Genomic DNA, 144,179 nt, shown 5'->3' on the forward strand with positions numbered 1-144,179 from the left:
GCTCCCTGCGGTGGATCTGGTGGACGAGCTGCAGGGCAAGTAATTAAACTACTTCTCTAGCTGAGGGGAGGCTGCTGGCATGTTGCTGTCAAGGGAGAGAGCAACAATGACCCTCTCGGTCTCCGCTGCTGAGACTGCTTCGATTCCGAGTTGGGAAATATCATTTCTGCAACAAACAAACAGAAATGCATTGATGTCCCTGCAGATGGGCTGCTCTGTGAATGGCTCCCACTGATTCTCTTGGCTCCTCGGGAGCTCTACAGCTCTCTTTTAACGCTTTCTCTTTTTGAGGTACACTCAGTGGCTCTCCCTATCGCACTTTGTTACTGGCAACGTACACACTGCTGGAGTACACGCTGGATTAAAGACAGTGCGTGGGCCCAGCATTATCCTTCCAAGCGATCCACCGATCCCAGACCACAGATCCTCAGACAAGTTATGAAAGTGATCCAAAACCAGAGTGAGGAGCCAGTAAAACTCCCTCGGGAGTAGAGAAACATACGTATGATGTCAGTTTTAATTAAAACATCACAGCAGCCATTTGCAGAAGTCGTCATCTTGAAGTTATCCCAGGATACCAGTGCTCTTGGAGATGCCTATGTGCTTAAGGTTAAAACAAAGGCACTACCAACTCTGTGAGTATTTAAATAAGAGATCCTATAAGGACCTACGCCCTGTTACAGAGACTTTGCCAGTGGTATTTAGCTGTCTCTTGCAATGGGTATTGACTAAACGTGAGGTCTTCCTGTTCTTGTCAGTCACTTCCAGCTCTGGCCCACAGAAAGCACTGGCTAAGCGTGAAGCCACGGGGAATATCAGAGAGCATGCCCTGTTCACAGCTGCCAAGAGTTCACAGAACTTTCTGCCTGCCATCCTGCCAACCACAGTAGCAAGAAGCAACAGGTTCAGAAGGTACAGGTATCCCTTGTGATTGATTGGAAGAGAAACCTGTTCCCAGAAGGAACGCCTTCCTTATCCCCATTGAGTTGTGAAGAGCTTACACACACACAAAAAACCACAACAAACCACTACTGACCACAGAACTGGGCAGTATGGAGATACTGCAGACAGTCACAGTGACTTCACTGGACCTATGTTAAATATCCATTGCTAAAAATCTACTTTCTGCCTGAAAACCTGTTTTCAGTTACAGACTGTAACACAAGGGGCTTGAGGTCAGCAGTATAAAAGAGTACATCGTTTCTTCCTATAAGCAATATGTTGCTTTTCAATTTCCTCAAGAGTCCCCTTATTTGGCAGCAACAGCCCATGCTCTTCTCTTCTTTCCTGCAGTTTCACTAACTTCCAAAGGCAAATGAGGATGGGACGAATGCAGCAGCTCACAAGAATAACTAGCAACAGGTTTTCCTAGTCTCCACCATAACAGGCATATCAAAAAGACAAATCTCTCCGAGTGCTTCTCCGTATGCTCTCCATCTCCTTGTGTCCTGCAAGTCCATGTGCGCCACGATCCATGTGACGTATACCTGCAGCAGGAGAAGAGGTCCTACCTTCTCCATAGCAATGGATGGCACCCTTGTATAGACAGAGCCTCGCGCCTCTGCTGCCAGGACACTGGTAAGCCCCAGGGAAACGCAGGAATTCCTTACCCTGGCTTTCTGCGGGCCAAAAATCCCACAACTTTCAACAAAGGAAGACCAAGGGCGTTAACCCCGATGCCCCAGCTAACTTAACCCAAACCTCGCTCCCGGTACCCGCATTTGGAGAAAGAGGCCTCTCCTCCTTGTCTCTAAATGGCCACCCAGCACAAGTATCTCCCCATAATAATTCATGAACAGGCTGCAAATGGTGCGGGCTTGTAAGCGGAGGGTGGCTCAGACATGATTATCCTTTTCACCAGCCTAAGTTAGAAGTGCAGACAATAGACACACAGAGCAATAGATGCACTCTGACCTTGATGTTTCAGACCACCAGGCTGTTAAACAAGAGGCAGGACCCCTGTGGTCATGGGAATCTCCAGCATGTGTTTAAAACTGTAACGCTATATTTATTGGTGAACTTCGCCTAAGCTATGGTTAACATTTTTCAGGTGCATATGTACTGCAAAATGTTACGCACTCTGTATACACACAGACATACGCAAAAGCAAAAGGTGAGGAAGAGAAAGGCATAACTGCTCATAACAGCTTTTAAAAGACCAGTAGTCAGCAGCTATTGCCTGCAATTTTTCTCACATCACCCCCGCTCCTTTAGTTTGGTTGATAAATAAAAAGTTTCTACTGAGCCTTCTCGCACTATAAACAGGTAAACCTACACCCTATTCAAGACAACAGTTTTGGCCCAGAGGTCCGTTTCCGAAGTACAATGCTTAAAAATAGCAAAGTGGTTTCCGACGGTTGGGAGCGCCTGAATTGTTGATTCACCTGCTGGAGAGAATTCATCTTAAGTAGCCAGCTCTGCCAGGCTCACAGTGAGCTTTGCCAGGCTCACACTCTCCGTGCAGTTCCTCCTCTACACATCAGAACAGGACTCAAAGTGCACGTGGAACAAATGGGTTTTGAAGGGCCAGTCTTCCAGGAGGGTCCAAGTCCTGATGTCTGCCTCCTATATGAGCTAGCAGCTTTGTGCAAAGAAGCGAGAACACCCATTAAAATCACCTAATTGAGCAATTTGCCAAGTTATTTGTCTTTAAAATGAGAGATTTTGCATGTCCTGCTATATGCCGACGAATTTTAGTAGCGGAGAATAAACACAGTCCTAAAAAATAAAATCCATATCCAGATAATGCAGCTGGTAGGTAATGATTACAATATGTGACACTTCAAATATACCGAGTCGATGACATTTAGCTGATTTGTCTTCCCGATTTTTTGCTAAGCAGGTTGGCAAAAGAAGAAAAATGGTTGCTCTATTAACAAGTTTAACACAACCTTGAAATACATTATATTCAAAAGCTAGAAGCCTGATTCCGTTTAATAGTTAAATCATTTATTCCTGGGCTAAAAAAAAAAAAAATAAATCCTGCCCTGAAGTCATTATCAGCATGATCCTCTATTTGAAGTCTTGCAAAATGTTCAAGGACGGCCCTTGTGATTTGGCCAAAAGAAAACAACGTGCTCAGCGGCTCTATGCAGGCCAGAGAAAATGGAGACTCCCAGTATGAGAATATTAAATTATTATGGCTTTTGCAACAGGGGGCACAATCGTTAGTGGCCCCCTCCCCCCGACGGCCAAGCTATGTTCCTCCCTGCCGTGAACATTCATTGTCATACCTAATATTTGCATGCTTTGATAATAAGAAGATTGTCAAGATAATAGCAGGGAAGTTTCAGTAGAAACTCAATTTTCAAAAGCCAGCTGTGCACGGCCCCAGTCGCTTTTTCTAAGAAGATGCCTTCAAAAAGCAAAATTAAGCCTTGCTCATGAGAGGAAAAAAAAAAAAAGAAATTATTCCCCTCCCCAAAAGAAGAAGAAGAAAGGAAAGAAGGGTCATTGGACAAGAGATGGATGAAAACCACTTCCTGGAGAAATTATTTTTACATGAGTTTAAACTCCTTTTTGTTCCCAAAAGCATTTTGGTCAGCGCAAGCAAATACTACTGCAAACAGAAGAGCAGGTCTTAAATCAGAGAATAATTAGCTTTGTGAGCTTTATTGATTGCACTGATCTAGCTGAAAGAGTTTGGGGGCTTTTCTCTCTCATCCACCTTTTTGCATGACATAAGCTTTCAGCAGCTCAAATGAGGTGGGACATAATGTGATTTTTGGAAAGAATGGTACTATTGTTGCAGTCCACAAAATCTGTATTTCTTAGGGGTTTGGCAAACTTGCTCCTTTGTCCGCACAAAATAACGGCTTAAAAAAAGAAAGAAAAAAGAAAAACGTCCGCTCCCTCTTCCCTTTTGCCCTTTATCCCTATTTCAGACTACGTTATCCTGAGTCATCAAGGCTCAGGGACTTTTAAGCACTCGTGAAGAAGCTCTGCAGGGGTGAATGTCGTGGGCCGAGGACTCGTCGGAGAAGAAGCCAAACCTCTTTCCTGTATGTCAGGGGGCTACCAGCAACCTACGGCAGCTGAAGGACCATTCTGTGGCTAGCGGTAGGCAGTCTTCGTGAGTCTCTTCAGTGCTTTTTGCTCACTTTGGCCTCGTTTTACACTTTAAACAGCTTTCTTTTTCAAGTGATTAGAATTAAAATTTTTTTCCCAGTGCTATGCACTCCTCTCCAACTCAGCTGAGACAGAAATTTCATATTTGCTTCTGGGTTCTGGAATTTACTTTCTGTGAATGGACTGGACTGAGATGCACTGGTCTGTAATAACCTCAGCCCCAAAGACCTTTTCACCCAACAGAGGGAGAGAGAGGATCAGAGTCAAAAACAGCCTTCTATTAGGACACCGAGCAATGAAAAACCATCTCAAGCCACGGCAACCATCACTCTCTCCTGTTGACAGTGCCCCCACTTCTGCAATCCAAACAGGTCTGTATAGTTCTTTAGCATAACCACACTCACAGAGCGCACTTCAAACACAGGTGACTGAATGCCACGTCACTTGTATAGAGCAGGGAGTGCTCGTGATGAGATGTGGATTCTGACCCTTGGTGGGGAAGAGGAAGAGACCACCTTGAACTCCTGCGCCTGCCAGCAGAGATCCCTTCGCTGAGCCCCCTCAGGTTTTCTTCCCACTGCATAGCAGAAAGCAGACTGTGCAGGACAAGTGTCCATTGTCTGCTCCATTCTTGGCACGTGTTTCAACCTTCAAGCAGCTGATGGGGCGACTTACCCGGGAGGTTTTGGATACCACATGGCTTTATGAGTTTCTGGCCCCTGTAGGCTGCCAGCGAGTCAGAAGCAGCTAGAAAGCAGGCACCGAAACCTGTCCGTTTTTCACATGAAAATGGGGATGTGTCTTTTCACGGGTTTCTACCCTGTACAATTACATAAACAGCGAGAATGAAATGAGCATAAACTACCAACAGGTGAAATGCCTTCACTGACTCACGTTTGCAGTGCATTGCTGTCTGAGCAGGCATAATCACAGAAGATGCAGCACAGAACAAGAGCAAAAGCATAAAGGATTGCCGAGACGGAGCTGGAGCCTCAGGCAAGACCCACTGGAAAGACATTCCCTTGAAGGTAACAGCCAGGAAGCTGCTGCGGGAGTGGAAATCTGTAGAAGAAATCAACAGCAATGAGCAGAGATGTTAGCTAACTTGATACTCCTACGATAAGTAAGGACTAAAATAAGAACGGCAACTCGTACCCTCACTTCTGCCAGCACTGCCTTCTTCAGAGAGGCTTGAAGAGCAGATCACAGTGCTAATAATTCATCATTTCCTCCCACTGACCAATCCGGACAACGGTATCCCACCACTGTCTCCCCTGTTAGAAGACAACAAGAAGCAAAAGAAAACCTTTTTTGAAATACTTTCAAGTACACCCTGCTAGAGTTCTGGAGTGGAGACAGACATATATTCACGCAAATGTTGTCTCAGCAACACAGCCTCGCTACTCCAAGAAGCACTAATCCCAGGCAAGCCCTTAGCTGCACGCTCATCTATTTCTGCCTTTGTCACTTCCGTGCTTCAGCCAGCAAATGAATTTTGCTGTGCCACACATAAGGCTATTTCTTTGTTTCATTTTGTGCTAAATTACCCATTTGCAGCAAAAGAAATCAGAAGCATGTCCAAAGAATATGCATTTGCAATAGCAACTGCCCCACTGCTGCAACAGCCTCTTTCACTATGCCAAACTGAGGTACAGCTCCAAAGTGCTTGGATTAAGGAGCTTAATAGCAAATGTATTGCATATATTTACAAACACGCATACATACACATACATACAAACATGTATACATGCTGTCAAAGAAAATAAATGTTCTAGAGTAGTAAGCTTCCTTGCAATAGGCAATTAGGCATCCCACAGCGTACACCGAGTAAAGGAAGATGTCTGTGGCCTGAAGTAGTTGTTATTTCTGTATTACACCTTCGCCCGTTGTTTGTATTCTCCGGAGTTGCATCAGTGTAAAAGATAGCAGAAAAGCAGGTCTCTAATTCACTGCCTTCAAGTCCTTATTTAAAACAGTGAAACTTGTCAAAACATAACTTCTTATATTTTGCATAAACAGGGCTACTTGATTTGCTGTTTTCCTTGCAGGTGAGAAAGCACTCACCACACTCATTATCGTGGTACCAGCTCCTGGGAAAAATAAAAATAAAAAAAAGGAATCAGGAGCATCTTCAGTGTGAGCTGGGATCCCCGGCCTCCCGTAGGAAGCGAAGGGAAAAGCTGCATCAACAACCAGGACCGGAGGCAGCACTTTCAGCTGAAGTGGAGAGAGTGGAAACAGCTTGAACTCCCCGACAACTTTATTTCTCTCCCTCTCTCCCTGGGCCTGCGCTCCTCCTGCGCTTTCGCTCTGAATTCCTGATGTGCCACTCGCTTGCCCTTCGGGAGCTTATGACTTGACATCATCGTGCCTTTCAGAAGGAAATCTGTCACTAGAGCACGAAGAGGAAATCAAAGGGGTAGAAAGCAAGGAACAAAACCCAATTTCTAGTCCAAAACACAGGACTTAGACACCGCATAAGATCTGAAGGTTTTCCTGGCTTTTCTTCCCCCTTGGCCAAGCAAGGGAGCACGCATTTTGCTGGGAGCTGCTCCGTCCGAAAGGCCAATGTTACGACTCCTGCCCGCGACACAAGTCTATCCTCAAGCCAGCTGATCCGTTCCTTTGAGAGGGGCAGTATGGGACAGAGAAGGAGAGGGGGAAGTGGGGGGAAGCTTTTCTTTACACTCGTGCTGTTCTGAATGTGGACCATCTGTGCCCCCAGCTGGAGTGCTGGAGATGGTCTGGCACTTGAACCACACCATATTTACAGATCTAAACACAAATGGCTACTGCCTGATTGTTTCATGATTCATTAGTCAGACAAGCTCTCCTCTCCCGCCAGCACAGCTGTTACAGAGTAAACCTTTGTCACTTAATAGGCCTGATTATTACTTTCCATCAAAGGTATTGATCTGTGTCATCTCTACTTAAGGGAAAAGGGGAGAAGTGAAAAGGGGACCAAAATGTGTCGGGAAAACAAGAAAAGAGGGGGGGGGAATTAAAAAACAATGACATTTGTATGGTGACTAGACGCACCGGTCAATACGTTTAATCTCTCCTGGATGTACTGTATTCATGTATTCATTTACCAGAGTGACTAGGTTACTCATGGAGATGAAACGTCTCACATGATGTGGCATTCCTTGCACTGCACCAGACTGCTGCAGTCACACAATATGGCCATGCATATAATTGGTCAGCCAAATACACAATGTGAATTAACAAATAGTATTTAAAAAAAATAGAAATCAATTAAGTCATGCAGCAGAAGGTAAAAATACAGGTTCATCACTAAATGGCAGGGGATTAGATGAAGAGATTGATAGTGAGACTTCAGAGAGTCATCCCAGGGTTAAGCCCTCGTCCACCCAAGGCAGTGGTGCTACCCTGATTTACACCAGCAGAGGAGCTGGCCCTTTTTGTTTAGCAAATAAGCTCACGATAGGACGGGGTCTGTGACAAAATAGCGATGCAGAGTGTATTTACCACAGCTTGAGAGCTTCTCGTTGCTCCAGTAGCCGCCTGACAAGCTGCCACTGCAGCAATTGCAGCGTTATTGCAAATTCACTCACTCCATTGGCGGGATAAGGTTTGCAACATCCAGATTGAGAGTTTCATTGCCTCTCCAACTCACAACACTGTTATTAGCAGCGCTATTGCTTCCCTGCTGTGTCTGAGGTGGTACCTGGTACCCACCGCTCCAGCGAGCAGGTGGACAGTTGCGACGGCAGGCTCGGCGGCAGCAGTGGGCAGCAGGCTCCCGAGGAAAGATGGTGTCCCTCTCCATTTTCCTTGCCTTGAAGGGATTATCTCTCCCAAAGCCCTTGTCCAGTCCTCTTTCAGATTAAACAGCAGTGAAGGTCTGGGAACTATGGGACAGAAAAGCAGCCACCGCAGAAACCATGTGGTTTGCACCAAGCAAGCAGCACAAGTGTCACTACTCAGGCTGCTGGAAAGGACGAGGAATAAAAGCCCTAAGGGTGACTTCAGACCCGAACAGGACATATAAACCGAGCGTGAATGTTTTGAGCGCTGCGTTCAGCTCACTCTCCCAATTTGGAAACAGTTTTGGGAACAACCCCAAAATTACTGTTGCTCAGCTACTGCGGAACATGTTCTTTCTGGGTGAAATCCACTCCCCTTGTTCCAAGTCTCAGTAGGACAGGGCAAGCAATAATCTTTTTAGTCCTTCAGGACCAGCAAAGTCCAGAACCCAACCTCATTCCCACACGGTACAGTAAGTCCTTTGTTATATAGTCATGCACACCTGCAACGTATTCCAAGTAGAAAGCGAGGTCTAACACCAAACAAGCTCTTACAAGACGGGACGTATTTTCCATATGAGAACAGAACAATTAACAAATGCATAGGCCACTGGTAAGCACTCAGAGGGGATCTTCTGGGTTTCCCATGCAGCTTGTTTGCTGTGCAGTCCCGCAAGGACCGCCACAATTTTCCTCACCTTCCAACAGACTCCTTTTCCCCCCCCGTACCCTCAAGAGCAGTTTATAAATGCCAGGAGCTCTTCCTCAAACCAAGACTTGTGTTTTCAAAGCGAAGAGGTGAGTAAGATGTTACACAGAGAATATCAGTCATTTAAAGTAAAGCACTGTTGAGAGAATGAAGGAGAAAAAGCAGAAACCTCCATGGGTGGTGTGGAAGACCTGCTCAACGCACTTCGTTTCCCCTGAGGTTCGCTTGCCGCCGGGGCCATCCCTGCCGTGTCCAGCCGAGGTTCGTAGAGTGCAGTGAGAGATGGTGGCCGTCAGTGGACAGCGAAGCAACCGACGCTCACGTGAGAGAAGGGTACAGGCGCTTGTTCAGCTATGACATGGAATATTCCTTTACAGTCCAGCTTCCACCCAACGCTCTGAAACAGATGAAAATAACCATGCTTTTCTGATGAAACCTGTGCCCCTAAGGAAACCTGGCCCTTCCACCCTAGTATTTCCCCCGGCCCACTAAGATCCCATTTCTACCCACTCGCTCCCGCATCCCGAGGCATATGCATTTTCGCCGGATGGCAAGAAAAATGAGAAGACGGCAGCGCATGACACCAAGCAAGAGTTGTGGCACACACAATCCATGGGAAAGTGTTGCTTGGCAATACTGTGTGCGCTCAGCTTCCCGCCAAGGGACCGGCGTTTGTCGCTGTGCCAGGAAATCAGCCATTCAGCTAACAGGCAAAGCAGCGGCCACAGAAGATGGAGAAGCAGAAGGGAGCCGTCAAACCCAAGAGACATGCTTGCTCTCTTCTCCTCACGCGCTACAACAAATAGCAGGGGGGTAGGGGTGGGCGTGGGGAGTGCGGAACCGGAGAGATGCTGGAAATTTTAGCTTAGCCCATTTATCTTTCTAATGCATCGAGGAAGAAAAATGCTTAGTCAGTGGTTAAAGAGGGACCAAAACCAACATACTGAGACGGTATCTCAGAGCTTCGGTTATGAGCAAAAACCTTCCCATTGACGAGCTGTCTTGGAATGGAAAACAGCGACATTTTGTCACTGAATCATTTAGAAGCGGGCTGAGCAAAACAGTCAGGAATGGGCTCTTAGCAACAATCCTGCTGTAGGCACGTCTTTGCCATTGCCGATGCTTCATTTTCTTCCCTTGGAGACAATGTTTGATTCCAGTAGTTGGTGACAAGACTGGAGCAAAAAGCCAGCAAGGGAGAGGAAAGACACACAAAGGAAACGAAGAAAAAAACCCACTCAAGTAGCTCACGAATAAAACCTTACCTTTCCAAAATCTGCCCTTTGTGGGAACTTGCTGAGAGTAAGGGTTTATTATTAGTTCATAGAAATGGGTTATCCTTGGGATGGAAACACTGCTCATCAGCTTCACTAGCCTTTTAACAAGGAGACACACCAGACTTATTTTTCTTCCAAGTCTCACTGTTGCAAATCGGGAGCAATTGCCCATAAGCCAAACATCGTGCTTGCTACCTGCTTAGACCAGCAAGAGCCTGGACAGACAACATTACCGGCAACATCTCTTCAACTTCACAGCCAAATTCAGATAGAAAACTTTCTCCTGTAATACATAACAGGACCTGACCTAACACCCAGAGTTGAGTATCTTTCTTCCTAAGTCAACAGACACTAAAGGCCGGGGTAGACTTCTCACCTGTTTCCAACACTGAGTCCCTCCCTTCCCCTGTTGTTTAAAATAAACCCTTCTGACAGCCTTGACAGGCAGAGGAGGCCTAAGGCCCTGATGGCACGCCAAAAGCACGGCTCTGACTTCTGAGAGTAAGACACGCATTATTTTTCTCTCACTTGTACCTCTGTCACCCTGCTCAAAACAAAGCTGAATTAATTCACACCTACGTAAAGCAAAGGTTTAAGAGGTCAGATCCAACAGTGTCAATTGACAGAGCTCCACTGAATCCGAAGGACCTACTTCGGCCGAGTATTTCCTGGTGGGCAGACATTCCCTCTGAGAAACAGTACAATGCCTGCAGCATCGCAGGCCCGGCGCAGCAAAAGTGTTTCTTGACTCTGGGTTGGACGAGTGGCTGCACCCTGACGAAAGGGACCAACCACTCTCTACTTGCCTCGGGCCCCAGATGCTTTCATGCTGGATGTGAACGGGACCGACTGCACCATAAAACTCCTTGTGGCTAGTGATGAGAGGGTAAAGCAGGAGCAAAGACTTCTCTCTTCACTGTCCGATGCTGGCTGTGGCAGAAGGATGGCGAGGCTGCAGCAACATCTGACCCAGTCCATCCACAGATTACCCATATAAATATATACGTTGCAGCTGGTATAAATTGGAGCAGACCCGTGTCAGGTTCCTTCTGCGAGCCTCGTGCAGTACTGTGCCTTGCAACTGAACTGTGTCGTCAGGCGAAGACATCTTCCCTCCCCTTCCCTGGCAAGGGAGGCGGGGAAAGGAAAAAAGAGAAGAGAAAAAAAAAAAAAAAAAAAAAAAGGAAAGCTTCAGGTCAAACGATTGATTACGGTTTTGAATTACAGGGGGCTATTGATTTTTCATTAAACACCATGTACTGCTGTAAAGCGGAAAAAAAGTAATTCATTGATCAGAGCTGTGGGCCATGTTCACTTATTGGCTTCCTGCCACATCCCATTATTCCCAGTTCTAAATGTATATTGAAGTCAGTTCATTCTAATCATTGCCTCCTGTCACCAGAAATGTCTCTCAGTAACTATTAGTTTAATCACCCCTTCCTTACAATGGTAATGAGTGATAATACTCAGCATTATGGCAGACTCATGAATATTATTCATTGTATTACGGAGTTGCATTTCACAACGCTACAGTTAAGGGTCTGTCGGCATTTCCATTACAAAGCCCCCAGGCCTGGGACTTTATAAATCACTCCTTAAAATTTGCTGCTGGCAGAAATAAGGGGCGGAGGGTGTCTCGGTTCTGGAGAGAATGTTGTTGGAACCGCTCTCTGCAAAATCTTTCTGGCCACAGTTTAGCTGCATTGAATGAGTGCTGGAAAGGGGAGAAAAAAAGGGGGAGAAAGAAGAGAAACTTTGCCAGCTCAAGCTGCTTTTTCCAATTGATTAAAATGCCATCATTTCAAAAACAGGATGATCTTGCTGTTACATTGGACGGGGATTCAGGAGACAGGCATTCTCTTCCGAAAGCTGACGCGCACAGACAGCACTACCATACTATCTGGCCGATAGCGGCACTTGAAATTTAAGAATGTCTGATCTGAAACCATTTGACTTCCGCAGTATGTTTTTCTCGGTCCTGACTGCTGGCTTCTATGTTTGATAACCTGCATTTTGAGAAAGCTGCTTGCTGTAGGGCCAAGCGCCGAAATCCTCAGGTTTTACACAGCACCTGCTTAGGTAAAACCTCAGCCTGGGGACAATGGCAGGTACAGCTTCAGTCAAAGCTTTCTATCCGATTCCAGAATCCAGCCTGGAGGTTTAGAGGAAAACTAGTCAAATTTGGGGTTTACACCCACACCTATTGGAAACCTTCCTGTTTGCAGTGACGAGCCATAAAGTTCTCACTGGAACTATATGCCCTAGAACTGACAGCAGGCTCTGACACATTATTTTCAAAACTTTGAGCTGATTAGCATTTGCTGAGGTAAACAGTTGCTTTTACAATTTCATCGAGCAAGAGGAGGAAAAGAAGATATTGCCTGTGCTATGATGACAGGAAATAAACACACGAAGCAAACGGAAATCGACTCCCAACTGCTTCCACCAGCACAGAACCAGGGCTGAAATATATAGTGGTGACCATAAACGCTATTTTTATAAAAAAGCCCAGGCGATCATCTTTTTTAAATGCTACCTTCTGCACTTAAAAAAAAAAAAAAAAAAAAAAAAAACACACCACCACCAAAAACAAACAATGAAAAAAAGCTGACACTTGAAAGGAGTCAAAGAGAACAAGAAGGAACAAGCAATATCAAGTGGCCACACATTCTTAGGCTACTTGACTTCTTACATTTGTTGACTTGGTCCTAGTTTTCCAGATGCCAAAAGCGTCTGTGATACTCAAGAGCACGTACTGTAACGTTGCACTGCCTATTTGAAGGGAGAATAAACTTACCACGTTCCGTAGGGAGCCCAAAACAGGTAACAGAACAAACAATGCATGTGCGCACAGGGTAATAAATATACAACAAATTTATTTACTCAAGTAGTGAAAGCATTCAGAAAAAAAAAGATCCATTATACGATCTGCCACTGCATAGGTATGCTCCAAGCCAGAGTCCAGTCTCCAACTCGCACAGCGCTGGAAGAGTTTACAGACAACTCCCTGCACAAGAGTCTGCTGTTACACACAGGCCAAGTTTTGCTTTTATGGCTAAAACTGTAGCTGCTTGCTTTTATCATTTAGTCCAGAGGCACACAAGCTATCCTTTCCATCAGCATTTCATCCCCACCATGTCCACCACCAACGCGCACTGTTGGCGTGAAAAAGAGTCCCGACAAGCGGTATCCACTGTTCCACCTGCCCCAGGTAAGGGGCTCTCAGGGACAGACTCAAAAGGGGCAGGCAGGGCAGAGGGAACGGACTGAAAGGCACCACCTCGCCCACGCAAGGAGAAAGGGACCCCTGTGAATGAGAACATTTGCGTGAGACACCCGAGTCTCAGGGACTCGGGGAGTTCTCTTCTTCAGCAGGGGTCTTTGGGCCCTCCAACCTGGCTGGAAAGCAAGTTCCAGCTACAGGCAGAAAAACAATAATTCATTTACTTTGCCATGTTTTCTTGCATGAAGTGTCTTTTGCCATGTGTTCCGATACATTGCCTCTCCCTGAAGCCAACCTCCTGCTGAAGCTCTTCACAGTTTGTTGCGAAGGAGAAGATGAAGCCTGCTAATTCCTGCTTTGCAGTCCAGAGCCTGTACTTGAGAGGTCAAGTGGGGCTCAGAGCGACCATCTGGTCAGCAAAGAAACAGCAAATTCCAGCCATAAACTTGCTTTTGTATCACGGGGCTCAGCAGAGATAGAAAGAAGGGTCCTACGCACGACGCAGCAGAGGAGGTGGTGGCCACTGTAAATGAAGTCTAGTGAGGAAAAGAGCTAATGGGTGGGCTATAGTGTGTGGGAATAAGGTAGAGGATGACTGCAGGGCAGGCAGCGATCCGCCTAAAGGTGGCAGGTGAAGCCCAGAGGGAGCCCTCGATTCACAAATGATGCTGCAAGGATAAATAACACTTCTCCTTACCAGATACACACACAAAAGAGCAGCTTATCCATGCCAGGCAGTTATATGGCTCCTATTATCAAGCAGGCGCTTTGCAATCTTTGCTGTGTTTATCGTCACGACTCCCTGATGAGGGAGGAAAACGCCGTTCTCCCAGACAGGAGGAGGTTCACCCGGGTAGATTTCAAGCATGGCGGGGACAATAGCATTGGTGAAGCCAAAGAGAGCAGCGCCCAGACTGCCAAAGACACTTCAGCCTCTATATCCCACGGAAAGTTACCTGGAAGTCAACGTGCAAATAGATCTAAGGATTCTGACCTCAGTGACTAGCCCAGGCTCGCACAGGAAACTGCAGCACAGCAGGAGGCTTACCTCCAATGTTCTCAGGGAATTCTTACTTTCATTCCTGCTAAGACATTCCTGCTAACCCACCACGGACAGGAGCATCCTGCACTTCCATGGCATTCACCTAGCCTTACAAGAAGTTAGAGACAGAGATCAAAGCTGTTATTTTGGCTGCCTGAGCATTCCTCGTCTTCCAGAAAACCCCGTGCCTGCAGCAGCCAGGTCATTTAAAATGGATTGGTTGATGCTATTAAATCTACACCCTAGGAACGAAGCCTTTACTGGCAAGACCTGTTTTTAGCTCTAATGTCCTTAACCCTGCGCCAAATAAATAGTGTTGATGCCACATCATTTGCAAAGGACAGAAATTCTCTGCAGAGCTGCAACAAGCAGCCCTCCTACCATGCCAGTACGTAGCACACATCTTGGGGTAATAAAGCCTTCATTTCATGCTTCAGCACACCTGATCTAAGGCTTGCATTCAGCAACGTATCCCACAACAGCTCGCATTCAACAACAGCTCCCACCTAGCTTCGCTATAAATGCCCCCCTATTTTACTCACATTTTGAACTTTTTTCCCATGGGAAACTGGGTTAAAGAAAACAAAAAGCATTCAGACTCAGTACCTTCCGCTTCTCCAGTAACTTTTGCACACACTAGTCTACCGTAACCAAATCTGAAAGAGCACTGACACCCTTCGAGACAGTTAAACTCCTGCAAGCGTCATGAAAATAGGTGGCTGGTTGGAGAGAATAAACATTTCACTTCAACAACATCTTCTACCACGTATTCAGAGTTGACCCCTTCCCTGACTTTCTCAAGGCAGCTGTTTCTTGCCGAGCGTCTTGTCATCGGTCCGTGCGATCAGTCTATCAGAGACCAAAAGGATGCAGAGCACCATGAAATACGTGTGTGCTTGGCAAAAGCATAGCCTAAATAGTTACAGTGCTGTAAATATAAACAGCTGCTGTACCTTACAACTCCAGGTAGGACAGAATAGCTGACGTAAATTGTACCAGCGTGCTATTAACATAGACCACCAGGGCAGAATATATCACTGCGAGCCCCAAGCACTTCACATCTGTCTTGACACCAGCGTAAGTTTCACACCCATCAGTTCAAAAGATAAAAAACAGCTTGCAAAGGGAACCATTTTGGCCCTGCATCAGAGAGCTCGGCCCTACAACAGGGCAAGAAGACAGTACTCTCTGTTCAGGCAGCATTAAAGGATTCAAGCAATGAAGCACGAGGCAGAAGTGCTGATCTATTCCACAGCGACATACCTGGCAAGATAAGTCTCGGTCCAGCTGGGTGCTTATGCTGGCATATAACCTCAAGCACCGATTCGAAGAGAGCTGCTGGCAGTCTTAAAGTTATGCACATACTTAGGCTGTATCCCTATACTAGGGCACGCTACAACAGGACCTACCAGACGCTACCTTGCCGCAGCGTTTCGAACAGACTCAATGGTACGCCTTGCCTGAGCCAGCTGGCATCCAGTCTCCACCACAAATTTTACCATGCCCATTACCAACTCCGCTGGTTTAAAAACATCGCCTCCCTGCTCCTGATGGGAAGGCTGCTTACTTCTGAACAACAGAAGGCTCGATTAGATTATGTATTTCTTTAAAGGCAGCAAATATGTGCACCCATCAAATAGGGTGCAATATTGAAGACTCTGGTGACAACTGGACACTGAAAATGAGCGATACAAGCCACAGTCAATACCCGCTCTCCTGATCCAAGGCTTTTCTGATCTTAGCATTGCTTGAAAGGGAAGATAAAACTAAGTCACTCCTTATAGTAACTCCTGATGTTTTTCTGAGACTTTCACCTGACAGAAACGCTTGGCTGTCAGCTATTCCTCACTTTAAAAACCTCAAAACTTTTCCCCCGTCCTGCTGTGACAAAATCCTTCTGCTCAGGCTTAACTCAAGGTACCTGCCTGATTCTGTTGAGGTCGTTGGTGGCATTTGCACGCTGAGCGAGAGATCTTAATGGAAAAACAGGGCAGAAGACACGCATACGTTCAGCTCCCCTTCCAACAAGTACCCGGGCAGGGCGCTTACCTGTGTCTGGGAGCCAGGAAGAACTTTGGGATCCTTGGCTTCAGAGCGACCCAACAAGACTGCATGCCTTCCAAGTTAAAGCTTCAGGGCTTTGTGTGGCATCGGTCTAAATTCCTTCACTGAGGTTGCACGTTGGCAGAGCACACCATCGCATGCCCAGCCTCAAGCACGTTAGCCATCCCGCTAAAGCCTGGCACGCATCTAAGCGGCTGGTGGAATCACGACCTGAGATCACAAGAGCTGGAGAACAAGTTGTGACTACGGTCAGAACTTCTCCCTGTTCATTCTGCATTGGCTCTATATATTCTGGACACCATTAGGAGGGTTATTGATTTTCACAGATAATCCCAGTTGCGTTACTCGGATCCAAACCTTCAGACAGAGACCTAGCCCTAGGGAGCGAATGGAGCAGAAGCAGAGCAGAGCCAGGCACAGCAGGCATTTGTGACTGTTAGTGAGCACTGAATACTGCCAACCATTATAAAACACAGGAAAACAGCAAGCGAGGCTTCAGCCAGTTTAGATAATCCTGCGGGGAATACTACCAATAGAAACTAATACATATGCAAGCCGTAGCGAGCTGCCTGGGAAACTGAGCATTTTGCCTTCGGTGTCAGATAAAATGCAACACTTATATTGCCTTTGGTCCAGCCTTAAGTGTATTATTTAACATACTTATATCCCCAAAAGATTGCTCCTGAATAACCACACAGATCTTATCCTCTCTCGTTCCAAGTTTTAGCACAGGCAGGCAACGTTATGCTTGTGGTCCGAATTAAGAGCGACTGGTTTTGCTGATCTGGAAACAGTCCAGACTTCTCCCTAAGTACCTGGGAGCAGAATTTGCCCATGTGGAGACATCTCCCAGCCCGGATGGTGACAGCAGTCGCTTGTGATTTCTTAGGAATACTCAGAGCTTCTCTGTTTAACCATCCCGTGTTGTACTTGCGTTGTCCTAGACCTGCTCGCTCACCCGCTCTTGCTGTTGGCGTAAACCCAATTCGTCTCTCTTTCCGCGATCCTTTCCTCCTCTTCTAGGAGGGCTGTATCGCTCTCCGTTGTGCCATCCTGCTGCATATGTTTGTAACACACTAATGTCCCAGAGAAAGGGAAAGGGTGAGGGCCCAACACGCGACATAATAGCACTGCTCTGCCAAGAACAAAGCATCCCCAAATGGGGGTGGTCAGCAGTACAAGTGGCTATCGGAAAGTCAGTGCAAAATTCAAGAGGCTGAGCACTTTCAATTACGATTCAAATCTGCCATTTAGTTCATCATGTTTATTTAGGCATTAAAAGCAATTTCCCAAGCACATGTCTGTCACATTTAGACACAATGGGCTAGCCTGTAATTAGGAAGTATATGACCTCACTGGCTTTAATTGGGAGAAGCCTGCATCCAATCCGTTTACCAGATGACAGAAGGCAACTGGCATTAGAAGGGAAGTTCCGTGTCAGCTGGTAGAACGCACACAATACCTGCTATAATGGCCCCCAATTCATCATCACCCCCTCTACCATCAGGACTTTGTCAATGGTTTGCTCATCAATTTGCTTGTGTACCAACACAAGAGATGAGGAGACAGATACTGCATCACAGAGAATGATTGGGGGGGGGGGGGGGAACAGGAATGGCTATTTCTGCTTTGGCAAGGGAGAAGGGCAGGCACAGGGCCAAAGTCAGGTTTAGCCTAAATGGCTATAGCCCTGCTATCTTTACACCTGCTTATGTTAGACCAGAATTTAGCCCGTACTACCCACCGGGGTATGCTGTAGCTTAACATACAAGAAAAAACAAATATTGAAGGCTGAAACCCCCCAGCAAAAGGCAATAATACAGGAAGGCCCATTTGTTGTAGGAAAATGCAGCAAAGAACTCCAAATTCTGCTATATGCATCCTACCGCACAGAAAGTCCAATTTTGGCTTGGTTAAGAACTGACAGACACATCACACATCAATCATACATTGAGTGCTGAAACCCTGTGAGATGTAAATGACATGATAGAAGTCCTGCAGCATTCCCAGTCCCGCTCCTATTTCTGTCGAGCATCCTCCAAGGGGCTGGGACATGTTAAACCACACACCAGCCAAAACGCTCTCACTTGTAAAAGTAGCTGAAGGTCAAATACATCCTCCTTCCTTTTACACAGCTTCCCGGTACTATCCTGGAGGAGGGGAACCAGCCGCCCGCCTCCCTGCAAATTGCAAGCGAACCTTCAGGTGCCAAGAAAAGCCTAACCTGTGATGCTGGAAGTCAAGGGGAGAGGTGAGCTCAGGAGGGGAACACAGTGCAAAGCGGGAGATAGTGTCAGCTCCGTCTGAACACTGCTCTCACGGGAAAGCTGAGTAAGCAGCCGGTCCCAAAGGGACTCCGCAGCCCCACGGATGTGGCTATGCTTGCTGAAGCTCCTGGGCCTTGGGGATGTAATCCAAAGACAGTTCAGACCCCAGGTGGCTGGAAATACGGTGCTTCGCTTTGCACTCTCTTCTTGGGTTCAGATCCTCTGCCCGGGCCAGACCTTCGTTTTGAAGAAACTGTCATAATTCCACCGGCCATACCTGCAGCACAGGATTTACTTCAGAGAAGGAATACTTCTGAGGTGCTGACCAGACATCATCAAGCCAGGGGAAACATGAAATGCCTAATGCAGTTATTCTGGCACTTCAGTCTCTTGCTCTGCGTAGTTTGGGTAGCCCTTCAGCACAAGGGCAAGACCCAGACTTCAACAGAGATTTTGCAAGAGATGGCAGAAAATTTATAAAGATATTTTTGCTTCTGCTCAGTTGGGCATTAAAAAAAAGGCTGACGTAGATGAACCGTTAGCACTGTTTCTTATAAAAAAAAATAATTACCATAGGTGATACGCATCTGCTGCTGATCGTTAAGTGACCCACTAGAAGCTGCTTGTGGTGAACTCAAGCACAATGACAGGATAGGTTCACAGAGATACGGGATAATCGCGCTTTATCATTACTTAGGAGCACAGTGTGCAAATGGGTCAGCTGGTAGAAAGAAATCACTAGCTTCTAATTGGAAAATCCCGAAAAAGAACAACTGCATTCCCAGCAGATTTCCACTTTTTAAAAATCCCTGTCAAACCTGCTAACTGCTTGATCTTTCACGGCTGACATATGTAAAATATGGGGGAACCGAAAACATAAGCCAAGCGAGACAAATAGTCGGGCACAAGGAAATGCACCAGGTACATAGAAATAAAGGATAAATCTACCCAGCTCTCCCAGGTAACCAGCCCAAATTCTATTTTTAGCTCAATTAATGAGCTCTAACACCAAGAAACCAGCCTCCTAAGAGACAGCCAAAGCACGCGCTAGCTGTAGCACGGCCTCTTCCTTCCTCCCATTCGCAGTTCCCTCCTTCATGCCTACGCTAAAACAACGTGGTTTCTGCTGACTTCTGTCTCTGCTCTCGGCCTGCTTCATTTTTCCTCTGGCATCCCAGCTCACCGAGGTCATCTCCCCATGCTCCTGCCCCACTCACCCATGGGGTCTGTCTGACAGACCCAGCAAAGATGGAGAGCCGAACTGGTTACTGCAGTGTGCCTGATTTGTATTCCGAGCACAACTGGGGGACAGCCCCCAGCCCCCAGCCCCAGCTTTAGGGTATAAAGCCAGGCCAATGAGGGAGAGAGAAGCTGCCTGCTTACCGTTTCCAACAGACATAAAACATGATTCGCAATGTGTGCTCCCAATAAAGAGGGGCTAGCGGGGTGGAATTAATAGCCATCGAGCATATCGTGTACTAGATTGATAGGTTAAATAAGTAACCAAAAAAAAAAGGAAAAAGCAGGCAGAGCAAACATAGAGGGGGAGGCTTACTGCATGACTTGCGTAAGAGAAAGGGAGCAGGCGACGGGCCTTGAGGGCCTCCAGAGCAATTAAGCCCCCTCGCAGTTTTTGGCTAGGCAGGGCTGGCCGTGGCTGTGACTTGTGTGCAAGCCCGCGGACATGGCAAGCTCCTCTCCGGAAGCCGCTTGCTGCTGCCGCCGCCGCTCTGACTGCGAGGCATCGCACGCGAAAGCTGTCAGCGCCAGAGCCAGTTGCTGGAAAGCAGAGGCCGGCGCCGGTGGAGGGGGTGCGGATGGCGGTGGAGGGGGCCGCGCGGTGCACAAATGCGTGCCCACGGGCTGGGGGAGCCCCCGAGACTGTGGGAAGGGGGTCCCGGTGCAGGGAACGCAGTGCCCGGCAGTGCACATGGCTAAAGAGTGGAAGAGAACATCCATTTCTTTAAACTCATCTTGCATTCAGCCAGCTGCATATAAATTTCCCTCTATCTCATCAAGCTCTCACTGTTTGGCCTCCTCTGACTGATATTGGCTCATCATACTTAATCTAGGGTGAAATTTCCTCGTCTGAGCTAAATTACTCGCAGCCATCAAGGGAAACGATATTTATTTTTCGTGGGGCTAATGACCTGTCCCCCGGACCCACCCACTGATGGTTATTTACTAGGGCCCAGATGCTTGGGCTCAAAATGAGTGCTAATGTCAGCGGGGGCCATTTCTCATTCAGGTCTCTGATTGAATTGGAGCGATCCCATTGACATTGACTCTGTGACTTTTAAGGCCATTACCCTCAGCAAGAGATGAACCTCTCATCATTGCTCCAACACTGACAGCTGATTAGCGACAAATTACAAGCGGGAAGAACCTAAGACTTTGTTGGGTGCGGGAGGGTGGGGGGAGGCAGAGGAGGAGGGATTCGGAGGAGGAAGGGGGAAAGTGCAGAGTCGGGAAAGGTGGAGTGAGTAGCAAAGAAGAAGGAAAAGAGCGGGAGGGGACAGCACCACCCAGAAGCTGATGCAGCCTGTTGGCATCGGTACTGCTCTACAGGCTTTTGCCAAACGTGGAAAAGGGCCCAAAGCCAAAGGTTAGAGGGAGCGGTGGAGACGCATACTGACTGCGGGGAGCTTGAATCAGAGCAAGGCTGGGAGGAAGAACCTCCGCTTTGAGTCAGTGGGTGAAGAACAGACAGCAGATCGAACCACAGCTGGGTGGGCAAAGCGCCATCGGGGGGCACCAAGCTGTGCGCCAGCCCTCTCGGGAACTGCAGGTCCGGCGAAGACAGAAAAAACTCCAGGAAAGCAAAAAGCTGCTGCCGTGAACTGGCAGCCTCAGGGGTCGAGTACGGCTCTGCCCGCAGCTCTCACTGTGCACCCTCCGTCAGTCCCCTCGCCTCGCCACCTCCGTTCCCTGATGGCTGGCGATCAGGAGTGACACCCACCCAGAGAGCACCTCCCCACAGCCATCAGCCATGGATGTCTGACACATAAAACGCTCGCTAAGCTGAGGGGAAAGCTGCCTTACAACCCCGATACACGTTTTGGCCACGGCCCTTGCCTTTTCAGTGTTCTTAGTTACCCGGCAATAAGTAACATACACATAACCAAATGCACCGTCATCGTGACATATTTCACCAAGCACAGTGGTACCCGCGTTTCTCTTTTCACCGCTGTGATATTACTTAAGGATGAAGCTTTGAAAGACTCTGGGCCACACTCACAGTTTTGTCTCCAACCACAGCAACGCAGCCGCTTCTGCTGTCAAACACAGGAGCCAGCCAGTAACAAGCACCAGCTTTCTGTACCAGCTCCTGCAAGAGAGTGAAGAGTGCCTGTTATTTTAAAACCGCCAGAGAAACATTCCATACCTAAAAAAAAAAAAAAAATGCTACCCGCTGTGGATACAGTTCTTATCCAGGTGATTTGTGAGGCAGACAATGCTCGCCTAAGTAAAAGGGAATATTTTTAGTGCCACAATTAATATAAATGGGGCCATCCTGAAAGGCATTACAAGGAGCCTTGTTGCTCTGCAGTCCTGCATAAGCGGGCTTGGAGATTCTTTACAGCTCACAAAACACGGGGCCCATTTAAAAGAAGTGGCATGAAATACAAACGGAGGAAATGCTTGCAAGGCTGAACTGCCACGGTCACAACCGGCCTCTCTGAAATAAAAACCAGCTTTGGGTACTTGGGCAAACAAATGCAGTATGCCTAAGTACAGCCTCGGCATGCTGTGTAAGCACCTGAGCTGTGATTTCTGCTAGCCGAGGTCTAAAAACCCCAAAGGACCTTCAACAGCAGCCGCGGGTGTTTGAATCTCAACCTCCATCCCAAGAAAAGTTGTTGTGAGGGAACCCGAGCCGGTGGCCAAACCTCCCCTTGCTGCTGCTTTACAGCTGCACTTGGCAAGTGCCTGCCCACCTTTCCTAGGAAACCCAGCAAAAGCAGTTGCACTGCTCTCCAATTTCCCACCCTTCCGCTCTCCTCTCCACACCGTTTCTTTTATGGATCTGAGGAGTTCACTAGGAAAGATACCATACTCAGACACCCTAAAAACCTCCTGGGGACTTGGCAAGGAACAATGTGTTGGACTACCTGTACAACTCATTGCGTTTTATGGCCTGCTTAGCAAACCCGCGATCTCATTTGTGCTAATGTAAGTCTCCAGCTAATCCATTCAAGTAGATTTAGGTACCCCGCTGCAGAGCTGATGGGTCTGTGGTCAGGTTTGGCTACAGCTGACAAACTGACACATACTTTGGTACAGCGACTAACAACCCTGGTGAGTGCTCTTCACACCTTACGAGCCTTGTCCCGACTTCTGTCCTGCGCGTTTAACACCCAATGGCTTCCACAGAATATCGTACAAGTGAATGCAGGTTGTCTTTTTTCACCTGAGCGTAAGCCATCGCCAGCGTATCAGCATGAAAGACGTGCTAAGGCGTGAAGGCCCATCCGCTTGCCAGCCCTGGTCCGATCCTCATGGGAAGTTCCCTGGACTACCACCCAGGTTTTAACAGATGCTGGTAGCAGAATTCCCACCCGAGAGACCACTCCATGAGCTCATCACTCTCACTGAGGTTCTCTTCATACATGGAACTCGCACTCCAGCAGTTACCTCTTCCTCTCACTGCATTTCTATCTACCCATAGTAGCCCATGAGCGGGCAGCAAAGCGCCCTGCCCCTTCAGCGCCGCTCAAGCCTGTTTTGAGAGAAGGCACTGCCAAACCACCGCCTCCCTGAAGCAAGACAACATCTACCTGGAACACTCCATAGAAATAAAAACTTTCTACAAAAACCAGGCTGGGTTTGATGAGCTCTTTTTGAAGTGAAAGCAAAAAAAGGTTAACTGGCATCAATAAGATCAGAATATTCAACTGATGTGATGTACAGGAATGCTTACATCTTCCAACTTAGACAGTCTTTCCCCAAGAATAGGGCAGAAACAGAGTATCGTTTCCCCTCATAATTAATTTGTCCACAAACGCAGGGCTGTGGGGGTTTCATAATCTTTTAGAACAGAAAAATAATCTAAGCAATTGAAGTAAATCTAGCTGTCACTTGGCCAAACAACACACAACCCATTCACTAACTGCATCATCACAACACTACATCCCTGAGCATACATATACTGTAAAAGATCTTACATCATCCCTTAAAAAAACCAAGGAAACGCCGAGATTGCTTGCAAGGCGTTCTGCAAGAACAAACGAAGCTCGCCACTCTTAGGAGGGTTGAGCGAAGCCGAGAAGTGAAAGCAGCTCCGATGTCTGGCTGCTGAGCAGCCGCGGGAAAGAGAAGCGATGGAGAGCCGGAGTGCCTGCGCGCGCTGCACAGTTGCTGGGGTGGGCTGGTAAGACCACGCATCCAAACTGGCTAATGTTCCCCGTACCAGCCTGATTGGTCAATTTGGATGACATATTTTGGGCATCTCTGCTTACTCAGTGACTGCAACTTGTACACCGTCCACAAATCCCCATCTGCATCTACAGATGGTCCACTTTTTTTTTTTTTTCTTCCTTTCTCCATTGTACGTAACAGCTCTTCGAGGTTGCAGAAAAGAGAGACAGAGACGCGGGTATTCTGCTACAGAAGCCAGGCAGACATTAAATTCAACAGAAGTACGGAAAACCCAAATTCTGAATCTGCAAAACTGTTCACTCTGTGCTGTCAAAAACCTGTTCCTCTGGTTCAAGCACGCACAGGAAGCACGACCTAACAGCAGCATTTCAACACTGATGTACATTTTTCGTAGGATAAAACAGAAAAAAAAATCCTGCGGTGTTTTTAACGATATGATTTTTATTTTTACTTAAGTGTTTAACACGCTTTACTCCAGACTTCGTAAAATATTAGCTTTTTGTGCACCTTTTGAGGAATGATTAAGATTTACCCAAACCTAGGAATACATTACAAAGCCTGGAAGACCTGGTGAAACGCCATAAGGAAATCGAGCTCTGGTTTTATTCGTGTTGCAAAATATCTACCTGTCTTTTCACATTTCCCCATTCCTAACTCTCTATTGTCTCCTTCACTATTAAATAGTCGCACACAGAAGACAGAAGAGACCTTTTTCACCACTCATCCATTTTCGTTTTGCTTAAGCTCTAGTGGAACTGGATGAAAAGCAGGGGAAACAAGTGAAACAGAGAAGATGAAAGAAACCTGTTCTGCATACTCATACACTGCCGCTTTCAAACCGCTTGTTCTGAAGGAGGAGTTAATTTACCTGTGTGTTTGTACTTCATGCTGGGCTGTTAGTGCTGTCAGCCAAACGATTCTCAACACCCAGGGCTTTTGCCTAGGAATTTATTTGTTGCTATTTTTCATTGTTGTCGTTGTTGTTAACTTCAAAGAAAACAAACAGGGATTGCGAGTCTATCCCTGCTCCAGTTGGGCAATGAACTAGACACGCATTTACATTTTAACACAGGCCAAAGGAAGTCTTGTCCTCCCTCCTCTTACTGCGGGGTGCCACCCTCGTTACTGAGCTACAGTTTTCCAGCGCCTATTGCATTCCTTTACACTACAAACATACCTTCCCCTTCCACCCCTTTTTTTTTTGAGCATGTATACTGGGAAGTACTGCACGTGTAGAGCCCCACCTTGAGCACCCTCAGTGAGATTTAATTTACATTAGTCCAACTCTGAAAACACATTTCATATGATATTTTGCCAGCTGGGTCCAAAATTATTAATCCATTTTTAAGATGTAGTCCATTTTGTTTTTAATCACACACTTCTATTTTGAGTTGGGTGCACTGTAATCCACGGAGTTCTGTAATTTTCCACTTCATTTATTTTGGATTTAATGAGCTGGTAATAATGTATATTTCCAGCTGAAAAGACTGCCTGGAATGCGGAGCAGAAAGTCACAAAAGTAAAGAACTTGGGGAGGGGACGTTGCTGCCTGAAGTTTTATGGAAATAAAATTAAGCAACATTAAGACATGGGAGATTCAAGGGAAGTCTGCCGTGTATGAGAGTGAAAGCCATGGTTAAGGGCCGGTTTTCCTTTTTTGATGCTTTTGACTTGATCATTTTTAGTACTGATTGCTATGCTCGGCTGAACTGCTGAAGAAGTCCTGGTGCGCCTTAGCACAGCATTAATTGCAGCTATGACTTGTAATAGCCGAGGGGAAATGCCCTCTTCATTAAAGCCTTTGGCCAAAGTCCCACCGCGATCAGCCCGGGCAGACTCGGATGGTGAGTCTTCAAAGTTAGGCTCCCACCTCCCACTCGGGCAGCTAGGCAAAGGGCTTGATTTTTGAAGGCCCTGAGCGACCAGCAGCTCTGAAACACGCTTAAAAATTAGGCCACTTAATTAGATGTAAAAATATGGGGCACTATTTTATACTTTGAAGTGTACTCTGAAGTACATGTCATTTCTTTCATGGCTTGAAGATCCAAACTGCTTTTCCTCTGCTCCAGGAAAGCTGCAATTTGAGCCTAAGCAATAGCAACCACAAGTTTCACGTGTTAACTGTATGTTTATGTCTAGAGTGTGCTTTTCTGCTCCCTCCGGGCATGTACAATTGATGCTATCATGCCCTTATACCGTCTAAATCCTTTTGGTTCGCCAAAGATGGATTAGGTATCTAAAAAGTAGCTTTGTTTCGTGAGAAAATACACAGGGTTTTCCTCTTGTTTAATTTCCAAATAATGAACTTTTTTTTCCGCGATAGTAGGTACGAAATCAACTCGGCTCTCTATTCTATGTCAGTCCCACTGAGTGCCAGAAAGAGAGAGTATGTGCAGGAGCTATGGGAGACAACCGTGTTCACTGCTAGCGTGCACGAGCCAAATGTTGTGTTTGGGCACGGCCACTCCAGCAAGGGTCTAGCCTGGTCGGTTCCGCGTCGCCCAGATCTCGAGAGGAAACTTGGCAAAAAACCTAGCCTGCCTCTTTAACAGTGAAACTGTTTTTAAAGATGATGTTTAAAATATTAGTTTAAATGCTACATTCACAGTCCTGCTCTGCAAAGTGTAAACAAAAGCTGATTAGCCAAAGACATTTTCCCCTGTAATTAGATTCACTCCTCAGTTTAAAAAAAAAAAAAAAAAACCAAAACCAAAAAAAAAACCCACAAAACTCATAAGGAAAAAAAAAGTCATGTGGTATATTTTCACTGCTCTACACAGAGCGCTATGAATAATGTGGCTCTGCTAATTGGTACCCATTAGGGCACTGAATTAGAATCCCACTGCCCCAAACAGGCTGCCTTTTCCTGATAATTATAACGCTAGTAAGTGACACCCCAACAATTTCGGGGCTAATCACAGAGAATCCTGTATCTAGTGTAACGCTGCATTATTCAAAAAGGTAATGAAATTCCAGGAAACATCAGATGCAGGAGGTACATGAAGATAATTTTGTTTTTATAACCAATTTCAGTCAGATAAATACTAGAATCCTTTCCAATTTTCCCCCCATGAAACTAAAGTGTCACCGAGATTTACAGCCCCCTCAAGTTCTCTTTTCAGAGGAACATTCATTTACATAAACAGATAATCCTAGATAAAATTTTCCATTAGACAAAGGTGAAATGGATCAATTTTCTCTGCCAAGACAAATCTTAAATCTTGAACAGATAGGGTCATTATTACACCAGGCCCATTTCAGAAATAATGTATTAAAAAAAAAAATCAGCCGATAGCAGCCATTTCCAGCTTTCCAATTATCTTTAAGAAAAGCTTATTCTGTGGACAATAAAGCACATTACTGCACAATATGATACAGTCCATAAAGATCACAATGTTTTATGAAAGGTTAAAGAAAGCTCAGCACATTTAGGGGAATGTCATAACCCACAAAGTCTTTCAAGACTTAACTGAATCCACGCGCAGGCTGTGCAAATATTGTGCTACGGTTTGCGCTGCTCCCCCCCGGTATCAAAACAGAGCACGAGGAAGCATATGCCACCCCGGTTCCAGCCTGGCAATCGGGTAGCGGCGAGCCGCAAAACGGCAGGGAAAGGAGGTGCTCGCACAGCTCTTCTTCCTGCGGGGAGGAAGCGAACTGACCCAGCCCTACGTTATGCGCTAGAGAGGAAGAGACGGTGGCTTCCGAATACTTACCGAAGCACGGCGTCCCTCTGCCCTTGTCTTCAAGATCAAATGGCTCTCCTCAACCCACGGGGATGTTTGACCATACAGACAAACATGAGGGAAGGCCACCGTCCGTCGCACTCGCTGCGTTGCCCCTTCCCTCCACCTGCACCCCCGAGCTGGTTTTGGCAGGGGTGCAGCAGAAGCAAAAGCACAGCCTCTGCCCCCCATCACTGCCCCCACCGCTGGGACCCCACCACCTGCTGCAGCCCTCCGTGCAATGCCAGGGCAGAGCAAGCGGATCTCTCCGACCCTGGCCCAAAGCTCCAGAGGGGGAACGTAGCGAGGCCGGGCAGCTGGGCAGGAATACCCTCCTGCGGCACAGGGCCACACAAGTTTGTCAGGCCCCTGGGAATGGAGTTTATGAGGGGTGAATAGCAGCAAGGAGAAAGTGCTAGAAATCACTGCCTAATAGACGCAGCCATCAAAGCAAAAAGCAGCAGCAACTTACCCGATTCGTTTTTTCATCTAAAAGGAATGGGATTTATTTGCCACTTAACTAACTGCTCCTTACAAACATCACGTGAGGAACGCGGAGAGCAGTGATACAGGACCGGGTGAAACCTGGCTAGCGGCAAGAAATAAGATCCCATCGTAACAGATAACCTGCAGGGAGGCTTTATACTGGTCACTGTCAAACCAGGTCCTACAGAGCGCTAAGCCTTCTCATGATTTAAGGTGATAAGGGCTGCAGGAATCCCTGGGAGAGCTTTGCAGACCACAGTGCTTTAGGTTTGTGGATGTGCTGTCACTAGCTCTGAAATATGAGAAACGGGAATTACTTGAAAAAGAAATGGAAACCGACGGGCGCATCTGGAAATGCTTTTCCAAACTCTTCCTCTGTACCACAGTGTAAGGCAAAGTTTTTTTCTTTCATCGATTAAAAGCAGCACAAGACCACCGGGTGCACTGAACAGTCCTCCTCTGAGCAGGGACTCGATTCAGTGACTTTGTCTCTCGTGTCTTTTAATGGGTTCTTTTAACACTTTTGCTGCGACGGGTCTTTTGGACTGCAAGCCCAGTGGAACAGAGCCTGCCGGTTGCCATCGGCCCTTAGAGCAGCCAGCACTCGGGATCCCTCCTTTCTCTTCTCTCTGGTCATCACCACAATAGAAAATGCCAAAACGATGGAGGAACAGCAATCATTCACCTCTGGAAGGAAGGCCACCACCCATCTAAATGCAAGAAAGGTGTGAATCTGCACAAGAAATTTTCCAACTCCTCTTCAAGGTTCTTCTGGCTTTGCTTCTTTCAGCTTATTTTTGACACATAGACCTAAAAGTCAGTTTCTTCACGTGAACACGACCATATCAAGCAACCGCTAAAACAGAGAGCTGACACGGTGTTCCCTCCAGGACCCCATTCCCCAAAGCTATTATTCAGTGTTTGTATATGTGAACCCCTCAGACAGAAAGCGACACGTTGTCAGAAGTTGCCCCATTCATAAGGAGAGAGATGGAGCACTAGGAATCTCCGTGACAGCTAACTTGTTCTGTAAGAACTGGTACTGCCACAGCAAACATTTGTACCTGTGAAAATAAGATCTCTTCATTCAGTCTAGACACCAAAATTAGAGACAGAGCAAATCCGAAAAGACAAATCTAACTGTCTGGAATACCTAATCGCTGGTAAAACAAATCACCACGTGACCAGTAATGAAAAGTTTCTTCCTGCAATGCTAGGAATGCAAGTACCTTTTACTGACACCAGAAGAAAAACCAGACATTATGTGACTAAACAATTGTACCGTTCAATATAGCTCTATATCCAGTTCGTTAGTTAGCTGACAGCACTGACGTTGATTGAAACTCTGCTCGCCGTGTAAGATTAACACTGCTCTGAAATTAAATCCGGTCAGATTTTTCAACCTACGTTTGTGCTTCTCTGTCTGTCCTATAGAAACAGGACAGAAAGCCTATTGCCGACTTCTGTAACTTGAAACTAATTGTAAACTATTAAAAGAATCACCGAATCACTGAATTATTACTGGAATTCTATGAGAATGCCTTCTCTTGGAAAGAAGGTGATTTTCTGTAAAGTAAATAAATGCCGCAGAGGTGAACTTCAACAATTACTTAAAACCAATCACAAAAAATACGTCTGTTCTATCCCACCAGAAATAGGAAAAAGCTGAGAAACAGCAACACTTGAAACTTTTTAAACTTTCTTAGCCCATGCATAAAGGATCATTACAGTTCAAAGAGGATGCAAGAAAGTACAAGATAAAGCAGAACTTCACCTCTACCAACTCTGTCTTTTAGACATATAGACACTACGATTTCACTCTCTGGGGTTTAGCAACATGTAAGACACGGTAAGAGGTATGGCATTTTTGAGAGGGACAGCGTGTTTGACTTGGTAGTAGGTTCAGGCTGCTGCACGGACGTCATTGTAGAGAAGGGACTTGGGCTGCCCAAAGAGGGGTCACTGGATCATCTTTCGACTGTAGATTTGATCTCACATGCTTCTAAATAAAACAAGATAACTGTTGTAACCCAGAAACAAACAAAACAAAAAAAAAAAAAAAGAAAAAACAACAAGCAGGCTTTTCTTACGAACCAGGACAACTACAGTAGATCAAGCTGGAGTCCAATCTGCATCACCGTGCAACATTTCAGCTGCATTTCGACTGGCCAAAGACGTAGAAATCGCATGAAAAGAAAAATAATTTTGATTTTCAGAAGTATCAGGAAATGTGATTAAAGCTGTGAGGCGCGAGAACCAGGATGGCTTCAATAAACAGGTAGTTGCAGTTCACTAGAAGACAGTACATGCCTGTCTTCATAATTTTAGAAAATTGCTTTAATTTTGAGCTGAGAAAGTCTTCCAAGTAAAGCCATACTTCCTTTAACTGTTATCAGAAACTTTTTTCATGTGTGGAAATACTTACTATTGCAACCATTGGCGTATCACTCATAACATCTAATGATGTGGAGATTGTTGCCTTATAAAATTCACAGCTGGGTAGCTACATGGCTCAAGGCTAAAACCTATTTTAAAAATCCAGTGTTTTAGGAGGGAGAATGTTTATTAAAACATTTCGCCCATTAAAAATATATGACATATCATCGGTCATTCCATGTGATGCAGTGCCAGCCCTTTTTTAGGCAGTTCACTTGGGATGACTGCTGAAAACCTGGCAAGCCTCTTTGACAAGTTCACATCCTAATAATTTACTAGGCCAGCCAAAAAAAAAAAAAAAACACAAAACCCACAAAACAACAAAACAAAACGAAAAAGAAAAAAAGCATTCCAGCAGCCTCAAAGAAATAAGATAAGCACCAGTACCCCTCACGTGGTGTGCCCAAAAACTTGCTCTCACATATAGCTACAGTTGGTCTCTTCACGCTGACAATCAGAGATTGAAATTCAGAAAGGAGATAATTGGTTGATCTCCTCATGTCAGATGTTACACTGAAATAATAATGAGGCTGTAGGTCTCTTTTTTTTTTTTTTTTTTTGAAATGTGGTGGAGAGAGAAATGCTAATAAATATGCTTTCAGCAATTCCACAGGTATATGGCATCTGTTTCCAGGAGCTGATGCATGCCTTAACTTGGAGAACACGAAGATGAATACTAAACCAAAAAAAGGTTTAGTATAGGCTAAACCAAAGGCTAAACCAAAAAAAAAAATTATAAAAAAAAAAAAAAATCAAAACTGCTGTATCTTCTACCATTCACCCCCCTGCATTGCGTAAGGACAGCCTTTGCTATCCCACAGGAGGGATCCCAGTTTACGTGGAACAGACAGAACAAACTCAGCCGTTAAAATGGCTTTCCTGCTGCAGCAGAGGCTTCCTCGGTGAAGCTGAAGGTGGGATGCATACAAATATGTCTGGGGGACCCAAGAAAGCACAGCTCATCCCATAGGTCTTAGGTAGTAAAAGACCCCAGCTGAGCCTCTGCTTTGGACCAACTCTTCAGCAAAAGCACCACTTTTTTTTTATACTTGAAACAAAAGTGTCACCATAGCTACCGGCCAGGAAAATAACCCTGACCTCATTGCGCATCCCCTTCGATGACAAAGCATGGATACTGTTACTTATACTGTACAAATGTTCCCAAAATGTCAGCCTTTCCTAATGATACTAAAGCGGTTGAAAATTAAAGTGCAGTTCTGGGCAGGGAAGCGACTCTATTAAAAAGAGAGAGACAGAGAGACCGTGGCCATTGCCCATAGCTGTTCCGAGCGGTCTTCCAAGTTCTATATATTAACTAAGCTTATGTACAAAAGCCATTTTTTTAACTACTGTCAGCACTGCAGAGTCAATACAGCAGCAATAGAGCAAGCTGTTCTGCCTCATGCCTCATCAACATTTCTCACACTCTGTATCAAAGCACGAACATTAGCAAATTCAGCTGCCCTTCAAACTTCCAGCTCCAGTCAGGAGAAAGCATCTGCGGCTGTTCAACTCCTTGCAAGGCTGCCGGAAAACATCCTAGCTTGCCAGAAATACCCACAATAGCCAAGCCCGACTGTTTTGCATGACACATGGCCGTAGGACACGCAAGAGAGCTCTGGAGCTCTGCTCCCTTCCTATAGCACCGCAACATCCACGCTGCCCCCCAATGACCACTCAAACCCCCTCCCCGGCACGCAGCCCAGAGGGGTACCCGTAAGCTCTCCTAACTCACTCACATCATCCAGCACGTCTATGAGAATCAAAAGATGTTAGAAGGGGAAGAGACACACCTCAAGTGTTCGTAAGATCACTTCCTAGTGACACAGCAGAAGCTGACAGAAGAGAGCTCTAGCAACGTGTCTGCTGCAAGAGTAAAAAGCTTTCAATCCATCAGTCACTCAGAAGGCAGGAATACCGTCAGAAATACCGTCAGAGAGCATCCGTCTGTCTCGCTGACTGTAGGAAAACATGAACCAGAATAAAGATGGGCTTTGGGCAAGAGTAACAGAACTCTGACTCCTTATGGCTGGATGTGTACAGCACCAATAGGGAGTTAAGTCACTGCCTCGTTTTACCCAAGTACGGCATCGCAAGAAGAGACTGTATTATCTTCATTCCGAGGTTCCAGAAAAGGGAGTAGACGCATAACAGAATTCTTGAGGTTGGTCAAATTCAAGTGCTCTGCAGCCATCTTTGGGATGTGCTGATGAGTCCTGTGTGACCGACAAGATACGGTACAAAGCATGGTTTCTGAACCAAAGGAAAAGGCAAGGAAGAAGGGCAACTGGAGAAGAGAGAAAGATTCTAACAAACACTGCTACGATTGTGAAACAACTGTCAAGGACCTTGCTTAATGTCTGATAACTGAAAAAAACAAAAAAAAACCCACAATCAACACATTAGCTTAAATACGTGGAATGAACTGATGAAAAGGTCAAATACTTTGATGAAAAAAGGAGAAAATTATGCAGGACAGCAGGCCACCAACTCCTTTCCTCTCTGCTCCGCATAGAACTTTTAGTCCAAGTAATTGCTGAAAAGAAGCATTCCAGCGCTCCCAGCCTGACATCGAGATGGGACTAGGGCACCTGCTAGCATAAAAAGTAGACAAACAAAAGACATTGCAAAATAACATATTAAAATCAATTGCAGGATTTTGCTTCATTCTGCACTGACTTCCCAGAGCTTCCTAACACATTGTCTCCTCCATACATCTTTGCACTTAAAGGTCTCGATGACTTCAAGAAGCTAGACAGACAATGAGGATGAGAGAGGGAAGATTAGGGGATTCCAATTTTAGTACTCAAGATAACTCAGGAAAACCCCAAATCTCGTAAGATTAACTAGCAAGTGGAAAAACCCAATCCTGGCAGATAGGCAACAATATCCACAGTACAGTCAGGAAAACCAGACCATCGTTTTCTCCCCGTTTCCCAGCTCTTTCCATCCCAAAGCGATTTTGGAAGCAAGGCAAACCTTTCCTTTGACATCTCCAATTCTCAAACTATACCACTGCTACTTAGCAGAGATTTTGGCATTTAGCAACACAGTCAGGAAAAAGATCATTTGCATGCGCTCGTCTTGGCAGATGAAGAAAAAACAACACAAAAGTAAGCGCAGTGAGATGATCCCAAATGCCAAGTACCCAGGCCTTGTTTGGGATTAAAGTGGCACTTCACAGATCAAATTTAAGAGCGCAGTAAAAGTTTGGAAAGGATTTTGATAAAGGTCAAAATGATTTAGGAGTACAAATCCTCATCAGAACCAAATGAGAACGTGTGTCTCCTGTCACATTTACGACGACATTCAAATACCTACAGAGGTCAGTCAGGAGGAGTATGAATTTACAACAGAAGCGCTGGACAGGGCACCTAATCCCCCGACACCCAGAAATCATTCTGAGTGTCCGCTGAGCTCAAAACATGCTTAAACATCACTGGAAATCCAGCCTCTCTTCTCTCTCATGCTCTACTGAGAAGCTACTCAAGAAATCACACTCGTGTAAACCGCAACTGTGGGACAACTTTATAGAAAGGATATTTTGACTGTTCACAGTGCCTTTTAAACATGATCCCCTTTTGGGAAATCTGCTGTCAGACTTGGACCGGGCGAGGGGAGACTCAGACTTTCACAGGAGCGCTCTGGTTCATACTCTAGCAAAGTCAGAAACCCACACGGTTGTCCAAGAGTGAAATTACCGTATCGACCAAAGCGGTCCGCAATTCCTGGAGTTTCACCCTCATTATAAATAAATCAACTAAACGCACCACAAGTAGAGAAACAAAACCTCTGTGGTCAAAATAGATAGTCTTGAAATGCCTTCTGTCCTTTCTGTCCTTACATGAATTGCAGCTGTGATAAAATTTTGTAGGCAAGCTGGAGTTAGAGAAACCTTTGAACATGAAAAAAAAAAACCCAAACAACCCAGACCCTATGCTCCTAAAATTCAGGACTCGACAGAAAGGAGTTTATTTTTTCCCCACCAATTTCACTGGGAGCAGGCTGTTGTGCTAGGAAACATCATCCCACATGGTTAAGCAGCTTTCAAAACAGCTTCTTTCTTTCCCTGAAAATCCCCTAATTTCTCAAAAAAATTCCTTTATTGTCCGCTCACCACTTTCGCCTTCAGAACCTATCCAGAAAAAAGCCATTTGTCAATTAATTCCAGTTCTTCAGGTTCAGGACTCTATTACACTGCACAATTGTTCATGTGCGTCTGCTTAATACGGAGCGAAAAGATGCTGCTAAATTGGAAAAAAAAAAAATAGTAGGCTGGGCAGAAGAGGTGTCTTCTTCCATTGTGTGCACAGTGCATTTTTGCTGACTGTAAGCTCTCGCACTGCAGGAAAAAGCCCAAATGCCATCCTTGCTCTTGCTATTGGCAGCTGTTCTCTTATCACCAAAGAGAATTTATCGCACCACTGACAGATGCTGAGATTCAGAAGCCGTAGCTGAAAGCCAAAGGGATTGAATCAGAAAACAAAAACGAAAAAAAAAAAAAAAAAAAAAAAAAAAAAAAGAAGAGCCCTACCAAAACAAGTCACTTCACTGCACACATCGCACATGCATCTCTCCACGGGGAAGAGGCAAGAGAGCCCGAACCCCCCATGGCAGATGTCAGGCGTTCTGTTTCGGGCACTCCTGGAGGTCGCTCAGGCTCAATACCGAGGAGCGCTACAGGAAACCACGGAGAACTTCACTGCAAAAATCTTAGCGGGGACGCTGTGAGGAAGAATGACGTATCTTCAGGGAAGAGGGCCTTGAAATCAAGCTTGCTTAGTATTAAGGTCACTGTAATTATCAAACACAAGGTACCTGCGTTCCTAATGCTCTCTCATGAATAGTCTACGGATCGGAGGTGTCCCAGGATTTCTATTCTTGCACACACGCACTCCTTCAGAGACTCACACTTCCACAAAGCCGTGAACCTTGTTTTCTTCTATTCAACTCCACCACATATCAAGACCCAGTAGTTAATTGCACAGATGCTTTGCTTACTTCCAAGAAAGGATGAGACCAGATCTATCTGTTTTACACCACAAGGGACTTTACACATCTCTTATCTCCTGATGTATTTGTCAGTAAAAATGTATTCTATACACGGCCCTTTGAAAGTGTTCTTTGCACACTGATACAGAGCTAAAAGCGTTTTATGCACATAAATAAATACATGGTCTCTACGGTCATAAACCAGTGTCTATATTTTATTCACGGGCTTTGCATTGAAACATACTCCTGAACACAGTATTCTGAAATTTACCTTCTTCTTCCAGTCCCCAGGGAAAACACAGTTGCTTTTAACAAAAGGCAAAGAAAAACTGAGCTACACACCGACGCAGCTGTAAGCACGATGCAAAGGAAGACACCAATACCTTCAACAAACAGGCCCAAATACATTTGCTCAACTAAGGTCTGACTTAACGACAGATTGTATCCCTGGGCACTAAATTGCCCTTTCCGGAAAGCTCGGACCAAGCCAAATTCTCCCACGCCAGCAGATTCCAACAGCGGGAAAAGGAGTCCCAAGGCGTCTCACATTTCTTTGGTCACAACAAACTTATGAAAAGCCAGAACCCCCCGAAAAACAATCAGGAGGAGGTGTTTTGTCGGGCACTTTAGAAGAAGAGGATCAAACACGGGGCGACAGCCATTTCAGGAATACTGGCACTGACCTGATGTGCACAAGACGCGGCACTGCCGGGATGAGAACCCAAGTCACGGTGTCGGTTCTTTGTCAATTCCCTAGTGTAGGAAGAGGGACCTCGTGGAGCTGGCGAGGACAGCCGGCTCCTCGGCAGCGGGACACTGGGCGATAGCGCAGTGCCAGACTGACACCTGGAGGGAGAGCCAAGCATGAGCTCGGGGACAGGGTGCTCGCAGGGGAGAGGCATGCCCCTGCTTTTGGGGAGTCACCCCCCCACAGCTGCCTGGGATCCTCTTATCACCCACCCACCCACCCACCCTACCGAGCCTCCTCTCCTCCAGCTGCAGCAGTGCTGGGACGGGCCTGCTAGAAATAGGGAAACGGGGGGGGGGGGGGGGGGCAGAAATTGTTTCAACGCCTCCTCAAAAATCAGCACGAAAAATATTTTCACCCTGTCAGTTTCAAAATTGAACAGCTTTTTTTCTTTTTTTCTCCCATTTTGCAATGAACGTTTGAGAGATTTTGTTTGGATAATTGTTCTTACAAGTCATTTGTCCCCTGTTGCTTCTTGAAAAAACACAGCAGAATGGAGCAGGGCATAAAAAGATCCTGTCCGTACTACAGAGCCGATACCACGCAGTACAAATAAAATTGCTGTTCTTTCCTAGGTTTTCCCCAAATAGCAGGCTAAACAATGGTTACAGTTCGTGCACCTAAATTGGGCACTGTACAGGTACAGTGTTGGCAACAGGAGAATGGATCTCAGCAGGGCGCAGTTAGGGTCAACAAGAAACAGTTTGGCTCATTTGTGATCCCCTCAGCCATCTCTTTGAAAGTACCTTTATCTGCACAGGTGATTTTAGTTCTAACAAAAAAGTAGGGAACCTCGAAGGCACATTCATCTTTACTCCCAATTAAGCTTATCTGCCAGTAAAATTAGGGATACAGTACAGGAATTAGGGCAAGCTACTTACTTACCCAAGAAGGTCAATTTAGGTCAAAGCTATCTTGCACAGATGGCTAATTTCAATCACTTACGCATACAACACAATTGTTCAATAAGCTCAAAATAAATAGTGTAAGTAATTAATTTAAAGCTGCCCTAATTGTTTCTCAATTTTCCCTATTAACTTAACCTGTAACACTTCTCCTATCAAAGCTTCAAAGCTTTAACTTAACAGCCAATTAAAGCTTCTTTTATTAAAAAAAAAGTGCTGTCAGCTCCGATTCCTTCTGACTGAACTCTTTGAAGCATTTGGGATTCCATTTAAATTGCACAGGGCTTAGAAACAAAGTGTTTTTTTCCAGGTATAATGTTCTCAGTGAGCTAATGATTCAATGGACAATTAAGACTAATTACAGTTTTAACTTGGTGGCAACTTTCTAAGCAGTATTTGGCTTGACAAAAGTGAATCGCCACTCCAGTGAACAAGAAATCTCCTCATTAGTCACGGGAGCTGGCAGGAACGCGACTTCCTCAGCTCATTTTCACCGTGGCAGCAAGAGGCTCCTCGGGACAGTCAGAAAACACTCACCTGAATTAACGTGGCAGCTACATTCTTATGCCTTTAAATGCATGTGTCTGCATAAACATACATGTTCTCCCTCATCCTCCGAGCAGGCACTGCAAAGAGAAAAGCCAGGAGTACACCTGTTAAGAAAAAAAGATTGCCACCATGTAGATAACATTCTTGTTAGCTTGGTCCCGCTAGTCCAGTTCAGAGGTTTTAGCTCCCAAGTGCACTAAGTTGACCAAAAAAGGACAGTATCCTATTTTTAGCACAGCTGATACAGGTCAGCTGAAAATGGAACTATTCTTATACCACAGAACAGAAACGTCGTCAGCCTATGAATTATTTCCCTTTTGAACAAGCTACCAGAATAACACCTTTGCGGCCTCCAAAGATTTTGTTTCCAGGAAAGTCTGGTATGTGAATTCTCAGTCCTCCCGTGACTCTGTTACGTGTGAGACTCGCCGAGCCATCTCCCGAGCATCGGCCAATGTAGCTCTTCTCAGCACCGCACCGCTCCTCAGCAAGGTATTTTATTACACCGTGCTTCCCTGTGTACCTAATGCAACTCTGCTGTCTGCAGAAGGGATATCCTGTGTTCCATCCTAAAAATAGCCAGCAGTACAATCCAGGTCTCTCCCCACCTGTCAAACGGACCGTGTCTACAGATCTTCTTTCAGAATGCATTTTCTCTGTGTGTCTTTCCTAATCATTCCGATTAATTTCATTAATAGCAAGGTCATGTGAAGTGAAAAGGCAGAAACAGAGAAGCCATGTGGAAAGGAAGACAGAAACTAAGTAAAATAGGAATGAACCACTCAGAGACACGCTTCAGATACACCCCGGAAAGGTGAGAGCACAACAACGTTTCTTAAAACTACGCCAGCTGAATTATTACTATGAACATGATTCCTCTGGGTAACTCTCCAAAGTCGTGCGGTATGTACTGGGAAAAAAAAAAGATCTCCAGCACACAGAACAGCTGAGAAGGAGAGAGAAGTCACGAGGAGCTGTCAGCAGGTCTGCAGAGGCAGGAGGAATACAGTCTTCAGAGCACTGACATTAAGAAATCCCAGAGAATGATTGATTAGGAGAAATACTCAAGAGCTGCTGTTGACCAAAACCAACTTAATTTGGGTAACCAAATGATGTGGCATGGAAATTTGGGGGTGATGTAGCACAGCTGGTTATATTGCAGGATCTAGGAGTCGACCACCTGGTTTTTACTGTCATTCTGGATTTCAAACACCCATCACTCTGCATCTTACACTTCACAACACAAAGCTCTCTGCCCTGGGAAAAATCTTTCATACTCATCACACCATCTTGGAGAAACGCTCTCATATTTTGTTTAACGAGACAAAAGACCTCTGAAGAAATCTGCATGGCGCGTTACTGAAGGGGAGGGGCAGGTGAGTGAGGATTACCATTCAGCACACTTGCTTGAAAACAACAGCCAGATGATACCTAGCAAATTACTTCTTTCTCCTCCCCGCCCCCAGCTTTTTTTTAATTAGGAAAAAAAATATGAAAAGTAACTGGCAAAGAACTCACAACTTTTCTTACTTAGGCAAAGAAAATCCTTTGGAAGAGTCTTCTTCATTGCTAAGACTTCTATTTTTTTTTTATTATTATTCATAGGGTACATCGGAAAAAAAAAAAAAGGGAAATGCTAATAATAATTACCTCAGCTAACCAGAGACCGCTCTTGCGAGGCGCAAGCGCAATTCCCACAAGCCATGACAACCCTCAGCAATTTTTAACTTCACACGTCTGTTTTGGACCTCAGTTCTAGGCCTCAGTTCCAGTTTGCATCGTTTGGGTCTACCTGAGAGAAACAACGGACTTCCCGAAAGAAGCATCTTCCTCCAAAAGCTTCTCAGAGACGCACCCCCCTTCCTTTTAGGCAGAATTCTCTCCCTTGACAGCGACGTAACACCCCACTGCGCACCTGGCGCCGGAAGAGCGGTAACCGCAGAGCGGCGCTGCGTTTTGCCCCGGTCCCACCCGCTCTGGGACACGCGGGGACACGGCGCGCGCAGGCCTCGCACCGCCCCGTCACCCCACACTCGACTCCCGCTCTTCCTGAGGCGCATCTCCCGCGCGAGCCTTCGAGGACGAGCCCGCCCACACCTCACCCACCTCTGACGGGGCAGCCCCGCCGCCGACCCAACCCCCCGGCCAGCAGCGGAGGCGGCGGGCGGGCGGCCGCGGCGGTGGCCGGTGCTCGCCGCCCGCCGGGACGGGGCTGAGGGGAGACGGCGCCAAATGGCGGCGGGGAAGAGCGCCCCCCAGCGGCGGCGGCGGCCAGCGCCACGTGCCGCCGGCAGCGCGCACGCGCCGTCGCGCTCTGACGTCATCTCCCGGCGCCGCCGCTCCCCGTCCCGCGGCGCCCCCAGGGCCGGGCCGGGCCGGGCCGGCAGGAGGAGGCGGCGGCGGCCCGTGAGGGGGGCGGCCCGATGCGGCGTCGCGGCGGGCAGGATGCACCAGAAGCTGCTGCGGAGCGCGCACTACATCGAGTTGGGCAGTTACCAGTACTGGCCGGTGCTGGTGCCCCGCGGCATCCGCCTCTACACCTACGAGCAGATCCCCGTCTTCCTGAAGGACAACCCCTACATCACCGACGGCTACCGGGCCTACCTGCCCTCCCGCCTCTGCCTCAAGAGGTGAGGGACGCCCCGCCGCGCCGCCCCGGGCCCACGGGCCCGGCCCCGGCTCACCCCCCACACCCACTGCCCCGTTGTGTCTCCCCACAGCCTCTTCATCCTCTCCAACGAGACCGTCAACATCTGGAGCCACCTGCTCGGCTTCCTCCTCTTCTTCGCCCTGGGCATCTACGACCTGACGGCCGTCCTGCCGGCCGCCGGCGCCTCCCGGGAGGACTTCGTCATCTGCTCCGTCTGCCTCTTCTGCTTCCAGGTAGGGGCCGGCTGCCCGCCGCGGCCTGGGCTGGGGAGCGCGCTCGGGGCGGCCCCTGCGCTTGGGAAGGAGAGAGAGAAAGGCCACTCTCGGAGCTTCCGCACACATCCTGCGAGTGAGACCGCAGAACTCGGGTCAGAGCTGGGAAAGTACGTTCCAAATGGCATTGCTGGAGCTGACGAGCTCGGTGGTTGAGTTGATTAGGACCCGTTTACTACATGGAGTAAACCAGGGAGGGCTGCCGTAGGAGGGAGTCTATGAAAAACAAGGAAAGTGTCCAAGACCGTGTTTCACAGCTTCAGCTTGGTGCTGGGGTTCAGTAGTGTCGGATGTGGCTCCCAGACAGCACCAGTTACTGCTGGAAAGGGTCACCCACCAGCACATGAGAATCGGCCATGGCCTGACATGGGTCTGGAAGGGCAGTAGGGCTTGTATTCTGCCTTTGTACCTTCTGTGTCGGATTAAATCTGTTCTCAATGGTAGGCTTAAGGTGTGTCATCATTTCACCCCTGAAGCTCATGTACAGTGCGCTATCCCTAAAAAAGTGTGCACGGCCAACAGCAGCAGTCTTGACAGGATGACTCTGCAGAGCGCTGTTCGTGCTCCCTGAAGAGTACAGGATGCCTTTGGGTAGCTCAAAGTGGGGAAAACTCCCTTGCTGGCCTGGAGAACGCTGCTGTTGTGCTTATCCCTGTTGCGGTTGAGGGTTGCAGAGAAAGATGAAAAACATTTCTCAGGGAAAAAATTTGATGCCGTTCTAGAAGCAAATAAGTGGCCTGTGCGAACGAGTTTAACTTCTTGTGTGCTCCCTCTGTAATGTGGGTGCTAGGCAGTCGGGGCAGATTTGGGCTTTGGTTTCTGCTTGCGGTAGTTTGGCTGAGCAGAATTCATTGTCCCACTGTACTCGTGCCCACCTGGCCCTGCTCCCTTGCGTGCTGGCTCCTCTCTTGGCCTCTTGGTCTGGTTGTAGTTGTGCAGCTATGGTTTGTCAAGTCTTGCGAACTTTTCTGGTCCTCCTTCCACGTGCCAGAGAAGCTTATGTTAGTTTCTGTTGATTACTGGCAGGAATCATAGTTGCCTACACCAAGTTGCACTGCAAAACATGTAATGGGTCAGTCACGTGCTCTAAGCTTCAGAATTTAAGCTTGCAGTACTCCCTGTTGATTTTTATGAAATTAATGCATCCTTGTTTGAACATTTGTATAGGTCTGTATGCTTTGCTCAGTGGGATATCATCTTTTCTGTTGCCACCGCTCAGAGAAGACCAGCCGACGATGGATGGCGTTAGATTATGCGGGAATTTCCATTGGTATCCTGGGCTGCTATGTGTCAGGCGTGTTTTATGCATTTTATTGTAACAACGTAAGTTTGAAGCACTTGTTCATGTAACACTTAGTTCCTGTGGTCTCACTGTCGTAGTTTCTGTGCTGTCCGAAGGGGGTTCGTTGCAGGCTGTCCAAGTAGAATCTTAGTCAGCAGACAGAGACAGAAACTGAAGCAAGTTCCTTCTGACAGGAGTAGAAATTTACTTGCTGAAGTGATGGGCAAATTGAGATTATCCTTTCAAGCTGTCAAGCACGCGAGCCTCAAGACGATATTTCAATTTATATGAAGGCAGGTTAAACTTTACAGGTCCTGTCTTTGTCAAATGTGCGAGGCTGATTAGGGGATGCGTCCCCATCACAAGTAATTTAAGCATCGTTTCCCAGTAGGTAGCCTACACGAGGCAGAAACAAGTCTATTTTCTCTTTATCTAATAGAGAGCAACTAAAATTGGTTAGCTTCAGCAGCCTACATTACATCCATGCCCGCAGGGGATGCAGCGAACAAGTTTGCTTGGGCAGAGGCATATTTAAAATGTTTTGGTGAAGGCACTACTTGGAATAAGTAAGTTCTACCAGGTGTACCCGAGCAAGAGAGTCCCTTCCCCTCACTTTCAGTTGATAAGTTTGTTAATTCAAAACCCTATCATCTGTCCTCACAGCAGTGACAGGAGAATTGCTACATCATACATTTATTAATGTAAACTTTCTACCCAGAGTTTACTTTTACACATGATGAGAACGAACACCCACAAACTTGCTTTTGTTTCTTTTTTCCCCAGTACTGGCGTCAGGTATATTTAATCACTGTGCTGGCAATGATCTTGGCAGTATTTTTTGCTCAGATTCATCCCAGTTACCTCACGCAACAGTGGCACAGACTGCGCTCCATCATCTTTTGCTCAGTGTCTGGATACGGAATTATTCCCACCATCCACTGGGTTTGGCTCAACGGCGGCATTGGCGCATCTATTGTACAGGTAAAAAAAAAAATAAAGAAATAAGATTCCTTGTTGCTTTTCATTTGCCATCTTCCTTCAGTGCTCTTAGACGTCAGGAAACGAGGGGGAAGCAGCGCTAATTAAAATTCTTTAAGCAGAGAGTTCTTTTGGACTATACGATCCAAATGCAAACACTGCGATATTTATTGAGAAGCAGTAAACAGGTTGAGTAGATTAAATCTGCTTCACGGATTTAAAACTGCACAGTGAGAAAGAAAACTGGATACAAATGTGACCTAGCACAGCTGCCCGAGGGACAGAGCAGCCAGTGTAGGTGGACCGCACCCTCGCTCGCCCCAGGGCCAGGGCCAGGGGGGAGGAGCTGAGTCTGAGTTGGCTGCGGGTTGGGAAGCAGTCTGTCAGGCTGCTGTCCAGAGTGCTCCGGGCTGTCCGCCTCCACAGCTCCAGATGAGAGGGGAACCAGGAGACGCTGATGGGATGATTATTTGCTTCCTCTTCTGTTCCCCAGGTTGGCAGGGGGAAAAAAAAAAAAAAAAAAAAACAAAATCTGTATTTGCCTACTCAGCCCTCTGTCTCTTACGCAACTCTCATTTAAAATAGCTGTGAATTTACTGAACTATCTTCCTGTTCTTGTTTTACCGCTTAAATTATGCTCTGAGAAACAAACAGTGCCGTACAGCTAAAGGCAGTAAAGGATGCCCCAATAAGAAAATCCCAGAAATCATTGCAATTACTCAGGGACGTAATTGTGCTGAAGAAAACATTTACTTTTCACAGTAAGCAGTGACTGCACGTTCTCAGACTGGCTCTGCTGGAGAATCATCACATGGGGTGATGGTTTAGCCCAGTCCAGAGCTGCTGTAGAATGTGGAAGAGTAACTCTTAGAAGTATATGTACTTTAGACGTAGCACTTAACACTGGCCTTCTAAAAATCAGATAAACCATAGTTTCCCCACCATGTCTTCCCCTGTTTAGTTTCTCCTGGTATAGCAGCTACGGTGTCTGCTTTGTTTCCGTACTTCAGAAAAATGCTCCACTTCCGGGCACAAAACTTTCTGTTAAGTCAAACAAAAAGCAACTCATGGATGGTTTGCTTATTTACCATCCAGTATGTAGTACTCCCCTGGCCTTGGGTCCTAGAGACCGCAATCCCAACCCGTACATGACATTTGCACTGAAGTCATCCTTCTCGCTTATGCTGGCCATTCCACCCAAGATGAGCGTAGGGAAAGATATCCTTTTACTGACAGATTTCATGTCTACTGCACAGAAGCACTAAGTAGCTTGTGTGTTGAAGCAGAGAGGTTGTGACAAAACAAGTTTCTTCCCATTCAGATTTTCCCAGACTTTGGCGTTTGTTTCCCTGTTGGATTTTGTCCATAGATAACATAAGCAGTGAAGTAAGATTCAGTTTTGTCATGCCTTTTTAATCTTCAGGGCCTTTTTTTTTTTTTCCTAGTTTTACCTTCTAACAGAATAGGAGAGCTTCCTTTTCTTTTGCAGGAGTTTGCTCCGCGTGTAGTTGTCATGTACTTCATCGCTGCTGTAGCTTTTCTCTTCTATATTTCCAAAGTTCCAGAAAGATACTTCCCAGGTAGGAAATTCTCTTCTGGGTGTTTTTTTCTGCAGTTAAGCTTCCTGCAGCGTCGCAGTCCTTGCTGCGAGTCCCCAGCTTCCTGTGAGAGAACAGGATGGCCGTGTTGTACGTGAAGTATTCTCATATGGAGTAAAACGTTGTGTGTATTTGCATCGAGAGAATGCAGACAACTTCTGATCAAGTTCGTTAAAGAACTTTCACCACCTCCCAGCAAGCGGAGTATGTGGTTGAGCTTTGGAGGAGGCTGATTACTAACTGTATTGCTTAAGTTATTGCTGAATTTAACAACTTACGCACTTGCCTTTGTTCTTCCCCAGGGCAGCTGAACTACCTCGGCTCGAGTCACCAAGTGTGGCATATCCTCGCAGTGGTGATGCTGTATTGGTGGCATCAATCCACGGTGTACATCATGCAATATCGACACAGCAAGCCCTGTCCCGAGTATAGCGTGAACTTGTGAGTCAAGGTATAGCAGTTTTCGTACTCATGGGAATATGATATCTTAACAAGTATAGGGTTAAATAGTCCTGGTTTTAACTTGTCACAAGTTTCAGTCAACCTCCCTAATTAACTCCCCCGGAGAAAACGCTGACTGGTGTAATACTTGCTCGTAAATAAACTAGTAATTATCTTGATGCCAGGCGCTCTGCTCACCTGTACTGCTTTGTTGCGTGAGGCTCCATGAGACTGCCATGCCCTTGAGCAGAGTTTCAGAACAGGCTGGACAGGGCTCTGCCAGATCCCTTTCAGCTCTGTTTCACAATTTTAATAGCCTCAAGCTGTCCTTAGTATTTGTTCCCAAGTAGCCTTTTCCTCAGGCTTCTGTCAGGTTTTCAGCCTACTAAGCATTGATCTGGATTTTTTTTTAAATTGTGTGAGAGATGATAATGTCGTATGCATAGTAAGTGACTCAACTTCTTTCTCCACTGTATTTCAGAGGCGCTGTGATGAAATGTCTCACTTTGAGGGTCTAGACCCTGCCTAACCAGCTGAGCTATGAAGTTAAGCACTGAGGCAGTTCCTCTTCTTGCTGCTGGACTGTTACCCGCTTCCTAGGACAGTATATTATTTGGAATTTTGAAGAAACCAACAGTGTTGCCTAGGATCTGATGTTCATTTTCTGTTCCGCAATCGGGTACAAAACTGGTCTTCCTGAAGCAGGACAATGGAAAGGTGGGCCTTAAAACTCAGCATTCACATCACAGCAGAATTTTATTTGCTTAGTAAACACCAACAACAGAACTCATTACTCTTACTGAGTTAACAGGCCCAAATACCAGAGTTTCAGGTTTTGTTCAAGCGCATAATTAAGGAACAGCTTGTGGCAGCGTGCTTGTAAAACCACGGTAACTGTGGGACCTGGTCTTGGAGGTAAATCACAGCAGTACGCTGTGTTACATCCTTCAGAGTCTTTGCCTCAATGATGTGCTTACGCTTCAGCATCAGTACGGTAATGTATAAAATTGAATTCAGTGGACTCTTGTACTTTTCTGGACAAGCTCTTTTCGTTTTCCTGGAAGATAAGATCACTTGTCATCCACCAGAGCTATATCTTCATTTCAGGTCTTAAAAATTGCCTCCTCCAATATGGGGAGTGCCATTACTGCAAGAAATTTCTCTAGATCCCATTGGTAATTTGGAATTTGTATTCTAAAATATTTCAGGAGTAGCACTAAGGCTGTGTGTTCACGATTATTACTGTCTTGCAATCAGTAGAGTTGCTAATAATTTTTCTAAGTTACTCTTGAATAACAGGATGAAATAACACACCTGGAGTAATGAACCTGCCGGGGATTCAAATCACTGAACTTTGGCCTTTTAACCTCTGATGTATTAGACTGTACTTGCAGATTTTCTTACTGAAAGTGACTTATTGCCATAAGCTTGCCGCAGTCAAGAGGTTTGCCTTGGGTTTTAGAATCCGTCATGAAACCATTTCTTAGAAACACAGCACTAGGGAGACATGAAATACGCAGGTTATTAGCTAGCAGTAGCTCAGCATCATTACGCTCAATGGATTTTTCAAACAGGATTGGAATTATTTGCAATTTAGGGTTAGAATCAACATTTTAAAGTGGCTTCTGTATATCAGCTGTGCTTGTGTTTACAGTTCAGTTGAGCAGTGGTAGCAAATGCTGCTGCTCCGCACGATCAAGTGTTACTCAGCATTAGCCATTTGGCAATGGACATTTGGACAGATAAACCATTTAGATACTGCTTGCCCCAAGATGCTGTTTTGACTTAATCCCAAGCGGTTAATCTTGGGACTCAGAGCTGCTGAAGGACACTATTGCAGAGATAGATTAGAAAGCAGAGATACCCAAACTCTTCCTGTGTTGACCACAGGCAGAAATGTTCTGTTCTGAGCTTATAAAGTCGTTACAGCTCCCCGCATTACCTGCGGCGTAGTCTTTGATAGGGTCCCAGCGTCTTCTCTCACATGTTGTGATCATCTGACTGCAGCCCATTTACCGCGCTCTGACATGGGCCTTGGAACATTTCAAACCAGTTGCACTGCACCTGGGGCCCCGGACGCGAGGACACTGCCACGCAGTGGGTAGGGAAGGCGCAGGCAACCATGCGACAAGCCGCATAACACCCGAAAAGCCTTTAATGAACTGTCAACCTTGTCCATGCTGGTGCCTCTTTCCTCTCAGAGAGGGTTTTCCCTTGATGGGATTTCGTTCACTCGGAGGGGGAGAGGCTGGCTTGTTGCAGTGCCCTCCTTGGGGCAGAGAGGCTGCCCTCAGGTGTCCCCCAAAGCTGCCTCCTCCCTGGGCTAAAGGGGCCCAACTCCCACAGCCTCTCTCATCAAGGCTGTGCCAAGGAGATGCAGAAGAGCGATGGAAACGTACTGTCAGGCACCTGAGTGCTCATCGGGGATGGAGAAGGCAGGATACCGACTTCTGTGCTGGTACACTGGAGAGTAGTGTTGACTGTCCCTTAAGTGCAGCCGGTGGTTTTGGGTTTGTTTGTTGTTTTTTTTTTTTCAACTCAGAAACAAGCAGTGGCAAGAACAGACTTTGCATTTAAGATTCAACTCCCAGACCTTTGAGCCTTTCAGTGTAAACACTGATTTTGTATTATTTTTTTTTTTTTTTTTAAAAACTTGAGAGACAAGCAAGTTTCAAGTGCACTAATTACTACTACTGAAGCCTGACAAGGCACCTGCCAGTATAAAAGCTTGTTTCCAGTGTTATGTGAACTATAATATTTGAAGAATGTGTTTGTGTATTGAAAGCATACTGATTTATAGTTTGCTAATGTATTTTTTTTTTTATGTCAACTCTAACTACTATAGCAGTTTTCACTGGTTAAGGAAACTGACTGCAAAGCTGTACATTTTTATTATCCTGACAAAATTGACCAAGCTGCATGATGGTCTTCTATGTATATACTGAACCTGTAAATAAATTTCACTTCATTGGACTGTTACTTGGAGTACCACCGTTTGTGCATCTCACATAGTGAAATGACAGATGTGCATTGCTCAACCACACAACTTCTTTCACCTCCCTGGGGTTTTAAATATACAGGGAGGTTCTCTTGAATTACCAGGGCACAGCAGGCACGGGCGGGACAGGCGGTTGTATTGCACTATTCCAGTATTGTGTGTGGTACATGCTACTAGCAATAGTGAGCGTTCTAGATGCGTTTTTGGAGGAGCATCTCTAAATGAATCCGCTGACCAACTCAGCTTTGCACCCTGCCACCTTTCGATCTAGATTCCGAGCAGCACCTTGTTCGTATCTTAAGAGCTCCGGCCATCTCTGTTGCTGTGTCCTAATCCAAAGGAGGAAAGGTTCATCCTGAGTCTGCTTCAACTTAAAAAGCAGTACTCTTTCCCACCTCAACTTCGCAAATGTGTTTTTGCACTAACAAATAGTTCAACTGCAGGCAAAAACCCATAACAAGCTATCAAGTGCTAGCAGTTATGCTGAAAAATGCAACAACAACAAAAATAACATAGCTAGAGCTTTTTATAACTGCTTTGGTAACTGCAGGGGCTGAAAACAAACCAGTCCTCTATCAGAGATAGCACAGGCAGAAAAGCTCTGTCCATACGGAGCACACAACCCACAGCAGCCCGCTGCATCTGGCAGCGGGGACGGCTTGGTGCCCTCCGATAGCGGTGCCCGTTATCCCATCCTGCAGCACGTGGCTGGCACTCGCACAGCATTTATTACCAGTAACCCTCAGGACTGCCCAAAGCCTTTGGCCAAGCCTTGAAACCACGGACAGACAGCATGCACATTGAAGGGACCCCGTCATTCATGAAAAACTGTTTAAAGCAAGAATTCAACAGCCACAGTTGTTTGTTTACATGTAAAAGCTGAAGCCCGCAGTTAAACTGTATTTCCTTTTAACAAAATTAGACTGAAATGGGCAATAAGCAGAAGACTAATATTTTTTAACTCCATTCTGCTGCTGCTCCATCTTTTCTGGAACATTTTCATTCTTACTTCAGCTTACCTCAGAGTCAAATGAGTACAAGAGCTAGCTGCTCTGGTCAACAATTGCTAGAAGGGGGTGAAATCTCATGAAAACTATGTGTAGAAGATTAGGTGCAGAACTAAGTCCACAGAGGGAGCATGGGGAACTGTACTTCACATTTTGGCTATATAGAAGGGACCAAGCTTCAGTTACTGCCTAAGAATCAGAACATGTCCTTTCAAAGCTGTTCTGCAGGAAGCCTGTAAAGAGTAATACCGAACCTAAGGAATTAAAATTGTACATGATGAACAGGTTTTTAACAAGTTGAACAAAGAAAGAGGATTTGGCAGAAAATACAAATATTTTAAAACAGTTTTAAAAGAGTTACAGGAGCCCACAGCCACAAAAAGCTATCAGCAGAATCAGCGTTGCTTAAAGCGAGTGAACCAAAGCCTAAATGTGAACACTTAATAATGCAATGTTTAAGGAGATCTGCAAAGGCACTGTTATCACATTTGTTTATTTACCAACTGCAAGTATTTTATGATGTACATCAGTTGCACAAAAAAGGTTGAAGTTCTCTGTTTAGTGGTACACAAAAAAGCTTTAGAAACTTGAAGTCTAACAAGAAATGGAAGTCTAGTTCAGAAAAGTGCACTTAAAAGCTGAATGCCAGCAATTTTAAAGTAGTTTTTATGCTCTTTAATATGATGCCTTAGTCACAAATTTAGCTATACACACAGCTTCTTGATTTTCCTTTCCCAATAAGCACTATAGAGAAGTAAGGCAGCAGCCACCCTTTGCACCTCTCTTTTGCAGCTTTCACTCATATTCACTCCCTTAAGTCACACAGAAGTGATTGTGACTGCTCTGTTACTAAAACACAGCAACTCCAGGAGATACATGATGTGTGCGAGCATGTGTATGTTTTATATATACTTTTCATATATAAAAATACACGCTATAGTATAAAAAAGTTCCAGATAAACTTTTATTCTCACAGTAGCAAATATATCAACTTATTTTCACAGTACTTGGTTTTACTAACTGGGACACCCAGAATGATTAAAAGTTACTTCCTCCAAAGCTGGGATTCACAGGTCCCGCATTCCACAGGTCAGGCAAAGCAAGCGCGCCCGTCTCGAGGCCGTTTGAGAGTCTGCAGCGAAACACCACTACCTATTTCTCTTTCCATCACCCCAACCATTAAGGGCTCCTTAGTACCTTTTGACAGAATCTCTCTCTCGGGCATCGGATTCTGAAAGGCCTGTGGTTCAGTCATTCCACGTGCTGAACGGAAAGCTGTAAAAATGAGTGGCTGTTTTCGGTTGGAAGGGAAGTGTCAGCTCCTTACCTTGCCGTTACTGACTTCACAGACAGCAGGGGACATGCCTGGCGCAGCCAGGGCTATCCCATAGTTCAGGTAAGGTCACCATACACTCCATGGCAAGCACACACACCAAATAAAGGCCAAAGGATGTCACGTTCCCCAACAATACCACTTTTCGTCTCCGTTGAATCGCTGATCTTAGCTGAAATTAAACCCAAACGTGGGTTTAATTGTGTATAAACAATATATGCCACGCAAAGTCAGCTTAGCAAGTCATACTAATCTCTTCTCAGTTACGAGAAAGGATCAAATAGTTTTAACTCTAGGAACCGAGAAGTTAGATTTATGCGAAAACCTGTTTCACAACTAGAATACAAAGACCAAGGTTTATTAAGGCCATCAGAAAGCAAATATAATCGGCCATAAGTCATATGCAGCCAGAGGATTATGCCAACTGAAGAGTGACCTGGGTTTACAGTTCGCTTTTCTCTCGTCTCTCAGGTTATGCTTACAACCCCGCTTCAGCTCTCCTGTACTGCGATACAACCACTTGCGGCCCCTCTCCCAAAAACCAAACCAACCCTCCACACAATGCAAACCTGTGGCTCTCCGCAGCCTCAAGCCTCGGGGTAAATAGACAAAAACCAAACATGATTCCTTCTAGTCTTAATTTATCTGAATATTGAGACGCAGACTAAGTCTGCCGAGCGCAGCCTTTTCCCTCCTGGCCCCATGTGCGCTGTTAACCCTTTGCTCCGGCACCAAATGGCCGAGCAAGCCCTGGCATTGGTTTTCCACCAGGGAAAGCAGCAGCTGCATGGCTCCAGACAAGACAAGCCACATATAGGACCACAGGTCAATTGCTGGTTGTTTTATTCTCATTTTGCTTCCACCCACCCTCCCCATTTGTCATAGCATTCTGTTCCAACAGCTCGTTAGGCAGGTAAGCAACAGCTCAGAAGGAAGTGGCAGGAAAGGAGCTCATAAGCACGCGCAGAGAAAGGGGGAAAGAAGACAACAGTTAACCTGAGTATCAGAAAAAGCTACAAAACTTGGCGTGCGCTTCTTACAGCCTTTGGCACAAAAAAACCAGGTGCGAACAGCAGTAATCAAACCTAAGAAACTCCTGTGCAAATACAGTTGAAACATTACTACTCATAACCTCCTAAAAACTTAACTTCTAAGCCTGAAAAAGGCATACTTAACCAAGCACAGCTGTAGTATTCCAATTTCAACTTGGGAGAAAGATGAAGGTAAATGTAACGAAGATATACAGAAAGATATGAGCTACTTTCAAATGGCAGGTGTAGGGGAGGCAATCTCACATGGATTCAAGGGAGCATTTTAGCAGACCAACCCCCAAGGTAGCCAAGTGACTTGTTTTTAATGTGTTGTTTTCAACAATTTTAAGGAATCCACCCCCACCCTCATTCATCTCCGCACAACTATGTAACCAGGAGGACACTTGGGGGGGAGGGGGGGGGAGGGGGAGGAGGGGAGCAAAGTGCACAACCCCAAATATTTCACTTTACCTCCAATGAAAAGGGGGGGACATGGGGGGACACAACCAGGAACCCTTATGTCCTCCATATATAAACATGCAATCATCTAATCAGCATTCAGCAGAGCGCATATAAAGTTGAGACAAGCAGAGCAACTACCTCCTTCCACCTCCTCTTTGGGATCACTATGGGAAAGGCAAACGGGAGCATCCCTAGTCATACCGGCTCTGCAGACAGTGGTGAGGCTTGGCACAAGTTGCAGGCAGCACAGAAGCTGTCCCGCCTGCACACAGAATGACTGCCACAACACGCTAACGAGACCTTGTCCTTGCAACGAGTCTGTTCCCATCACCTTCCCGTCACCCACCGGCACTGCTCTCTCCCACGCTGTGAGCCGCGTCCTGTACGCCGAATGTCTCGGAGGTACTTTGCGGCAGGACCACAGTCCCGCTTGTAAGGCTTCGTGGTGTGAAAGGCAGCTTATGCGTACAGTAGCCACAGGCTGCTGCCAGCTGCCTGCTCCTCACTGCTGCTGTTCCCAAACAAATCTGGGTTCAGAGCAGTTTCTTCAAAGCTCAGTGCATTTAGCAAAACTTTCTTATAAAATATGCTTAAGGATGATAACAGAATCATCAGAACTTAAAAGGATATTAGGTTACAGTCACTGCGCAAAATTATTATTGTTTTAAAAAAGAACAGGTTTGAAAGAAAAAACGTTTTCTTTGCAATAAAAATGCAAGAGGAAAAAAAAAAGGTATTTTCAGACACAGATCCCAACTTGTAATCGAATAAACCTGATGGTTGCATCTCACAGTAAACTGTACAAGCCATCTGAAAGACTCCATATGTGCCAAATGATTTCCTCCTGTAAACCAGGCTCTCTCCCCAGCGTACTGAGTAGTCTTCAAAGTGCTGCAAACACTGGCTGCATCCCTGCTGGTTTACTCCCCTACATTCATTCAAGCTTTTCCTCTCACAAACCACTATATTCTCTCTATCTTTAGTTTTAACTCTAAACTTCCAGTTTGCTATTTTACATTAATGGCACTTATTGGAAAAAAAAAAAAAAACAGGAACATTTAGGCACACAAAAAAAATAATCTGCCTTTCACCTCTGCAGCTGCATAGATGTCTACCAGGTCCCAAGCCACGGCCGTGCTCTGGAATTCCGGGCCACAGCCCCTTGACGACTTGGCTTCTTTATTTTTATGATTAATAAAGCTAGTTTTCCAAGACTCTACTATTTCCGATAGATCAATCTGGATATTAGTACATTTTGGTTCGTGGGTCTACTGTGACTGAGACGTGAAGAACCACCACGGTTCCATTAGCCTACCTCTATGTACGGAAAATTTTTTCATGGGCTCTCTGCTTGTCCCCTCCCTCCATCTCAGCACATCACAGAGGACTGAAAAGGCAACGCAAAAGTGCAGAATGACAGTATGTTCCGGGGCCCCAAGTCAGTGAGAGACAACGATTCATATCCAATTTCTCTTTTCATTCTGGGAGCCATATGGCCTAACAAAATGACGCTCCTGGTTTGTTTTTTCTATTTTTCTCAAAAAAAAAAAAAACAAACACCAATAGAAATTTGCCATCATTCTAAATTTCATCATGCAAGTCAGCCGTGCCTTCTTCAACAAACCGTACAACCCATGCCCCTGGCAATTCAACCACATAAGTTACTCCACTAACCAAAATCTCTATTAAGTAACTCAGAGAGGCGGAGGGGGGGAACCCATTGGAAGCATTTACTGCTTGGAAGGAAACGGAGCAGCTCCAAAGGGATCGAACTCTAGCGCCTGTTGCTGCTGGCTCTGCGCGCTCTGCACAACCAGTTCGGTGAAGGGTACTGCACCAAAGTCATCAGTTTTCAGCCCGTCACTGCTGTGAATGGCTCCATGCAAGGAGCTCTGCCTAGGTCTACCAGCCATTACTACTGTGCCGTGATCCCCGCAGTTGTCACCAAACCCTTGATGCTGGGGATGACGCATCAAGTCTGGTGGGTGGAAGGGTTTCGCTCCAAAAGGATCCAGCAGACTCTCGTCTGTCTGCAGAGGGTTGGTTCGATCTTTGCTGTCAGTCAACGCAACGCTGATGTTCTCTTTAGAGTCCGAGATAGTCAGGAACTCGTTGCTGCTCTGCGAGTCCCTGCGGCCCGCTTTCTTGTGCCTGCGGGCTCTCTCCGGGGTGCGGTAACTTGGTTTCAACGCTTTCTTCGTAGTGGTCGGGGTGCCGTGGTGGCGCTTTCCATTGTTCTTTGAGACCTCCTGCTTCATGCGCCTTTGGCGGGAAGAAAGTTTCTGCAGGTTACGCTGCTGCTTCACCTTCTGCTGCTGCTGCTGACTCCCTGTGATCTCTTCAAAAGGAACCAGCCCAAACAGGTCCTCTTTACTGCCACCAGTCTTGGGGAGAAGGGAAGGTTGAAATGGGGTGCAGCCAAAAATATCGACGCTCCGTGGAGAGGTGGGGGAGAGCAGAGGCTCAGTTCCCACCACCTGGCCATCTTGCTGAGACGCCTTTTTGCTAAAGGGGGCTTTTGTGAACACATCGAAGTCATCCTGCTCTTGGTTCAGGCTGGGAAAAGCCATCTGAGAAGAGACATCTTTGTCTGTCCTCTCTTTTGCCTGAGGCTGCAGAGTAAAAAAGGGCACTGCCCCAAACACATCAAATTCTTGGCCAGGGTTCACCTTCACGACAGTACTTGAAACCTCAGATGAGGACATATGCAGTGAACTGGTTTCTTTCGTTTCACCACTGTCCACACCATCTCTGAACCTACTGCCCAGGAGTCCGTCCACCGATTTTTGCTTGGTACGATCAGAATCAGAGTCAGAACTTTGCTTCTCTTCCTCCTCTTCCTCCACCTCTTCCTCAGAGTCCATGAGGAGAGGCCGGTGGCCTAAATTCTCTGGTTCTGTATCGTTGTCATCATTAAAGTCTCCATTCTCTCCTTGCAAGACTTCTTCATCCTCCTGTTCTTCTTCTTCTTCCTCACTGCTCTTGGGAGAAGGAGGATCAGATTCAAAATCACTCTCTGACTCATCGCCACCTTTAGTCACTTGTCCCTCTGCAGTTTTCCTCCCTGGCCGGGAATCTCTAAAAGCATGGCTCAGTTTTCCAGCCTTGGTTGGGGTCCCTAAGTTATCTCCCGGATTGCTGGCTGAGTTATCCACTTGTTTTCCAGGAGAACCTGCAGGTCCGAAGAAAAATGCAAAACAAAACATGAAATACACTCTTAAAGTCAACACTTTGCTACACACGCGCCATAGCCAGACATACCAAGACCTGATGCAAACTTATATTCTGTATTTACTGAGGAAAACGAGGTGCAATCAGATCTAGTATTTCAAACACCGCTCATAAAAGTGACCAATGGTCAGACCTTCTGGTTTTACTCCCTCAAGGATAAGATGTCTAGAACTACATGGGCACGGAGGGGGGACCAACGGACACAGGTGATCTCCAGACCCAGCCTGGTAAACGCTCATTGGGCAGCCACTCTTCTCCAGGGAAACAGAACCCAGCGTGCTTGGAAGATTTTAAGTTGGTTTTTTGGTTGTTTGGGTTTTTTTGTTTGTTTGTCTTAAAAAAAAAAAAAAAAAAAAAAAAAAAAAAAAAAAAAGCAGACAACCTATTTCTTGAAGTGCTTCTGCTCTGACAAACTTATTGCTCTAGTCATGGAAACAGCACAGGCAAAAAAAAAAAAAAAAAAAAAAAAAGTATTTCGCAATTTCAGTTAATTCACTTCATACCTTGGGTACTTTACAGCAACAGCAGAGGTCCAAGGGCTCTGCTGGCCCACCAACCCGTCTGCTGCGCAGTTCCCTTACACTGGAGAGCAAATGCACCTTGTTGACAAACACGTGCCTTAAAGCTGCCTTTTGGAGCAGTTGTCCAAGACTGTACAGAGGTTCTTACCACACAGACAGATACACATGGCAATACCAACAAATTCAATGTAGTTTCAAAAGGGGAACGAGGGCATGACACCCTGTTAGTCCCCAGCCTTTCCTCTCCCAAGCTTTCACAGCACATGACAATCCTACTCAACGTCTCCAAGACAATTAGGTTCCTCTAAGGCCTATTAAAATCAGGGACTGGGCAAGAGAGAAATTTGTTCAAGTCCAAGCTGCAGAGAAGATGACATGAGGTCACCATCTCTCTGTCCTGCCCTCGAGGGCACCAGCTCCTTACACCACCTGAAGCAGTGGGGCCTGGGGCCTGCCAATAGCCCCACCACGAATCCAGGCTTTGGGGGTTTTGCCTCACTAGTGTGTTTTCAGTCACACCAAGGGAAAGGCACAAGGCAACAGTCCCTACGGGGAGATGACAAGGTCATCAGCTAACATAGCTACATGGAAGGATGTTTTCCAACACATCTTGGTTTGAAATAGTCCCTCCCTCCCACCCCCAGTCGTACCGAAACAGTAATTTGGACACATAAATCCCACTGAGAATTAAGGTTGACGGTCGCTGCCTTTTGTGCATTTGAGGTCTACCCTCGATTACAGCAGAAGCATCCTCTCTCCATCAGGGCCTTCCCCACCAATCAAGCCACCAAAGCACACACTGTGACAGAGCACACACTGGAACAGCAACACTTAAGACCTTATTTAATTTTTTTTTTTAAAGCAATACTTGCCTGGGCATGTCAAGATTAGAGAATGTCTTTTTCTGCAGTGGCACCGAAGCTCCACATTCAGCCCCTTCTAACTTCTACTGTAGCTATTCAGGCAGAAAAAAGCTATTGCTTTAACTTAAATTTGAGGGAAGTGTTGTCTTGTTTGGTTCTAAATAAGATCCGACAGCAGGATCCTTCCTACGGGAAGGAAATTGATCTATTCATTTTACTCCGACACCTTCATCCCTGCTTTTTACTACCTGACAACTAGAGCTAAGCGACCAATTCACTGATGGCTCCTTCATGAGGCAGAAATACCAGGAGCAGTAAAAACTTTGCAGCAGTAAACAAAAGAGATGGCCAAAGCCGACAGCCCAGATCAGCCTGCACAGTGCCCTCGGTGTGGCACTCTCCCGACTTACACAAACCATGTTTCTCCCTATGTCAGGGCCCTGCTGCTGTGCAGAGATGTTTTCAGGAGCGTAACCGACTGTGGTATTTCCATTTGAAGGTAATGAGTAGCAGGAAAAGCAAAACACATAGTCTCAGCTGGAGAAAGCGCATTTGCTCCGGAGATGTCCTTTTCCTTAGGACACAGACCACACGGCAGCCATGCTGCTTTAAGAATATATAGTTGAACATGTAACGCTACTAACAGCGATGAGAATTCACCTCTTGGCAAGACTCAGAACAACTACCAAAAAATGGGGTGCAAAACCTCGACGTGAGGCTGTATTAGTCACTCCAGGCAGAGCGTTATGTGGGTACCGACCTCCAGAAGGGGACCAGAACAATGGCCAACCCAACTGTGTTTCTGCTTGCATGAGGATGAGCCACTTTACGCGGACCGAATTGTGCCAGTGAGTTCACGGTTTCCTGCCAGGAACGGTGTCTCCAACGCCTGACCCGCGCCCGGGGACAGCCGCTGGTCCTCAGTCAAGCCATTGTTAACAACTCCATGTCACAGAGTGCTGACCCTCCCACCTAACCAAAACTAACACCTTCCATTCACGGCTTTGTTAAACAATTGCTGAAATTTTATCAACTCCACATGTTCACAGGCTTGAAAAAGCTGGGGATGAAGGTGTGCACCAGTTATTTCTCTGAAAAATAATCTTCAGCCAGAAACGAGCCCATGACTCTCTTGGTATTGTAGTATACAATATGATTTATCAAGTGATTTCTTCTTTCACAAGAAAATTAGCATACAATCTCCAAGCAAAATCCTTTTTTTTTTTTTTTTCTTTCTACACCCTAGTTTAGACCAGAATATTAAGTTTTACAAGAAAAGTTTCTTCCTTTTAAAAAGGCATTAATAGCTGATTTCTTCTCACAGTAGCCATTTTGCTCTTCTGCAGTCACACTTAAAATAACACTCAAAATTGCGCAGCAATATACTTTGTGTATGGATTTAAAAACAAGATGACCAGAATGACTGAAAACATCAGGTGATTAGGGCTTTGAGCTGGTTCTGCTTTGCTTCTGGTGTCAGATTGCTTCTTATCTACTGTAATTGTAAATACTACATATTTGCTTTACCCACTAAATTAGAATGTGGATTATTTGGCTGCTTACTTTAGATTTCCCAAAGGTACAGCCTTCACATTGCACTATATAACCCCCCCGTCTTCTAAATCCTGCTGTTTCCAATGTTTACTCAAACACTAACGTTAACATAAAAGCAATTAGATTTAAAAGAAGAAAAAGGAAATATTTCTAGGTTAGATGTTAATACCACTCACACAACGAAGCCCCAGACCTTTTCTTTATGTCAGCATCTACATGAGTTTACACTCCCAAAGAACCATTATACCTCTGTACATAATTTCCATGTGCAGAAAACAATCTATCAAGTAATTTTCTTTAAAGATAAGAACTGAACCACAGTGTATCTAATATCACTGACATCCCAAAAGCTCTAAATATTATTTTTTAATTGCTGCCACAGTCACATACATATTCACTGCAACACAAACTGCCAAGGACACTGACAAGACACAAACCCCAACCTCTACCTGCAGCTGTAGACTTACAGAAGCACTTAATTTAAGCCACGCCATGTTTATCACGCAGTATCAGACCTCTCTGGACAGAACACACACCAAACAGGACCTGACAACACACGGCAAAACACTCAGAGCAGTTTCCCAACCCACACTCAATGTATTAGTACTGGCACACAACCCTTCCAACACCTCTTAACACACCCACCTCTAACTGTTATTCTTGCTGACAATATGCCACAAATTATTGTGGGAATCAGTCACCCAGACCACCTCATTTTTAAGGGATCTATATTAGCATCCTGAATTTCCTCTCTCTAGTCTAACAGTCTACATCTCCAGACACACAGGGATGAAGTCAGGAACAACGCGGTGAGCAATCCCCGTTGCTGGAGAGGGGTGTCTGACGGCAAATGCAGACTACCCTGCTCGCTCTGTGTGCTGCCACGCGTTTTGGTCACATAGTTGGAGCTCTGGACCACTCTTACAGGCGATGCCGAGAACATTACTCATTGGCAAAGACACAGGCACGGAAGGTGCTTGAATAGCTAGCAAGATTATTACACACATAAAGTAATTAGCCATTTTTCCTGTATTTTCCACACAGCAGCCTGTCTTGGCACTAGTCAGCGTTGTGGCCTCCTGTTCCGCAAAGGGCAGGGAGGCTCAGCCTCGCACGCCAAATACAGCACACAACACCCTTTGTGAAGGCAAGAATGAGGAAGCACCTAGGAAAGGGAAGCTTAAGCCTGTGTATTTGTAAAGGTCTGTCCTTGCGCATGAGAAAACCTTTTCTGACATATCTCCATTCTGAAGCCACCCAAAGATATCACAAGCATATTTATTTTTCCAGCCGTAACATCATCACAGGGCCACGCAATTAACTGCCTGGAAGCTGATGAGCTTATAACCCCTCATTTCACTACAAATGATTGCTGCACAGGGTTTCTGGATTTCTAGCTCTTTAGCCCTGAATATTACTTCTTTATCACAGCAGGAAATTTATGTTACTGTATTGTGTGCAGACTCAGAGTTATCGATAAGACAATGAATTCTGCGGTGCCTCAAAACTCCCAAGCTGCAGTAAGAGCGTAATTTTATTAAAATTTCAGAACCAGCATCTAAGACCCTACGCGTACAACCTCAACAGGAAAGCAAGGGGCACAGGGCTGGTGATGCTGGGAGCAGCCACTGCTCCTGCTGCAGACTTTTGAAGAAAACACTTTTATTTCGTAAGTATTTCAAGAGTGATGCTCTCACTGCCTCCCTATTTGTATCCTTCCGGAAAGATCAAGTATCTTGCTTTAGGCTCCTATTAGCATTGACATGTTATAAACAAAAAGAGGCACCTCCTCTGAGCAGACTTTAGTCTAAGATAATAGTCTTGAACAATTTGTAGTGTTACATAGCCAAACCTCATGGAAGAAACAATCTCTGCATGCACCTTCTCACCTGCAACATCTTTGGTTTAGTCTCAACAACAGGGAGAAAATTGCAGCAGACTTGCGTCAAAACTGAAGAAACAAACATATTCTCAATAGAGCTACCAGTTTTAAACCCATAGCAGGAATATTTTGTTCTGGTTTTCCTACACTACAGTTCCCCCTCTTTCACAGCTAAGAAAGTCAGCCAAGTAAATAAATACGAAGAGCACTATGAACAGAAACAATGCCCCAAAACGGCAAACTTCTCAGGTAATGACAATTTAATGCTCTGGCCAAACAGATTTCAAAAATGAGGTGTTCTGTCACATTGATTTCATGCAATCTTCTCAACTTAAACTGCTGCAGAAGCTGTTCATATATATATTTATACCACAAAGCTGACAAATGTTGAGTAACATCTGTTTGTAATGTACTGTTCAGATTACTACACTTCTAATCAGGTTTGCATCTTGTAGGAGACAATTGTTCTTCGTTCAAATGTAAGTCAGGTGGAACATCTTTAATCGTATAAGAAGATCCCAATCTTCAAGGAAATTTTCTGTTCTGATGTTCTTTTTCGAGACATCCGATTATAAGAGGATGAATTCCCCCTAACAACCACAGTAATTACATGCCTTCTGCTGGTTCATCATTTTAGGGTATTGCGGGGGTGGCAGAAGAGTGGGGCATAAGGGCTTTAAGCTTTCTTCGAATTGGTAGCATACTGCCACCATCATTTCAGAACAATTTGCCACATGTCAGGCCCACGGATTACCCGCATGCTGCAACTAAATCTGCACTATGTCTTTGACAACAGCCAGAGCAGCAGCTGCTGAATATTGTAATGGATTTCCACTGCTTACCACCTTTATTTTCAAGAACACAAATGGGAGAACACAACACTTGTGCCTGGTTTCTCCTCCTTAGATGTTCTTTAATTAGTCTACAGGTTGAAGCGTGTTATTAGAAAAAAAAAAAAAGTGCAAAGTGACAGCGATTGCTCTAAGATTTGAAGAAAAAAAAAAAAAAACAAACAAACCAAACCATCAGTAAATAAGAAAATCCCTGAATAATTTTGGAGATAAAAAGCACACCACCAGCACAGCCCACACATTTATTCCTGTGATGTGTGAATGAGTTCAAGTTACTTTGGAAGCATTATGTAGAAAAGCTCGTCTAGAGATTGTTTTCATACAGGGAAAGATGCTGAACCTGCAAAGACACTGAACCTGCATTCGGCAAGTAGTGTGAAGAATACCTGAAACCATAGCCCAGGAGAGGTTATGAAGGAACATAAGCAGTATGTTCAGTGAGTACAGATATTGATATGAACTTAGTTAATTGTCAGGCTACCTAAACCTGGAACACTGCACAACAGCCATATTATGTTGTGGGTCTGGGCATCTTTTAATGAAGAATTCAAGAACATCAAATGCCAAAGAAACACGAACTGATGGCACAAGCTGCTTTGGCGTCATAGGCGAAGTTGGCTCCAATATTTTTGTGACTTGTGTTCTCATGCATGTTATTTCTTGCTAGATTGTAGTCAGTTGTGTTTCGTTTAAAGTTCCAGACTGCACAGTAGTCCAAGGGCTGCAAGGACGCAATGTACAAACTTGCAGTGGTTTGAAACCTTGTTAGACACAGTAACAAACGCATAGTTCTCACCCACTTTTCTTCATGCCAGAAGAACGCTCCTTTCTGCTGAAACAGGATGAATGCTAATATTGAGCTACCGCAGCACAGTCCTTCAAGGGACATATTGTGTCCAAGTCTCCAGCTGATGCCCATTGCACTGCTCTGTGGCACGCAGCTGGTTGGCTTCTGCCACATCGACCCAGCTGGGACTGGTGAGTTACATACATACAAGCAGCACTGTGTCTACTGTACAGAAGATCAACTTCACAAACATTCAGTAGAACAATTAAACAGATGACCTGAACTGGAGCCTTATCCCACAAAGAAGTCAGAAGACAGCTCACTAAGATTCTCCACCGGAGCAAAATGTCTAGCAGACAGCTTCACGTCAGCACTTGCGAAGAAATTCCAGTCACGGTTTCCCAACATCTTTGCTTCTCACACAGCCCATCTGTATGATTTTGAGAGTCACCTCAAATCTTGTATTGCTTCTCTGAGTTCGAGTATTAAGCTGAGAGAAGCAAAAGGCAACCTAGCCCAGTTTAATCCCAGAAAGAATTAGTGTAAACAAACATAAGATGGCAAAACACCACCGAGTACAACTCAACAGCAAACTGTATTGTATTCATGACAATTCCATCTTATAATACCAAGGTAGCACAAAACACACATCTCTAAGTTTCCAAAACACTTAACTTGAAATTAACAAAGGCTGTTAGAACGCAAGCTGGTTAACACACATCTGAATGAAAAGCTTCATTTCCAAAGTGCTGACCAGGGGAGCCATTTTTTCCACTGTCACCATCCAGTGCTTCAGGCATTCAAGAAGCGGAACCTGTTTTCCAGATGTTAGGTGCCTGTCCTACATGCCCTGTTACTGGCTATCCAACTGTGCTTTCTTCTTTTCCGTAAGAAGTCTGCAATGTTCGTTTTATTTCCATCAGATTAGCATTGGAACTGTTCCTCAAGCCAGTTTTCTCTTCTAGGCGCCTCAAGATCTAAGCCATTACTGTTTTCCACAAACATTTTGGCATAAAGACTGTGTATAGCAACTTCACATGTAGTACTTGTGAAAACACAATTAAGAGGATAAACATCAGGCATGACTAACCCCAAGTGCTGCTACGCTGTATTCCTATCAACTATCATAAGAGGAACCCCATAATATGTTAGTTCATCTCACACAGCTCTTAGCCCTCAGCATAGCATGACAAGTGACATCGATGTTGCTGGCTCTCCATTCCCACCTGAGAAGAATAAGCACAGAAGCTTTGACAGATAAGAAGCCTTAGTCCATCCAGCTCCAGGTTCTCCTTCCCAGCGATTCCTGCTGCTGCGGCAGCAGCTTGACATGCACTCAGCTCCACAGGGAAAACCTCAAGGGCTCACAACTCTCAGCAACCCACAGTACTTTCAGGTGAAGTTAAAAGGTTTCAGATGTCCACCGCTGGATCGCCCTTGCATCACCTTCCCAGACACGTGTAAAAGTACCTGATAGCACTCATTTTGCTGCACTCCCAGCTCCTGATGTTAAGGGTCAAAAGGTGATAGGTGGATCTTCTGCTTCTTGCTGCTTTCTCATATCAGGCGACAGAAGTTAGTTTAGTCAAGTGCTGCTTTCAGCAGAGAACACTTAAGCCTCCAAAACAAAAGAAATACTCTGGGTGACTACTCAGCAACAGTCCATATACAACATTTATGAACCTGAGACCAATGTCAGACAGCAAAATAACAGCAGAAAAAGATCACAGTCCCAACTCAAAGTTGTTAATACAGTAGAACACATCTTCAATAGGAACTGTCACTTGAAGTAATTTTTTTATTTTAAATAGCCTGTATTGTCAACGTTTAATCTCATCATAACTCAACAAGTCAAAACCAGAAAGAACGTATTATGCAGAAATCTTAAGTACAAGTGGAAATCAAAATACTAAGGACTTTCGTCAAGTTTGTCCTAGAAAGTCCTGAACTAAAAATAAAATATATCTATGTCAACACCATTCTCCTTTCCTTAGTTGTCTTACAACACCTCATTTCAAGACATTTCGAAGAACAATTCCGTGGAGAAAACAAACCAGCTTTTACAAGATATATCTTCAGATTTAAAGTTTTATCTTATGACATTTTTTTAAGTGTAGTTCACTGTTAACATAGAATTAAAAACACCTTCCTTGAAGTCAAGCCAGTACGCACACTTGTTTAAATTCCCATTAGGGGTCAGTAGAAAACAGCCTATTGAAAAACGCATATTGGTTTTTCCAATGAAACACACAACAATTCACAACCAACTCCACATTTCTCAAGCAGTCAGGCTTTTCAGCCATGACTGAGTTTGGGTTTCAGCCCCCCTTAAGAGAAGGCATCTCCCCTTATATTTTAGTATGTCAAGCATTCAAGCTTGGATTGCAAGTAACAAACATAAAACATACGACGTAATACAACCAGGCTGTTCATTACAATCTAAGCTATATTACAACTTTCTGAAAACCAGCAATGAGCAAATACATTTTTAAGTAGTAAGGTGAGGAAATAAGAAAAAAATCCCTAGACACATGGATATGAATACTCAAAGCAGGAGACCAAGCACCTGATAATCTCCATCTCAGATCAAGTGTAACTATTACTGTTCATTTTGCACGTGAATTTAGGCTAAATCCTTCCAAATGGCCACCCGTAGACTGCACCTACAGAGCAAACATTTCTTCACACTGCTTTCGCGTTCTATTGAACTACTGAATCTTAATGGGATGACAGAAGGCAAACTTGTCCTTTCTGAACGAGCAGAACAAAACCAGAAACTAGGAACACAGTAACAGACCAAGCAGAATTAATTCAAGTCTTCATAACAACTGGAGCAGACAGGGATGCAGAGGTATTGTTACAAATTGCCTTGCAGAATACACCAGCGTTATCCTGTGCGCTCTTCGCCATGTACAGCGCAGGAGCGGTTGTCAGCACTCAGCAGCCGTAGTAGGCTATCTTCAGGAACGCAAGGTGAAACCGAAAGGAAACACCGATGCTAACTTAGAGTGACCCCAAGTGATTTATTTTAAGGCATGTTATCTGAGCTTTTGAGCCTCTGTAAGAATGGTTTTCAAAAGTCATATTAAGGCACCTTTATCACATAAGCACTCTCAACAAAGTTTGGCAGGCATCTAAGTGACTCGGCAAGTAATTGAAGCTATTTTTACTGTTTAACTGTCATGTAGGCTTTACTTTGCCACAGGTACCAAAAATATTAAAGTGCTGATGAAGCAAGTGTTAAAACTGAGGCAGGATGATGCAGTTTCACTTTCACAGTCAATGTTCACATACAATATTATTTTTACTTCCATCCAAAGTAAAAAAAGCCAAAGGTGAACTGAAACACAGTAATGAATATCTCCCCCTCCCCCCCCCCTTATAGATAACATCACATGTTGTTTGTTTTGACTCAGTTTGCACCAAAACTATGCATTAAAAGCAGCAGAAGCTTACAGTCATAACTTGGCAGGAGAACCCAACTGAAGAAACAGCATGAGCTGGAAGCAGACTACAGGGAAGTAGCAAAGTTTAGTCTCCGCAATAACTTTGTCTTTAGCAAAAGCACTTCTGGTTCTACCCAAGTGATTCCCACTGCACAGACCCAATGTGTTTGCACTGCAAAGACTATGTAGTCTGTACACTGTACAAGTACCAGGAATGAGGTGGAAAAATATTTTTTAATTGGAGGTAATCAACATACTAAAAATCTCTTCAACTCATCAACTGTCATAAGGCAGCTAACACCTGTATCATTCGTTGGTCACTTAACTGGATGTACATACTTCAACAAATACATACATATATATATGTACATATCTATACATATATATAGGAGGTAGTGATGCTACAGATGTAACTTGCCTGTGTGAGAAATGAAAGGAACAGAACCAAAGGGATCCTCAGGAGGATTGTTCTGTGGAGCAGAATGTGGCTCCACATTCTTATCTGAAGATGCTCTCCTGTCCACCAGCCTGTCTGTAAAAAACAAAATGGAACAGAACAAAAAATAAAACAAAATAAAAGTGGCAGGTCATATGCCTACGCAAAGCTATCTACTCTATGGGGGGAGGGAGGAATAGCCTCTCTATTAGGGGGGTGGGTGGATGTTTTAAAGATGTCCTACATCTTGAACTCATACTTCTTAATCACTCAGGAAAATTCACTTGCACAGACCTATTGTTAATCCTGTCCCACCAAAAGCAGCACATATTTGGCAATGGAATGCTTTAAATAAGATTCTTTCTTACACATTATGTGCAGCCTATGCACCCTGTAGTAGAAACTACTAGACCTCCGCGCTCTTGAGTTTTTGAAGTCAGAATCCCTATGCTTACCTAAAACACAAACCCATTCATTTTACCCAAGTTTCGGCCGGCCTTTGCCACAAAAACAGATAAGTTGACTGTCACAGCAAAACAGCTACAAGTACCTTTTATTCAACATTTAACATCTGTTAGTAATTAAAACCATCTGAGTATAATACAATCTAGAGAAATTTAGTCTTTTGTATGGTCTTCAACCCCTAGACTTTTTTTTTTTTAAAGTACACATACAAAATTTTTTTAACACAGTCAAAAAACTCAAAATACTAGGAACAGTAAATACAAGTTTTTCTGTCCAAGGTCTTACTGCTGCCAAATTAAGATGCAGCCCGTCAGGCCAAGCATTACATTGCAGCTCCAGCGGGTCCAGCAAGGCCCATCAGCCATTTAACAACAGCCCTGCGACACATTGTCCCCCCAACATCCTACACCCTCTGCGCAAAACACACAGCATTTTGCTTGCCCCTTCTTTCAGCACAAGCAGCTGCTCTTGCAAACTATCTGCAGCACAACCTTCTTGACAGTTCACCTCTGTAGAGATGCAGCTGAACTGTGCCCTAATTACCCATCAAGCTACCTGCATATTTTCTATGCAGTCCTTCAATGCAGCAACCAGGAGGCTGTCCTAAGGCAACCCCCAGGGACCAGGCAGCAAGCTCATCTCCTTCAGACAGATGCACATTAACCTTGTGTACAAAGCCCACGAGTTTTGAAATTACATGCCAGTTTTCACAGACAAGCCTTCTGTTTGTATTTGAGCATACCTAATGGGAATTCTTTTACTCTTACCTACCATTAGACTCACTGAAGAATTACAAGCGGGAGTTATTCCATTACAGGCAATCCCTGCTCAAACTACAATCCCAAATCGGGGCTCCCAGTGCAGATGTAGTTGCCCTCACCTCAACGCATACATATTGAAATAGGGAGAGACTGACACAGCCAAACAAGATGATCCTACGGTGACACAGCCATGCAGAAGAGAATATTAACAAAGATGCACAAAAGACCAACAGCTCTGTTTTATACCCTCGGCTTTGCGCCTTGAAGACAAACAACAGTCGAGCACCACATCCAACAGCAGTACTTATTCCTCACTCTCAACAGTCATACCCACATTGCTTTGTCTCCTCAGGGACAAGGGCTTCGGTTTAGGGGTTTGGTTTTTCAGGGGATTTTCTCTAGAGTTACTCTAGAGTATCCTTTGGAGTATCCCTGCAAATGCTGGCACACAAGACTATGCAAGTTCAAGCCCCCAGATGATGATCAGACGTCCCAACTTCAGCAGCAGGACTAGAGATAGCGGAAAACAAAATTGAAGTGCTAAAAGTACAGGAAAAAATTAGAGTGAGCAAATACAAGGTTTCAACTCCTCCATAGCACCTAGGCATATACGTACTGAGATACATTTCCCCAGAAACTGAAGTTTAAAACTTGCCAGTCCATCAATCCTAAGGCTATTGGACACGGACAAGCCATTGTTCCACACTTCTGAGGCACAAGTGTCATTTGTCCACCTCGTAACAAGATCCACTTCTCTTTATCAGAGAATACTTGACAGAACAGAGACAGTAATGGCTTCTCCAGCTTCACACAAGCAGAAGCAGATTCAGCAGGGCTATCAGTATTAGACTGCATTGTGCTTCAGATGCAAATGCCACAAAAAAAAAATTCATATTATTTTCCCCTCAGTGAATAAAGATACAAATGCAGCTCAGAGAGCTGCCAGAGACACGGTCATGAGCCATGTCACACAGTGGACTCTTCCATAGGAAAGTGCAGTTATTTAAAACCACAACCAAGAAATCCAGCTGTTCCCACTCCAATGTCAGGCCCCGGATTCCTCAGGAGACAGTGCTCTCAGGACTTTCTGAGGTGCAAGCAGCACCAGTGCACAAAGAAAGCCTGGGAAGAGCCACAGCTCTTTCCTGCAGAGATGGCCCAGGTAGTGCCTTCATTCTGTATATACTGCACAAGAGATGGGCACAGAGTTTTGTCGGCTTTGCACCCACAGGTGTCTCTGTTGAAGCACCACCATGATTCTGGGCCTAACAAGAAACTTTCTGCAATTCAGCGGGAAGACTATGATGGTGTTCTTTCCCCGGTGAGAAAGCAGACTGCTTTTCTTGTCTTCCATTTCTGCACAGATTATTTAGTGGTTACAGGAGCTCTCTATAAAAAAAAAAAAAAATCCATTTCTTCACAATCTTGTCAGAATCTCAGCATCATATGTTGCTCCTGCACCATCATTAACACCGACGATAACAGGAAGAACAGTGTACCCAGGAACACCACCCTGTAACTCCATACCAAAGTGCTCTGCAAAGGCACTCCATTCAGAAATCCGCATTCAATTGCACATTATGTTTTACTGCAACTGTCTGCTTTTTGCTATGAAAACTTTCACCAAGTATAAGCAAGGTATTCTGTTCCATGAGTTACCTCCCTTTTCAAAGGAAAAATGATTAATCATCACAGCAACACCCATCACTACCGGCAGTATGAGATTAAGCTACTAAGTGCACGAAATCAAACGTTAATGTTAGCCTGACAAATTGTGATGACATCTTGATGCACTATCAAAGACTGTGTATATTTAATTACTCATGTATTACTGTCACAAACACAACAGCTTTAAAAATATGTCAGGTTTAAAAATATTTTTAATTTATGTATAAACCATCCGCTCAACAATACAAACCAGGTGTTTGGAAGTGGAAAGAAAGGATTAGTGTTTTGTGTGCTGCTCAGCCCCACATAACATTGCAAAAAGACAAACTTACATAACACTGTACTGCAGCTATAAAGTACAGGACAGCAACTGGGTTTAGTAACAGGAAATAAAGCAATTTATCCAAGCTGTATCTTCAATTCTCCTTCATCTAGATGGCAAAGTGATTCACAGTAAACTCAAATATTGAGCAAGAAAAATTACCTAGCAGTAAACAGCAGTTTTCTCTCATAAAAGGTAACCTACATCTAAAGGGAATTAAGCCGTGATCCTTTAGATATATCTGAGGAAATTCCAGGAAGTATTATACAGTTGAAGACAACTTTATAGGTGTAAGCCTTAATTGTACAATTTATCTCCTATTTTCTCATTAACCCACCTAAGTTTGAGAAAGTAGCAGTAAACCGAATTAAGTATAAATATTTCTGCTTTGACTGCATTAAAGGCATTAACACTGCAAGGTAAGTTCATACAATCTTTGGCACACCATCCTTAGCATCAAAGAACAAAGTTAAAGGTCTTTGAAGTATGTATCTATGTGTACAGCCAAGCACACATACACCGAATTTAAAACTAGCGATGCTCCCCCTCCACTACACCTCTAACAGAAATGATGCCAAAAGGCCCAAGAAAAGCTGTAACTGCATCTCATGTAACGCGTAAGCAAGCCTGCCATCTAGTGTACTAGTGCTCACGCACATAATGATTTTAATTTATATTTTTAGGTTTTCTGTATTCAAATGACTGAAAACCCCTAATGCTAGTTATTACTGAGCAAAACTATGTTATGTTTATTTTTCTTATACAGTATACAAAGTTTATTATCACATCCAGCTCTTCTGTGCACTGAATTATCTTTACTAAAAGGTGAGTCTGGGTAGATTTAGTCTTTAAAAACTTCAGTTTTTTCACACATGCAGTACAAAAACTGGATAACAGAATTACAGTAGTCGTTAACTGTACTTTCTGCTGGAGATTTAGAGACAGCAGTTAGTGGCACTGAGCTCCAAGTTACTGTGTCCTTTATTAAGTCTAACTGTGCACGCAATTCAGCCTTTTCACCAAAAGGGCTGTCAAGCACTGGAACAGGTTGCCCAGGGAAGTGGTTGACTCACCGTCCCTGGAGACATTCACAACATGCGTAGACATGGTGCTTAAGTACATGCTATAGTGGTGGACTTGGAAGTGTTAAGATTGAGTCCAGCCGTTAACCTAAGGGTCTTTTTCAACCTAAACGAACGTACGATATTTTTTCCCCAGCTTCCTACAACCAGCCTATTGAGCTACTCCAGGCAAGCTTATTTCTCGTATACCATTTTCCAGCTTTTTTGCAAAGCCATTTCAATTGAGTCCTTTGTTAATATTTTCTTCTGTATTTCAACTCGACCAAGACACATGGCTCAACCAAATCAACCTCTTAAAGTTTACCATAACTACATTCAGCAGTTCAGCTGTCAGTTAAAGATTCTGTAAAGGGGTAATGTTGTGCTGACCTTTTGTTTCAAGCTAACCTTCTCCAGATTCAAGAGTGTATTCAGAGAGGTTGTTGAGGCCCCATCCCTGGAGGTGTTCCAGGCCAGGCTGGACAACCTGGGCAACCTGGTCTGGTGGGAGGTGTCCCTGCCCATGGCAGGGGGGTTGGAACCCAATGATCTTCAAGGTCCTTTCCAACCTAAACCATTCTATTATTCTATGATTTCAAAAGACTTCTCAGGCTTCACTTGAAAACAGCATGCATAAAGATATTCAGTTCTACTACTAAAGAAATAAAATTCTAAACTTGCATTCGAAAAGAATGCCTACTTTTCAGCTGGTACATTATCCATTTTCCCCAGCTAACATTAAGTCATTTTACTGCAAAGTGTGTGCAGGCTACATCCACATCTCAAAAATAGGAGTCATATTTTATCAACACAGGCAACAAGTGCAAAAAATCAACTAGAGTTTCACAAAAAAAAAAAAAAAAAAAAGAAAACCCAAACAAGTCACTTTCCTTAAGGATTAACAGGTAACACGCACATCTTGTTCAGCTACCTTTAAAGACAAGAAAACCAAGAGGAAAGACTCAAGTGAAGACATAGTTTCTTTGGTTTGTTCCCCCCTCCCCCAATTACTTGCAATTCAACTTTACTCCGTTGTTAATTGCAAGGCACTTGCTGATAGTCAGCCAACTATATACAATCTGGTTTTTGACATTGTCACATCTTAGAAGTCTGACTAATAAATCTGATCTGGACAAAACCAGTTCTCGGAAGAGCAGCTAATGAGCACGTGTTAAGCAATTAAGACGAGGAAGGGAAGTCATTCCAAGTGAAAACCATTGAGATAACTGACTTCAAGAGAAAAAAGTTTATTCAACTATTGACATATCAGAACAATAATGCAGCCCTTACATGTAGCCACTCATCAAAAAGGACATTACAAAACATTAACATAATGTAAGAGATCCATTTTCTTTCAGGCATTTTCAAAGGACATCAGACCCACAGAATCTTCTCCTCTGGTGTGCAAGAAAAAAGCTGGAAAGGAATAAAGCAAGCAGCCAAACTTCTCTTCCTATCTGACAACATACCTCTGCTGTTCAGAGCTTCTTGACAATCAAGGTGACACAAGCAGTATTTAAGAGCTAGGATATTACCATTTCAGCAATATTTGAGCCAGTAGCTGTGAGTTTTAGACAGTGAATTCCTATTGCACGCATTTTCAAAACAGGAAAGAAAAAAGACAGGCCCAACTCTGCCCTCAAATGCTCAGAAAGAATTTTCTGTACACAGACCGCACGGCCCTTCCGTAAGACAGGTGTTGGAACCGCTGAGCAACTACAGAGCCCTTATTTACTGGGAAGCAAAATAAGCCTTCAAGCGTCCCTTACTTGATCTTAGCAGGTCAAATTCTCTGTCCAGGAGCTCCTCCTCTGTCAACTTGGAAAAATTATCCTCTCCAAATGGGTTCCAGCCTGACATATCAGGTGGGTTGCTGATGTTCTGCTTTGGGTAACTGGCAATTGCTTCAGTATCAGGAATACTTGACCTGTAAAGTCAGTTCATGGAGGCAAATCAGGACAGACATTACTGGATTGTTTATCAGGGTGAAAATCTATGACATGCTTCATAGTGCCAAACTACTATATAAAAACACACGTGCATTAACAGCTTATCCCAACAGCATCTTCAGGCTCGTTTAACACAAAACGGTCACCTCAAACATGCAGTTTGATCGCATCATTCCTGTGCGCAATCCTTGGACTTTTATTTTTCAATTTATTAACTGTAGCCAAAGCAAAGAACCCTTCATCAAGGTGACATGCAAGGGTAAAAAAAAAAAAAAAAACAAACTGTATTTCACTAGTGGTCATTTCTATATTGCCGTAGCAGACAGCCTTATTTTCCTCACAGAAAAAAGCCTAGTACATATGTTTGAAGTTTTCATCGGTTCTCTTGATCTTCAAATTATTTTCTCTTGGCAGACACATTGTACATTAAGCGTCTTTGAATCCTACATCCATCCAACAGTTACAATTAGCTTAACCAGTTGACATCGCACCTTCTGCTTGTATTAGTCTTATCTACACAGATAAGGAAACCTTTGATCAGATGCGTCTTCCCCTTCATGTGCGTTTTGGCAAATTACGCCTACCAGTTCTCCATTTGCCTGAAGTGGACTAGGAAAGCAGCAACCAGCAAGTTACCACACGGTAGCTGCTTCTCTCTATGCCTAGCCAGGCACCTGCAGCCACACCTGCAGCCCAGCTCCACCTGGAACCATCTCTTCAAGACAAGATCAAGGGGAACGGGCTCCTTCCTGTCACCTTGGGTGCTGCCACCCCGAAAGACTACCGGCTCTTCCTACTGAAAAAAGGACACCACACAGCACAGTGCAATGCATTTAGTATGTCAAAGGGAAAGAGACTCATGACCCCTTTCATACAAGAAACCATTTTTTGTTTGTTTGTTTACAAGATCAGTCTTATGCATTGCAAACCTTGCTAACTTGCAGTCATTGACTTGAAAATAAACAGCAGGATCAAAATCTTTGGACAAACACACAGAAGCGAAATTGGAAATACACATATTTACTTCCACACTGGAATGATTCCTTTCAGAAATTATTTGAGACAGAGATATTCTGGCTGTAGACCTGACTGAAGTACAGCTGGTAAATCTCAGATATGTACAGAAGTGCAGGACAACACACTCTGCTAGGGATTAGACTACCTAATTGGCGAGTAGTCGTCCAACAGGTCACAGTGGTATCTGATATTATATCAATCCAGCCTACAGCAGGAAAGTACTTTGCCTTTTTGTCTTTCAACACAACGTAAATTAGAAGAAACTGAGAATGACAGCAGCACCTGAAACACGTAAGCCACACTATGAACTGAAAGCCTGTGTCAACACAGGCTGCACTTAAGACTGCAGCATTCCCACAATTGCAAAGGGCTTCTCTTTCAATGTAGTATAGTAGGAACCTATAGAAATATAAAGCCTAGTTCAGAGTATTAGTGAAACTGGACAAATGGGGGGTGTTTGTTTTTGTTTTTAAATCAGAAAGGGAAGGCTTTTTTTATTCCACACATTTTTGGTAAGAATTCATGGGAAAGCCATTATTTATTGTACTTTATTAAGCAAGGGTAAGTCCACAGGCCCCTGCAAAGGGATCATATCACCGATGAGGTGTTCTCCATCATACAACATACTTGAGTCATACCTCTGATCAATAGACACACGCGTTTCCAGCACTAGCAAATAAATGCCAACTATAAAGTCTCTCTTGAAAGAGCGTTTGAATTGCCTTTCACACACCCATAAACTCATTCAACATAGGCCACTGACCACCCTAATTGAAGTGGCTAGAAGGCAGTTCCTGAAATAAGTCCGGGAACCAGAAAAAGTGGAAAATAGGTTCTTTAAGAAGTTGTACCAGGTTCACCTGTTTAAAAGCTAAGCATCCCACTTGCATTTCAAAATTTCCTTTACCACTAAACAGCAACTAACTTTAAATAATACCTTACCACTGAAGCAAGTAATTTCTTCAGAAAGGATTCAGCAGTGCTCATCACAATGAGGAACTAAGCTATAAGGAACCCTTGGGTACATATACTTCAAAATACTTGCCTACTTGCAGGGTAGGGAGAACCTGCCACTGTTCCAGTACGCACTGGGAGTGACCCAGGGTAAGAGATTAAGGCTGGTGAGAAGTCTTGTGGAGAAGTGATGTATTCAGGAGACTCTGCCTGTTGCAACCGCTGTTGCTGCTGAACAATCATCTGCTGCTGTAGGAGAGCCTGCTGATATTGCTGCACCTAAAGAAGATAATGATCATGTTACCAAAATTCACGTGGGCCACTGTGAATCTCTTCTGCTGCATAACACCACCAGCCTTGCAGCCAAATGCACCAACCACCACCACACTCCAGAACAGCTCAGTAGCTTCAGCAGAAACAAGAAGCCAGAACTGTCCATTACGTGGGTCAAAAGAAACTGCCCTAGCAGGCCAGCGATACCATTTTTCTTTTCCAATATATTACCCCTTACCTTTCTGTAGTTACTGCAACCTCAGCACATGCTACTGCACTGCTTAGTAGTTTTTTTCATCGTACCCTATTCTTAAATATTAGTAGTAAAAATGTCAGGAAAATTTCTCCTGACTTTTGAAAAACAGAAAATGCTAGTCAGCCTTCTTGCTTTTAAAGTAAGAATTTGATGCCACAGCGTCCCCTACCACTTCATAGCGTACCATACATTTGTTGCTGTGGTCACTACTGGAAACCTTAAGCACCAAGTATGTTTCAAGTTAGTGTATACCTACTTAATGAAGTTTAGGATATATCCCATCTGATTAATGCAAAAGTGCAACTCCAGATAACCTCGCGCAATGGAGCTCGGTTTAACTCCCTCCTCCCCCCCAAACTAAGTACCATTTTCGATGCTGAACTTCACGCTATTTACCACATCCACAGCTCATTACAAGCACTCACAAATTTCTCTTACTGCATCTTCACAGCAAACTAACAAACACAGCGCTTATTTTAAGAAGTGTACCACCTACATTCCGTTGTTGACATACCATAGCAGGATACTGAGACTGGGAAGGTTGCTGCTGGTACACAGACTGCATCAACAGCTGCTGTTGGACCATCTGCTGTTGCATTGCTTGTTGATACTATATTTGAAAAGAAGATGACGGCTTTAAGGAGTCCCCCCGCTTTGGAAATATCCAGATATTTAGAAGAAGTAACAATTAAAATATCACTGATGTGACTTAAGAGCATTTTTCAGTTAAGACATCACATAATCAAGAATCAGCTTGCAATTCAGTCAATGCTTTTTCATTACTCTGTTTGGAACCTCTTGCATTTTTTTCCCCCCAGTCAATACCAGCCTGTTTACCAAAAAATTAGACTACATATTCGGCACTGCCTTTTTTATGGCAGTCCAATTAACATCCTAACTTTTGCAACTATCACCAGTGCTGTGCCCCTTAGGAAAATACATCAGCTGTGCTTTAAAGAATAACATGTCTCAACAGGGCAAAAAAAGAGGGATAGCAATAGGCACCTTGGACAAGACCTGAAAGTTCTTGTCTGACCTATCTGCTCTTCTGTTACGTTTGCAGTTATTTACGAGATGCAACCTAAGCAGTTATACTTGACAGCATCCAAGCTGGACAGTGTTAGAATACATGCTATCTGAAAAATCTGGGCAGACAGAACTACAAAAAGGAAGCTCTTGACTGACCAAGAAATGGTATGTGTACAACCATCTTCTGCAAGCATAGTATTGCCACCTAAATAATTCCTAACGTTTATCTCAAGCATATTTACACATACAAAAACCCTCTATTTGAAACACATGGTGGTGATTCAAAGCAAGCTGGGATTCAGGGTCAAACTGCAAAAACAAGAAAGCACACAAAAGAAAGCAACTTTCAAGGATAAGCATTGCAGTGCTTGTGAAGAGACAATCAAAGGCAAAGAGATGAGGCAAGGAGCCACGATCCTTTTCTCTCTCTCCTAGCAAAAAAACATCAGGCAGCAACTACAAAAATGTCTCACTAGCATCTGATTGCAAGTGTATTATCAAGCATAACATGTCTCTTAAAAACGTGTCTAACAGATTTGTCTCATACCTGCTGAATGTAAGCATCCTGAACGGTCGGTTGCTGCTGCTGGTGATGTAAATGGTGTAGCTGCTGTAGTCTCCAGTCCCCTTGCTGCAGCTGCTGGAGAACCCTGTTCTGCTGTGGGGGGTGCTGGTTGGTCCCTTGGGACTGTAAGATTTCTTGTCCATTCCCTGGTCGTGTGGTTCCTGTAATATTCAGACAATACTACTGAGAAACTGATCTCCGCAGTTTACCTAGAAAGCTCCCTGGCAGTTAACCTCTTTATTTAGCACTTCAGGATGAAAGAGTTTATAAACTTTTCTCCCCAGTCTGACAACTAGTACAGTTGGTAGATACTAAGTTTGCTTCTCCAAAAACATTTTCAGGTCTGTCAATGCACCATTTCCGCTTACAAGATGTGGGAAGCTTCCTTTGGTCTCATGACAGAGCAAGCTGGGTTCAAGACTTATACTTCACTAACATTTAAGTTGTACATTCTATTATCTCAAGCCCTAACCCTCAAAGCATACGATTTTGTATGAATACAAAACAGAGTTCTTCTTTTCTTCTTTCTTTAAGGGAACTCTTGGCTCAGTTGCCAAGTTCCCTGGAACAAAACACCTGGTTAATTTCACCATTCAATTGTTTTCATAGTTTTTAAAGTAAGCAGTTACTAACATAAATCAATCTCTCCCACATGCTGTACTTGTATTCTGAAGTGCCCAAAAGTGATCTGCTCCCTTTTAAAACAGGAAAAGCTTTACAAGTTGGATGGTTATTTGGAACCCGTCTTGTAAAAGCTGTTTACACCTGGGACACAAACATTCTCACTGGCCTTTTTGATTGGAGGCTTTCCCATTACTGTCCCTACAGCTACTCTCTCTGTACTGTAACATACACATAACAAAGTACAACCAGCAAAGTATTCAAGATAAAAATGAAATCTACTTAAGTGAAAATTTGTCAGAGCCATAACTTTTTGAATACGATAAAAAAAAAAAAAAACTCACAAAGGATTGACTGAAAACCCGTTTTGCTCGATTGAGTCTCCCTCAATTACTCCTCTGTTACCCCTCTATTGCACCCACAGTGCAATGTCAGGTGCATCAATCAGAGAAGTGAAGTTTTTACATGGTGTTGATAGCTCATGACTTATTGAGGCACAGGGAAACTATTTTTCCTATTACAATTAAAGTAGTGTGAAACAGAAGAGCTCCGTACTTTCAGTGAAGTATTTGTAAGTCATAACCAAGCATGAACTTCTCTCACAGTCCGCAGCTGGATATTGAGTTCAAAAATCAGCGTTAAGCGCATCAAAAAAAAATCCCTTCACTTCTCAACAATTTCCATTTAGTTTTTGTGGCACCTGGTAAAACTTACTACTTGCATATTTAGAGTCTTTTGGAAAGGATGAAGATTATATTTCTTTTCCTTCTTGCTCTAGTAAGGATAATGTTTAAACCTCATTCATCTGCTTTTTATATATGCCAAAAAACCACAATTCATTCTTCATTTATTTTGGCCCATTGTCAGACTCTGTTAAGTTACCTTTTTGCCCACGACTACCAAATTCACCAGGAACTTGTACTTTGACTGGAGTGGCTGAGCTCTGGATCGTCAGCACACTAGAAGTGGCAGTGCTTGAATTGGCCTTTGGTCTTTGTCGCGGTGCAATTGAGGTTTCTGTTGGTCCAACAGTATCTGTTATTCTGAAATGGCAAATTTCCCATAGAAGAGACTTGATTAAAAAAAGTCTGTTTCTTCTTCAGATTAGACACAACGTATATCTTTGTAGCTCAATTATGTCTTAACCATGCGCTGCTCTACTGCTGAATTGGATTTTAGTACCTTAACATTTGCTTCCTCAACCTCCACTCGCCACCCACTGCAGCCGTTGGATGTATGGCTGCTGCAGAGCACTATTAAGAAGGTATACAAGAGCCTTATTCCTAAGGAGACCATGGCACTAGATGAAATCTCGCTGTATAAGCTTTCCTCAGTTCACAGTAGCAAGTGAAAGTTATGCCCAGCGTTTGAGTCAGCAATTACCGTTCACGTATACCGGGAATAAGATGAAGAAAAATCTTATCTGTTCAATCAACTGTTTTCTACTTTTTGTTAGGGAGTCAACCCCTAGCAGTTATAAGACCCAAGTACTTGCATCTTCCCTGCAGTACTTCAGAGCTGCATATTAGTCGACCAGGGTAATAAAGATGTTCAAAACCAAAGTACTTCCGAGCTTTAACCTTCTTACCAAGTTATAGTATATGTATTTTCAATTTTTTTTTTTTTTTTACAACTGTCCAACTGCTTATAAACATTAATTCACCATCTGAGCAGCAGTACCTAACACCTTATATTAGTTCCTACCGTATTATATCAAGACACCATCTGCCTTAAGCTGCTGTAACTTAGGGCTGTCAGGAAAACATTATTTAGGAACAACTATCCATCTTGCTACTATCGTCTACCAAATTTAGTTGGACTTTAAAACATATTCCATCGATACTCTAAGCCTGCCCTCCACTGCATGTTACCAATGGACAGCAGAGCCAGCAAAACCAACCACATCCAGACCATGACATTACTATAAAATGGGACCGACGCATCTACAGAGCTCAAACACAGGTTAGATGAGCCCATTCAGTTGCTTCTCATTCACAATAGGCTAATGAAGTCAGAGTTGAACTAGAGCTGATAAGTACGTTTGTGTTAAGTGGTAATTAAGTCACACATGTTGGCAGATTCAAAACCAAAATTATTTATATTAACAAGGAATAAAAGCATAAAGGATTCTTCCAGCATTAGCACTAAGCATACACCTTATACCACAGCAGAAGTAAAAAGCATAAATAGGAATTCCCAAAGTTTTGGGTTTGTTTTTATTAAAAAGTACAAAAAAAAGGAATATTTTTGGTATAAAAATCAGAATTTTCTGAAAAACAAAATCCACTTACCTTCATCAAATTTCAACTGCACATTTGAAGAAAACCCTAAATATGGTTTACATCTATCATATGATCCTCTCCTCCCATAAAAAAACAACTTATTTCAAAATTCACTCATGACACAGGCAGAAAATAAAGCAGATCACAAACATGGTGCTAGCACTTAATTATTCCATCACAAAACAGGCTCCCACTTTCTCTCCATGCATTCTCAATACAATGAAAAAAAAGCAATGACTGGAATGCAGAGAGACTTGAAACTCTTAGAATGGCAGTTTATATGTTCTAATGACCTCTACCCCAAGATAGCTTTTCATTTATTTACAAGCATATGAAAACAGGTTTCAGACAAATGCGTAGCTTAACAGTATTAGAAAAAAAAAATAAAGCCACATTTGCTGCTCACCTTGCTTTTATTTGGCTTTTTCTGGCAGCTGCCTCACTAGTTGTCATGGGTTCAGGAAGAGTTGAAGGAACAGGAGAATTCTTGGGAAAAATAAATTTGAATAAATTAAAAAAACAAAATCCTGAAAGAAAAAAATCATTACATATTGAAGAGGAATACTTGGGTTCAAGCTTTTCATGTTACAAGGCTTCATGCAGAACTCACTCTCACAGCTGTAGATTAAAGCAAGTGTTTAATTTTAACTGTACCTCTATGTTCTCTTATCTGTTGCAAAAGTACAACAAAACCACTACCCGTCTACATGTTTTGTCAGCTACTTCACTTCATTTACACACTACCAACTCTCAACAATTAAGTAAAACATCTACTCCAAATGTTTTCTTGTAACCGCACAGAACAGAGACTTGTTTTAGCCTCACGTTTAAAAACTAAAACAAAACCTAACCTTTGGATGAAACAACAGTAGTTTTTTTTTAGTCCACACAGCTCTTTGATGGCAAAACAAGTTCCAGAAAACCAAGCAGCATCTAAGCTTCTATGGTCCTTCAACTTAACCCCCCCGAAATTCCTGAATAAATTATGTTTCACCTAAACCGCATCTAACCAAGGAAAACTGCAGTTTTGGGGGAGGGAGGGAGGAACATGATCTCTAATTGCACATGCACTACCTCCTTACATACAGTAAAGAACACAAATCTCAATCTGGTCACAAATAGTACAGGCAGAGTTATCAACTTCAAACACTGCTTCTGAAGACTACCATCACTCCTGGAATTAGTCAAGTGTCTAGCAACGAGACAGACAGGCACATTTCTGACTTCCCCTGGAAAAAACAAGCCCCTGTCAAAGACGGCACAGTGCACTCACCCAGCCTCTCTCCTAACCTATAATGGTCATTTCATATCCTGGCAAAACTTTAAGGGGGAGAGGGAGGGGTGTCCACGTGCACATTTTTGTGCTGCTTCTCTTTGAAGACAGACGTAGGTGCTACAGGGGCAAGCACTACCACAGAAATAAACAGCAACAGAAACCAGGGCATAGACTGCTGCTCTTGGTGCTCTTCTAACACTCCAGAGGGAAAACCACACACACAAAACAGCTTTGCTTTGTAAGAATACTTCAGGCACTTTCACTTTTCCATGTCTGTCACGCAGCAAAAGGTCAAATAAGAATGCTGTTCCTACCTGCAGGAGAAGAATTAAAAAAAAAAAAAAAAATCCAAGAAACAGACATATTCAAGTCACCTGAGGTGATACTACTCCTCCTATGAGGAACATAGTAAATGCTCAAAGTACATCATGTTAATATAAAGTTAAGTACTTCCTCATATTTCAGGATAAATATTTGAGACAAAGTATAGTTATTACACTTCCTAATCACATGCTGCAACAGCCTAATGCAAAAGCATTCAAACCACTCGAAACTTTGCCTTTCTCTAAACCTACTTCAAGGTTTTCCAATTTTTTTTAGCCTAAGTTTCCAAAAAGCAACACTTGTAGTTACTGAGCAAGTTCTTCTACAACGACCGAGGACAAAGGAATGCAAAGGGATCTCAGTAAGTTCACTTGTCCGCCTCTGAAGGCAGTTTACCGTAATTGATATTTGTTCCAAATTTAGTTTTGAGATGGATTTTTCCCAGTGCCCATCTTAAGAATCACTTTATAATACTCAATATTATTGATGTACCCTCAAATTCCACTGCACTGCAATTAGATCAGTGAATGAGATGATCTTTGATAGACAGTCCAAACTTTCAAACAACGTTCAAACTCATATAGAAAGTAAGGGCTAACCAAGGCACTATTCTGTTTGCCTTCTAGTTCACTGTAGTCTTTCCAATGGCTTAACATAATTGCTAAGGATGATTAAGAAAAGGGTTTATATAGAACAAACATAAATGCTCTTGACAAGACTGTTACAACATTAATCCTTCTACTGTGAACAAGTGTAAGTTGTGTAGTATGTTTCATATCCATTGAATTAGACACAAGAGATGACTAATGTTCAAAAACACAAGTCAGGTATTGCTGCAGTATAAATATAATTCATAAGCTATGACCTCAGAATTAAAAAATATTTTGTTTAGAGAGCTAATATTGCCTGTATGCAAAGTAATATTGCCAGTAGCTAATTGAAGTGTACTCCACTCTGTGTTTTAAATTTAGGAACAAGGTTTATGAAGAAACAGAAATAATCTGTTTCAGCTGGTTTGATAGACTTCTGTCAATGCTACCTATAAAATATAGTAAAAATAAAGAAAACATTAAAAACTACTTACATTAATATTAGACACGGGACAATCCTTTTTGGCAAGTTTAAAGGCAAAGTAAGACACTTGAAAGATATCAGGTCTTTGTTCTTGATCAGGTTCAAGCATGTATCCTGCCAAAGTTGATAAGACCAAGTTATCACTGCTGGATACCAAAAAGCCTGTCGAGACAGCATCCTACCAGCAAGAAGAAATTCAGCAGCTCCGCCAAATGAGCTTACCCCAGAAAGAGTAATTTTTATTGTTACATTGGTTTTGAGTGTTTTTTTTTTTTTTAAATACTTTTTATCAAGTCAAATAGTTTCTAGGGTGAAATATAATTGGTAAGATACATGCTGTTTGATATTTTCACAGTTGGGGAATGGGCAGCTAAACTGAGGTAGTTATTAGTAACTTCAGAGAAACAACGTAAAACCAACTCATATTAAAATAATTTCCTAGAGTTAATACGGAATTCAGTGTACCTAACAGAAGATTCACAGATATTTCTAACTGCATCAGGCCCAGGTTCTACGTGATCTTTTGTCTTGCAGATTTGAAAATAATGACAACTGAAAATACTCATTATTATGTAGGTATTATATCTTTTATCTCTGCACTTGGATAATGGAATATTCATTAGCCTCAGAGCTGCTTGTTGTCCAAAATTTTACTTCATGCTCTTTGCACTTTCCAACTTAAGCCAGAGTTCATGTTTGACACTTTGGGTTGCACAAGCTTTGTCAGGTTTTTGTTCCGTTATAAACCACAAAACTACTATAAAATTCTCCCCAGTACAATTTATCTCAATACATTTACGTTTGTAAAGTAAACTTGCACTTCAAATTCACTTAAGTACAACTGTCCAACTTGGATAGAAAATACTATTAGTGGTCTGACATTGTAGAGAAAATACACGCTTAAGAGCAAAAAGGAACTATGAATAAATTAAGAGCTGCCGTTTTCACTCCCCTTACCCCTTTGTGGTTTATGGCCAAAAAAAAAAAAAAAAATCATCCACACCTCCCAAAGAAATCAAGAAGTTGAACTCCAACAAAGCTATTCTGAGTTGAGCGGTACAATTTCATCTGGCAGGTCTTTACACTGCCTTATTCTCTTTTAAGTCTGACTTTACCATCAACTCATCCATTAAATGCCCAGAATACAGCAGGTGATTTTAACATGTCAATTGCCCAGAAGAAAGACTTGTTGGTAATTCATTCACCTGGCTCACTTTTAGTGTCATTCTCAAGAAGATTCGCCTAGGTTTCTAAAATTCCTCTCTAGGCCAGCACCTCAGTTCTCTACCCTGTGGCACAATGCTCCATTGAGCAACAGGATGAGCATTCCTCCTCCAGCCAAGTGCAGGAGTAAGGAAGTCAGATGTAGCCAGGAGCAACTCCCACTGTTCTCTCAAGAACCCGGCCAGTCTGCACCGCCCATCCAAGTCACTCGCCCACATTAGCGGTATCTTCTGTGTTTTATTTGATTTACAAGGCCTAAGAATTGCCATGCTGCCCAGATACTTACTCATCAAACAGTGTATACTATGAGAGTATCGCGAATTGTCCGGAACAGTAAAGCTTCCATCGCAAATAGCAACTTGACTTTCTCCAAAGGGAAGTGAAAAGAAACAGAGTTTATACAGCAAGCAGCCAAGCGCCTGTGAAAAACAAACACGGGCACTGTAAAGGGATGAGAGTAAGCCTTTTGCACAACAAAGCAGCACCAACAAGAAACAAATTGCATCCTAGCTACAGCCAGTGCTTACACTGTTATGTAGAAGCTGCATTATGAAACACACTGTTCATGTGACAAGCTGATATACGAACCAGCTCTGAAAAGGCTTTCTTTCCCATCAACTTCTGACTTACAGAACAAACTACCAAAATCAGAGCATACCCCAAGAGCTGCATTCACATTGTCATATCACCCACAGAGACCACTAGCGTTTCTGCTGAATTTAGTCATTTACTTCTCTGCCCATCACCTAAGAAAAACACCTTTCCTTATCATGCTGCCAACAGGGATCCACGAGAAATCACTGGTGACTATCAAGCAGCAACCTGAGCCAACAATAAGGAAAAAAAAATTCTAAATCACGTCCCCCTTGCCTCTTAATGATCACCACACACCTCATTCATTTTCTTTACAGAAGACTTAATTACTAAAATACCTCTACTATATACTGTATTGTATAGCTGCATGATATATTTAACTTCCAAAGAATTAGTTTTTCCAGATAGTTAACGCTGCTTTTAACTCCTCCCTCACACCTCTTATTTAGTTCCATTTTTCATAGTACCTGATTTTTTGCTTACCCAGATATCTGCCTTGGTAGTAATCGGTTTTCCTCCATAAAGATTGATCATTTCAGGAGCTCTGTATGATAGTGTTGTATACCTAGCAGTATATAATTAAAAGAGGACATAAGTGAAAAGTATCCCTCAAAACCATAAGCGTGTTTTTCTGCATCTGCCATGCACGCACCACTCACTCACAATTTTCAGATAAGCACCTGGAATTGCCTCAAGCAATGCAAGTGATTTATTGGATTTGCAGCATCACAGAGAATATTTAAAGTAGCAACATAAAATTGTCATAGACAAGAATAAATATTGTCAGCTAAAATTTTCTTTTAGTGTTACTTCCCCAGCCCATGTACTTTTGCAAGTGTCACTATGCTTAAGCGCTGCAATAAGCAGTTATTTAGAAGATATAATTTGAGAGTCCTACAAGAATATTCCCTATGGTGTATTGAAACATATAAAGTGTAAACTTCAAAAAACATCTCAAAATAATCACTAAACTGGTAGGCAAAAGTATTTTTCAGAGCTAAAAAAAAAAAAAAAGAACCAAAACCCAAAAAACCCTGTATCACTCTATAACAAGTAGCCTCTATTTACTCCTCCGCAGTAGTTACCCCGAAGGGGCAAAACCAAATTAATGTATGTTTTCGACAGTGCTCCTGAAATGAAGTTCAGATATTTTTCTGGTCAGTCTTAGGAGAATGAACATGAACCTTGCCCTTTAAATAAGACTGTACGTAAATCCATTCCAATGCTTATTTACGCTAGTTCTTTTTCTCTCATACCGTTAGCTGTATTAAATTAGCAAAAATATAGAGTATCAAACCCGTTAAATGGCCAGTAGCCAGACATATTTTTGAAAAATTTAGTTTCAAAACAGCGTGCTTTTTTTCACAACGGTTTTATTCTTAAGAGTCTCACAGTTTGTTTTTGCAAAACTGAATAAACAGCAGAAATCTATATTACCAAATAATTCCACTGTTTTACTATATTTAAATCAATGTTAGTTCAAACTCAACCATTATGTCCAATTCACATTAAGATAGGTGCACACTGCACAGTAATGCATGGACTTTCCTAGCAGCACAATCATGGCTTATGATAGGCTTAAAAACAAACTTACTTTTTAATTTCTTCTTCAACCATATTAACACCATCTTTTTGAGGATTAAGACATTTGTTAGTGGCACTGCCGAAATCACAGAGAACGTAGTTCCCACTATCATTTAACAATATATTCTCCACCTTGAAAGGAAATCAACACGTAGAAACATTAAATGAAAACAGTGGCATTTATTTCCAAGTTCATTGTCACTATGCATTCTTGCACACAAACAGGAAAGTTTTCAGAAAAATCAACTGAAGGACTTGGCATTAGCAGTAAGTGATGTCTTATGGTTTAGTACCTCTGTTGACAGCTCCACCAACAGCAGGTGCTTCCCTAACTACAAGTGTCTTAGTGAAATACGTCCTATGTTGTCAATCCTTTTAAAATAGATCATTGATTTTAACCTAGATGTTCCTTTTTATAAGTTCATACCTTTAGGTCCCGGTGAACTATAGGTGTTTTGCACTGATGCAACCGGGCAACAGCTTCACATGTATCACAAAATATTCTCATTACTTCTGACTCAGTAAAGCCTGTCTGCAGACGCTGATTCATCTGATTCACAACTTGCCCAGCTAAAGAAACAACAAGGTATTTATTTTTTTTTTTAAGTAATTACTATCATGTACAGAAGTAAAGACTTACTTATATGCAAGAAGTCTACAAATAAGAGGCTGGAAAGATTCCCGCGGTCACTGTATCTAAATAAAACAAACCTGGTTTTCCAAATGCGCACTCTTGTACCATCCTAGACAGAAAAAATGCTGTCTGAAACAAACAAAAAAAAGTCCCTATGACTGAAACCTGTTTGGGACAAGTTGTCACAAACACAAAGAAGCATCCATCACACAAAAACGTTACCTCAAAAGTGTCTCTTGCGTTTAGATCCATAGCCAAAACCCTTTCAGCCAACCGAGTTCAAGTTAATTTATATTCTAGACACCCTCTCTCTTTGTCTTTCTGGGACACAAATAAGAACAACAAAAAATACCGAGAATAAAAGAACCACCCTGAATCCACGCTTTGAGAAAGACCTCACTTAACTTCTTCATAGGTTTCTTTCCAAGATCAGGACTCATTATTTGTCTGTTTCTTGAAGTAACTTGAACAGACAATACCAGGCTTTTACTCCCACAACGCTCACTTAACACTACAGATGAAGCAAGACTCAATATCTGCAGGGCCTTGGTAACTGCTCGGTCCAAACAAGGATGCTTTAAGAAAGAAAAGCCTAACACTGTCAAGGCACTTTACAGTTGACATCCATGTGGCTATTTCCCATTATAATTAAGGAGAGAGTGCTACCAATAGGGAGTCAGAAGTGAGCTCCCACAAGGGAAGAGAAATCCACCCATACAAGCAGGGTAGTGGACCAAACACATGGCCATTAGTTTTCAAGTTATCTTCTTATTCCCTTATCCAAAATATACATAAAGGCTATCTTTGGCTCCTGATGGTACAGATTGCACAAGCTGTAATATTTGCTGCTTCTATTGTAAATGAAACCTATGTCAATCTCAACTGAAAGTATTCTTCGAGCATTATGGACAGAGAGGTGGGTTTTCTTTCTAGTCTAGAAATATTTGCTTTCTAATTTTAGCGCTTGTTCTAGTATCATGACCTATTTGTGTTAACCACCATCTCGTATTATGAGGTCAGTGCCTAGTTACCCTAAATTTTTTATAAACTTCAGAAGTTGAACTCAATCACAAGTTTATCCCAATGCGTATTTCAGGTGGGGAAAAAAGTAAACCTAGAAACTACCTGATTTTATTACACATTGTTTGAAATGAAATTACATTATAAAGCAGGACCACAGGACTATTATTTTTTGGGGCCAGCATTATCAACACTAACTATGCTATGCTCATTTATACCAAGTCACCTGTCAGATAGGAGTAAAGCATCTTTAATATTGCTATCTAAAACAAAAACAGCAGAGGAAGAACAGCAGTGAAAGGATTGCCAGTCCTTCCTATTGAATTATGTTCTTGCTACATGTTGATCAGGAGAAACAGCAGAACAGACCAATTTCACTTTATACTTAGACAAATAATTGCCCCGTTTCAAACCATACTTAATTACAAAGCCACATGAAAGTGACTTTTACATTTTCTTAGTGTTCAACAGCTCAGTGCCTTAACAGCAACAACGCAAACAGAAAAGCAAAACCAAGTAATTGAATTCCAGCTGTGAGATATTTATGCTAAGCTTTTAAGAGAACAATTCTAAGTAAAGATCCCAGGTGATCAATCCAAATATTTTCCCTCCATTTACTCTGGAAACCTCAGCTTTTTCTTACCTCGACAGTACTCCATGAGAATGAGTACCTCCCAAACATTATCACTTATAGAGTTAACAGCGCAATCCAAATAGCTCACAATATTCTTGTGCCCAGATAACTCTTTCTGAAAAAGAAAATGCACATAATGCTTCAGCACCAAAAAATTTCAACAAGTCAAAGATAGTACAAGTTTTCAGACAACTATTTATGATCCCAAGTTAAGTTTGTCCCTCCCCCATATGCAGTTCTCTTGAGCGAGTACCACGAACACAGACTCATAGCTGCTGCAATGTCAGAGTGACTGCTACATATCAAACACAAGGCAATTACTACTCAGGAAAGAACATCTACACGCTATCTGTTGGACAGTGCAAACACATCCTAACTGCTGCATTTTAAAACAATATTGTGAAGTAGTAATAGCTAGAGCCTTGATACATAGGAGATATGGAAGAATCAAGCTACTTGTGTGCATCCAGAGCTAACTGAAAACCTGTCTTGCACAGTTATTAAAAAAGGTAGCTGCAAAAAAGCCACAACTGCTGTAGTCTCAACTGTTCTACAAAGTTATTACAGAACAAAGTTCTACAAAGTTATTACAGACAAACAACTAAAGGTGTCCCCAAGAAAATAAAACAACTTTTAAGAGCCACTTTACATGTGGAATTGAGCAACGCTTATGACAACACTTGTACAGTCAGATGTGACATTTGTATTACACAGTTGCTGCCTCTAAGAGAACTTAAGGTTAACAAAAAAGTACCTCATACCAGATAATTAAATAGGTGCTCCTATGATTAGAACACATGTAAGCTAGAAGCATAGGGAGATGGAGTTTATCTTCATAGTACCTGCTGAAATGCAATATATCAGTTTTTCTCTCATTCAGTCAACAACTAATTTTCTTTCTTAATTTTTTTGACCTGTCAAGTTATCATAAACCCAAGTGCACCTGACTAAACCTTCTAGTTTCTCCTGATTTGCTACTCATCTGCTGAAAAACAACAGAAGCTCTGATGATATAGGGGAGTTCAGCTACACTCCAATGAGTTACATCAACACCGGACTGCAACTTTAGGAAAGTGCTGATGCCTACTCAAGATGACAAAACTTGTGGGAGCCACCAGCAACATCATATACCTAACAGCTGTGGCACACAGAGGCCTTTACAATCGAAGCCGCCGCTGCAGAACTGGAAGAAATTACTTTTGATTGGGAACCAGATGTATTGACCAAATTGACTGTGGTATCAAATTCATACTTTAAAGTTGTCTTAAGTTATTCACACACCAACCCTAAACTCAGCATTAGTTTCTCAAACTAGTAGTACAAAATCATGACCGCGAGGTCAAAAGAAAAGGTGTTTTAGAAGCAGTTATTATTGAAGAGGCATTTGGTGTACATATATTACAAATTAATCATTTTCCAGTTACAAATAATGAGCTTCTTACCATAATTGTAATTTCTCTCTTGCATATGTTGAGATCCGGCACATTATTAACATACATTCGTTTCAGTGCACAACGTATCCCACCATGGGTACGTACCAGAAACACAGTCGAGAAGCCACCTGGAAAAAACAATTACAAGCAAATGAAACTACTTGAGTTATTGCTATTCCTCTAAACATCACTACAGGCTAAAAAAATAAATGAAAAAGTCTATGTCAGTCATTAAGTGTGTTGCTACTCCTCACTCAGTTATAAAGATTTGCTAGCTCAATCCATTTCACATAGATGAATTATTTTTGACAAAAACATAAGGATCTTATTATTTTGTTGCAACATTCAACGAAAACATTTGAATAGCATTTTCACATTCAAGGAAATTTCTAAAGCCTCGTGACAGCTCTATATATTCAATATTAACCCTGAAGTAGTTTCAGGGTCATCCAGAAACCTTAAAGTAAATGGTTTCTCCACATCTTCACAATTCATAAATCCCCCAATACTTGATAAATATTAATTCCCTAAGCCTACATTTTACAACATAAAAATTAAAATACTAAGAAAGAGCAAGTCTTGAGAGATACTGACGAAGCCATGCAACTTTTCAACATAGCCTAACGACAAGTAGAACCTCCCTGCAATCGCAGACCATGCAAGCAATCAACTCTGAAGTACTGTTTTTATTTAAACCCATACTAAATATGCAGTTCAAAATTAAACCTTCTCCCACAGCTAGTCCCATCAAGAGCATTCTTAGTCCAACAGCCGCATGAACTGTGAGCCATGTACTCCCAGCTTCCCAGTATGAGGTTTTTCTTTTTCTCTTCCCTGGTACTGAAGAATCACGCAGACAGGAATTACACACAGAAGCAAAATGAAACAGCCTACAGAGAAAGTACGTCCCAACGCTCAGACAAACCAAAGGGAAAAACAACTCTGTTTTATCTGTCTTCTGTCAGTCTCAACTACTGCTCAAGGCCCCGAGCAAATTACGTTAGCATCACCTCAAGGTTCACACACACTGCTTTCCCACAGTTCTAGGAAACCTGCCTTATAGAAGAGCTCATGTCAATCCACGCTTTTCTTAATTGACTGCTGTCTGATGGTAAGCCAACTATTACCATGGGAACTTTCAGCTGGTGCAAAAACTCAAGTATACAATCAGGACCGAAATATGTAAATTAAAACGATTAACTACTCTGATAATTGGGCAGCCGATTGAAATGCATGCGTTTCATGTTTCCTGATATAATCTACAAGCAGCATTTATTAAGTATAATGCACCTCATTTCATACACGTCTCGTGTGCTTGAACAAACGTACACATAATAATTTACTATTGAAGAAGTTTATTATTAGGAAATTTTCCTGAAGATTAAGGATCCATTATTTTTTAACTTAATTGCTCATTTGGCTAAATGAGATGCTCCACTGTCAAAACAGAATTACTGCTAATTTTAATACAACTGCTTAAGTTCTACAAAATTATTATACTTAACCTAATCTACATAGAGCCTTCCCAGAAGTTTAACAGTACACCTGCTCTAAAGTTACTCAAGTTCTCATGCCAAACTCCAGCTGGAGCTGAAATGATTCTATAGGGTTCCCATAGTAACAACCTGGGGAATTATGTTGAGTGATGTGCAGACCTTTGTTAACAAAAGATTTTCTTATTATCCTCTCAATAGAAAATGGCTTCTTTTTTAAGCACTGATAGTTGACCAAACACATAAAGCAACACTCATGTAAAGCACAAGAGTCTAATTATTAGATCACAAAAATAACTTCTTGTCGTTTTAATCAGTTTTGTAGCCTTAAAATTCCCTAGGACTAGCAGGAGAAGAACAAAATGCCAGATTTCAAGTTGCCCTGACAGTTGTTTTTATGTAACCAGAGCAGACATGACTGGGTAAAAACAACCAGTAGAAAGGAGTGGAAAAAAGGCCAAAGTAGTCAGACAACTGCTATCCTTGCCATTAGGTGGCAATATTAACCAATACTTGAACCCTGGAAGAGCCATAAAGCAGACCTATTGCCCGTTTTGCCAAGAAATAGATATGCGACCTTGAATGGTTTTCCATTAGTAAATATCACTGCTATTAAAGTCCTTTCATCAAGGAGCCACGCGGCATAAACTCTGAACAAATCTTGATTAAGTACATTAATAGTTTACAGGAAAATTAATAGCCACCAATGTTATGGGGAATCTTTATCCATCAAAAACCTGAACCATTAAAATTTAAGCCTTTTAAGTAATTTCTGATGTTAAACCTCACACAATGCACTGAAGCAAACAATTATCAGTGCTGTAACCGTTCATGAAAACTCTAATTAGACGTTGCTGTCTTGGGGGGGCAAGAAGGTGGGTACATACATGGCCTTGTCCTACACAGAAATACAGCCAGAACTACGAGTAGTTGCTTTGCCCAGAGACTCAAGACTGCAGCCTGAACAGAACTACACTTCCAATGTCCATCAGCACAGGAGCTGGCATTTCACAAACATTTTCAGAAGCTGAAAAAAAATTATATTACCTGATATAGTGAAGGCAGAAAAAACACTGTTTTCCACACACAACGCACACAAAAAAAGCTTAAAACAAAAGTCTGTTATGGCATGTAAAGAGATGCCAAGGAAGTACCAGCTGTTAAGCTGCCATCTCCTCTACACACTTCCATTCCATCGCGCCAATTCGGGTTGCCTTCTTAAATTCCTGATACAGCCAAGTCACAACTCCCCCACAGCATCCCACAAGTACCTCCCCATCTTCCCACAGACAAGAAATAACACAGCATGCTGCGGTTGGGCCCAATGTACTAATGGGCAACGATCAACAGCTTTGCCAACTTTGACGCCTTTCCATCAAAAAGTAACATAACTTTGGGTGGTCTTATTTATGTGAGTACCAAAATTCAAAGTACCTTTGTTTAAAAATTTGACAGAAAGGGCACAGTGATCAAATGTAATAACCTAGCAAATGGCATGCGTGCTCAGGCTGTCAACAGGTTTGGCAATACAATTATATGAACCTCAGCACCCTTAGCCATTTCAGTATTTCAGCATTGTTAGCCCTTTAGCTTACTTGTCACTAAATAATTTTAAGACATCGTTTGAAAATTCCCAACACATTCAAGACAACAACACGTAAGGCTACCAGGCATAAGCAGAGCGCATACAGCCACAACCCCATTTCTTTTGTTCCACATCCTCAGGAACCAACTCAAATATAAATTGAGAAGCCACAGAAGTCACTGAGGAAATCATAGGGTTGGTAACACAGTCAGCACTCAAGGCCTGAATATGGGACTGGGTGCAGTTCCGAAGAGCAAAAAGCAAAAGCACCAAAAAGTATCATTTTGTATGACAACAGCAGCACTGCATTTGACCAGCCTGTACTGGCCCACATTAATTTTCCAGAAACATCCCATGGCCTTGATACTAACTGAGAACCAATGAGGCACCACAGCTGCGTGCCTCACAACCAAGAGTCATCTCTCCTACTCTCAGACCTTGCCACAGAGAGCTAACAAGGTGCTATTTCCCCCTCAAAATACACACATCCTTCTCATTGCGTGCTGTACCATTAGAATCGAGTTATTTCTAACCCCTTTCCCAGATTTGAGGCTATGTACTGGTTTTGGCTGGGACAGAGTTGTATTTCTTCACAATAGTTTTTGTATGGGGCTATGCTTTGGACTAGTGGTGGAAATAGTGGGGAAGACACACTGGTGTTTTCATGACTTCCGAGCAGTGCTTGCACGGCGCCAAGGCCTTTTCTGCTCTTCACACCACCCTGCCAGCGATGGGCTGGAGGGGCACAGCCGGGACAGCTGACCCCCACTGCCCAAAGGGCTATTCCAGACCACAGGATGGCATGTTCAGCAATAAAAGTTGGCTGAAGGAAGGGGAAGGGGAAGATGTTCGGGTTGCCGCATTTGTCTTCCCCAGTAACCATCAGGGATGAGGAAGCTGTGATTTCCTGGAGGTAGCTGCCTCCAACAGGACATGACAAATCAATTCCCTCTTTTGCTTTGCCAGAGTGTGCAGCTTTTGCTTTACCTATTAAACTGTCTTTATCTCAACCCACGAGTTCTCACTTTTGCCCTTTCAATTCCCTCCCCCATCCCACCAGGGGAGGAGTGACCAAGCAGCTGCGTGGGGCTTAGTTGCCATCTGGGGTTAAACCACACGGGACTTGTAGGAGCTGAATCTCTCAATCTTTTACTTCTACCAAACTCATCCAGGACTTAAATACTCAAAAGTTACACAAGCCAGTTACATAGCACTAATCACTTCTCCTTGAAATACTTGCTAAAAAGCCTTTCTATAACACCTACAGGTATGTAAGTCAGTAGATACTTAGCAGAATTAAAACCCCAAAGTTCTGACAAATAAACTCATTACAAAGCTCAGCAAGGTGAAATTCACACCTCTTTCTTACCTTGAACACTCATTTCTTTCACCTTAACCTTTCACTTCTGGGATCTTAATAATAAGCTAACTAGCCATGTTTTGGGTTTTTGTATTTTTTTGTTTGCTTTTTTTTTTTTGTAATGAAATTCTTAGTCAGCCACATTTTCTAGTCTGTTTTTTTTTCATATGCATATTTAAGGTCAACCTTTAAAAATTTCACAGGCCTCAATGTTCTAGTTATGCTTTACCATGTTACATTCCTGAAAGACCAACCAGGAAACAGTGTAGCTGTTAGAATGCAAAACATCCTAATTGCTTACTCAGGTAGAACCAAATAAGCCTGAAGAATCTTCCAGTACCTTGACCATCTTTCCGAATGCTGACAGCTGTTTTGTGAAGCGAGACTAGAAGAACATCAAAGATATTCTGAACAAAGTTATTCATATTTCAGATATACAGACAATAAGATTTTTTTTAATTATCATTAAAACATATAGAAGCACCAAATGTTCCTCCAACTGGTGAGCTACTTGACTATATACTCATCTCAGACAAACAGAACAGAATTTCGTGAGCAGGATTTTACCCATACAGTAATATGCGATAACCACTACCCACACCTGTAAATGCTGAAGCAGGAACAATACCTATTACACTCTCACAAAACCAGCAAGGTATAAATGCATTAAAACCTGGCTGTTACAGAGAGATGGCCGAGTTTTAACATCCATTTCCATTTAGACACAAATAAATACTCAAAAATAAGTACGAAGCTAACCATTATATAAAAGCTTATTTTCAGATACAGTATTTACATCCAGCTTTCCTGTACATTTCAGCAACCTGAAATGAATGAAAAAATAAATGTGGGAAGCAACAGATCCTAGCTGTTCTTATGTACCTACACAATCTGGACATTTAGAAAGTTACTAAGTTGCTCAACAACTAAATCTAATCATGAGTTTGAAAGGGACAGTTTTTGACAAAACTAACCCTTAGAGCTGTGAGCCCTAAGAGGGGCTGCAAGGCCAACATGAGTGCCTCCCTCATGGCAAAGTTCCAGAACTGGCTCTACAGTCATTATGTAAAGTTGTTCTTAATAAAGCTGAATAACCTCAAGGAGACTTTATTTCTAATTTGAAGCCAGTTCGCAAGTTCAGCTCTGGGCTTCACATGACCTTGGCGAGCGATAGGGCCTTATGTCCCTATCCAGCCTTGCAGAGAAACAGGTTGAAGTGCAAATTATTTTCCAGTGAGCCATCTACTCACACATTAGCTGCTAACCTTTTTCTTCCCCTTTGCAACAAGACAGCTATCCTTCCACACGCTTTCTTTAAAACGCCAGATCTGGCTTTTATGCGTTTCAGATGACCTACAACGAAGCAATAATGTAGGTGTATTCATCTGTGTTCCAAATCAACTTCTGCCTTCAGCAATATTTTCACTACTACCTCACTCTGCATCACCTGACACCTGCATCGCTTTGTACATGTCTGCTCTCTATTAATTCTAGAGCCTAAAGTCATCCAGACGTCTCAAGTACCTTCCAAAATCAGGCTGACCTGCAGCCAGACAGATGCCCTCCTGCAGAATTTACACCTCCCGGAATCGCATAGCCTTCCAAGAACTATAGTTTGCAAGCCCGAAAACACAAACGCAAACCATTTTATGGACTACGAATCCACTCCAAAGACAGACTAAGACCAGTCCCTCTCCAAGTATTAGCATTAAATGCCCGCAGACAGGCTCCAAGCAATATGAAGAAATAAAAACCTTCTTGGAAGTCCATAATGAAAGACAGCACTAAGGCCTCATTAAATGTTCAAGAGCACACTCTTTGCTGGGAAAAAAAGTAACAACTCTGACCCCTACAGCTTTATAAGCTGCCAAGACACCAACGAAGCCAGTGTTCAAAAGAAATAGGACACTCATGAAGAAAAAGATCAGGGAAAAGTAGTCTTCCTCCACAAGAAAAGCATGACCTCACAAAAAAAAGCTCTTAATACCCACATGCACTTCCATTTAGAGCACCGGGAAAGGACTTTTTTCAGTAAGCACCACATCAACATGTTATTTTACCAGGAATTTCGAGTAAACTCCTTTCTGACACAGTTGCAGATGAACCCATGTCAAAAGATATTCCTTGCAGCTCAGTTTTGATCACATCTTCACACAATATATAATAAACAGAACATTCTTAGAGTTCAGAGCCTTCTTCCGTCATCCTGATACACCGCTGTCATGCCACACCACTGCCTCTTCTATCCTGCTGCTCAATTTCTTCTCTCATCGCGTACTGCTACAATGCCCATAACTCCCTATGGTCACTGGCATGCTATTAGGGTAATTCCAGGGCACTTCAAATTATCATTATCAGAAACTCCCTCCTTCCCACAATGAAGTCAGTCCTTCCTCCACTGAGGCGCCATTTTCTGTTACTCAATATAGATGCTGAATTGCAGGCACATATATGGGAGCACCAGACTCAAAGCATACACAAGCATAGAGAATGCTATTTACTTCTTTAAGCTAACAAAACATGTATCTATTTGTGACAGTGAAACCTTTAAAAACATGTGGAACTCAAACATTGGAAAAGTTTTAATCAAACCTCCAACACCATCTAATTGTTGAGAAGCTATATATTAACAAAACCTTACAGTACCGTTTTCAAGACTTATGAAGAATTTTTGCTCAAGCACTCAGTTTTTGTGAAAACCTCCACAGAGCAAGGAAGCCACTGACCACAGTTCTGCCTTTCCATTCCTCTGCATGAGAAGACGATGGGACATCCTATTAAGAAAGGGATCGTTTTCCCATCAATGCGACAAGAAATCCTGCAACAGCTGGTTGTACGCTTGGCTTTCCAGAGGATGGGTTGAAGGTCATCCGGTTTCCATCATACCATTAAGCTGCCACCACTTCATTCACACCTACGCTGCTGCCTCACTGCACCACTCACTCCTAGGCCCGAGCTCAACAACAGCATTCCAGGTATGGGAAGGTGTCATACATCAACCGTCCCACCACATCGGCACTACAGTTGCCAGCCAAAGCCCTAATACCTGTGCACACTCACTGCCTGGAAAGCACTGTAAAGTGACCTTCCTGCTGAATAAAAGCAGTCTGAAGTGACACTAACCATATATATACACATTCACATTTTTATATACATGCTCTTGCATGTGTGCACGTGTGTGTATATTTTTAGTAAAGCCACAGCTCTGTCATGAACACAAAGCTCTGACACACAACTCCATCCATAACAGCAGTTAACAGATGTTGCCTGCATGTTCAAGAGCTCAGCATTCCCAAAAGCAAGAGCAGAAATAGCTCCCTACTTTTAAAATAATCCATTTCCACACACATGCATTTCCGAGTTCAGTATTTGTCCACTTTAAGCGTGCAGACAATGCATTCCAAGGGACATACCATTGTTCCTTTTCCCACTGCCCACACAAATTCCCACTGTGTAACAACCTCAATATTGGGCCTAGTTTAGACAAGAAGCAGTGCTTTCTTCAAACCAGCATCTGCTCTGAAGACACAGCTGTGAAAAAAGCTGCTGTCAATCGCATACCACCAGTACACCCCATAAAAAAACAGGTGTGCTATGCATACCTCTACCTGGCCACTGGACCACTAGCCCTGCTGATGAGCAGGCACCCTCACATTTTATTTCTCCTAGTACCAACTGCAGTCGAACTTTGCAAAAAGCTTTGACATAAACACCTGAAGTACCTGGAGCATCCAAGACACTTCAAGGTACTACAGTGCTCTGGGAAAGATAAATTAACGTCTGCTATAAATTTTTGTGACAAGTTCTCTCATTTAGTAAAACATATGCACCAGACATACTAGAAAAAAAAAAATAATCTAGTGTTCTTACTGTGAAAGAGAGAAGCAGTTATGTTGCAAAGCAGAGCACACAAATGTCAAATGCACATATCACTTTATTTTTTTAGCCATTTAAAAGTAATTAGATCAACCGATACACTGTGTAGTCACAACCAAATCACACAGACACCAGCGATGCAAACAGGTACTAGTATTTTCATCATGAAGCACTACTAAAGCTTTAACCCCAGCAAAGTTCACATACTTAGCGCCTTCAACGTGTCAACTTTACTTTCTCCTAACACCGAATATCCCAAAAGCTTGCTACAGTGCAAAAAAATTAACACATGCAAATTTAAGCGCTACACAACATGCTACAGGAAACTGCCCGGAAATCACAGGAAATCCCCTCACATCAAGACAGGCAACAGCTAAGACAGATGAGGCGGTAGAATACAAAGGAACAACAACAAAAAAAAAAAGTCTCAAATTAGCCTATTTTTCTTCTTTTAAATCCCATGAAGCATTCTTATCACACTCACCTCGACAACTTTTCCTCAGTGGTGAAATTAATACTGCAAGACCCTCAATAGGAATTTTTAGCCATCACCTCTGACAACGCTGCCATTCCCTCCTGGCCTGTAAGGACCTCCAAGGAAGCCTGAAGTAGCCAATGGATAGACATTTCAGCTGTTTGGGCGAAGGTTCCCTAAATTTTGAAAATCCTATCCTCTCTAAAGCCTGTGTTCTCCTCCCTTCCATCAGGTAACATCCCTCTCTGTCAAAAAAAAAAAAAAAAAAAAATGTACAGACATCTATACTTTCAACGCAGTCTTAAGCACATTTTTGAAAGTTATAGTTGAATCGAGTGATACAGACTTTTTCTGCACAGAGCAAACCTACTCTAGTCAGCTAGAGTCCCTACAGCACTATGCTGGATAAAGAAAACCTACTAGAGACAGCTTCCAAATTTAAGTGCTAACATTGTAGTTCTAGATTGAAGCAAATTTTGTCTGACAGCTGGCCGATTCAAATGCTCAAGCTTCAAACTAGCCAACAGCAAAAGGAACAAAACTCAGCATCCTGCATTAAAGACAATCATGGCACTCGCCCTGAATGCTTCTCAGTATCCGGGTGACTCGCTATCCTAGTTGACTACGACAATGACACCACTACTTCTGTACCATCTTCTGTCTGCCTCAGCTATTTTGCTTCTAGAGAAACAAAAACCCCCAATTCCCTAATACAGATAAAATTGCAAACTATTTGAATTCAAGACAGCTACAGAAACACTGAAATAGACACACTTGCAATTCCTGCAATATTCTGTCACGCTTAAGGAAGATGAAAATTCATTGACCTAATAGATGATTTAATGTATGCTCTAAATACATTTGATACATCCTGTAAGTAATGCATATTATGCACCCAAGAGTAAACAATATTTCTTAGGGTTTTTCCTTCTTTACCCCATACTCTTGTTTGAAGAAATATGAAAAACCTCTCTACATTTCAATTAGTCACAGCCACTGTAATACATAATACTATACTATCACTTCTTCTTGCTATACACCGTCAAAAGTCTAACACGCTGACCTCTACAAATGTATTTAATAGATACTTGTATTTAAGTCAAAAAATTTTTACCTTCTCTGAATAAGGAAGGGAGCACAGAACATGACTAGTACATCGCCGTCAGTTCAATTCATGGATTGCAAAGATCGAAAGGTTCACCTCTTTTCACCTACAGATTCCAAAATCACGTTGTAACAGAAGGTACTCGAGAGTATTAAATGGGTCCATTATCTATACTAACAAACTGAAAGAAGGAAATTACAGTAAAATTTGGCAACAAGACACCATCCAGCAGGCTTCATTCACAAAGTCAGCTCTTAAAGCTCTAGGGCTACTCTGTCATGCAGACGCTTGCTACTTGATTTATTAAAAACAAAGTTAAATGTGACACAGAGGGAGGGGCACAATAGGTTTTCTAACAACAAGAACAAGAGCTTTCTTCTCACAGAAACAGAGCAAGTATTTATGTTTGAAGGGACTAATCCAGTCTGCTCCCAGCATTGGTGGGGACCAGGAAACGCTCCAGCACAACGCAGTGTTATCAGAGTTAGCTGATGCAGTGTAATGTACAGAGACGGCACAAGAATTAGTTTACAGGCACATCCCTAACAGCAGCGAAAGAGCATTCGGTTTGTCACCTCCCAGCTAAGCACTCAAGGAACCACATTCCAGCCTGGGAACACCACTGTCTTCCAAAAACACAAGGATCTTCAAGTGATTTTGACTTTTGAGATGTACAATAACGCAATGCATCTATTCTTTTTCTTCAAACTCTTTCTTCCTCTGCAAATTCTTTTCTTGCACATCCCAGTATACTTCAATAAACATGCTTTCTCTTTACAGAGCAGGTGAGCATTTTGAAAGTGATTCCTTTGTTCAAGCCTACAAAGTTCTGTGAGGTATTGCCATTGAGTTTCCGCATCGACAGTGCATTACAATACTCAGAACTGTATCCTTTACTAACTAGGCATTTTTAGAACCAGTTCTGGAATTTAAAAAAATCAAAAATATAGAAGTTCAAGAAACACAATCCGCATTTCTGAAGCCAAAAAACACTTGTCAAGTGTGACAGCTCTTTGCAGAATCAAGCAAGACTTGTCTGCAAGAGAGCTTCACGTCACTGATGCTTCCCTTCCCAAACAGTAGGCTTCAAGAACAAATAGAAACCCACACAACAGAACCCCACCAACCAACCTGAGCGCCGCATTTTTTTGGTCAGGGTCAAGACTGCTGAATAAACATTTAGTAAGTGATTATGCTGTGTAATCTCGGCCAGAACAGTTAACTCAATTCCCTTTCACTGTGCCATCAAACCTCTTGTCTCTCAAACTTTAGCATGCCAGATATACCATGTTACTAAAGGGGAAACGAAGATGATGCCGGTAGGCAGGATGTGCTTCCTGCCTAACTTTTCACAAAAAAGCTTCTCAACTTCACCAAGACACCTATAATGAGCACCCGCTAGCAGGGTTTAAAAAACAAACAAAAAAAAAAACCCACATCACACCACACACACCAAGACAACCTTTAAACAGTAGTTTTCATCTTCAACATGTGGAAAAGGTTTTTTCCCCCCCATCCCTCCTGACTTTGTTCACTGAACTCAGCTCCGTCTGTAGTTGACTCTGAACTAAAAACAGAGGGAGTTTGAAAAGCAGGATGATGACATGATCTGTGAATATAGACTAGACAGGAAAATGAAGTTACTCATTCTACAACACCGAGGCTATGATCAATAGAACCCACAAATTCAATTAAATTTATAGATTGATTTCAAATGTCATTTGCTAAGCTTAAATGCACACAACAGTTTGTTTAAAAAAAAAAAAAAAGAAAAACACAACTTCAACTACAACATAAACAAGCATTGAAATAAAATACATAACAGTTATATACCTAATATACAACCACTGCATCTGTTTTGGAACTAAACTCCATTTTCATACTGAATGATTACCACACAATTGGAATAAAAAACAAAAAAACAAACCACCACTTTTCCTTTAACTAACTCTTATTTGCTCTATAGTATGACTTCCATTTTCCTTGAAATGTCTATTTTAACTGTGATTTCAATATGCAAGCATAAGAATCCAAAGCAGAGACAGGCACAGAATGGATTTATAACCTCACACATGAATAACTCACTCACTGAATGCCACAAAGCTACCATGGCACAGAAACAAGGCAAAGCATAAGGTTCCCAGCTTCAGCAAAACGGCTAGTGCTACGGCATCTTGGAGAGGTGCCACATTTCACCGCAGCAGAAATAAAAGAGTCACCAGGCCGTGCAGAGAAAAACTAAGCAATTCATAACGCTAGAAGCTTTTGAGACGAAGGCAGATGTCATAGGAAGATTCTCTGGTTCGCTATTTTTCTAAGACATCTCACACATACTAAATTAGCAAGAGGAAATATCTCTCTTCACTGCCTGAAAGAGCCTACATAGTCTCACTCACTTCTTCACATCTGAATATAATCACCAGTGAACTCATTGACCATTTTTTATACATAAGCACGATCAAAACTGGATTAACTGGCTGGAATTAGTAGTTAAAAATATCTGGTACGAATATTTGAGGCAATCAGTATACGGATTTTCATTAACATCTTCTTCATTGCCTCTTCACTGTCTCATCTGCCCCACTGGACAGGGGGCGATCCCGAGCACAAATCCAGGCTTGGAAGGGAATGGATTGAGAGCGGGCCTGAGGAGAGGGGCTTGGAGGTGTTGGTGATTTAGAAGCTGGCCATGAGCCGGCAATGTGCGCCGGCAGCCCAGAAAGCCACCGGCATCCCTGGCTGCACCCCCAGCAGTGTGGCCAGCAGGGCGAGGGGGGGGCTGTGCCCCTCTGCTCCGCTCTGGGGAGAGCCCCCTGCAGTGCTGCCTCCAGCTCGGGGGGTCCCAACAGCAGAAGGACACGGAGCTGTTGGAGCGGGGCCAGAGGAGTCCATGAAGATGCTGTGAGGGCTGGAGCGTATCTGCTGTGAGGACAGGCTGAGAGGTGGGGTGGTTCAGCCTGGAGAAGAGAAGGCTCCAGGGAGACCTTAGAGCCCCTTTCAGTAGTTAAAGAGGGCCTACAGGAAAGCTGGGGAAGGACTTTTTACAAGGGCAGGTAGTCACAGGACATGGGGTAATGGTTTTAAACTCAATGAGAGTAGATTTAGATTAGATATTAGGAAGAAATTCTTTACTGTGAGGATGGTGAGACCCTGGAACTGGCTGCCAGAGAAGCTGTGGCTGCCCCATCCCTGGAGGTGTTCAAGGCCAGGTTGGACAGGGCTTAAAGCAACCTGGGCTGGTGGGAGGTGTCCTTGCCTAGGCAGGGGGGTTGGGACTAGACCATCTCTAAGGTCCCTTCCAATCCAAACCATTCTATGAGTCTATGACTGTTTAGCTGTCTGCAAATACTTGTATATGTTTAAACTCTGAGCATACCAAAGTAGCAGATATAGACATATCTGGCAGAGGAAGAACAAGGGACCAGTAAACTTCCTTAAGAGCAAAACAGCTGAGATTCGACTTGCTTATACCAATGAATAGAACTTAAAAATATTTTAGGTAATTAATGTTTCCTTGGCACCTGCCTAGGGGCAGGAAGTTCTTAGAGCTCTGTCTGGTACATGTTGAATGCATTTGAACACTTCAATTCACACACAAAACATCTCTTTAGTAATACTGCTATTAAAATTATTTTAATACCACCTTTATGTTTGGGATTCTTTGAGTACTAATATTTTCAACTTCACACTGTGACATCTGACAATTTAAAAAGAGACATTGACACTTACAAGCAGTATAAGCAGCTTGATCATTTTAAGTAAAAAAAGTTATGCTGCGGTGGCAACAGGATTCTGAGTATCAGAGTCAAGATTAACGGTATAATTTAATACCTCTCATACATATACTGTGTTTCAAGGCAGAGCGAGTCAACAGCGGCAACTCTGAACAAGGCAGTCATTCATTAAATGGACCACTCTGGAAGCCCTCGTGTTTTTGGTTTAGTCCCAACAAATGAAAACGTTAGGACCCCCAACCACCTAAACCCAAACATGTCCTTCAACAGAATTTCCCCTTATAAAAGCAACTGTGTAGTCATATGTCAGCTTACATTTAGTTTTTCAGCCTACAGGAACTGCAAAAGAAGATAAGAACACGTCATATTAATTGCTGACTTGTAAAACTATTTTTGTTTTATAATAATGGCAGCAAAATGCTGCAAGAATAACTCATTAGAACTGCTACTGAAAGACAAAATGCACAGGCAGATATCACAGTTCAAACAACAAATTAAAAAAAGAGAAGTAAAATGAGTCAGTAAACAGAACAAGAATTAAACCAAGAACTGGACCACAGAAGTACATATCTCTTGGGAGACTTACACCTTAAAGTTTCAAGGCACCACAGGAACAAATTATTCCATTAAACACCACGCAAGTTTGGAAAAAAATTCCAACACATACATTATTGTGAATAAAATCTCCTCAAGTCCTGTAATATCAGAACTCCTTTCACAGTTTTGTAGGTGGCAATTAAGGCATAGCATATTACTGAAGCGGTGAGGACAGAGTCAGGACGTTCCAAACTCTACCCGTGTCTCTTGTACTGACTTGTTGTATGACCTGGGGCAAATCCCTTCATCTTTCTTTGTTTCTCCACCTGCAGAATAATGACTAGCCCTAAGGGGATTCAATGATCTTCAGATCCCTACCAGCTTTGACACCTCTTGAAGAGCGAGACAAAAAAGTCCTAAGAGGCATTCACTCTCATGAGTCAGTATTCTTCAGTATTTTTATCATTTGCATCCAAAGTAGCAAGGTAAACCTAAGGAGAATAAAGGCTAAGAAAAGGCTATCGTAACCTTTACAGGAAGGACACTGCAAGTTAGTTAGTTTTCAGTTCCACAACACAGACTTTATGTTTTCTAACATCTACATTCAGGTTGCTGAAGAGCAAAGAGGCAGTAGTGTCTTTTGCTACTCACACCAAAAGAAATATTCCGTACTTAATTAAAACAGACCCCTAGGATCAAGTAAGTCTTTATTTCCAGCTGTGAAACTGCACTTCTCTGTGCATTTTCCTCCACCCTGTTTGTGTTCAGGGACCAGTTTCACAACTGACCCCACCCACACCCAAAATATCCCACTGCTACTACTAAAAAGTAACTAACCTGGACAAGCGTGAGCAATGAATGTCAGAATCACAGGAGAGTAAAGGAAAAGTTCCTACCTCCTCAACCCGTAGACAAACACTCAAGAGACTAAAATCCATTCCCAACACCATCGGGAAAGCAGAAGAGGAATTTTTTTTTCTTCCTCATCAGTAGCTCGACGACAGTGAGGAGAAAACCAAAAACCTAGCCCTTCAAGAAAACAAGCGTTTCACATTCACCGCCTAACTTCTTCAGCTGGAGAGAAAAATCAAGCCATCTCTACCACAGCAAAACAACAGACTAGAGGCAACATTACCTGCATCCGTGAACTGCTGCTTAGCATCACTGGGATCTGCAAATTAGCCTCAGACTTTCCACTTAAGGTATCAGAAGTAGGTAAATATTCCAAACATTTCAGGAGGCAGCTGTTCATCTAGTATATTAACAGCTTTTAAGCCAAACCTATAAAAACACATGATGAAAAACCCGCCTTCCATAACAGATGCCTGCATATCTAACTATTTCTTAAGAAGAGGACAGCATCTCAAGCAATCAAGTTATAATTAGGTGACCAACCACGTCTGTGTTCCTGGTTAATCCCAAATGCAGAATGAAATTTGTTTACTAGAACCACATCTGACAGTCTTAAACTCCACATTTTGGCAGGCATAGAGCATTCATCGTGTCAGTTAACACAGCACTGCTTACAAATGGCAACTCATTTGACTACGGTAACCTACTTATCTAGACTCTTATGGAGGCAAAAAATAGCCACAACAAGTAAAATATAGCCCAAGGTTAAGAAATTAAATAGCTGCAAGAATGAAGGCTTGAAAAGAACACTGTGAACCAAAACAACGCCAGAGACAAGAAGCACAACCTGATTACACTTTTCCTCTGAACCCAAAAATCTATTTAGCAAAAAGCAAGACATTCAGACAGCACATGTGCTCACATTTACAGCTAAAACAAACCAACATCTCCAGCTACAAAGACATCTAAGTTGACACAGTTAATCTGTACATACTAAAGCATGCTCATTCTTCCCAGATGGAGAAGCAAAGTAAGCCTGTAATTACGCTGCTCCGCAAAGACACAGTCCCACCTCTGGCATCGACTTCAGTTCTCCATGAACAGAATAATTGTACATATACTTCCATACGCATAACATTCTAGTTGTTGACTGACAGCTCTGAGATTACACTAACAAAAGCCCCGAGAAATCAACAAACTCTTCCCAGAATCACTGGTTTCTCTTAACTCCTGTCTGAAAATGAACTCTACTTCTATTAACTAACAAAGTTTTTCTTTTCAATGTTGACATGCAAAATAGAGATCTAAAAAAAAAAAAAACACAACACCAGAAAATAAACTTTCAGTTGAACCAACAAAACAAACACACCCAAAATAAGATTCTGCACAATCTCTTTTAAAGCCAGGCCAAGTCTTTCACACACAAAGCTAATATATCCACTATTATTACAGGCTGCCTTACCCTTTGAGAGTGTCCAAGATTTTCATGGTAAAGACACCAGCACACCCCCTTTTATGACTATGCTAACATTAGCATACCATATCAAAACACATCCACAAGAAAAAAAAAAAGCAAGTAGATGGCACATACATGCATACGTTTATTACATCTGTCTTTTGTCAAAATTTAGCAAAGGAAAGGTGACTTGAGTTTGTGTATCATATTAACATCATAGTGCTACAAATCAAGTTGCTTCTCCTACATAACCATCTGATTGTTGGCCACTATCCCCCCAAAAAATAGCTCAGAATTACCAGATGCCATAGTACTTGCTCAGTATTTAACTACTTCTGGGCACACAGACATTAAATTGATAGCGTTCTTGAAAAAGAACAGAACAATTAGTGCAGTTAACAGGGGCGTAATATACATGTTCGTGTACCTTGCAATGCAGAAAGGAGTCTCCTTCGGGGATGAGGAGACTAATAAATAACATGACAAGCAAAGAGCATTAGACCACGTGTCTTTAAGAGCTGAACTTGGTCTTAGCTGTATAACACATGCCTGTAGGCTGACAAAAGTGTTTGCTAACCACTTCATTTCTGCATCTACGCAAGAAAGGCACACACAGCTCTGGAGAATACAGTGAGAACAGCTGTTCTCCCGAAGTACCACCAAAGTTCAACCAGTACACTAGTTATCTAACAAAACTGAAGTTAAAGCGTTCACTTTGTGCTACGTTACGTGAAAAGACATTTTTACCCGCATATAGACGTAAGACTAGGATCACATGCAAATACCCACGCTACTTCCTGGTTTTCTTTTTCATTACACAGAACACAGCTACATCCTTTAATAGGCAAAGCAATGCTCTTGTTTCAAGCTGTTAGCTGCCTTGGTTAGGCTTGAAAAGCCTGAAGAACAACCCCGAGCACTACAGCACAGGCTCCCTATCTTTCATTACCCAGAGATCAAAACTCCGTTCAGCCTTACCACCGGCCACTCTGAAGCTACGGTTGAAGCAAGGCAGCCCTGCTTATTCTCAGGGCTGCCCAAAAGCCTTGCGCGTATTAGCGGTTTCTTAGCCAAAATGAGATCCACAAAGTTTCATCTACTCACATTGCTTTTTTTCTCTTTTTATCTTTTCAACTTCAACCAAACATTTCTGCTACTCCAATATTATCAAAGCAAAACTGTTTGAGATACAATAACAGGCATGACCTTTACAGTCATGTGTGAACACAGATTCAGCAATGTTACACTCTGAAAAAAAAAAAAATATTCCACAAATTACCTTTCCAGACAACCTTCTAGCTCATAATCCATCTGAATAACTGAACCAGGTTCCAACTAAAAACAAAACAGTAGATACTGCAGAGCAGCACGTTACACACTACGTGACCACGAAACTAATGACGAAAACCAATAATGAACATGTCAGCTTGCCAAATACGAAGAGTCTGCCGTGCCACATAGTCATGACAGAACTGACCCTGCACCAGCTACATTCATAACACCTGCCACAAAAATAAGCTTTCCCACTGTGCAGTCAGCATCTCAGAGTTAAAAAGTTGGTCCACATCACATTTAATTGCTTTGAAGTACTAAGTTCATTGATCCATTACACTAGCACTTCTCCCTATTTGCCTCTTCAGAACAAAGCACAACAAACAAGCCACATCGCCACAAAAGATAAAGCAGTCTATGCTGTACAGCAACACACTTGAGAATTTATAGCAGCTGCCAGAGTTGCAAATCCCCAAGATAACTTGCTCTAAAAACCAAAAAAGTCAAGGTGTGAAAGGTTAATTGAAAGGAGGCTTAAGCATCCTAGGACAAGAAGAACCCTATACATACGAGAAAGTTCATCTATTTGGATTACCGAAAGAACTGATCTCTCTAAGTCACATGAGATAAAAAAAAAAATTAAAAAACACACACACACAAAAACAACTTTCAAGACTACCCAAATTTTAGGATTGATTCTGAAAAACGTACTATGCCTCCTTTTTGGACAGTAAACAAGTCAACCATTAACACAAATGTGATGCTGATCAAACTTTAAGACTCCCCTTCTTCCCTTAGACGATTAATTGAACAACCTCCAGGAAAAACATTTGCGGTAAAAATTACACAGCGTGACAATCTACAAACACAAGATCTCAGAAAACAGGACTTGGATTTCTCTCCATTAAGGTGCTAGTTTTCCTAGGCCCCGACTGGAACAGTACAAAAATAAAAGACCAACTGAATAGTGTAAATGTCATCAAGACCGCAAGCTCAATTTAAGTAGGATGGTAGAGCTTGCAAGGAACTAATTCCTTACTAGTTTCCTGTTAACAACTCCAAGAGGTTGCAGCGTGAGATGGATTATAAAAGACAGGAGAACGAATTTCCAATTTCATAAAGGGAAGACTTGAGGTTTTTACTTGATCTCCCTATTGAGAGGTCCATCTTCACAGACAACTATGATTTAACCATCATATTAAATAAATGAAGCAAACATTTGTGCAACACAAACATTAACTAATTAACTTAAAAGCAATCACCACTTGAGTGGCTTTTTCATTGCCTCTCTAGTCCTAGATATAAGGTCACTTGGAAAAACAACAGGTTCCTAAGGCATAGCACTGGAAGGCTCAATACTACACAGCTCCAAACTCACCATTTTCTCAGCTAGAACAATAAAGAAACAGTATAACCGCTATCATACAACTTCCTTCCACATACACTGGGGCAAATGGAATGGAGAGAGATACAGCACAGGAGCAGTATTGTGTCACGTTCAACCCCTCCTATCCAAAGTTTCAAGAGACAAAAAAGGAAAAGAGCAGCCTATTGCCTTTTCTAAACACAGTGACACCACCTACCACTACCTTACATTTACTTTGGGTACTTCTTGGAGCAGGCTGCACATGGTATTACCCAGTCTCTTCCCTGTAAGTCTCTAGTATCTCACCATCACTTTTGTAAGCAATGCACTTCCTGGTGGGAGGGTTAAATTCATTAGAGTTTTTTCCATTTTATGACAACAGAGTTTTGCTTCTTCCATGCACAGTCAGCCTAGTTCTTCCCAAAAAAACAAGTTTTCAGAGGCAAGATCATCACGCTCTTGTGCTACATTCACAGCAGACTAGGACGTTCCGCATTTGTAACTAGGGTTAACATTTGTATCAGAGGCAAAGAGTAATTACTGGATGATCCTGTGAAATACAGTTCAGTAAAGCTCACCTGCAGCCAGACCAGCATTCCCAGGATGTGACAAAAAAGCCAAAACAACACAACACAAAAAAAAAAACCTCGTGTTTGTTTCTAGGACACTGCTTCTTTCACTTCCAGGTTCTTCGCTGAATATGACTTCAGTAGCGCTGGCCCAGAATAAGTCTACAGCCACCTGCTAGACACATAATGCTTTTATCATGAAGTAAGAGCAGCCCATCAGAACATACAAGCTCCAAGCCTCTTACCTTTTCTGGCAAGTATAAACCACACGTGGTCTAAGCAAGACGTTCAACCACCTCTCTTCTTTTAATAGAGGACCGAGTTCCAGCTCATTTTTTGAAAGCATTTCTAGCATAATGAATAAAGAGAGGTACGGATTTCTGCCTCTTTCTGGGAGTACTTACAATGGAACAAATGTCTCTGTAGGCTGTTCCCTTAAAGTGAGGTAGAAGGTCAGGACAGAGACAAACAACGGGGGACTAATGCCTGACATGGAGTTAACCCATTTCTGTGTTGGACTAAATATAGTTAAGAAATCGGTAAGCATCTAGATATGGTAGTAACTGCCCTGGACAATGAGAGAACAACCAGCCTGAAGAACCCCTTGAAACTGCAGTCCTTTAAACACCAGATCAAGACATGCAGGACACTCAATGACAGTTTATTAGCCGTACCACAGGGGGAAAAAACACTACAAATGTTTTTTTATGGGTTTGGGGTTTTTTTATGTTTTTAAAATAAGATGCAACAGCCTATGCCCCATGATTCCATTAACCAATTCTGAATAGGAAACCATATGAGGATCGTCCTTCTAAGTCCACAAATTTGCTGCCAAGCCAAGGCAGTCATGTTTGGGAGTGAAGCTTAAGAATCCCTTGCACATTTCATCTACAGTCTCCTTTTTTCATTGTTTCGTTTAAGACATCCCTGTCTCTGCTTGCTTTATCTACACTCATTTAAAAACATACCCACAAACTAAATTTCAACACAATACTTCAGATGCCTACTTCTACCTGCCCATGGTACAAAGACAACTTCAAACCTGGAAAACTCTTTGTTTACTCAGTTTAAACACCTTGAAGACCTGCCAAGCAATCAAGACAGTAAGACAACCGAATGTCTTCCCATGCCTACCCTTACAGTCTCCAGAAAATTTAGTTTCACTGCAGGTCTTAAACAGAAAGGAGTTATTGAAGTGTAAGTCAAAGCAAACAATGAAGTAGTATTATCCCTATGTCAAGTCACACATTTCTACCTCCTCCTTATATAAACCCGAAGTGTTTGGGCCAGTCGCTAATTTTTACTTTGCTTTCCTTTTGACTCCTCACAACATCAACTGTTGACATCTGATACACACTAAAGAGGACGTATCATGTTTTGCCACATCTAGTTTGCTACGACTTCTGAACTAGAAAGTCTTTTTCAATATTGAACTAAGCATAACTAACTTCTCCTCAGACCATCAGTTAACTTTGAAAAGACAAAACTCTCCATATTTTTGCCAGATTTAATTCCCCAAACTTATACTACATTGCACATACTCTTGCTCAGCAAAAAATATATGGAGAGAAAGCCTTCACTCAGCCTGTGTAAGTCATTAACCCTATACTTTACCATTCCCTTGAAATGGATAAGAAGTCATTTTCTACATTAAACCTTAACCCAAATTGATTGTTCTTTCCCCATCTCTGAGAAATAAACATTACAAACAAGTACCTCCGTCCCACAAGACACTGACCATTGAGTTATGAAGGCTGAGAAGTCAGCAGGACAGGTGTGTTTAAAACAAAAGAAGCCATCTAACAGCCTACTAATTACAGCAGTAAAACCTTTATACCTACTTTACTACAAAATGATGCAGCTGCTATAGATAGCTTTATAGATTCCTGCAGAACTACATTATAATGCTACATAATTTTGCCTTTGAAACACGGCAACAAAACAATATTGTCAAAGACGACAGAAAAGCATTCCGAGGGCAACATCTGTATCAACACGGGAAATCTACCATATATTCATTGCTGCAGCCTAACAGGGTAGTTACACCTTGTGCCTTTTAGCACCACTAGGGCCGCTCGCTCTAGTTACCATGAGCCTAAGTCCTCTGCAAAATCCAGAGCTAGCTTCCTAAAGCAACTCAGATGCAAAATTTGGGAGGAGCATACGGGGAGCGTGGTGTGTTTAAACAGTTTGAATCTGACAGACATATAATGCTGTTAATTGTAATAACTAGTAAAAAAGCCTATCCATACCACACCACTGCTAACAGAACATTACATATCCATTCTGAAATAGGCTTGTTGTTAAGTCCATTACATTCATTAACTCATTAACGATGCATCATGTTACATAACCTAAAACTCTGATGATATGAGCCTCTAACTTATAAATGTTATTTCATCAGCACTAACAGGAACTACCTGGCAAGCTGAAGACCCTGCGTAAAAGTGGGTTCCAGAAAATGAAAAAAGGAAGAAATGCCTTATGCAAAGGGACTAGGGAAAAAAAAAAAAGGTTGTTGCCCTCCGCCCCCCAAGGAGGAGGACCATTAAGCAGGGGATTTATCAAGTGTTAAGTATTAATAACAGACTGCAATGAGTAATATGACATCAGTAACATACAATTACTTACTATTACTTGTTACTAATGCAAGGAAAAACCTGACTGTCAAGAAGTAATTCCTCAATAAAAAGTAACTTATTCATTCCTAAACTATTGTGGTCAGTTCCAAGTACCCGAGTGCCGGCTAAACGCTTGGTCACAGTGACCCTGTCACCAATCACCACGGGGCACTCATCTGCTCCACACACACACACTGTTAACCCAGCTGCTTCCCACAGTCAGAGGCCTTGTAATGGTATCCTTCCCCCAGCTCCTGGCTTCTTCCCCACCACCTCACCCGTGCAGTTACGCCACCTGTTGTTTTCTTCTCCTCTAAGCCTTTTTAGGTCCTCCCTAGTGAATAGCTCTGCTGTTGGCTTTGAAGACTTATCCCAAGATGCTGCAGATTTACCATGCCCTGCCTCTGATCAGTTCTATTCCTAGGCACCCATATCAAAGAGACCACGTAAAAGCTGTACAAAACTTTTTATTTTAGCCTCAAAAGTAAGGAAACCAATTCACGTAACACTCAACTGTTACAATTCGGACTCCCCCTGCCCCCTAGCCCTTAAGGGCTACTGCAACTCTTAAAGCAGAACACTATGAGAAAAGTTTTACTAATATGCTAAACTGAACCAGGCACCATGCAATTTTTCTCCTTTCCGCTTCCTCCCCAACTCACTCAGGAGCCTATTTCCACAGTCTTGGTGTTGTTTTTTATTTTTTCAATAAGTCTCTATCCTGCAACCAGCCCTGCAGAGAAGGGACCTTCTCTCAGACCACAATCACTTTGAATGAGGTTTCAGCATGGACCGCTCGTATTTTAGGCAACCAGGTATGCAGGTGACTAAGCCCTGACCTCATTTTCGTAAGCCAAAGACAAAACACTGTGTTCTAAACATTAAGTAACAACTCCACTATGCTACTAAAACTTTTTCCAGATAGCAATAAGTACCATGTATACATTCTTATTTTAAATAATAGTATCTGCGTGTACTTGTTAAAACAGCAGCGGAAGTCTTCATCAAGAAATGCACATAAACAATGAAAGTTTACTAGTACGTTTATGCATAAACTAGTTTAAGCAATACACAGATATAAACGTGATAAAAATAAGTTATTTTACCCACAACATCCAAAGCGGTATGTTGTAGCACTGCAAAATTCACTAACTACAAAGTATAATGGACCAGCCCTGTGCTCAGAGACCTAGGAAGTGATTTATAGTTTATACACCACAACATCAGCTGCCACCAGCTCAGCGATCAACGCCACACTGTTTCCCCTCCACCCACAGAACAAAACTCAAATATGGCTGTTTTCACGACGCCCCACGCCAGCCTCTATTAAAGTCATTCAACTATGAAAGTCCAGCCAATTCTACGGCGACCCGAATTCACGCAGCCCTGCACTAAAACCAAACGGAGGTCCAGCAACTTCAAGCGCCAGTTAACGACGAGCAGTGGAAGTCCGGCACCCCGCAGCAAGGAGAGGACAGGGATCCTCCACGGCAGAAGTTGCTCGCACTGCAACTCCACTCGTGACCCTACCAGAAATCTACTGCATTCCAGCAAGGAAGATCAAGGTTTTTATTTCCTGGGGTTTGGGGGCTTTCTCTTCAGATTAGCTGGCAAAAGCCTACTGCAGGATTAAACCGCCCTATTCTGAAGCGCCGGTTACAGTCCACGCCGCCGCCAGCCCCAAGGGATCCGACCTAGGGACCCCCCCAACCATCCCGTATCGCCTTAGTCGCGACAACACGCCAGGAAACTCCAAGCCACCTACCGACCCCAGGCACCAGCCTAAACACGAGAACCCCACCCCCCCGCACCGGCTTACACCGTCCCTCAGGGCCGGGAGAGCCCCTGGGGAGGGGCCCGTCCCGGTGAAGAGCGACCCCTCCCGCTCCTCCCCGGTTCCCCCGGCACCGAGTGCGGCCCGGTGTCCCCCCCCCGCCGTTACCTTCCGCCAGCAGCTCCTCGGGGGTGACCTGATAGCGCCCGACAGCTAACACCTTGCCCAAGGCGACGCCGCTGGCCCCGCCGCCCCCGCCGCCGGAGCCGACACCCGCCGTCCCGCCGCCGCCGCTCCCGTCGGACTTGGGCATCCGAGAAAACTTCTTCATGGCGAGCGGGGGGCCCCGCCGGGCCCGCCGGACGGGCGCCGGCCGCAGGCGGCTGCCCGGCCCCGCGCCGCGCAGCGGCGGCCGAGGAAGAAGCCGCCGGGCGAGCCTGAGGCGAGAGGCCGGCCGTTGCCCAGCGGCTACCGGAGCGGGGAGGGAGCTATCCCGCTTCACATGCCGGCCACGGCCCCCGCCCCGCTTCTCCTCGCCCGCCACCGCCGGCTCCGGACGCCCGCTCCAGGGGGAAGGGGGGGGTGGAGGTGGAGGAGGTGGAGGAGGAGGAGGAGAGAGGGGGCGGGCACAGCCCCGCCACAGCCCCGGGGAGGCGGGCAGCAGCGGGAGGAGCTGCGGCGCCAGGGCGCATGCGCGGCCCCCGCTCCCTCACACACACCCCGGCCTTACCGTTACACACCCCAAGCGCCGCCCGGCCGGAAGTGAGGTTGCCCGCGCACGTGGGGGTGGCGGCAGTTAGGGGCTACGGCGGCCTCGCGCCCGCCCTGAGGCGGTGCGCGGTTTAGGCGGGAACCCGCGGCCTGGGGGAGCCGCGGCGGGCCCCGGCAGGTTCCACACGGCAAGGGGGCTCCGGGCGGGCTGCGGACTGGCCTGGGGCGCGGAGCCGCGGGGGAACACGGCCCTGTGCACCCCGGGGAGGCCGGCAGATGGCCGTAGGCCCTTTGGGGTCTGTCGGGCACTGCCAAGTAGGGCAAATAACTGAAAAGCGATGACGACAAGCGTGGATTTGCAGTGGTGGGTCTCCACCCAGGGGTTAGGAGTTGACTGACTGAAAAGAGGTGGTAAAAGGAGGGATCTGTACAGAAAAACAACAGGTGTGAATTTCCCACTGTGAAATATACCGTCCATGGACGTCTCACCTAGAGACACTGACAAAGGCACCCTGGGAGCTTTCCAACACAAGCTTCCTTTCACCTGTGGTGTTTTCAGGAAAATAAGAACTGTATTTGAAAGACAGTTCCCGAACCGCAAGAAGTCCCATGCCCCACAGTCCCTCAATTGGGTTTGTCAGCTTGACTGGAAAGGCACAGAGCACAGCAGCCAGGGAGCTCCTTCCTGACTGTCAGGTACGTTACTATCACCCCGCTACTAGGCACACACAGCCTGGCTACTAAAGGTAATATTTGCCACAGTTCTCCAGAAACAACACTTGGGAAACACGCCACACTTCCACATATTTTATCTCAAATTTCTAATTCAAGTTCACATTCAGACAAACCGAATTTCAAACTGTTCGAAATGCCAATGACATCCAGTTTTTGAACTTCAACAGTGATTCACGTAATCCAAAAATGGTGAGAGATTAGAGTTGTTGAACATGCAACTTGGTTCCAAGCCTGTTCTCCTTGGGTAGTCTCCCCTGTGCAAATACAAATGACGTACTCACACATTTTTTTTCTCCTTACTGAATGAAATCATACAACAAACCCAAAATTTGTATGGGATCTCTGGTCAATCTTTCATATGAATGAATGGCATTTAACAACACAGCCTTTCACACCAGACACCTAGGTTTTAGATAGACGTCAGTTGCAGCTGTCAGTTAAGTAAAACCTCTTGAGAAGTCAGAAGCTTAAATCTTTGGGGTAACATTTCAATAATCAAATTAGTTCTGACGTAATCGTACGGGCATACTCTTAGTTGGTAACTAAATGACGATATTTCTCTATTGAACTTGTAATACATTGAGAGCACCAATACAGCTATTTGCATTAGTAGTCCTCTTTCTGTAGTTGTTTCAATCCTTTCAGTAACTAAGGATCAATTTTTCAGCAGCACATAGAGACTCTAATTCACATTTTTCCTTGGAAGATAAAGGTATTTTGACTGCAGATGAGAGGAACGGAGTACTGTGAGAGAAATGGCATTTCATTAATGAGGGCATTCTTACAGTGATGTATGCCTGCGCTTCTCAGATACATGCTTTTAGTTACATCTTTGAGAAAAAATGCAACTAGGTTAAAAGCACGTAAGCTCAGTGCCAGTGAGTAATACAATTTTGCTTGTCCTCAGTAAAAAGAATGGATTTTCAACAGCCACTGCGAGCGGGTTTGGCTTTTAGGTTAGCTGGTTAATTTTTTGGGGAGGTGAGGGGCATTCCCACCCGTGTATTTATATTCTTTTTAAAGTAAGAGATTGAATTATTGCTTGCGGTATTTATAGGCCGGAGAAAATGAGCACTCTTGTTATACTGGGATTAACGCTACTAATCTCTGTCTTGACATATAAGAGGACATAGAGGTCAACTACTAGGCATCACCGGCAAATAAGTGTATCAGTATTGCACACCGAGTTGTGGTCATGAATGCGTAGGTGGCTGCAGAACTGTCCAGTCTCTCAGGAGTAATCTCAAAGAGCCACACTGCAGCTACCTTACGGTGTTTCACAGCCCATTTAATCACAAACTTGGCACCCAGATAGTCTTTTTTTGTAAGACACCAGTATGTTGTGAGGAGGTTTCATATTAAGGATTCCCTTTTATTAAGTATAGATCAATGAAGTTGAGTAATAGAGACAATTTTGACAGAACACTTGAAAAAAAATGGGCTGATCCTCCAAGCAGGTAACTGAGTGATAATTTCAATTATGTGAATAGATTCACTGACTTTGATTTAATTCCTTACTTGAGTGGAACAATATTTTGACATTTCTAGAAGATACAATAATTTCCAGAAAGGAAGAGTTGTGAGACTTCTTTCACTCAGGGTATGAAACCCAAGGTAAACTTTGCTCTCCCATACTGAAATGTAACCTCTCGTTTAGTTCAGGCAGAGCAGGGATGCTTTCTTCGTCTGCATCTGGGACTCATGCAGTGGAACCAACCTATTTAATGGAACACGTGCTTGACATGACAGTCTTCGCACTACTTAAAAAAAAAAACCAAACCAAAAAACAGAAAACAAGTTTTAAAACCTTGAAACTACCCAGAAGTATAGTTATTTTCTGGTTGATGTGAAACAGAAAAATCCAGTGACAAAGAACAAAAGAACAAAGAACAAAAAATCAGAAGTATGAATCCTTAAGTGAGAAAACACCACTTACAGAGGTGGAGAATATGGGAGATCTTAATGCAGAGGCTGCACCGAAGCCAGGATACAAGTTAGCATTACTTGGGGGGGGGGGTTGCTATATAATGTGGTTTTTTTTAAGCCTTCAACTTGATGAATCATGAAATCATAGGAGATATTCAGCTTTCATTATCAAAAAAATAAAAAAGCAATAACAGTCAGCTTCTGCCTTTTATAGCTGTGGAATCAACAGTGAACTTTCACTGCATGAAAACAAGAGACAAAACAAAAAAGTCCCAGTCACACCCTGCGTATGTCTCCATCATAATATTGGTACGTCTTGCTTCTTCCTTCCCTTTGTTGCCTGGGGTCTAAAATGCTGAAAAATTCTTCCTTTTTTAATAATTGCATAATGGAAGATGTATAATGGCATGCAAATTTTTCCACTTACTGTCTTTCTTCAGCACGTAATACACATATTGAAACCTCTCTCACACTTCCACAAAAGTAAACCTCTGGACTTGTTTGGTTTTTGTTGTTGTTTTGGGGTTTTGTTGGTTTGTGTTGTTGTTGTTTGTTTGTTTGTTTTTTAAATACAACAGTAACTGTATTCTCAGTGTCAAGATAGCGAAAGTCGTGTCTTGTGTCTGATAATGTATCCGTGACTTTATCTCAAAGTGCTTGAAATTTGGATCTCTCTCCTGGCTGCTGGACAGCCCTAAGCACACTGCTTCACCTCAGTATACAAAACAGTTTCCCCATCTATAAAATGTGGATAAGGCAGCGTTAAGTATGCTATTTCACCCCTATATATGAAGAATTTTCCCATCTTTAAAATTAGGGTAATGATTGTTTACTCCATTGCAAAATGCTTTGAAGATTTATGGAGGAAAGCTTTAGGTGAGAACACTGCTTGAAAATACAACATCAGATATTTCACGTCTCCTCGGAGTTTGAAACATGATGATTTAGTCCTCTTTAAACTGCTGAACAGTTCAAATGCCTTTTACCTTGATTATGGTTTCTTTAGCATTTCTCTCCTTACATCTCTCCCTACTCATAACTCTTTCTTCTGTACAATACATAAATTGGTTTTAAATCAATGCTGTAAGAATAAAACAGCTTCCTGAAAACATGTTAAATATCCCTTACAGAAAGTAGCTATTAGGGGAAAATAGGAGTGGAAACCTTTCTTTGTGTGAGTGTTGGTTTGGAAACGTCTCTTGCTGTTTCTGGACAAACTCTTTTAATTCTAATTACCCAAACTGAATGTTAGAAACGAAAGAAAAAAAAATTCTAATTTTCTAGAAAGAAGTTCTTTACATATTACAACTTTTTTTTGTCACTTCATTATTCTTCACCTTCATTAAAAACACACAGATCTGTGTCTTTGTAATACAGACTCTCAAGTGTTCAGCAATTACTGCAGTAAAATTTTTTTGTTTTTCTTTGGGTATGCGAGGGTTATTTTCTATTTTGTACTAATTCAGTCAGTGTGAACAAAGCACTGGTAGAGAGAAGGTTTTCCCAGCACTTTCAATTCTTTTTCCCCTCTTATCACCTCATTGTTGCATGTTTATTTTCCATGGGAGCTGTGAGAAACATCATTTTGCACAGAGAAGTAGCTATACCATCTTCCTATCTTAATAAATACTGTTTCTTAGTTTCATAGTGCTGACCCTGATAGGGTCTGTTTTAGACACAGTTACTAAAACCAGACAAAACGTTTATGATGAGCTAAAAGCTAAGAAAACCCCATGAGAAAACTGCTTTGGGTTTGGCTTTGCTCTTTTCTAGGATCAAGCCATATCCCAGCTCCACATCTCAGTAGTAGTAAGGAAAGGCTTTTTTTTTTTTTTTTGCTTATATACAAAATAGCAGAAAGATTTTGATATGTCATGAAACATGTTGGCATGGAAAATATGTTGACATGGGAAAAAAAAAAAACAGACTGAAATATCACTAGGTGCAGAGGCATGGCATAAATCAGCTACAGAACTCGTGCATTCTCTGAGTTTTCTTCTGGTGCATTCTTCGTGCATTCTTCTGGTTTTCAAGATCTGAGCAGCCCTAGAGGCTTTGCATTGACCTTGTGAACAGAGAAAAATTTTAATTCGTTTCTGTTTCTATCAGCTTTTCTAATCGGCAAAGAAACAAAAGGAGCTCTGGAAAACAACTGAGTCGCTGATTTCCCACATTAAAATGGAAACAAACCGAGGCACGAGCTCGTGAAACTATTTAAGGTACAAATAACTGACATCAGCTTTGGTGACACCCAGCGCAACTCTCATTGACACTGAGGTCAAGAGTCTTTTATTGCAACGCAAGATTCCGTCATTTGTACTACAGCCCACATTGGGACCAAACAAAATACAAATTGCTTGTTGACGCAACAGCTTTTGGCTGTTCAAAACAGCAACAGAAAGTGGGGAAAACGTAAAGGCAGATGCATCTTAAAGAGTCCTAGGTAGGCATCCTAGAGGAAGAAACAGTAAAGCGGCTATAATAGGCTCAGAATTCTTTGCATCTTGACCTGATAAATTGCTTCACGTTAGTAATAGTCCGTTTCCTTTCTGGAAAAGAACAGTCTATGTTTGTCTTCGTGACCAGGACTCTTACTTTTTCTTCTTACCCTATTTGCAGAGATAGGTTTGACTATTATAGTTCTCCTCCCCCCCCCCCGTGTATTTTTTGAGTCTTAGAGAAATGCGAAAATATTCCTGGTCATCACTCTTTACGCTAAAAATACTTACTTTTTTATGTAGTCTTAGAAGCTTGAAGGCAAGGGGAAAAAAATCCTTGGAATTGAGAGCCTGGGAAGAAAGAATGTCTTTTGGGTTACACCTGAACAGTCTTTGCGCTGATGCACATTTAAACATTGAAATGGTATCACTGCAGTGACTGTGGATGTCATTGCTGGCTGAGTCGTACCTTTGAAAGCCCACATATAAACACAGTTATGTTGCTTATAAATTGTTTACTTTTGCAAATAGGTTATTTCCACTCACAACCTCTTAGCTGAAAGTACATTTCAAATACTATGGGGGTATGAACTTTAGTTTTACTTTTGTTTGGTTAGAAAAATCATTAAGATTTTTGCGAGGTGTTTAGTCAAAGCATTTACATCCATGCTGCAATAGAAGTAGTGGGAAAGATGGAGGAGAAAACAATTACTGCAAGTTTATGCCAGATGTAAGTAGGTACAGAAATATGGTAATAATTGCTCATGATTTTGCAATAGCCTTTCCTGATATAGGCTGTCCATTATTCCACTATGCAAAAAGATGGTGACGGAGCTATTGCATGTCCTAATGACTGTCATTTCATGGTCTGTGGCCCAAGTACATATTAAATAGGATAGATAAGTCTTTGGCATGAGATAGGAATAACTTTCTGTTCTGGAAAGCAGAGAAAATTATTAGAGGATGGACTATGCTTGATCTGGTTTTGAATGATATGCTGAAAGTAGTTGTAAATCTAGAGGAATGAAGTGTATTAAATGAAAGCGATCACATAGCAATTAAATTCACCATGTAAAGAAGGAAATAGCAGTGACAAAGCACAGGTGAGGGATTTCAGAAAACTTCATCGAGTATCACGATACGTATGGATGGGACCTTGGGGTAGTAAGTCAAGGAATAAAGGAATGCAGGACACCTGATGGCTTCTGAAAGGTACACTACAAACTTAGCGGCAAAATTTTCTGTTGCAGTGGAAAGATGGGCAGTTTAGTAAGGAAACGATATAAAAATCTGAGATGGAAACATGTTAAAGGATTCAATAAATATGTGAAAGAAACTCATGTTAGGGATACCATTCCCTTTCTGACTGTAAACTGGGCCACTGCAGTAGTCTCTGGTGGAATGGATTTTATTTGAGATTACCGGATAGCCTGGACCATGGAAGAATGTACACTCCAGACTGTTTTGGTGACTTAGTACCAGGGAGGAGCTGAAAGTAATTTGGAGGGGAGAATCCAGAATCAGAGGGATCTTTAGAAATGGACAAATGGCCTGAAAATAGCCTGATAAGATTCAACAAATACAAATGCAATAGCTCAGGGCAAGAGGAAAAAGAAATATTAAGTACAAAAATAGAAGTATCTGACAAAGCAGCAGGTCTGTCAAAAAGGGTCTGAGGGCCACAGCGGCTCACAGTCTGAACAGAAATCTGCAATAGAGAACCCAAGGCAAAATTCAGTCGAGCACATATTGAAAGAAATGACATCTGTAGGACATGAAGGTAGTTCATCTGCTGAGGCTTCATCTGAAATATCACATCCCATTTTCAGTATCCCACATTAAGACAAGTTATTTTACATCAGTTAGTTCAGAGAAATGCTGCATATACAAGAAGTCTATAGAAGTAGTCCTGTGAAGAAAGGTTAAACAAGTCCTGTTCCTCCGGAGAAGAGAAGAGAAGAAAATAGTGAGTTATTATTCTGCAATAGAAAGGTTGTTAATTACAGGAAGTTAATTAATGTTTCTCAATATTTACTACTAGGAATACAAGAATAATTTGTCTTAATTTACAGGAGAGGGGAGAAAATTTAAACTAGACAGTGGGGAAACCTTTGCTATAATTAGGATAAGGAAGCAATAGAAGAAAACTCATTAATGCAGTACCCTTATCATAAAGATTGTAGAAGCTCTAACCTTTTCAGCGTTTCATTTGTGGTGTGTTTATTTTTTAAAGCTACATAGGCAAGTGTCAGTTCAGAAAAGATTGAAGTTGAGTTGTATATATGCATGATATTTCTTAGTGCATGTGGATTGAGGAGCTGAGCAGGTTCTTCTCAACTGTGTATTTCTACATACACATTCAGGACAAGGAACTACTAACTCAGTCCAATTTTATGTGACATGTAACAAAGATGTCACAGAACTTAATAATCAGTGGTGCCAGCCTGCAATGTGCTGGCTGCTTGAATTTCGTCTCTTGTTCCTCCACGCTTGGTTGGAATGGGCCTTCAAACTGCTGTAATGTTGACTTTTCCGATGAAATTATTGACTTTTGAATAAAAATTGGCATAAAGTAGTATTAGCTTTAAAAACGCATGAAAACTAGCTTTAACAGTAGAAGGAAAACCAACTTCTGTGGCAGAAATACCATCGTAGGCCCATAAATAAAGATTTGTGACAGGATATGTTTGGAAGGAGGGACTGTGAGCTAAACCCCAGCAAAAGCATAAGATGTTTTTCAAGTTCACTTTTTAAGCTGGCTAGGAAGTTGAAAGATGATTGAAACAATCTGACAAGCTTTCAGGACATACATTCTTTTCAGAGCATGCATTGGCCTTCCAATGCCAATAAGATTGTGTAATCTGTTAAAAAAAATCCTTTCTGCATTTTTTCCTTTGTTTATTTCTCAGCTCACATTTGCAATAACAATTTCTCTGCAGGATCTTGGCCCATCACTTCCTTTCAGCCTTTTATTAGTCTCCAAGAAATGCCTGCACCTAGTCATTATTGTTTAATTGGAGAGTCACCAAATAAGAGTAACGCTTTTAATCTTTACAAAGGGTGATGAATTAAGACTTGCGGTGTCCTTGAGAGGAGATGAGTAAAAGCAATCCAAGGAGCCGTGAACAAAACCTGGGCACTGCCCCTGTAAACGTGGTTATTGCTGACAAGAGCAGAAAGAAGCAAAAAGGCATGAGCACTTTAGACTGCAACCAACAGAACCTGGCTCTCTAGCAGTGAGTGATTCGTCATTCGTGAGCGATTCCTACTCACCTCTAGACCTTCAAACAGACCAGGCACAGGTTTTTCGGATTTAAATTCAATATTTACTTCTTTTTGTCCCCTAAATCTTACAGGCAGTATTGTCAACAGCTGGTTAGCATTATCACTGTTTCTGCGATATCACTATTCCAGACCTCCTGCCTCATGAAGATGCTGCATCATCTCTAGTTCATTTTGTCCACAATTAAAAGACTGCAAACTTCTGACCATTCACAAAAACATGGGATCAAACAAGAAGATGCCAACTAGCCCAGGATGCTGGGCAGGGTTATCATCTGTAATCTAGCTAGGACAGAAAGAGAATGCTGTATCCTGCACACCAAGTTCAGTAATCCCAGTGGCAAAAGTCGCTTCCATTGGGCTTCTCTCATCAACACAAACGGGGAGTTGGTGCACAGGAAAATGGAGCTGATACAGTGTCGACTGTGCTTCTGCATGCATACACCATCAGAGAAGCATTGGCACGGAGAATCGATTAGGGGAGAAAGGATGCAGGCTTTTTACAGTTGTTTATCCTGTGGGAGCAAGGGGAAACGCTTGACTTATGCCTGGTCTTTCATTTTGGTTTTAGGGACAGCCCGACTACGCAGTGTGCCAACTCCAGGTTTGACAGTAACATACAGCAATGTTAAAAATGCATTATGCTTTAGCGGATATCTCAAACAATTGCCACTGCCTGTAGTGATTGAATTCTGGGGGCTCACATCCACTCCCGTGTAGCAGCAGTGGTTTAGATGTGAGCTTAATTAAATCACTGCCATGTGCACACTGCTCAAGCAGTTTCTAAACTGATTTAATTAAATCAATCAAGGCAAAGTCTTTATTCAAACTCTTGCTCAAGTAGTTCATCTGTGATCAAAGAGATCATGTCCCGGTCTTTGCTGTGAGCGGCGGGTATGCCTGGAGAGTAGCATGGCATTCATGTTTATTTCTTGCTATCCTGCTCTATATCAAACTCAAATGTTTAGAAAAATAAATAGCAAAGTGCCACACCCAAATCTAAGGCAGCTATGTCCATAGCTAATACCTGTTAGCATTACTAAGAAATCTCAGGAAAAGACTATGAGAGGAAAGTTAGTAAAGATGGAACTGAGCGATGTTGATAATTCTATGACCCTGGTATTGGTATACAAACCAATGAATAATATAAGAATATTTTATTTAGCATGCTCTGGTTTTGTATTCCAACATTAAGGTAGCCAATTAAACACAAAAGCAAACAGTTTAAACCTCTGGAAAAAATATAAATGTACTACATCAGGTATACATACAAATGCATAGAAATAATATTGAGTATGTGTATAATACTGGACCAACCTGTAGAACTCTTGGCCACTAAGGTTATGGAGATTATGTGCTTAAGTATATGCAAAGGAGACATCTATTTTGATAATGACAAGAGTCTCAATTAACTCAAGCATCTTGATAAATTATTTAATCATTAGTGAGCACTATTAACTGTAGTGCTTCATTGCAGATAATGGGGAAAGTGTCATTATTTCCATATATATTGTTTTCTTTCTCCTGTTTAGCATCTGGTGTGGTTCACTTTCAAAGTCTAAATGAATCAGCATCAGTTTCCAAATTATAATTAATACAACAATATATTCTAATACTGTTGTGTAAATATTCTGATTTACCTACAAATCTTATCTATCTGCCCAACACATATCTGTATGTGCTAGAACTTTTAACCGGTAATAAGATATAAACATTTCTCCAAAAAAAGGTCCATTTATTTAAAAGCAAAACCTGTTTGGGGATTTGTCTTCTATTGAGGGAAACAGTGTTACTGTTTCCTTAGCTTACTTACATTAGATACAGCTTGAGAAATGAGAAAAAATGTCACAGATGTGCTTCATTTAGTTTGGATTCATCGATTGAGTTAGAGTAATTTCCAAAAACATTTTGAAGCCCCACTGTCCCCGAGAAGCCAGACACTTTACTTCTCAGTTAATAACTCTGAAATTAAAAACACGGGCTGTGACCTAGGAAAGCAGAGCCTTAATACATATCCTCCTGCTCTTCTACATCACCAAGAGGTGCTTACTGACAATCACATCTCTGCTTAAATATTTGCGGTGAAATAACGTTACGAAAGAAGGCAACAGCAGCCTTGCATATCACCAAATTAGGACCTACTTGCAATGTGGGCTCACAGAAAAGTATGGTTACAGTGTCTGTCAATGCTGCCTGTTATGGTCTAGATCCACCAAACAGCTTGAGAAACTGCACTGGTCTCTAGGCAGTCAGAAGCTGGGAAAAGTTTAGTAGTTAAAGATTATAAGGGAGACATTGCTAAAGCACAAAAGGGCAGTTGAGCACATTTTCCCTCTTGTGCCTTTATTAAAATGGACAACTGTCCAGAGCTAGGATGCAAACAGCTTTTCAGCCTTAATTATGGCTCTCTTTGTGTCTGCTAACATGGTTCAGCTGTAATGATCCTCTTGCATGGAACACATCCAGTCACATGCCATGTAAGTGCAAGCAACAGTATAGGGAACCACTATTGCCGCGATCATCTTCGCTTCTTCAACTATTTGTTTGTACCATAAGTAACACTAGACACTTAAATGCAGCATTTGGTACATTGCATTGCAAAAGTTCCCTTTTTCTAATATATATTCAGCTGGGAATGTATTATTTCTTAGATAAGGTATGGAAATCTCTAGTTGGGCTTCTGTCAATCTTAGCTGCTGATGAGAAGATGACTTCTGCTTCCATCTGTGAACACTATGTTTTCATACATAAAATGCTTTAGGACATGGAAGAATACACAGCCTAGATTGTCTTAGCATAGGCTTGCTACTGAAGGCACCTATGTCTGCCAGAAAAGCACATTATGATGCGCTTTTTTAAAGACCTGTGTGGCCAAAGTCACAGCTTTGTGATACTACTTCCAAGTAGTCCACAAAAATGGGATCCAGGCCTTCATTCCTGCAGAACCCATTCATGAAGGCTAAATGAATTAACATGGGATGTTTTGTACATTTTTGATATTGATAGAGATTTGCAAGTTGCCTCTTTTTTCCAGAGAAGAAATAAATTTTTTCTTTCAGTACTATCTAATTGTTGTATAACAGAAAATTAAGTGAGGAGCTAACCTGCCATTTGTGCAATGATACAAAACTCAGCTTTTCAAGAAAGGGGAGAACATGATACAAGCCATCAACTTAAACATGTCCATATCCATGGTGAACATGTGTACATGTTTAAGACAGAAGTCAATACCACCACATACTAAAAATTCTGCATGATAGAAGACAATTGAGGACAGTTAACTGCAGCACAGGTTGTTGGTTTTTTTTCTCTGCAACTATGAGTTTCAAAGCTACACACTATTATCAAATGACACCGTTGCTCTTCTGAAATGAGTTACGTTACGCAACTTGGAGACAAACCAACCCATAAATGTGGTTTTGCTATTCAGAAACACTAATGCTGCTAACCAATTGCAGAAGACGGAGAGGGGTTGCTCTATTTTCTGCAAAAGCACAGAAAGAAGTGTTTGCCCGCAAGTTTCATCATAGGCTCTTACCGCAGCACCAAACTGGTGTTTGTATTAATCAGCATGATGTAGGCACAGAAAGGAGAGCGAGCATATCCTTCAGCATCAGCTTATGCCCTTTCTGGGGTGCAGCTTATCCTCTGGTGTGTCTTGTCAGCTCTGATGATGGCATACATCTGCAGGTATTCAAATACTCCAATACACAAATGCTAAGCCTGGGCATTCTCAAAGGCACCAAAGGAGACAGAACCACGGTGATGAATGAGAAATAAATGCGACGGTGGGGGCCCTCCCCACCCCGAGGGCCAGAGCACATGCTATGCCCATCCATCCCAATGAGGCAGATGGCTCATGGTCATACCAGGCGTCCTGTGTCCCTGGGACAGAAGAGGAGAACTTAGCAGCAAATGGTCTTTATATTAGCATCCTACAGCTAAAGCCTATGAAAATTTAAGAGTCATGCTACAGAGAGTACCAGCCTGATAAACAACCACCACAAAACCCTAACCTAATGGGAACATGCATCTTCTCCGATTTGTGCTCTACAGTTCTTCCCTGAACGTGCTTTGTCTCTGGAAAAATGCATGTGCGGCATCTTTTAAAAGCAGGATATAAGCTTGCCCTGTCATTGATGAAGTAGATAAAGAATGGCTTGATGTTCTTTGAAGTACAGAACACACAGCATATCTAAGAGTGTAGAATAAATTGCCCAATATATTCTAGATGAGAAATAATATGCCACATTATTAAAGACACACTAATGCACAAAAGATCAGGCTTAAGGTGGCAGATTCAACTTGGCATTATCTTTTTTTGGAGGGGTGGGGGGATGGTCAGGAGAACTTGAGCCATCGTTACCCTGAAACTCAATGAACTTTATTCTATCATTTAGCTCAACAATAGCTTGTCTAAGTGTCTGCTTTTAATTGATAGAAAGTTAAAAGAAGGCTTCAAGTCTGCATAAGGCAGGCAAATGTGCAGCATTATTTTAAGACAGAAATTACTACTTGAACTCCTGTGAACCATTTATACTTTGAACAATGAAGACTGATGGCTCTGGTGTCTCTCTCAGCTAGTATGAACACACAAGCTAGCTTCTGTCACACTGTTTTTTGTTTCCATGATTGCTATGCTAGTAACAAGCAAAGCTCCCTCTGCCCAGCCAAGCTTACAGTAATTAAACCAGGCAGCGCATCTCAAACTTCTCTTCTTCCACTGCCTGCTCAAGTGGAGAATTAAGCCGAGTTCACAAATATAATTCCAGCCGTTTGTTTTGTAACCTCATACACCAGTCAATGTTAGGCAACTACAGAAAAATAAATGCATAAACAATTAAACAAAAGTACAAAGAACAGCTTAATACTACAGTAAGCAATTTAAACAGCTGTCTTGGTTTATCCTTCCCACAGAACAGTGTTTTCTTCGTTCCCCAGCAAGCATCTCTTTCAAAAGAAAAAGTAAACCTTTGTTAGTGCTTACTAATTGTGCCGGATAAAGTTGGCAAAAGTTTTCTTCATTTGTTTCCCATTTAAAATATAAGGCTTTATTTGCCTTTTACACTACTGTGAAGTTTGTGTTTATGTAAGTTCATGCTTTCAATTTGCAGAAACTAATTCTGTACAGACACTATATATATGGAGAGTCACTACTGTTTGCAGACTTGAGCGTTCTTAGTATCCTCAAAAACTATTTTTCCCCACCACATAAATGACAAAGAAAATATCAGACTCCGTTAAGAGAAATATTGAGGTTGTAAAAGTGAGATGCCCTTTCTCTCCTCCTCCCCCAAGTGTAGGAAATTCAGGTTTCCCCAAGCATTATATTAGCTCTAAGATGCTTCCAATAGTAGGAGTTCCTTTAAAAAATAAAGGGGAATTAAATATGCTATACGAGCATGTAAGAAACCTAACCTTCCTATATTTAAATCAGTCTTGGAGCCAGAGTCCAGTTCGCTGTTAGCCTGTACAACATCCTGTGTTTATTTTTCCCCCTCTCCTCCAACTCCCATTTCACAACCTTTGCCCTTGTTTGCTGAAGTCTTTTGAAGACACAGCATAATTTCTCATTTTGGGAAAGCACATAGGTCCTTGAGTCATTCTGTAAGTGAATGTAAGACAGAAGCCCTGCAGCTGAAAGTAAAGAAGATCATGGGGTTATCAGAACTAATAATTCCAGAACTTAATCTCAGTTCTTCTAAGAACTCAGTGCAAGTTACTTGCACTAAAAATATGGGCTGAAACAAGGGGGGAAGGGTGCTCGTGCTGCACTGTCTCAGAGGGATGGGACGGCTGCTGTCTGTCTTTGCCATACTTTGAGGAAACCAGCGCTCAGGGCAAGATAGGGAAGAGCAATCCTCATGCACTTGGGGTGCTGGAAGCAACAAAGGCAGGCAGAGGAGCCACCTCTCAGCCAGAGCACGCTGCCAGGTGAGCCCAAGGCTTAGATTCTACTTTAGGGTCGATTACTGCTTTTTGACATGAGGAACAAATCCAGTTGACCTCTTCCTGAGAGAACAGAGATAGCCAGAGATAAAACCTGAGTACCTTTCCTGCAGCAGGTCTCTTCCATCCCAACGATGGCAGAATGTTACTACAGACCTCGGAACAACACTGGCATGGGTTTTATGGGCATTTCTCATCTCTCTCTAACGGAGCTAATTAAAGCCACACAGTGCCATAGACCAGCATGAGACTGTAGAATACAGCTACGTATGTCCGCACCAGCAGTCTATCTACCTGGTTATTTCCAAATTTGATACTGACATACAAATCCTGCATCCACTTCTGACTCTTCAGGCACATCTTTCTCTCCGACTCGTCAGTGAGCTCCTTCTGGGAAAGCAATACTGTAGTTGTACTTCTGAGACGCTCTGCGTGCTGATGCAAGCCTGAACACGATTCCCTAGACTCAGCTTGGGTGGAGAGGGAGCAACCGTGTTACAAAACACATCCGCAGATAAATTCTTGAAGTACGTTGATTTTCACATAACACAGTTTTCTTAAAAGAAAAAAAACAAACACACACAGTACAGCAATAGCAGGTTTCAAACGAACTCCCCTCGAGCCTGTGTCCACCACTGTGCCCAAAAGCATGCTGGTACGGTTGCCTCTGGAAGACCCCACAGCACTGAAATGCAGCAAGCTTTCAGCAGGGCACATAAAAAGGGACAGAGCCAATCACTGGCTCACTCCCTATACAGATGAGGTACTCCAACTAGACATAATGCAAGCCAGGAGAAGACAGAAGACCAAATCTGTCTAGTTTCATCTGTAACTTCCAGTGAGTTATGTTGCCCCACTAATTTCCTGTGCCTCTTTTTCTTTAGAAACTTGCCATGAGGAAGGCATGTGTTTTGCACCCTGTCAAATCCCAGTGAAGCTATTACAAAATTATTAAGAAGTGAGTTTACTTAGCCTGCACAGATATCTCTAAATAGATACTTCCCAAAATAACCTGATTTCAAAGGTTTTTAAAAAAACGCACACATAGAAGTTTTTTATGCCCAAAGAGATGAACCAAACCATTCTCTGCACTCTGAAGTCCTTTCCAGAACGGGATTCCTTCGATGCTGCCTTTTCCTCTAAACACATTTGTTTTATTTTAAGTGGAGTGTTTTAATGTGTATGTCTCTTGAAGCTCATCTACCTCAGACTCAGCAAGAGTATCAGTGTCCCTTATGAGATAGCATCATGGAATGTTTAATATGCTATGACAAGAAATCTCTTCTGTAATATTTTGGTCCAACATTTCCTGGGTTATTTCATCTCAGCTTTTTAAAAATGGAGTGTCCTGTAAAAGGAAACTGCATTAGAGGGAAAGCTATAAATGCTCCATTCAGTGTGCTTGGCCAAAATAGCTCACTGAGTATTGGAATGAAAAGACCCTTGTCCATAACAACACAGACACAATTACAAGCACGGACAGGATGGTTTTGCCTAGAAGGGGAAAATGCCTTGTAGTGTTACGGAGGAGGGGTGAAATCTCTCAATGGGTAGGGCAATCGGTTTGATACTAATTAGGACGCTTGTAATAGGGAGTGAGGAAGAGACAGGAGGTCAGAAGTGCATAAAGGGCACAGCAAAGTGAACCTCCCGTCTTCCTAAAGAAACCACATCCTCTTTTTCCCTTCCTTTCTCCCTTAACAGAGTATTGAGGATAACTCATCACAGAAGCATCCCAAGGAGAAAAAAAACGTCAATTATCACTCCCTCCACCATTGTTCTTTCCCAGCTGTACCTTCTTGAATGTTGTAACACCTGATCCAACCATTTTCCATGTCATCCTTCTCTTCAATCGTTTGCATGTTACTCCTCTTTCTTACTGCTCTTATAGAATTTGCACTCTGCCTTCCACTTCCACCCCTTCATCTTAACTCTCCCTTTTCCTTCTCTGGTCCTCATCTGCAGGTCTCCTTTAACTCCTCTCTCCCGAGGGATTGATGTCGCAGACAGCAGCAGCAAAAGCAAACTCAGTTGCACCTTAGAAGCCGAAGCCACAGGGCTTCGACAGTATCAGATCCCACAGTAGTCCTTAGAGAGATGCTACAAAAACTTCATCTATTAACAGGGGTCAATCAAGCATGGTGCCTTTTTTTATTTGTCATCTGTTAATGACTCCTTGGGACAACTAAAATCATCCCACAAGGTTCAATTCAGCAGGAACACTGTTTTGCAGAACTGCAGCAGCACTACGGACCTCAGAAAAGAAGCTTGACTGAGGCTCAGCACTTCATCTTCACTTCTTGCTTCCCTGAAAGTAAATCAGAATTTGGTCTGAACAAGAAGGACCAAACAAGCAGCAGTCACCCCCAAAACAAACATTCTGATAATGAGGTTACAAAAAAAAGTTAATCTCTTGGTATGGCTATAAATACAGAGTAGCTGTCAAACGTAGGGAATGCTGCTCTGCACGTCTACAGTGCGGTAACTGTTCCTGAACGGATCTTTCAGATGTCACAGCATTTCTGTCCCTTCGGGGAGCGATGCTTTCAGTTCCTCCCTTGATCACAAGTTCTCTGACAGCACTGCATTGGAAAAAAAATTGTTATGTGCAAGCTCTTTTCAGGCTATACTCTGTTCATGCTCAAGTTCACTAGATTTCTACTGTGTAAAAATACAGGCTGCAGAGACAAGACATATTCAGCCCACTTTGCAGTACACAGGAAATTTAAGGTAGAGAAGTGCATAGGGTAGTGAACCGTGCATGGGACTCACAGTGAGGGACCCAGGTGCTCTTCCTGCTTCTGCAGACAACCTGCAGTGACTTGAGACTAACAAGTCTGTGATCCTGCTTCCTACACTAAAAAAAAACCACCCTATTTTATGCATCAACTTACTTAACCACCATGAAATCTGCAAATATAAAGAAGAGTCATGTGTTTTCAGTAGGAGGAGATGATCTCTCCTCTCTTGACACGGGAACAAAATCTCTGAAGACAATTTGCGCTCATAGTTCTCTGCTTTTTGAGAGCAATAGGATGTGACTTGTTCCAAGGCAAAGTGCTTTCTGAAGAGGCTGTTGCATGCTTTCCAGATGGGCTTTGCATTATCTCTCCATACTGTCAGGATACACTTCAACAGCACTGCCAGCAACAGGAAGTTGCTGATGTGCTTACTCGCGTGTTTTAAGATGCCTTAAGGTGAGCCGCCAGTTTTTCAAACAGAGGTTTTTCTGTTTAGCATGCCAAATACTTCTTAAAGAAAACATACTCCATTTTCTTTTGTCTGTGCTATCACTCAGTTGCCCTGCTGGCATGGAAATTATGTTCTAGTCACATTGCAGATTAACAGAAAACATTTTTTGCTTTTTTCCTTGGAAGGGGTGCCAAGTAAACCAAATCAATAGCTGGTTAAGCTACATCTTCATATTGAATGCACTTAATGTAAAAATATTTTATCTGTTGATATTGCTATCAACTTTCAGATAGATAATTATCTGTAGCAATGCCAGCAGCACTCACTGACCTTGTTTTCAAATGGAAGGTTGTCATGGCACATGCCAACATTATGTCTTATACCACTGTCTAGACACGGCCAAAATTACTGTGAGCCTTTACTGACACTGTTACAGGAACAGATATAAGTCGGTAATATAGCTTTTCAACCCACCCAACACAGCACAAAGGACTTCCTTTAACCTGAACTAAAAATGAAGCCCGACAACAGAAGCATAGTACCATCTTGGCCTAGTAATGCAAAGCAAAATTATTTTTGCCTTCACATGTCAAAATGAAAAACATGCAGCTTAGTTATTTTTATATTTTCAAAAAGTAATTTGTTGTAGAGTGAAAAATACAAAAAGCCACAGACAGTTCCACAGGGAAATAGCGTCCCCTCCGCAAAAACTAAAACCAGTAGAAATTTACTCACTTAAGTAAATATACATGAGCTCATATACATCTCCTTAGTCTGAAATCAAAGGTCTAAAGCACATGATCTTTTTTCTTACTCCTTTTTCTCACCATGTGTATTGTCTTATCTCAGTGCTGTGAGGCACAGAGTATAAATAAAGAGTACCAAGCTCTGATTTCTCAGCTTAGTCTATGCTTTAGACTACAGGGTCCAGTAGGCATTTCCAAACTAAGACTTAAGCTTAACAGTATAAAAATTGCTGAAGTCAAGACCATTTTTAGCTATAGCTGTCTCTGGCTTTCACATCCTGGATTTAATTCTCACATTGTGAAATACCTTCCTTTACCTAGCCTAGTTCAACTGTCTGGGTAGTCACATTGTGACCTGAGCTGCTGAACATAGCCGAGAGCTTTGTCTAACCCAAGAGCCTCCACATGAAAAGCTGCAGAGGCTTAACTACCTCCAGAATAGGCTTATGCACATGCCTGATGCATAGACAAGACAAAGCGGAACCCCTCCTTTGTTTGGTAGCACCAGGTTTTTCTCTCAGGGAACCACACATCTCCTAGTTTGGTAGACAAGCTGCATTTTCTTTAAAAATACACTGGAAGTGCTGTGAAAGAAAAAAATTATCTTGGAATTTTATTTTTTTAAATGACCCATTTTTCTTATCCCCTAAAGTAAATAAACCTTACAGTGATGCACAACATAATCCACACCTGTCTTCTCCTCTGCCTTTTTCATTCTACTTGCTTCCCATCAGCTTATATCACTTTTCTTCCCCTGTAGCAGACTCTTCTCAATCAAGCTGTCTCCCACCCGATTGTGGAGTTAGAGAACACTTAACTAGGCCATAACAAAAATTGTCTTACTGCTACCTTCCAGTCTAAATTTGTGTTTTTAAAACCCTGTTTTCCCTTGTGCCAACCTCGCAGTGTTTTTTTGTGTGTTGTTTTTGTTTGTTTGTTTCCTTTGTTTTTGTCCCCATCCCCCCTCCCCGCATTTCTTTGTACAGCACTTAGCACAGGGCCCATTTTGGAGTTGGTGTAGCTGCATTTTGTAAAAAAGGCAATTAAGAGGAGAAAAAACCCTAAGTTACTTCATGCTAGAGATAAGCAAAACAATTAGTCACTAGAAAGCATAGTTTCCCTGTTAGTGGTTGGTCTTTGTGTCATATGGGTTCCGTCTATTTGACAAAGCAACCGTGCTGAAAATGATATCATTATACAGCCCAGGCTTTAGCACAGTTCACAGCACTTAAGAAAAAACTATAAACATAGCTCAGTTCATTACAAGAGGCAAAATAAAATAAAATATTTTCCTCTCTTTTTAAGTATGACATACAGCATTGTCACCAGAGTTGTATCACCCATATCACTTAACTCTAGACATAAAAATCGCCTTAAAGCCCCCCAAAAGTCAAGAGCTGCTTTAAGACTTTCCGTTAACATTTGATATTATTAATCTAACATACATGGCATATGTGAACTAAAAATTTGGTTCTGCTTTCATTTGTCTTTAATTGCCTTTGGGGTTTTTCCTTTCGTCTGGTACTCAATTTCCTTTTATGTGTATACAAACACACACACGTATATAAACAGACAGAGAAATGCTACATTTCTTACATAACAAGGTGACCACAGAAGCTGAAACAAACTGATACTGCAAACCACACAACATCATGTGTTTGGGCTCAGACCATAAACCTGCAAGCAGAATATGCCGTACTGAGATTACTGAGACGCAGGACTGTTTACCTGGTCTCTGCTGCTAATTCACTGGACGATGCTGGAAAAAAATCCCGTTCTCCCACAAAGACCCTAAGTGCCTCTTTGTAAAATTAAAGCGGCAAGTCCCATTTCCCAACTTCAGTAGGAGCTGCACATAATAACAAATTGAATAAGTATAGGATGCATCCCTGTATTAGCCTGCATTAGATGACTTGCACATCACAGCTGTTTTTCCGAGTCATCAGCTACTCAAAACAGCTCTTTTGAAACCTTGGAGTTTGCCTTTAAGATTTGTTGAAGTCTGTGTCATTCAACAGCTCATTTTACTTCCTCAGCATTTTCTCACTTCCGCATTGTACGTACTGGCAGTCATCATCGGATAGTTTCAAAATAGCACTCTTCTGAACACAGGAAAGTTTCAAGCACCAGGTCTGATCTCATACCAGCACCCAGCCAGCACATCACTAAGACAGTAGTTACTCTGGATTGCTATTAGGATAGAAGAGGCGAAAAGCTGATCCAAACTCATTCTGAGAAAGAATAAACACCATTCTGCAAATTAGCGAATTCTGACACTTTTTAAGACAAGAAATCCTGCTACCAAGAGAACTGAATAGCATAAACCAAAGTCTGTCACCGTCAGAAACGTAGAGCTCTCACTGACCGTGGAATTACACCAGCAGTGTAGGGAGCACACACTTTAAAAAACCCAAATCAATCTAAAAAAGCTTTCCAAGGGACTAAGTTCTTGTTTTTCACCATTCCCCCTCCCACCCAGTGAAGCAGTAGGTCTTTCTCTGTCATACAAAATCACGCTTTCACTTATGCTGAAGCATGCAGTGTAAGAGTTCAGTTCTTTCCTTCTGCAGTGCTGTTCTCGATTTTAGAGGAGTTGTGAGTGCTTTACACCATTCTAAATGAAAAGAGAATCAGACATTCCATCTTCAGTGCTTTTGTTTCAAAGATAAATGACTGTGTTTTGCTGCTTTCCCCATGGCTTATTCCAGAGATCTGCTGCCAATTCAGACTGGCTCAGTGTCAAGACTTGACACACAGCAAAAACAGTCGAAAAATAGCAACGCTCCATCTGATCGGCTAATTTGGAAGTTTTGTGCACTCAAAGCTGTAACAGTTGGGAAGGTAGCAGAACCACAGCATTTTTAGATCCCTGTTTCTAATAGAGTGCTGTGCAAAAGTTTGCTCCATGACTTTTGGACAGGAAGCAGATGACTCGAGAAGCTTAAATGTTGAAAGGAAAGAAAGGGGGAATGGAGAAAGACAAGAGAGAAACAGCTAATTGCTATAGAATGTGTGCAAACTTAGATGGGCAGCCGAGCAGGACACATCAGTGGGTCACGTTTGAATAGAAGATAAAGTGAAGGTCTGCTAGAGCAGTCCTGCAAAGACAAACTAATGATGCACAATTAAAGCCTCTTCTGTAAACAATAGTCTAGTTCCAGTGTTTGACCCACTGCAAGGATTCACAATTGTTTAACTTTTCACAAGAAAAAAAAAATTCCTTCCTGCCCTAGCTGCAAGACAGTCAAAGAAGTGGGGCCATATTCCTTTCCTGTGAGGCTTTTTCTGGTGATGTGTCAGAAAGAAACCTCTCCTTAAACACTTAATATGTTTCATCTCCATCAGTCATCGGGTCCACATTGGTGAAAATAAAAGCATTAAAGTGAAACAGACACCATTTCCATGGGGAAATTTTATGTTACATCAACTCCAGAGTGGACATCTTAAAGCAGTTAGCACATGGTGTACTGTTTTGGAAGCAAGTTTTAAGTTAGAGCAACTGCTTTATCAGAAGTAACTCTCAGAACTACAACATGTGGGAGGCAAAAGTGTTCAGTCTCAGTCAGAAACACGTCAGCTGTTCATGTCATGTTGTAATGTGCATAACTTGTTAAAAAACTATTTAGGCCATGGACTTTAGCTTTAGTCTAACACCTGCTTCAGTACAAAATCATTTCGTAAGTTCCCTATGCAATTTGGACTGGAAGCTTCACCCTGAAGAGTGAGTCAGTATATGAAGTTATCTGTTTATTTTTGTTTCATTTCTGTGAGCGTCCCGAGCCACTGACTAATCAAGAGGAGTCTCCTACTTCTCTACTCCTCGTAGAGCTGAAGAGCAAACATAGTAACAGCAGGGAGACTTATTTCATCTCACATTGTCAAGGAATGGGCTGCAGTACTGTTATTCACAGCATGCAGACTTTTATTCCACTGTCATCTCACCTGTGAGAGATGCTAATTAATTCAGAAAGACTTTTTTTCTCTTCAGGATGTGCACAAGAAAACCTAGATGAAATGTCAGCTTCCACATTTCAACATTGACAGTTAAAAAAAACAAAAGAAAACTTTCTGCTTGGCAGCTGCTGGGGTTTGCTTCAGGGAGCCACACAAGGAACTGCTCAACACTTGGATTCCGCATGGGGTCCCCCCCCTTTTTTAACCAGTCTCTTTTAGGACTAGGACTACATTTCAAATTCTTCTAACATAAGTGCCTGACTAAAAATAGTCTTTTTGAGAAACTATTCAATAAAGCACAGTGCAGAACTCCCACTGTGAGTAAGAAAATGAACATGATGAGCTCTTAGGCTTGTTTTGACAGAGACATTCTTTGGCCACCCCAGCTGCCCATCAGCTTGGGAATGGCATCAAAATCCTTCTCTTCAAGGGACAGCTGGAAGCAACTGTGGGAGACAGAGAGGCACTGTCACAGAGCAATAACTCAGCTCTGAGCCCAGCCTCAGCCAAGCCAATTTAGGATGCTCAAGTGTTCCTAAGGGATGGATAACATTTTCTGCATTGATGGCTGTAGCAGAGTAGAAATGTTACAACCAACAGATGGTTAAATTCACTATACTCTGGTGACTTCTTAAGAAAGAGTTATGTAAATACTTCAGGAGCTACCTCTTTTCATTATTAAAAAAATAAAAGTCATAAAGTCATTCACGGTCCATCAAAAGCCTTGATGCTACTGTCTTGGATAGTTTGTTATCTCCCTGCTTTAAAGCGCAGATTTCTACATCCTCACTGCTACCTACTGGAAATGACTGTTGGCAAAAAGATTTTTTTCAGGCCTCTGACTGTTCTCAAGGCTATAACCCTTGAATATAAGAAGTAACATGTGCTCTCTTTGCGGGACTGCATAGTGATGGACTGTGTGGATTTCCTAGGGCAAATCGCAGATCAAATGAAAGGACTTACTTAGCTTTACACCATTCGCCTGTTCCCATTCCGAGATGCCCGCAGCCTCACATCAGTGACTCAAATATGCTTTAAGTAGGCAGACCATGTATTCATGTCATGGTCAAGCCAAGGAATACCAAGTCCCACCCAAATCATAGTGGTTTATTCTTTTTTTGGGGCAGAAATATTTCTTAGCTGACCGGATTTTGTGCTTCTAGGGTTCACTTTCTCAGCTTCTCTTCACCACCATGAAAGAGGCCTATTTAAAATTCCCCAGAAAACTCTCCCTTAATTATAAGATTTCCAGAGCTGCTATTTCCAACAAGGAACAGCTCACATGAGATTTGTGCTTTGCAGTGATAGTCAACAATACCGACCTGCCACACCTCTCTGTGGCTTCACATTCCTTAACTGACATAACAAAGGATTTTTTTCCCCTGTAAAGCACAAAATCCTCCAGAAATTGAAGCGAAAGCTGCAAGAGATCATCTACTGCCAGAGAGAGAAGGCGGTATCAGTCACTCTAAGTAACATAGCTGACTGCCTTCCAATTAAAAGACTGTTCCCTGGGAGGCAGATACCTTTTATCTTGGACATGGAAATCATCTATTAGCCTTCCTCCTGCATTTCCTTGGGTGTGCTGGAGACAACCATCGAGATTATGAAAAGCCTTATAGGTAGAAAGTTCCAGGAGTGTTACATAAAGAAAACACAAAACAGAGGCATAAGAAATCATCCCTTTCTTACAGGGCTGAAAGTAATGTATTGCTGTAAAAAGACCTATTTTATATGTATTTCGGGTTCTGTGCTTTAGAAGATCCTAAAGCACACTCCAATTTGGCACTGCTTGCACCACACACCTCTCACAGTCACCTATATTAGCACAAGGGCCGACCTACCATGCTCTCGGTGTTGGGTTGAAGAAGGGTTCCTAGTTCTGTGAAGCATGCAAAGGGAAGGTTCTGGTGTTATATTCCCTAAGATTGATCAACTGGGTCAAAGTCTTCTGGAAATCCTGGCGGTGCTTCTCTGGAAAAGCACGGGAAAGGTGTTTCCGAAATAAAGCTGATGGACATATACGTGATGTCTACAAAAGGATTTAAAAAAAAAAAAAATTCCCCTGTAAGAAAACTAGTCAGTCAAGCCTATGACCACCTTGTAACTCGCCTGGACCTGAAGAGAGTCCTAGGGTCCCACACAGGCTAGAGCTGCCTATCACACCAACAACATATACTAAGACCTGGAAAGTGACCGTAATCCAGTCCTGTACCACATCTCTGCATCAGTGTTAAGGGAAGGGAGAGAAGGGAGACCCAGGACAACTCATAGCTCTTGAGCCAGAAGCAGGAGATGAACATGGAGCTGAGGAACATGCCCATCACTACAGATTAGTTTTGTTACGCATTTTTCCCAACCCAGCCCATCCATGATCAAAACCTTGGGAGTCTCCAGAGGAGGGGTGCCCTGCAGCCATGACCCTGCTACCAGTCGGTTTGTAGGCACAGGAGTGAATATCGCTCCTATTATGCAAGATAAAAGAAGCATAAAATCCCTCCCTACTGCTCCATGGGTGCAGGTAGTGGGTAAAAAGCCTAACTCCTTCCCCACACAGCCACACTAGATACACAGGCTCTGGCCTTGGTAATACAGCTTTCTGTGATTAATGATCTGTACAAGGCAGTGGATTTCTTACGCAGGCACCATGTTCCCTTTCCTTAGCCAGGGCCACTCCAGTGACAAAGGGGACTGGCATAGGGCTCCACTTCACTAGTCACATAAGGTCCTCTTCCTCATTGACAAGACTGCTGGGAGAGAGAAACTTGTTTCTAGAGAAGCCCGAGACACTGGCTAAGAAAAACGCCAATGATTCTGTGAAATGGTCAACCCATTACTCAGCCACCACAAAAAGAAACTAGTCTCAGATCCAGCTGCTGAAAAATGCTGAAGTGATGTCTTCTCAATTAGTTTGGGCAGTCACACTGTTTTTGTTTAAAGCTTAGGAGAAACAATAATACTAGTGTCACAGTCCAGCAAGAAGGGCTACAACACCTGTACTAACTCACATTATTAGAGAAGGAAGAGCAGGCTGGGCAGGTACACTGCATTATAACAAATCTACCTTTAAAGACGTCCTCACGCTTCTACTGCACCACAGCATTTCCAGTTATTTGTCAGGATATGTGCCCTGTGGCCCAACCAGTACCTTTTCCTAGCCCCCAAATTTGCCATCAGGTTTATTTGGGGTATGAATAGCTGAGAGCCACAACTCCCCAAACAACTGCTTTCCTGCTTTTGCACCTTGGGAAAATCCTGACGGGTCAAAGCCTGTAGGCTCACGAGGATCAGTCAGCTCAGCGCTGCCTGGAAAGCAGCAGCTGCTATGAAACATATCCTGGGAACTGCATAGAGAGGGTACAGATAAGCAAAGACAGGGCAGCATTCCCTTTCCGGCCCGGGACCTGGCTGTCTCATGTTCTAAACAAGCAAAAGAAACAGTATACAGGAAAATATTTTAATGGAAATGCAAAAACTGTTAGAAAACTCTAGTTATTACTAGTCCACTATCCAGACATAAAAGCGTATTTTGCAAGTTCCTGGAGGGCTATTTCCCTACCCCGATGCTGTTAAATATTTTCAATAAGATACCTGGCTGAGGAGGCCCACATGTACTAGAGAAAAACAGAACCAGATTTAAGGGTGACTTGGAAAACAAGAGTGCCACTAAGTACAGACAAAAGTAAAGTGCTCGCCGCACGGGAGCGGGGCAAGGGAGGCGACAAGTCACTCCACCGTTCTGCAGAAAGGGCTCAAGGGAGCGTGCAAGAGGTGTGAAGTAACCCTTTATTTCTATTCCATATCCACAGGAGTGCTGTGTCCAGGTAGCATACTGCGCTTCAAAACGAGGTGAGCAAACAGGATCAACTCCAGAGGATGGCAGTGAGAACCATCAGAAGTCTGGAAACCGTATGGCCTGTGAGTAAATATTAAGTGGAAGGACTGGTTTAGCCCAGAAAAGAGAGGACAGAGTCAGTACGTAACCTATTATTCACAAAAATAGCAAGTCAGTACAGCCATGTTCCCTTTAATTAGGGTGCACCTGATAAAGGTGTACCTAAATTATCCCAAATGAAATCTAGGTTAAACGTCGTGGACGAATTTTGTAGCTGCAAGGGTAATTAAGTAATGAATAAGTTGCCTGGGGAGATGGTGATGTTTCCAGCACAGGGACGTTTTCGTAACAGGTTAGACAAACAGGTGTAGTTAGTCCGGCTGTGGGACAGGAGAAGAAACAGGATGAGCTTGTGAGATCCCTTCAGGACTTACCTAGTAGTCTAGAAGAAACACCAAGAATGGTGAGCAGCTTCAATTCCGCCATTCCTCTACAAGTGAAAACAAGGGTGCAAGTGTGTTTTTAGAATGCAGTTCTTGACCAGCCCTATACTCCACCTTTACCTGGCTAGTCCAGCCTCTCCCCTCCTCCTTCTTTTCCCCTAGCTCGAGAGCAAGCATATTAGGTTTAGGTTAGTTTGCGTTCTCCAGGCAGCCCCTTATCCCAGTGCTCCCTCACTCCTTCCCCGAGGGTTTAACTACTTCGTCACCACCCCACCTGTCCCGCAAGCACCAGCTAACATCTGAGGGTCTGACAAGTTACATCTCATACAATCCTTGGCACCTTGCTTGGTTTTGCCATTTACTGCTTTGTGTCAGACCACAATAAAGCCTTATGTGCCTTACCATTGAAATATTACCTGTCTACTGATATTAGTTAGCATAATAAAGATGCAAGCTACTCCACACCATGTGGCTTAACTAGAACCTAGACCAGCAACACTACCAGGCCTCCTTGCTGTCCTCCTACTCCTACCTGAATCGATTGGGTCAAGCACCACACAGCATTTTGCAAGGGCTGAAAACCAGACTTGTTTCCTGGCTTGCCTGACAGAGCCAGAGTACAGAGCCTTGCCCAAGGATAGCTTCCTCTTTGCTAAGTCAGTATCATTGAGAATCCGTTGGTGATTTTCAATGTTTCTGTTTCTGCTCTAGAAGTTGCCCCTCTCTAGCATTCTGTGGTCAGGCTGTGTCTGGTCAGCCTTATGGACAGCTGCTACGAAGACAGTGGGAAACACATACGAACAAAACGGGTACACATTTCCAGCAGCTGCTTTCCAAAAAAGCCTTCTGGAACTTCACATACAGCGAGCACTTTGTACCCAGCTAGAAACAGTCCTTTTTCAGCCATGTTGCCTGATAAAACAAAAGTTATCCCATCTCCACATAGTTCAACTGTTTCATAACAGATGATGCTGCAGCAAAAGTCCCCTCACTCTGACTGGTAACAGACCACCTCTTAGCAATGCAAGGTATAGCACTGCTGCTAACTCCTAGGGCTTGTTTGACCAAGGCATTCCCACCCATTTCATGGGTGGCTAACCAGTTGCAGTCATCTCCTCCGCCCATCGTGATACTGACATCCAGGTTAGCCACGATCCCTTACTGACATGGCATTTCTTTTCACGCTTTTATTTACACACTGAGGATTATGATAACTTCTCGATAAAGCTCGTGGCAGTTCCGCCTGCCTCTGCCCCCAGGAGATTTGAGTTTTTCCTGAAACTAGCTTTAGTGATGAATTACCAATGACCAACCATTGAAACAGCCCAGTCCCACGGCATAGTTCTGCCTCATGTAGCCTCTTGCTTGTCATAGTGTTTGTCCTGAAGGTCCCAAGTCAAGAAGCGCTAATCCTCCGGGTAAATTTATCTAAGTTGTTCCTGTAATAAGGTGTATAAAAGCATAACCTTTAAGGCAGACACCACACTCCACAGGCAAAGAAAGTGCTTGCATTTACAGTGTGAAGCCTGCAAGACAAGTTTTCCTTTAACCTACCACCTGATAAGTAGAGAGCTTTAGCACTGCTGTCAGAGTTCCCTGAAGCAAAGGCTATAAAGAAGTAGGATTTGGCAAGAGCTGCTGTCATCTGCAAGACTGCCTCTTTGATCCTCCTTACAATTCTGTAATCATGCCAACATCTCTGCAAAACAGAGCTGCTGTATAAAGGCGATCTCCTTCTCACTTCCTTTTTTCTTCTGGTGGAATTTTTGCTTGGTGACATTTCTTTTTTTATACTGTAAGAAAACCCCCACACCTCCCTCTCCACAGTCTCTACCTCTTTATTGCAGCATTTCTGTTTAAGCTCACATGAACCCTGGCTCAAAGAAGTAGCACTGACTAGGAGAGGGGACACTGGTCTGCAAGTGAGGAGACCCACGCACTGCCAGCCATGCCTCTGGCCAGTCATGAAACTGACTGAGCATGTCCCTTGTGCTGCTTTACACTGGGAGCTCTACCCAATCACAACCGGTTCCTCTGTGTTTGCCTAGCACATTGCCTGTATATGACCCCCTGAAGCAAATCGGGGTTGAGTAACCCAGATTGCTCTCTGGCTTTAGGGGCTGCATGGACCATGTCTTGGACGCCGTGAAAATGTAGAAGCGTGCAGGCCAACTGTGATACGTGATCTCCAATGTACATACACAAGTCCAGACAGAGGTTGCTCCTCTGATTTCTCACTGTATTTTCAGTACCGTATTATGTTGCACAACAGCTGAAGAGTAATTAGCAAAGTCAAGTAGGAAGTCTTGTCCTGAAGAGTCAGCCTTCGCCAAGGCCTGACTCTGCTCTGCCAAAAGCTGTGGCAAAACTCCAGGCAGTCTTTTCCAGGGGCTCGCATTCATGTACTGCCAGTATCAACCTTTCAGAACATAGTCATTGTAGACATCAGTCAAAAAATATGAATAAAAATTCAGGGTGTTCTTCCCCCCCTCTAGCACTCTTCTGATTTGTGAGTCCTGAAGGTAAGTGTCAGCCATATTTCTGAACCTTTTTGCCTTGTTCTTTTTAACACTGTGACTATGATTTTCCTATCAGTGTATTAACACAGAGGGTTAGTCTGTAAGTAAAGAACCAAGCACTGGAAGACTACACAAAGATATGCAAGGGCTGGCATTTATGACTTCAAGCACTTGAAGTCAAAGTCCCCGTTAATTCGTGTAATAAAAAACCTTAATGTACTTCATTAAAATACATCCAATATGTTAATAATTCAATATTTATTGAAATACATCCGGATTAATAGTATAAAAGTACAGGTGGAATACAGAGTCAAACAGAAATGCCTGTTTTGCTTGAAACCCTTTGCACATTATAGATGAAAGCTGAGGGAGATTAAAAAAAAAATATATATATATGTACAACTAGCATGCAAGCTTTCACTCGCAATTATTATCAGACTACCAAATCCTTTTGACTTATGGTTCACTAGACTGCTTCTGTTTTTGAAAGGAACAAACCATGTCCAAGCAACTGAACTATACTTATCTAGAGACCGGGAAGTCAGAGCTTCCCAACACGTGCCTTTACAGTTAACATCCACCACATAATTAGTACTTTCTTTAAGAACACGTGTTTTTAAATGGGAACATCTTTGGAACCTTTGAATAGGTATTTTTAGCTTCAAAAACTAACAGAATTTGGACACTCAAAGCACTGTCTTTATTCTGTGTTGGTATAGCAGCCAGTACGATGGGTCTGGATTCACAACCAGAGCTCCTGTAAACTGCCACAGTATTTGTTTTTGAAGAAGCTCTCTCAGTCTCATCTACTAGCGTGGAAATTACATCCTTTAGAGGATGTTGTATTTTGCATGACTCTTGATTATTGCCTTTTTAGGGACAAACAGAGCCCTTTCCATTGCCAATACTTTAAATAAAAGGTACCGTTTAGAAAAGATGCAGTGTTAGGCTTCCTTTCACTTGATGCCTGCAGTACAGTTCAGTATTTCAACGCAGCAGTTGGTAGCATGTTCTTGAACAGAATTGGAGAGTCAGAGCAACTACAGTATTCACTGTAAACATGAATTCATTGACCCAAGGCAGCAGACCAGGCCCAAAGTGAGCAGTTTGCATTTGACCTTAAATATTAGGCTTCCATGAATATGTGTATTTAACAGGTTTGTCCTCTATTAGCGTATGTTATTGTTTGTATAGTCATTTGTACCAGCACAAAGAGTCATGAAAATTTATCTGGATCAGAGTGCTAACATCTGACATGCACTCACTTCACCCCTCTGTCATACGTATTCATCAGTGCTTTTCTTTCTGTCATTCTCTATTTACATCTAAGATGACATTTCAGACAAAAGAGCAAAAGAAAAGGTCATTATTCTCTGCAGCACAAGGGCCAGATTCTCCATTGCTTTCCACCATGCCATAGCATGGGCTTTACTGTAGCACAAGTGGAGCACACAGCAGCCCGAGTGCTTTGTGCCCCCTCTTTGAGCAGGTTGAAATGACAGCATAAGGTGTAGTGGAAGGTCAGGTGTACGGCACATTGTCTGTAAGCTGGAAACGAATACCAGCAATTGGACTGATGTAGGTGTGCTCTCTGAATGTCAAACAGGAAAAACTCCATAAACACACAAAAACTTACTCAGGACCCCTGACCTATAGGATACACGTCTCCCTCAGTCATTCACAGACTTGGATACAGCATCAACTTTTTCTGTTTGGTTCAACAGCATTAGCAGGCTACCCAAGCACTCAAGCACTCATCTCTCTCAAAACCGAGATGGAAGTCTCTTGAATGCCAGGACAGCTGTTGCTTCCTTGCACACGCATTACCCAACATTGTCTTTAGTTCCAAATACAGTTTTAGCAAAGTAATTTAAGTGGAAAGACAGGTAAAATCTAGGGCAGATTGACACAGATCATGTTGATTATTACTGCACAACATTACAGTAAACAGGAAAATAGCTCTGCTTTCACCACACACTGCGGGTAAAGAACAGCCCAAGTCATATTTGGCTAATTTCTGTAGAGCTAAATTAAAACCCTAATGGAACTGCATTGTTGGGATGCTCTTCACACTAATGTTGCGATATGAGAGGT

The 144,179-nt window shown here is 42.9% G+C and overlaps 3 protein-coding genes and 1 long non-coding RNA gene across 4 annotated transcripts; 1 reads left to right on the forward strand and 3 right to left on the reverse strand.

Moving 5' to 3' along the window:
• Positions 1–36,178: 36,178 nt before the first annotated feature.
• LOC309671098 lies at positions 36,179–39,825 on the reverse strand. Its single transcript, XR_014269105.1, has 3 exons — positions 39,744–39,825; positions 37,626–37,714; positions 36,179–36,281 (listed from the first exon to the last, which is right to left on the reverse strand). It is a non-coding gene; the product is annotated as an uncharacterized lncRNA (long non-coding RNA).
• Positions 39,826–40,005: 180 nt separating this feature from the next.
• Positions 40,006–47,972, forward strand: PAQR3 (progestin and adipoQ receptor family member 3). The gene is made up of 7 exons (XM_082482785.1): positions 40,006–40,267; positions 40,358–40,520; positions 41,727–41,882; positions 42,625–42,822; positions 44,309–44,399; positions 44,720–44,868; positions 45,340–47,972. The coding sequence occupies exons 1-6, from the start codon at positions 40,083–40,085 to the stop codon at positions 44,860–44,862; spliced, it is 936 nt and encodes a 311-aa protein (XP_082338911.1). The 5' UTR covers positions 40,006–40,082; the 3' UTR covers positions 44,863–44,868; positions 45,340–47,972.
• Positions 47,973–52,955: 4,983 nt separating this feature from the next.
• Positions 52,956–61,786, reverse strand: LOC309671224 (putative BMP-2-inducible kinase-like protein; the record flags this gene model as incomplete). Its single annotated transcript, XM_082482429.1, has 2 exons — positions 52,956–54,861; positions 61,702–61,786. The coding sequence occupies 2 exons, from the start codon at positions 61,784–61,786 to the stop codon at positions 53,420–53,422; spliced, it is 1,527 nt and encodes a 508-aa protein (XP_082338555.1). The 3' UTR covers positions 52,956–53,419.
• A 3,308-nt stretch (positions 61,787–65,094) lies between these two features.
• LOC309671114 (BMP-2-inducible protein kinase-like) lies at positions 65,095–112,903 on the reverse strand. Its single transcript, XM_082482287.1, has 15 exons — positions 112,524–112,903; positions 88,290–88,408; positions 86,857–86,962; positions 84,987–85,129; positions 84,570–84,691; positions 83,459–83,540; positions 82,668–82,800; positions 81,168–81,271; positions 78,890–78,969; positions 77,084–77,244; positions 75,563–75,741; positions 74,501–74,596; positions 73,549–73,736; positions 71,307–71,464; positions 65,095–65,356 (listed from the first exon to the last, which is right to left on the reverse strand). The coding sequence occupies exons 1-15, from the start codon at positions 112,684–112,686 to the stop codon at positions 65,226–65,228; spliced, it is 1,965 nt and encodes a 654-aa protein (XP_082338413.1). The 5' UTR covers positions 112,687–112,903; the 3' UTR covers positions 65,095–65,225.
• Between the last annotated feature and the right edge of the window lie 31,276 nt (positions 112,904–144,179).

The sequence above is a fragment of the Vanellus vanellus genome (assembly GCF_965231255.1).
Source record: "Vanellus vanellus genome assembly, chromosome: 4".
NCBI lineage: Eukaryota > Metazoa > Chordata > Aves > Charadriiformes > Charadriidae > Vanellus > Vanellus vanellus.

Coding starts and splice junctions, on each gene's coding strand:
- PAQR3 (XM_082482785.1), top strand. CDS start 40,083: ATGCACCAGAAGCTGCTGCGGAGCGCGCACTACATCGAGTTGGGCAGT. Junction 41,883..42,624: donor ATGCATTTTATTGTAACAAC/GTAAGTTTGAAG, acceptor TTTTTTCCCCAG/TACTGGCGTCAGGTATATTT. Junction 44,400..44,719: donor TCCAGAAAGATACTTCCCAG/GTAGGAAATTCT, acceptor GTTCTTCCCCAG/GGCAGCTGAACTACCTCGGC.
- LOC309671114 (XM_082482287.1), bottom strand. CDS start 112,686: ATGAAGAAGTTTTCTCGGATGCCCAAGTCCGACGGGAGCGGCGGCGGC. Junction 88,409..112,523: donor CGAGGAGCTGCTGGCGGAAG/GTAACGGCGGGG, acceptor TGTTTTTTCCAG/GTGGCTTCTCGACTGTGTTT. Junction 71,465..73,548: donor TCTCCCTACCCTGCAAGTAG/GCAAGTATTTTG, acceptor CTGACTTTACAG/GTCAAGTATTCCTGATACTG.